At 46.2% G+C, this 144,179-nt stretch overlaps 1 protein-coding gene across 4 annotated transcripts; it reads right to left on the reverse strand.

Moving 5' to 3' along the window:
* Window positions 1–2,512: 2,512 nt before the first annotated feature.
* Window positions 2,513–67,052, reverse strand: Ptch1 (patched 1). 4 transcript variants are annotated; one of them, XM_060380334.1, is made up of 24 exons: window positions 59,016–59,925; window positions 57,271–57,463; window positions 40,727–40,916; window positions 37,926–37,995; window positions 37,722–37,813; window positions 36,201–36,399; window positions 35,786–35,907; window positions 34,918–35,065; window positions 33,937–34,068; window positions 33,457–33,612; window positions 32,599–32,697; window positions 32,018–32,143; window positions 26,253–26,371; window positions 25,415–25,817; window positions 24,717–25,026; window positions 19,608–19,750; window positions 17,445–17,628; window positions 15,560–15,840; window positions 13,420–13,557; window positions 11,925–12,067; window positions 8,327–8,426; window positions 7,531–7,785; window positions 5,684–6,123; window positions 2,513–5,236 (listed from the first exon to the last, which is right to left on the reverse strand). In XM_060380334.1, exons 1-24 carry the CDS (start codon window positions 59,172–59,174, stop codon window positions 5,221–5,223), a joined length of 4,218 nt encoding a protein of 1,405 aa, XP_060236317.1. In that variant the 5' UTR covers window positions 59,175–59,925; the 3' UTR covers window positions 2,513–5,220. The 4 variants fall into 4 exon arrangements, with proteins under 4 accessions (XP_060236317.1, XP_060236316.1, XP_021498216.1 ...); XM_060380333.1 differs by having other exon boundaries at window positions 5,595–6,123; XM_021642541.2 differs by lacking the exon at window positions 59,016–59,925 and adding an exon at window positions 66,685–67,052 and having other exon boundaries at window positions 2,513–6,123.
* Between the last annotated feature and the right edge of the window lie 77,127 nt (window positions 67,053–144,179).

Consider the following 144,179-nt stretch of genomic DNA (forward strand, 5'->3'; position numbering starts at 1 on the left):
GGCCAGACCATCCCTTGAAGAGATTTATGATGACAGTTGTTCTAATTTCCTGGCAGGAAATCTATGCAGAAAAGGGTGTCCAACATATCCTCTATCATGACTTTGTGAATGATTAAACAGACTCATGCTTAAACAGTTCTCATTATGTACAACCGCCATTAAGAGCAATTAAAACCTGGCCAAAGTTCTTTTCAGATGACTGGAAGACCTACCTCCATTTCTTCTTTTGGGAGGTCAGTTACCCAAAATAAAGCAACTGCCTCTGTACAAGCATGGCTGTTGCCTGGAGTTCAAAGGCCTGGAGCTTTCCAGTAGCTGTGGTATAGTTGGTGTGAAAAGAAGAGAGGGTTGGGAGGGAGACAGGGAGAGAAAGCAATATGGAGGGAGGGAAAGAGGAAGACAGAGGGAAGGAGGGAGGGAGGGAGGGAGGAAAAAGAAAGTGAGGGGTTATATTTACCTAGGTCCCGAATAAAGATGGCAGATTTTGGCACACAGTTTAATTAAACTCTTCTCCCAGTCCATGACTAAAAATGAAGTTACTTATTTGCTATGTGTCAATGGTAAGACATACAAAGCTGGCTGACAGGACGGCTCAGCAAGTAAAGGTGCCTGCTGCTAAGCCTGCCTGCCTGAGTTTTATCCTTGGGCCCACAAAGTGGAAGGGGAGAACTGACTCCCACAAGTTGTCCTCTGACCTACACACATACAGTAAATGTAAAAATGAAATTAAAAGCATAAAACTAGCCTTTAATCCCATTGCTTAGGAGGCAGAGGCAGGCGGATCTCTGGTCAGCCTGGTCTACAGTGAGTTCCAGGACAGTCACCACCACACAAACTCCTGTCTCAGAAAAACTAAAAACAAAACGTATCTCAACAAAAGCTTCTCCCAGTTTGGGTTCTAATTAATGCTAGTAATATTTCCCATGCTTAGACTTAGGAGAGTCCACAATGTCCTTGAGTTGAATTTGGAACCAAGTCAGCATTGCCTATGAAGTTTACTACAGAAGGCCTTACGGACACTCCATTAACTCTATCAGGAGAGAAGATAAGCTTGTAAGACAGAGTGCTCAGCTTTTTCCTAGGCAGTGTGTATTGTGGAGATCCTTGAATTAACTGAGTATCTGATCCTGTGCGCGCATGTGCACGCATGTGTGCATGGACTTCTGCAAAGCTCCAAACTCTTTCTCAGGGACCATTCACTTTGTGTTTTATAACAAATGGCCAGGGGTCACTGATTGGCTAGGCTAGCTGCCTATTAAGTCAAAGGGATCCTTTTGTCTCCACCTCTTCAACACTGAGGTTACCAGCACAGCTAGTCCCTACGTTTTTTACCTGTGTCCTGGGATTGAACTCAGGTCCTTATGTTTGCACAAGCCCTTCACTGACTGAGCCATCCTTCTAGCCCAGCTGGTGGTCACTGCAGGGCTGGAGCATTCCTCTCAGGTTTCTACACAATGGTCCCGGCCACCGCAGAGATGCAAACTCAGATCCAGGGTAGCTGAGTCACTGTGGAGTGCTTGGGTTGAACCCATTCTCACTCACCTGGTGGCCCAAGAGGCCACCTTTCTAGAGCTTTAATTACCACCCTTGGAGAACATTCATCATACTTCATTTATATGGCAGAGGATCCCAAGGTTTCAAGGGACTTGCCCATAGCTGCCCAACCGGATGCTGGGAAAGCTGCTAGGCTGGAAGGACAGACAGAGGCCGCATATCCCCTGCCTGTTATACCAGGGCCCCACAGCTTCTGCTGAGGCCCTGCTCATGGCTCTGTGTGGCAGAACTCAGACACAAATGCTAAATTCACAGGTCCTGACTCTTCCCACAGAGGAACATGTGCTTCTGTGGAAAGACCACACAGAGCAATTGGGATCTCCCTGTTGTTTCCAGAATCTGGCCATTTAGCCTGAGTCACACTAGTGCCAAGGCCACATTCGCCTGGAAGGAATTTAGAGATTGTTTCTCCTGGAGTTTCAGGACCACTGGAGCTATTAGAGCAGATGCCTGGGCTTTCCTCCCACGAACTCTGCAGTTTGTGGGCCTGGAGCAGCGCTGGGCGCTGGCTTTTCTAGCAGACTTCCAAGGCATGCTGATTCATGGACCACACTTAAGTAGCATTGGCCAAACGCTCCCTTGTTTTAAGAGGAACTGGCAGGCTTCTTCCTAAAGACCAGAGAGTAAATAGTTCAGGGTCCAAAGGACAGTCAATCACCACCGCACACTAGACAATTCTGCCATCATAGCATGAAAACAGCCATGAACATTATGCATAGAAACAAAACATGGCTGTCTCCTGACAAACCATATAAAACCAGGAAGCAGTGCTGGCTGTAGCTGGCTTACTCCTCCCTCTAGGACTCACATGCTTAGAATGGTTTCAGCCTCCATGGCCTTCCCAAGCACTTGTTTACTGTTGTAAAACCAGGCATGAACTAGGAACAGGGGTTTTATTCCTAGACATGCTTTCCTCATGCATGATGACATGATGATGAAGTGAACACTTACAAGCACATAAACCAACAAGTTATATTATCTTTATTCATGTTAGAATTTCTATCAGTGTTTGAACATTAATATTTAGAGAGTTTTGTACATTTTCATCTGAGAACCGCACTAGGTCACAATGCTCACATCAACACTTCCCAATCACAGGAACAGCTGCTCACTTGTACTCTCTTAACACTGTTAAACATAGTCTCTTCCTTGCTGTCATTTACAACGAAATGTGTCCTCACACTCATGTCTCAGCAAAGTTCCAGACATTATGGATTTTATCACATATAAATTCTTTAAAAATATACTTCTGTCAAAAGACTTGATGACTACTATGTACACTACAAAAATAAATTTTCATATAAATAAATTATATGGCATACTTTCATCTTTGTAATTGAAATGACACAAACTCATTTCCACCCAAATTGGCAGACAAGACCCAGTTTGAATATTTATTTCCTTTAAACTCCTTACACTAAAATCTACCATGAGTCCATAATGGAAATGTTATATACTCTGAACTATTTAACATTAGTAAGCACTCTATACAAATAAAACTTCTGTTCAAAAGTAAAACATAACTGCAATAGTGTTTCCAATAGAAATAAAATCCCTGCATTTTTTTCTTTTGTTGTTGTTATAAACTGGCATGACAAATTCTGGAGGACATTCTTATGATACAAAATTATAAATATCAGCAAAGATCTTCTCTTTTAAAAATTAAAACATCCAAATGAACAAACAATACAGACAAAATAAAACTATGAGACACACACACTCTCTCTCTCTCACACTCTGAGACTGTAGTCTCCTGCCAGCTCTGTGTCCTTCCTGCCTTGGCTGATGTAATTCATCATGCACAGAAGCCAAGGGGCTGTACAAACTTGCTTTTGCCACAAAAGCGAGGCTCAGGGGTCAGGGACACAACCAAGAACCACAGGGAAGTGCCTTCAGAATTCTCCATCTCCCTCCTCAACTCAGCATTCAAGCTGTCTGAGCAGAGCTGGTGTTGGCAGGCAGACAGTGGCTTGACAGGCATTTAGACAGTAGCAGTGGGCAGCCAGGGCCTCCAGCATACTTACACACAACACACAGAGACATAGACACACACACTTGGTAGCCAGGGGTGGCTTCTAGTTAGGACCTTACAGTTTGGCGTATAAGTTTTCGGGTCTGAGGTCACTAGACTGCTGGTATTATGAGGGGCCCATCGCCTTAAATTGTTCCATGAAAGACAGGAGGGATTCAGGGAAGCTGCACGCAGAGCGTGCTTGTCACCTTCCATAGGCTCTAGCTTCCTTCTTCTGAGATAATTTCTCAGGGCTTACTGGGGAAGGACAAGGACATTGCTTCCCTATTTACTAGTCTCTGGCCAGAGGCAAAGGCCAAAACCTCACAGAAGGAGAACAGGATCAAACTTTGCAATCCAACACCAGGTTCAAAGAGCTTTCTCTATACACTTCTATGGGGTGGCCTCTTCCTGCTCGTACATAGACATCTCACTGGATAAATGCTAACAGTGGAGAAGGGAAGGAAGGACGCACAGGACAGGCACATGCGGAAGAGTCCCCGGAAGCTCATCCCCACTTAGCTCACCGCAACACTGTTAGCATGCCCCAGCCAGGCAGTCAATTTTTCAAGAGAGGGACTCACAGTTGTAAAAACTTGAATACAGACCTTGACTGAAATATATATATTTTTTTAATGCCTATATCTGGGATATGGGATAGGAGGCTGTGTGCATGTGTTGACCATCAAGAAAGGTCCAACCACACTTCCCTGAAGTGCAATCTCCCGACCCAGCTGAGACTCACCACCAGGCCATGTGGTATAACTGGTAACTATCGGCCAACACTATGATCTGTGAGAGCATACTCTTGGAAGTAGAGAGAGGGGCCGGGAGGGCTGGCCACTCATGACCTCAGGGCTGCCACAGGCATGAAGCAAGTCTGGCTCCTCTTGGATACTCCCAGAGATGAGATTAAGACAGATTACTGGGCACCCTCCCACAGCATCACAATGGAGAGAGACCTGGCCCTTCCCAGCTCAGGGAGGCAGGAGCTAAGGTCACACAAAGCAAAGAGAAACAAATAAACAAACAAAAAGAACAACAAAATAATCACAGTACAGTACATTGGAAAAGTCCCATGTCCACACACATGCCCACGAGGACCGCACAAAACTAGCCCTAGAGAAGCCACTGGGATCAGCCTGTTTTCTTCATGTCTGCTCTTAAAACAATTACCACGCATAGCGTGTTCGAAAGTTAACGTAACATTTCATCCTACCACAGGGTTGTGATATGCAAATTTAAAATATCTTCAACAGAAAACTTTACAAATAATCCTATTACACAGCAATATTTGCATAGAATTATACAGGTAAATTATACAATATTTAAGCAGCAGCGACGTATGCTGGGAGAGTTTAAAGACTAAGTTAAGCTTGGTGGCAGCACAGAGACCAATGCACACAGAGGGAAGGACCCCCCGGGGTCTCCCGACTCTGGGGCAGGAGTGGAGAGGCCCTGGGCAATAGACTGTACAGCATTTCCATGTATATTACATGTGTACATCTCTTAAATATTTATAGAAATATTTCACAAAATAATACAATCAGTTACAGTAACAATGAACTGCTTTCCCACAATTCCAAGCAGTTGTCTTCAAGCAGTCAGTTCTGGAAAGGGGGGGGCGGGGCTTTCCAATCTTTGGCCTCTTTGCTTCAGATTTTAATTACCCTTTAAAAGAAAACAAACAAACAAAAAAAAGAGGTCATATTATGGTCATGACCACACTGAGCTAAGCACCTCTACAATGGGCTGACTGTGGTACTAAATCCACGTCATGTACCTTCACCTTGCAAGGTCATCTGCATGCTTGTTAGAACTCTGTTCTATGAGCGCTCAGCAAACAGGTACAAGGTAAAGCTGATAAACTGCTCTCAAGAGATTAACAGGGAAAGAGAAAGAAACCCAATTTGGAACTGTGTTATTAGTTTACGGAGGACAGAGTTTGGCCTCAGCAGCCTTGCCTTGGGGATAAGGGTCCCCAGGGTCCAAGTTTGGGAAGCATCACCAGTGCACCCACAGCACATGCCTCAGTCGGAGCTGCTCCCCCACGGCCTCTCCTCACATTCCACGTCCTGCAGCTCTATGACCTCCACCTTCGAGCCCCTCCTCTCACACCTGACATGGAAAGGCACATGGGGGTCCTCGAACACCCCGTGGTCAGTCTCATAACCCGGATAGGGCCCCCCTCTAGGGTTGCGCCCAGGCCCAGGTGGAGGGTGCACAGCGACAGTCACAGAAGCAGAAGCTGTCACAGTGGTGATGGGCTGGCAGTAGCTGGGCACAGAGCTGCCCGTGGCGGTGGATGTCGGGTTCCGAGGGTTGTGGGAACGGGCCCCACGGGGGCCTGAGCGGTCCCTATTGCTAGGGCCGGAATGCCCTTCAGTAGAAATTTCAAAAGCGTCTCTGCGCGGTCTGTAGGGAGGTGGCCGCAAGCCTTCTCTGGGGGGCTCCCTTCGAGGCTGCTGGCCTTGCCGTCCAGAGGACAAGGAGTCAGAGTCCAGGTGGGACTGCCGAGGGTTCAAGGGAGGATGATGTCTGGATTCTGGATGGACCACCTGCAGAGGTGACACTGGTTAGCCCAGGGACATAGGGTACTGACCTTCCACACACACACAAAAACCTATTCCTTCAGCAGTGGCCAGGACGTGAATTTTGCCTGCTCCAGCACAGCAGGCTGGAGGCACACAGCTGCTGCCCACAGCTGCAGGAGCATCCCAGCAGCTCACTCCCACAACCAAACTGCCCCACCCTGCTCAGTCTAGCCAGACCCTAGGTCCTTCTCCTCAAAAACTGCCAAGTGCCTGGCTCTGGATGGCCAAGAGGCAGGGAGTCTTGGTACATACACACCTATATACAAGAGCCTTTAGAGGTGTAAGGCTCCTCCCTCTGGGTCATACTGCCTTTATTTCACCTGCTCCTAGCTCCAAGCCAGCTGTGGCCAGTAGCTAATGTACTGAAGAGAGGAGGAAAAACTTCCACACAGATAGTTCTGTTAGGCAATGTGCTTCTGCCTGAGTACTAAGAATCTGGTTTCTGGGTCTCTGTACAAAGCTTGGAGCAGCACAGTGGCCACATCAATCAAAGAGACCGTGACCAACTTCAAAGTCGGTGAGCTTGTACCTATTTTTAGGCTCCTGCTGAACAGAACCAGATTCACAGTGCAGCTCAGCAGGGCATCGTCACGGGTGTGTGTGAGGGGGTGTGAGGGGACAGGGGACAGGAACACAATTCATTGGACAGCCCTTCTCTCCTTCATGGAAGGCTGCTCTAGCCTGGGACTGAAAAACACATTTCCTGTAAGGATGGTGGGGGCCTTGGGCAGCAACAGGAGCTTTGGAGCCTTCCTTAACTCTCTGAGGCTGAGTATCTTGGTTGGGGGCTGGTGGGGGTAAGGAAGGAGCCCATGCATTCCTCACTATCTTCTGGAATTAAGGTAAGAATTTGGGGTGCTGCTTCTGAGCTTCACAAATCACCAGCCATCTCTAACAGTAAGAGCTTGATGCCATAAACCTATGGGAAAGCCTTACTGAATAATTAAAACAATTTTGTGCCAAGGCCAATTAAAGGTAATACAGATGAGAAGAAAAAAAATGCTTCTCATGGCAGTATGATACACTATTTATTACATTTCTTCATATATCACTCTGAAATGATCAGTAGTGTGAAAAGATAAGATGGAAGGGGTAAAGCTCTGAATCCGTTCTGAATAAGGGTGGGGCTGGGAAAACCATGCCTCCCTGTAACATGCTAGACTGCCCTGTTTCAATCCACAAGATTAAAAGGAAGCATGTCATAGTTTACAAAGAGCGTCATGCTGGCAGTTTCCTCTGATCTGACCTGCTGTATACACTTTTTTCTCACACCCCATCTGCCTATGAGATCTGTAGGAAGGGATCTCCCTGGCACCTTCTAGCCCACCACCATAGGAAAGATGAATCTTCCCAGTCCCTGAAGTGACTCACAGTGGACCGGGCGAAGACGGGGTTTTCTGTGGCTTCCACAATCACTTGGTGGGCAGGACCTCCAGCACCCCGCTGTGCTTCGTAGTGCCTGAGCTCTTCACTAATGCCAGACACCGTGGTCTGAGAGCTGTACTCGGAGTCGGAGGAATCAGACCCATTGTTCATGTGACCGGGAGGCACCGCAAACCTGACGACACTCGGGGGCGGCTCAGGTGAAGGGGTGGGCAGCCGGTTTAGGCCATTGGCTGGAGACACCTATTTAGGGAGATTCCCGATTAAAAGTGGAACATTTGTTTCTTCCCGATTAGAAGTGTTACATGTACTTATCTATTGGCCAGTTTCAAAGTTCAAAGCCAGAGTTATTCATCAGCCTCTGTCACCTGACAGGAACCCCCACACTGCACTGTATCTACTTCCTTTCTTCTTGCTATCTGGAAGACCCTCAAGATTCTGGCACCAGAACATTACCCCCGTGTTCCAACACCAGAAAGGCAGGATAGGTGTCTTTTATCTGTTTTGTCCTGTAAAGCCCAAACACTTATCTGGCGTAGAAAACCAACCTTCACATATCTCCAAGACTAAAGCTGCCATCAGCTGGTCTAAAACATAAAACAGCTCTACGGACCACAGCCTGAACTGTCAGAGGGAAAAGGGAGACAGCCATTGTCCCTGGGTGCTTACTGCAGAGCCCACACCACCAGCAAATACAGCAGCACCTGAGTATCTGAATCAGGAGTGGCACTGGGGAGGGCAGGTGACCTGTGGGGTGAACCTCTCACCCTGGGCAATCACTGACCTCAGGACATGGTCCAAAGAAGGACAAGAGTACGGGCAGCAAAACCAGTCCATTGAGAACCCCCAGGACGGTGAGAATAGCCAGGACGGCAAAGAAGTATCTGGAAGACAAAAGGGATACTGGACCTGTCAATGTGAAAGGAGAGCATTGAGAGCGCCACTCAACAGACCCACTCTGCTGGAGTCATCTACAGAGACCACAGTTCAAACTGAGCACAAGATCAGCTTGGGACTTTGTTCTTTTTTAACCCTATGACTCTGAGGACTACCTTCCATACCCTACAGTGTTAATTCATAAAGAGAAAGAAAATTAGTTAATTTGCTGACATCTCATGCCTGTAATGTTATTTATGAACGTGTTACACCAACACAGAAATATGGAATGTGAACTGAATGGTTGAACAACCTGAAAGCACAGATACAATGCCGAGGGGCCCCTCTCACGAAAACCCAGCAGAAGCAAACAAATGAAGTGAAGGGTGTAGAATTTAAACAATTTGGCCCAGGAGGAAAAGCAGCCCGCTTCTGCAGGCAGCTAATCCACTGTGAAATGCCCTTGCCTCTTACGGCAGAATCTCTAATTAAGTCTCTAAGTACAGCAGGTAAGGCTTTCCCTGGGCTTTCATTAATCACAACTTTCTGCCTAGAATTCTCTGGGTTCCAGTTTTACCAAATAGCTCCAACTGCAACCTTTTTAGAACACAGGAACCAGCTTTCTGCAAAGAAAACGCTGCCCATTCTGTGGGAGCCAGGGCATTGTGCAGGGCGAGGGTGCTCCACAATGCAGGGCTGCTCTGCAGGCCAATCTTTTGTTGAACAATTTAGCATCTTTGAATACTCTTGTTTTGCGTCAGCCAATTCAAACATAAAGGCTGAAGCACCATGGCAGAAGAGGGAGAGCGAACAGCGAGTTCTGCGTTCCCACCATTGAGGGCTAAAGGTCTGGGATCCTTCAAGAATACCAAGGTAAACCTGTCAGCTAGGGCCCGCCTCTGGTCAGCGCTCTGCACAGCTGGAGGGCACACACTCCACGCAAGGATGCTTTTCTGGAACTAATGATTTCTAGGGCTTTGATGGAAGTGGGTAGGGGCTGGGGGTTAGGATGTTCTGGAAAATAAAGAGGGAAGGCTAGATATCTATCTGTTAATGGTCCTCTGGATCATAAACCCGAACAGCCACCCTACAATGCTATGTCTATGTATGTTTTGACATCAGATGAAAGGAGAGAGAATCCCTATAAAAGTACAAATACCTTCTAGCTATTGTAAACACTAAAACCTGCTGAGTTGCATTAGCAAAAACTCAGGCTGTCAGTGTCTTGCTCTAACATAAACTGTGGAACTTTTGGGGGAGGCATATATCAGCAGCAGGCATTAAGACATTTGCATCCCATTTATCTAGCTGCAACCTAAACAGACCAATTAGATTTCTGACAGCTTCATGTATACAGTGTCTGCTCATTTATTTGACTCCAGAGAGGACTTTATCCATCCTATTTTAGAAAATGGGAAGCCCTTCTAAGTGCTTGAAACAGGAACCCTGATATCTCTGGGAGGGGTTGAGCAAGCCCAGGTAAGACAGGATGAGGGGAAAGCTTCTGCAAAGCTGTTCACTGCTGCCTCAGCTGACCTGCAAGGTCCCAGCACACCCTGCAATTCTCTTGACTTTAAACTGCCTGGAGAGACTTGTATCCCCCAATACCTGCAGACCATAAGCACACAGTAGCATGGGTTACATGCTACTTGCCAGCATTAAAAAAAAAGAAAAAAAGGCATCTGTGAGACTGGCTTTACCTTCATGTTGGAAGAGCTAGGAGACTGTGCCAAAGAAGTGTCATTTGGCATTGGGCTTTTATATCAGAAAGGCAAAGCCAGTATTGGCAGAGGAAATAAACAGTTTAAAACAAAACAAACCTAACCCAGGATCTAAGTTAAAGCAACTATCTCAATGGTATTTGCCAAATGAGAATCTACTGATTGGTTCAGTAGGCTTATCAATAGGCTGTGAAGACCAGTGGCCTCAGGTTCACCTGGGAGCCGATGGAAAGGAATGTGTCAAGCTGCACTTTAACAGCTCCAGATGGCGAAGAAGCCTATTATGTAAGAGTGCTGGTCTGCACTGAAATGGAGTCAACCTCTGCTTACTCTTCCGGCAAACAGCCAACCACACACCCCGGAAGCTTGGATGCACAATGAGCTATGTGTGCCTCGAGACTCATCAATAGACTCACCTCCTCTTCTTTTCTTCCTCTGCTCCATGTGCTTGGTATATCACTGAGCTACAGCCCTAGCATAACTAGTTTTTGTATTGATCTTCAGCTAAAGCGGTGAGCTAAATATCCTTTTTATCTGAAAAGACCAACTCCCCCTACTTGGCCAGCTCATGTGTGTGCACATGGAAAATGTGACTACAGCCAGATGTGGTAGCACATACCTATAGTTCTAGCACTTAGGAGGCTGAGGCAGGACAGTCAACAGTTCAAAGCCATTCTCTGCTACATGAACTGGAGGTAAGCCTGGGCTACATGACACCTGTTTCATAAACAAACAAACAAAAACAAGGACACCTAACCTGTTAAAAAGCATTTTCTTGTCTTTGTCACCCTTTCCAGATTTTCCTAAAAAGTGCTCTGAAGAGCAGCTAGGCCAGCCAGGGAAGCACAGAGCAATCCTGCTTCCAAGATTCGCAATAAAGAAAACCAAACCATGCTACCAAGAACAGCCTGGTTAGGTTAGCTCTCCAGACATGCAGCACCCTACCCATCCTCTGGGTTTGGCCTCACTTGAACAACATGCTAGTACCTTACTTATTGCCTGTACTGGCTTTGCCTCTTTACAGTGGCTCATGATTTTGATCCAGAGAAGCCAGAGGGTTATTTCTCTCTTATAAAGGAGGTGTCCTTTACACTTTGCAAAGTTACCATCTTACCTGAACAAAGTAACAAAAACCTGCCTTGTGATGGGAAGAGGAGTACACAAGCCAGGCTTGGCATCTCTAAATTTGAGCCTTCCGTCAGGTGTTCAGCATTTATGAGGCCTCAGAAGTGACCCAAACACAAAATCTGGGTACACTGTACTCATTTCCTGTGTGATGCTTAGAGCTAGGTATACTAGCTTAGTATACTGGAGGTCCACTAAGTTTTCTTTCTACAGTCTGCTTTAAGGCTCATGCATCCATCTCTGCTGCCTTTAAACTCAATTTAGAGCCAAGGACTGGGACTATAGAGCTGAGCCACTCACACCTGTTCTATGTATTGTGGGAGATAGAACCCAAGGCTCCATGCATCCCACTGAGCCATGTCCCCCAGTTCTGAAGGAGAGGGAACCAAAGCTGAATGTCATTAATTATCAAAAGCCACAGTCACCCTTCTGTAGATGTTTGCAACTGGACTTGACACATGGGACACCATGGGATTCTAGCATCAAGCTGTGGAGTTGTCTCTACTTTAACCCTTTTTCCCAGGTGTCTCCCAAGATGCTGCTAGATAAGGATGACTGTGAGGGACAGGTTGAGATGCTGCCACCTACCAGATAAAGAAGGAACAAGCCACAAACACAAGAATGATTTCTATATCACGTCTCCTGTTCACTTCTGCTTACCTGACAATGAAGTCAAATTCGGACCCTGCAAGCATTAGTACCCCCAGAAGAGTGGACACAGCGCCGTCCAGAACAGGAGCAAACATGTGCTCCAGGGCAAGCATAGCCCTGTGGTTCTTGTCACCAATGGCTGTCAGAAAGGCCTGAGCAAAGAAGAATTGAGATTGTCACAGTCTGCATGTGGTACAGTGCTCAGCTCTGTCTATACTTGGGTTTTGTTTTGTTTTTTTTTTTTCATGTATTTCTGACTGTCCTCAAACTCACTACTATACTAGAATGACCTTGAACTTACTCCTCTGTGCTTCTAGAGTGCTGCGGTTTACAGGTTTGCCTGGTTTTGTCTGGTACTTGGTCTTGTTGGACCTGGATTCCCTAAATGGCCTGTTCATAGTATCGAGCCAGAGTTGGCGATGGTGCCTAGCTGAACAAAACCAAGAGCACAGTGGTCTAGGCTTCTAATGGTGACAGGCAGATCCCTGGACCTTCCTATCAGCCAGGCTAGCTTAGTGAGCTCCAGGCCAGTGAGAGGGTCTGTCCTAGAAAACAAGGTGACCTGACTGGTGCCTCAGTAACAGTATGTCCACAGGCAGGGCACCTACACACACATGCACGCACAATTCTCTCTCACTCACAATTCTAAGTCCACAACCTGTGAGACCAATGGCAGCTCCCAGAGGCTACAGAGGGCACACACCACATACTGCACCCAAAGAACAATGCTGGAAAAGCATTGCTAATGTTCATCACTTGGTTCAGGCACAGAGCTGGGTTTCCCAACTTAGGCATTCCAAAACCCAGCATCTATTCAGTCAGTACTATTTACTGTATGCCTGCTAACAGCCCTGGAGACTTAGGCTGTAAGCACATTTGTAGGCAGAAATTAAACCGTACAGTGTATCAAGACTTTTAACTAGTTTTTTCAACAGTGTGTACAGGTGGCTCACCTTTTGGATTCTATACTCTCTTTTGGGTTAATTCCTTCTAACAACAAGGCAGTGTATAAAGAAAGAGGGCCAAGGTCCTAGCGAGCGCAGCCCAGCTTGTTTCTTGCTGCCATGGATGCATGCAGAGGCTGGGAGGTCTACAGAGCTGGGTGGGCTGAGGTGGAAGAGCAGGCTCTTCAGGGCTGTGCACCACGCTTCCAGTCACAGGCCCTAGGGTGTTTCTGAGGCTGCCAGCTACCGCACCCTCAATTAAGCTAGCCCCACCACCAAGCCTCTGAGGGTGGTCTTGTTTTATCCCCACTTTATGACTACACTTAAAACACTGTGGATGTCTGCCTAAGCACACAGACTGTCCTGGGACAACAGTGGCAACCTCAGCACCAGGTGACACCACCATTTGAAGCCCTCAAAGGCCTCTCCAATGCACTCCCCATGTCTCTCATCACACATACTTCAGACCTCCTCAGAAAAGCTGTGCTTGAAGCTGTCCCCGTGACAAGATCCCGTTGCCCTGCCGGTGTCGGTCAACTTCCCCCAAGAGCCTCCCGTACCAAGGCCACGTGAACGGTGAACTCCACTCCAATGCCGACGGACGCAATCAGGATGACCACAGGTACAGCACTCAGCTTGATCCCAATGAGGCCCATCATGCCGAAGAGCTCAACGGTCATCAGAGCCAGGACCATGACCTCAAAGAAGTAACACACCGTCAGTCACAGGGCACAGGGTCTGCCAGGGGTGCCAGAGAGTGCAAATCAACAGCCCCAGGGTGGTATCCTTTGAGGGGGAGCAGTAACACACCTGTCAATTAAATACTAGGAAAGCACTGACTCTCTTTACCTCCGGACAACTTGTCTTGCACCTCAACTTTCTTCTGGAAGGGAGATATTTGGACAACTTCCTGTCAGTCAAGCTAAAAATGGGGTGTTTGTGTGTATGTTTATGGGTTTGTGTACATGCATTTGTGTGCCTGTGCATCTGTGTCCACGTGCATGGTGTGTGCACGTGTGCCAGAAGGAAAGCCTGGGTGTTGTTCCCAGGGCCCTCATGTTACTGAGATACACTGATGAGGGTGGCCGGCCAGGCACGCTCCTGTTTCCGCCTTCCTGGTCCCCACAGCACCACGCCTAGTGCCATGCACACCCAGCTTTGTGCATTAAGTACTTCAGTGGCTGAGCTAGCTTTTGATCCACCAGTTTAGTGCTCTTTCCTATCTCAGAAAGGGAAAAATAAAGGGACCACACATCGGAGACATCCACAAAGGATTAAGCTACCACTGAGCACATTCCATCCTGCCACTATTCCATCATCAGCAACACAGCATTTCCACTGTATTAAGTATTGTACGTTACTAGAGATTATTCAGGATACAGGAGGATGTTACAGGTCACATGCAAATACTGTACTGCTAATATATCTGACTTGAGCCTTGGGGGAGCCTGCACACAGGGGTCCTGCAGCAAACACCTAGGACAACTGTGGTTTACAACCAAGCTTTTTAACCTTGAGCTCCAGAACGTACCCTTTAACCCTTCCTGGGCTCATACTGCAGGACTTCTGTTATTGTTATAGGTTGCAGCATATAGAAAGCTGGTTTGTGTGGGTCAGGCGCGGTGCTCTGGCTGGAGAGCCCATGAACAAAGGAAGAGACTTGGGAGCCTAGGCCATCGGTGGCCATATGTCAGGTGATGGCACCTCTGTGCTTTGAGGAGAGGGGGAGCAACTAGGATTCCCAAAGCAGATCCTTAGGTCTAAACAAAGGCTTTGAGGAGTCTTTCATCTTCCCTGTGAAAACGTGTGGAGAAATGGTAAGAAAAGCTGCAAGGTAGACTTTGGAGGAGAATACTGGTTCAGAACCATGGAGGTTCTCAGGAGCCTCCCCCACTTTCACCACATGGAGAAAAAGAAAATCATCTTCCCTGCTTGGGTTAGGGCAGCAGATGGTGGCAGAGGTCTGGAGAAACGCCGAAAGATGGACACCATCCATGTCTTAAGTGCTGTGAAGACATCTGCAGACTAAACATTTACCTTTAATGTACCTGCTGCCCAGACTCAGCTCAGAAACACAACCTGTTTTTACAGTTCTGGCATTTTAAAGGCTATTGCCACAGTTCACAGAACTTAAAGCAATGCCAGGATTTCAGACTACGCACAACTGACTTCAAATCTGAGGGTAATGTGGAAAAAAGACACCCCAGACTGACTTTGAGTGGCAGTTCATCATTTCTCCTCCAGGAGTTAAGGTGCACGTGGGGCACAGAGGCCTGAGTGCCATCCTCACCCCTGCACTTTTGTCCAACTTCCTCTGTGCACACTCTTACACTACACACAGAAGAACTTGCTACAAATTCTTAGGTCTGGGAGGAGGACACACAATGAGACTTTAGAATTGGAAAATTAGTTATGCTTTGGTTATTTTTACTTGGTAAATTTTCAGTGCTTTTATGCAGTGTGCTTACAAAGGCCCTGTGCATGTTTTAATGCTGTGTGAGAGGGGACCCAGATTCTGGCATGAGAGGCTCTACCTTCTCCATGAACCTCACCACCTCAAGTAGAATAAATATCTTACAGATGATGCAATCCATACCCACCTCCTCCAAAGGCCCAGACATAAACAAAATTTCCCCGGCTGTAGCAAGAGCTGTGCTGAAAGGAATCCGAGTTCCATAAAGACCCTTATAATAAACTCACAATGATCCCAGCCGTCCAGGGGTTCAGCAGGAAGACTGCGCACACCAGAAACGTGCAGGCCAGTACCACGCTGATGGCTAGCAGCAGCCAGTGGCGCAGACTGATGTACTGCTCCCAGAACAGGAAGGGGTAGCCATTGGGGTAGCTGGCCAGTCCCAGACTTGTGTAGTTGTTACAGATGATTCTCACTTTTTCAATGGCTTCCACAAAGTCTGAGGTGTCTCGTAGGCCGTTGAGGTAGAAAGGGAACTGAGCGTATTCGATGGGCTCTGCTGCTGGTACTGGACAGAGGAGAAGCAGGGTAAGAAGGGAGAGAAGGGCCCTTGATGGGAGAGTCTCTGCTCCCAACTCCACAGACAGTGAGTGCGAAGTGAGAAGACCTTCAAGAAAGTTCCCCTATTACCTTTCTTCTAAAAAAAAAGACAAACAATACATGACTCTGGGGGCCTTTTATAGTAGTCACAGTTGGTTTAAAATTTCTCACTAATAATTACCATCCCTCCTCCTACCTTGCTCGTGAAAAGCCTCCTACCGTTTGCTGCTGTATATTCAAAGCTCTGGAGTGCCCCATCTTGCCATGTGCACTGGGGTTACAGATATGACGCCACACCCAGCCTTAATTAAGTGGGTTCTGGAAATCTAAACCGGGTCCTCATGCTTGTGTGGCAAGCTCACTACCCACCGAGCCATCTCCCCAGCCCATAATAAACCTTTGATTTTTATTTAGTGGTAGCAAGGGTTAAGAGTTGGGTGGGTAGTGGAAGGCCTATGATCTCTCTCCTTTTAAAGCCTTTGATTTTATTATCCCAGAAGCAACTACCATTTGTGAGAGGTCTCAATGCCATAAGACTTAAATGCTAAAAATACTTTTTTGTTTCCACATTCAATCTGCTCTCCTTGACCATTATAAAACCAAAATAACCCCAGAGTCATGCCTTGCAGAAAACAAAACAAAAAACAAACAAACAAAAAAACCACTTCACTTTCCTGTCCTTTAGTGAGCTAGCAACTTAAACTCTCTCTGCTTTTCTAATGCAATGCTAAGTCTTCAGCAAGAGGGGAAGAAATCCTCACGCAACAAGCATTTAGTTACTGCCCTTGTGTGTTCCACACCCTTTGGGGTCATTCAGTTGACTTGCTAAACATGATTTGCCCTATTATAATCTCAACTATAAATTTTCATTAAGACAAGCCTTGGCTGCTTGCCACCAGGCTCTGGGGTTTAGGTACAGGGGAGGAGTTCAGACTGCTGCCTGCCCTGTTTGCAAAAGGACCTGTCTTCTTGCTCATGTCTTCTCTTGGCCCAATATCCGAAGCACATGCTGCTACTAACATTGCTAACATAAATGCAAATTAAATCCACACAGAGCTACCTTTCAAACCCTATGCTTAGAGGTGAAGGGAAGATGAGAACACTGATGTATATAGACTTTTCTTCTCCAGTTTAAACAGCTCTGACGGAGCACAGGTGCTCGGTGGCTTAGAGAAATGACCCAGCATGCCAAAAATCCCTCCAACACCAGAGTTGACAAAGTTAAGATAAACATATAATCCCTAGCGATAAAACTCTGCAATAGTAAAATAACACTCAATGTGGAGGCGTCCCCAACTTTCACATGGAACAGCTGGCATCAGGAGAAGTGCCTGGAGTTAAAGCTACAAAAGGAGGTTAGAAACGCTTATTTCTCAACGTGAATGTGCAGGGCTGTATTCCATTACACATCCTCATCTGTCTCCCAGAGTTTTAAACCAAAAGAAATATATTGTTCTATTTACACTTTTGAACCCTGGGTAGTGTCAACGGATGAGGCTGTTGCTGAGCTCCAGGCAGTGACTAAAGGAGCCTTCTAGAGCTCCCCGACTCTCTGGATAGACAGCTACTTACTTCTCAGTCTGGTCTCTGGCATGTAGTCGGCTTTGTCGTGGACCCACTCTGGTCGGTGCGGCCGGATGTTGGCCTGGGAGGCAGCGTAAGCTACGGGGTCGTTGCTGACCCAAGCCGTCAGGTAGATGTAGAAAGCGCTGGGATTAATGATGCCATCTGCATCCACCAGACGCTGTTTAGTCAACTACAAAATGGGAAGAACAGAGGTCATTCAGAGCGGGGCCAAGGGGTAAACACACTCCTGCTGGGAGAGCAAGGCTTTGTACCCATGTTTCCAACAAACAGTAGAATGCCCATGGCTTGACAGTGCCTCAGGTCCTACAAGAATAAACTTTGATGTCTTTCAAAATACACTTACTGGGGGATGCAATCACCAGTGTGTTTACAGCAAACACACGGTTCTGCAGATGGCCCAGGAATTGGCTGAACCAATTAAATCTGAATGCTAAAAAAGACTGTCTGCAGCCAAGGCGGGGAATGAACAATCTGGAAAAACATATTTATAGGAGGGGCAGGGGACCTGGCAAGCATCCCCGTCCACGTCTGTGTGCAGTTAACCTCTGTTGTTAACACTGAAGGAAATACCACCCAGTAAATGGAGGGAGCTATAAAATAAAACAACATCTGTATAAATTTTGCTAACATAGCCTCCAATGACCTGTGTATTCAAAAAAATGCCCATTGCCAGAAAGTGGAAGACAGTGCTGCAAAGCCAAGCCCTACAGAGGAATACCACTTCTGAGCCTCGGTCAGATTCAGTGGTCACATCTGCTCCCTCTACTGTAGGTCTTGCGGGCTTTGCTTGGGTCAAAGACACTACGAGACAGAGTGTGGATTATATGTATGGTAGATACATCAAAAAAAAAATTTCCTGTTTACTTTAGATCCAGGCCTCCTTCCAACGTTTGGTCTTTTTTAACAAAATGAAAAACATCAGTGACAGCAGTTCACAGAGAAAGAGTGGAGAAATAAAGAGCATGGAAGAGAAGGGGAAAAGTAGACAGCAGGGATCTGGATTCAATTAATCCATGGGATCTCTAACAACTGTAGGTCCTCAGACTGTCTCTGGAATTACATTGCACAGCTCCTGGCCTCCACGCAGGCAGCATGCTCTTCTTTCTCAGGAGAGGAAATGGTATCTTGGTGCCTGGCGCCACCAGAGGCTCCCTGATCCCTAACTCCAATTCAGTGTGTCCCTGCTTCCCTCTCGGGCAGGCTGCTCTGCCATGCCCTTGTCAGCCCTGACAGCCCATTGCATGCCACTATATAGACCAAAGTTCACACTCCACATGACTCTAAAAATTAACTTTGTAAGTCTGTCACCTTTAATGCCAGTAAAAAGGAGAAGACAATACACAGAGCTGCCCAGAAGATCATTAACATAATGTTTCTGCCTGAAGACACAAAAAGAAAACTACCAGGAGCAAAGAGACCTAGGCTCACCCAAAATCCAGGGTGCCAACATACCACTGAACATGCCCAAGGGAGCCAAACGGATATGCTAGAGCCCAAGTGCTTCAAACACAGAATGCTATCAAAAAGAACAGCTCTCATTTATACTGAGGAGTGAGCAGCATGTGTGTACACACATGAACCCGTACATGCTTCTCTTTGCTATATTCAGGACACAAGCTGCCTGTACTCAGCATCTACTGTTAGGGCCAAGAGAACCCCACAAAGCATTAAATAAAAAATACATCCTCCTACAGTTCTAGTGACCTCTTTGATCCTCTTAAGCCATCCACCTATCCACCCTCTGTTCAAATGACTAACAAATCCACCACTCCATGTCTGAATACAACCGAGACAACTATACTGATACACATTTCAGTATTAAACTCTGAAAGCCCAGAATGAGTTGGTTCTTCCCACCACTGGGAAAAACCTGAACTTTCAACACTGTATTTTGCTCACTGCTACTATGGTAGAAGCCAACACCTGCCCCCTCAACTTGACGGGCAGGGAAAGGGAAGCTTTCCGGTTGGCTTGAGGACACATCAGGTAGACGACTGGATAAGAAGGTTCAGGGTCAGCCCAAGCCTCTTCCTACCATCTCCTATCCCTTCGGGTTCTCATGGAACACAAGCTGGGATCACACACTGCCATAGGTCTGCTGCCTAGAAAGTGCTTTTTGTTGACAGTGCCCGGGGAACAGTGGCTCACCTGACTAATGTCGATGGGCTTGTCTCGGCTGCCAGTCTGTACCAGGAGTTTGTAGGCAAGGACCCCGTCATCCGATCCATTTTTGTAATTGTTTGGCATGATCCTCCCAGTTTCCCAGTCACTGTCAAATGCATCCTGAAGCCCTGTTAACAGCAAACACGTGCAGCACATTAGAACCTGGACTGAGAGCGCTGGTCTGAGGGCCTATGCTCAGGCTGGTGGGCAGGGCAGGGGACTTGTCCGCAGCTTTCTCTCACTTAATGGAGGGCTGCTGTACTGTTCATGAATGAACTGCGGTGCCAATCAATTCCTGCTCAGGAACAAAAGTCCAAGAGCTGGAGAGATGGCTCAGACCACTTGCAGTTCTTCCAGAGGATCTCAGTTCTGACCCTAGAAGCCACTCTGGAGAGCACACAACCGACTATAACTCCAACTCCAGAGGTGACACCCTCTTCTGGCCTCTATAGGATCATACATGCACACAATTAAGAACAATTTTTTTTTTTTTAAGAAAACATGAAAAGAAGGGGAGGGGTGCATGGTAGCACATGTTTTTAATTGCAGAGGCGTGCAAATCTGTGAGTTCCAGGACAGCCAGAGCTCCACAAAAAAAACCCTGCCAAAGGGAGGGAGGGAGGGAGGGAGGGAGGGAAGGAAGGAAGGAAGGAAGGAAGGAAGGAAGGAAGGAAGGAAGGAAGGAAGGAAAGAAAGGCCTCACTACCCAGCCCGGCCTACATCTTGACTTCACTATGTAGATCAGGCTAGCCTGGAACTAACTGAAATCCACCTGACTCTGCCTCCTAAGTGCTGGGCTGGCTCAACGCTCATCCCCCATGACTATTCCAGCAAGAGGAAGCAAGGGGGAGAAGACAGACACACATCACATCCACATTAACCATTTCATGCTACAGAGGGAGCGATGTCAGGATTTCCTCATCAGGACCAGAGATTCTACCCAGCACAGTAAAATCACATTTGTGCCCCCAACTATCAACAGCAGCTCGGCTGCCCCGGGAGCTGGGGTGAGGGAACACTCTGTCAATCTGATCCATCTGTTGGACTTAGGCAGCTCATACAAGCTGTGGGATCCCAACGCCAGGTCGTGTAAAGATCACAGCCAATACTTATTTACTCTCCTCTGTTCTCTTCCTCTCTGCCACCCTTCCCTCCACATGGAGGGGGGGTAGCGAGGAGAGGGAAATACCTCACAGGGCAAATTTGGATCTGTTGGAGAACAGGAAGCCACAGGCCAATACAAGGAGGCTCTGTGAGAACAGATGACAAACCACAAGCCCTGGGAGGTGGAAAGAAAGAGCCTTATGGGCTTGGGGGATGGGTGAGCCCACCAGCTCACCACACACAGCTGGGCTTGGCTGCTGTAATCAAAACCATCATTATGGACCTGACAGTTTGGCTACAGCTGTAAAGAGGTAAGCATGTTGGAAGAGAAAACAGGGTCCAGTGGCTCAGCACTGCCTGGAGGGCACTCTCCCCAACATCCCCAGCAGCCCTGCTTCTTACCAGTCACCTCCCAAGTAGACCCCCAAGTCCCAGCTGTTCAGGAGACTCCTGTGTTAGACACTGCTACTCAGAGAGCTGCTTTTCACACCATTTCAGGATGGGGGTGGAGAGACTTCAAAAACTAAAACGAACTAAAATACCCGCTCAGTGAGGTGTTTGGGGACCTGGAGTGGTAAGAGATGGGGCAGCCCCTTAAAACAAAAGCCTCCCTCTAACACTCTTATGCTGTGGGCATTGTTTTTAGGAAGTAGGCTGGGCCACCCTTGGGCCCTGTTCTGGACTGGGGGAATCAGTAAGGTGGACCACTACGGTGGCTTCTTCGTCTCCGACTGTTTCACAGCAAGCTGTAAAGAGGCACACACAGGCAGCACTTCGCAGATGTTACTTTATTACCCCAAACCCTTCCCAACCCCAACTCTGGAAAAACAAACAAACAAACAAACAGAGGAGGACAATTGCTCCCCAACCCCCTACAAGAGGCATGGTCTGTTTTCTAAGCCAGGAGAGAGGGAAGCTTTTATTACTCCCGACTTGTATGGTCCTCTTGGCTCAGTGCTCATGTCCTACTCCAGGCAATCCACCGTAAGCCCTCAGTCAGTTCTAATGCTTACCTCCTGAGAGAGCAATTAGCATTATCATTCCCACTTTTTAGATGAGAGAATTGAGGCCTGGAAAGGTAAGAGTCAGAGCTGAGCCTTGAACCCAGGCAGCCCAAGTGTGTTATTTACTGTAGAAACCCACTGTGTGCTGTCCAGAAGTGATTGCAAACGCATGGAAAATAGCAGTACCATAGCCCAAGTACCACGAGCCACACCACTGGCACCTGGTGTCAAAGCAGGTAACAACAACAACAACAACAAAATGCATTTGCAAAGGGCTATTTACAAAGAGACATCTGCACTCCCTACGGAGGCCAGGGAAGATTAGATTTGCACGGTCTGCCTTGCTGCCAATGCTGGCTCCGATGTGCTCTGCAGCTACTGACTTTATGATTAGTAAAGTTCTTTCACGACTAGTTCAATATTTTCTAACCACTGAAAATCTCAACTACCATGGGCTGGACACCGAACACTTGCCCCTTGGCTGACACTTACATTCCAACAGTTTACAGCAAAGCCTTACATTTCAGCTGCAGTTCTACCACTAGAAACATTTTACACAGAAAATTATTTCTGAGTCTAGGCTGAAGGAATTACCCAAATATACAAGCCCCAAGAAATGAAATGATAATGGATTACAAATGAATGCCATCTGTACACAACGCAGCTGGAGGCCGAGTGCTGCCCTGGGTTCTACCCCAGGCCTGACTTTCAAAGTGGCATGAGATAATCCCTGTATTAGCCATTTAATATTTTTTGGGAGTGCAAAAACAAAGCAGCTATTGAAGTGTTGACAAAGACCAGTGAGACAGCATAGTTTAATGGACTTCAATACTACATACAAGTATCTGGAAGAAATGGTCATTTGAGAAGAGCTGCTTCCTCCTGAGCAACCATCCGTCCACTCAGTAGGTCTAAAACACCCTCAGCGGCCAGGAGCCCAGTGTGCACAATGCAGTGTGTGTGGGGGGCTATGGCATTACAGCCCCAGGGCTGCATTGTACTCTGCCATCTTAGCGTGCAGATGCAGATGCTGTTTGCTTAGCAACAGAAACATACCTGAAATATACAGATGTCTTTCTACACATGTGAACGTTTGGGGTCTTACAAGGGGTGAGACTATAGACTAACACTGTCTTAAGAAGGATGGCCTTCAAACTGCCTAGAGCCAGGGTTTGTAGCACTCTTCCCAGCCTTGGCCTACCTCATCCAAGGGAAGACACCGGACAGAATACCCTCCTCCACTAAGCACAGCACTTCTTTGTCATTTGTAGCAAGTTATTTGCATGTCTTTGGTCAATGCTGGGGGTGGAGGGGTGGGGGTGAAAAGCAGAGACTCTCAACTGCTTGTCTCTTTGTTAATTCACTACTTGAAAAACAATGCCTTAAGGACCAAGTGCAAGGAAATAATATGCTGAGTGAATTCACGCTCATCTCCTGGGTTTCCAGGGCTGCAATAAAGTGAAGCTTCCTCCACTGTCCCCCAAAGTTGGACCTGGCGCAGGTGTGTGAGCAAACTCTAGTCACTGCTCAACACCATTCCTGTCAAACCAAGTTGTTCATCAGCTAATGCAGACTCAAACGGAAACTGGCTGCCTGATCTTTACGTAAGAGTACTGACTTAAATATGTGTTTAAGCAAGCCTAATTAAAGGGGAATTAAGACAGCCAATGGGATAATCTAAGCCAACAAATGCTGGAGTTGTAATTATTTATTTGGGCGCTCCAATAAAAGCAAATTTGCTTGAATTGTGTGGATAATGGTCCTGATTGTCTACTGTGCTTTGAGTATGTCAACATGAACAGACGTTCTGGGAACCACTGAATGCATTTATAGTCAGTCAGTTTGCAATTATAAGCAAATTCAGATCATCTTGTATTTTTCTCCAGCTAAATGATATTTTCTGGAGACATGTCTAACAGGGTAAAGATCACCAAACCTGATGAATTTTTGATTCCTAGGACCCATAAGGTGAAAGGAGGAAAGTTGTCTTCTGGCCTCAATATTCATTCACACTATCGTATCTAGAGATACCTCACACACAAAATCAATAGATAAAATGGAGAGGGTGGGAGAGAGAGAAGGAGAAAGAGGGAGGAAGGAAAAGAGTGAGAGGGGGTCAGGATTTGCCCCTTTCTGAAACAGCAGGATGTGGCTAAGCATTTGTAAGTTCATCACCAAATGGAAGAATGGTCACCTGAAGCTCTTTGAGAGACAATGGTGTGTATGGGTAATTTGAAGGGTGAAGCACACACACCATTTTAGTGTTGGATGTTGACACAAGGAAAGGCCTGGGTGGAAGCGAGCAATCTCTAAACCTTCCACTCAAATTTGCTATGAACCCTAAGTATATGCATGAAAATTAAAAAGGTCAAAATGCAATGGGTGACCCCAAATCCACTGCTAACAGTAGGCTGTAATTTAGCAGACAGTTCAGAAATCCCACTAAATACCCAAATTTCCCTTGGCTACTAGCTACCATTCCAAAGGAAAAGAGGAACAGACGCATCCAGGCTCCCTATTTTCAAATTCAAATGTCTTTTCCCAATGTACGCTCATAAATGAGTTAATAGAAGACTTGCTCGGATGGTCTCAAGTTTTTAAAGTCAGAGCTGGGAGGCTGCCAGAGAAGTGGGCTTTATGTAAGGGAGACTGGAGAGGCACAGGCAGTTACAAGCACTTGTTGCTCTTGCAGAGAACCTGGGCTTGGTTTCCAGCACCCACGTGTTGGTTCACAACCACCCACAACTCTAGTTCCAGCGGATATGATGCCCTCTTCTGACCTCAGGCACCAAGCGTGTACGTGAGGTACACACACATACATAGATACATGTACACAAGCAAGCAGGAAAAACACACATGCACATAAAATAGGTGTCTTAAAAATTACGTAACATGTTGTTCCATTTTGATGCAACCCTTTCATATGGTGGACAGAAGGATCACAGTAGGTGAGAGTGAAGAATGACAGGAGTGTCCACAGCCCTACCTTGGAGCCAGTCTCTGAAGTAGTGCAGCCACATTTGGGGAAGTTGCTTGTTCTCCTCCAGCATGACATACTTCACATTGCTGAAACTCTTATGAAGGTCGTAAAGTAGGTGTTGGATATTTGGGTAGTCTGCTTTCTGGGTAACTATATACATATTGTAGAAAGAAAAATATTTGAACTGTGCAGCTATGAAGTCATATTCTCTGGTTTCCCGGGGGACAATGTCCGTGAGGTCCAGTCCGTCTCTCACTCGGGTGGTCCCGTAAAGGCTGACCCCCAGCAAGACCAGGAAAAGGAGGATTACCACAGCCTGTAACAGAGAGAGAGGGGTAGTGGGTGAGACCAGAGGAACATTCTTCCCAGACCAGTACCAACTGCTTTCTTTTCTCCTTTTTACATAACAACCCAGACTTAGCATGGGAAGTTAGGTGGTTAGTCTCCTGGAGAACAGAATGCCATGCTAAATCATCTTTTAAAGTAATCTCACAACAAAGAAAAATGTTTATACAGAGAGGAGCTCCTTTATATTGGTGTTAGTATCTACTATTCGGACCCTCCCCCTGTAGGAACACACTCATGAAAGTAGGTCTGAGCTTTGCAATCTGACTCTTGTGAGCCTGTCCTGTCACACACATGCATGCAATCCAAAGTGTGCCATGGTTTTTCAAGGCAGGAAGTCACACTTAATGGTAGGTTACCTTGGCTTTGGGTCTCAAGAGGAAAGGTGCATAATGCTTCTCAGCAAATGAGGAGAGTGTCCACTTGGTGCAGGGAGGCTCAAGGCAGTGGAGGCTGGAGTCCGAGAACTGGGAAAGCAGGTCCCGGGTGGAGCTGGTGCTCTCAGGACTCTGGCAGCTGAGAGTGTCCTGGGTGACGGTGACGGGCTGGACAGAGATCTCCGAGCGCGGCTCAGCGGTGGTGTAGTACACGTGTGTGTGAGGGTCGTACTCTGTGCGAAGCTGGACAGTGGACTGCATGGTGATGTGTGTTTCGTGGGCGAAGCTATGACTGCTGTAGGGGGGTGGGGGGCTGTAACGGGTGTTACTGTGAGGCTCCGTGTAGGCCTGTGGCTCGACCTGAATCACCCTGCTGACACAGGGGCTGAAAGACAAAAGACAAACACGCTATAGTGTGTGGCCATGATGGGAGAACGCGATTTCCTCTCTGTGGAAGACTGATGCCACCCACTGACATCACTAACAAAACCCATCACCCTGAATGTGTTCTAAACAGGTGGTTTTCAGTATTTCTCTGCTCCAAAGAACTACCAAACAGTCTACTGATGAACACAAACACAGGTTTGTGATGGGGGAAAAAAAGACAACATGCAGGAGAATCCCTAGGGGAGGGTTTGGGGCATATTCAGGTGGGGAAGGGAAGGCTGGGAGCTCATCTCTAAAACCTTCCCTGGCCCACCATCGGAGCCAAACCCCGTTGGCTCCATTCCCTTCTGAAGAAGCCCACAGACTAGATGAGTTATCTAAATAGTCTTTCTAGGTAACCAACCAATAAAGGCCCCAGTGCCTGAAAATGTACCTTGTGAAACAGCAGAAAATGTCCAATCTTCTGTCCTCACGTCTGTATAAATCCATGCTGAGAATTGCAGGGAAAATGAGAAGCACCATGGCAAAATTGAATACCACAACCACAGCAGCCTGAAGCAGAAAAATTGAAGTCATCAACATACTTTAGTTAGCATGTTGCTTTATAAGCAAAGATCATTTTTTTAAAAACTGATTTTGTGTGAGAGTGTCTGCCTGAAAATATGTGCTTCATGAGCACACAATGCTCAGAGAGGCCAGAAGAAGATGTTGGATTCCTGGATCACAAGCAATTGTGAGCAGATATGTGGGTACTGGGAACAGAGCCTGGGTCCTTTGGAAGGGCAGACAGTGCTCTTAACCACTGGGCCATTTCTCCACCACCCCGAACAAAAATACCCTGGACAATATTCTCTTGCCACCCTACTGCTCCCTAATGAAGCACCACTGGCAACATGGGGTGTCTGTCTTCTTTCCCCCCATTAAGAGGCTGTGTGTGACTGAAATGGAAGAACCCCAAAAGGTACACAGGTTGGAGTGAAACCAGTATGGACTTACTAACCTAACCAAATCACCTCTACAAAGCTAGGCAGAGAAAGGACTTGAGATGTTTTACAAAAAGAAACACTTTTCTGCTAGAACATTTCTAAGAGATTCCACAACCCTGACTAATAATACATAATAATGTTAAAATAGATCAAGTCTATCACAGTGTCACCTTTAAAACAGGAAATAAAATTTCACACATGTCCCCCGAGGTTTTTAATAGGCACATTCCAAATAGCCCCAGGAGCAGCTTGTGAGGTATGTTACTGAGTAACAGCCAAGGTCAAGGAGAGTTAAGCAGAAAGAAATTCCAGTGTGTGATTATAGTCTGCAGAATAAATAAGTACAGATTCAAAAGCCACTCCATAACCTAGAATAAACACAGGGCAAATCTCCCACTGACCTAGTAAAAATTGCAAAATTGGGCTGTTATTAGGCAAAGCTGACAGGACATCCAAGGGCGACCCTGTTCTGAGAAGTGGACAAGAAGCAGAGAAGAAAAATGGAAGGGCATGCTAAATAGCCAAGAAATAATCAGAAATTCATTTAACAAGTAACACCTCTTAGTAGAGCTTTCAAAAGACAGCTTCTGAAACCTCAAAATAGAGAGATGGATTGGAGTGAGGAAAGAAGCCTAGCCATCACTGGTACCAAAAGTTAAAAACCAAGACACACTTCACAAAGGGCTTTTTGAAGGGAATGTGGGTTTATGCTCTAGGTGAAACAGCAAGCCAGGAGAGAGGCCCTTCAATAAAGAGTCCCTGTTAAGTCTACAAAGCCATAAAATAGCCAAGTCTTCCATATCAAGCCAACTCCTTTCCTGAGCTAACTATAAAAGGATCTCAACAATTTGCACAGAACAGGTTAGGTACAACTCAAACAAATGTGCAGGGCTCTGAAGATGTATGAAGAAGCACATGTGTGATGAGCTCTTGCCACAACTGACTGGAAATACTAATCTAGGACACATACCTCCTCCTCTTTACAGATTAGCATTGTGCTTGGTGCTGGAGAACCAAAGAGCCCTCAGATACAAACAAATTACACCCCAGGCTGAGATGTACAATTTTAAAAACAGGTTCCCAAGCAGCTCAGAGTGAGACTGTCTGGTCCAAAAATAAAAACGCTTCCTGGGAAGGGTTTAGAGGATGAAAACAGGGCCCAGGAGGAACAGGGAAGAGACAAGATGCATGGCTGAAAGACAAACAGGAGAAGCTCTCCTGACTCAAGCTACTCAGTCCCGTGACCCTGTCAGTAGGCACCAACCTCATTCTCACAGTAACCAGGATGTGAACAGTTTGCCTCAGAACCATTACTTAAAAAGCCTGAGGCTTCCCAGTCAATTAGATTCAAATGGAAGCTTGAAGTGAAGTCCTCATCTTAAAGGGGTTAGCAGCTCTTGTTGGGGCTGGTGACTTACTTGAAATGGCATACTCACGCTAGGTGTGAACTACTGCCCAATTAGATAGGAGGAGTGCTGGGAAGAAAAAGAATAAGACTCAAAGCTGGGTGGGTGGTAGTGGTCAAAGCCTGGAGGGCAGAGGCAGGTGGATCCCGAGTTTGAGTCCAGCCTGGTCTACTAACTGAGTCCAAGAGAGCCAGGGCTACTCAGAGAAACCCTGTCTCAAAATAAAATAAAATAAAATAATAAAATAAATAAAAAAATCAAGCCAAGCCAAACCAAAACAGACTCAAGGAAATTTTCCATGAAAAAAGTCATGCTTGGGGCTGAATCCTCTAAGCTTTTTAATTCCATCCACAGCTCAGGTGTGGGATATAACCTAGGCATCCTTGGAGAGCAGAGACTCCCAAGCTCTAAGCCCCACAAGGACACAGGCACCACAGCAACACTAGCTTTCTACAGGGGCTCATAAAAAAAAGTCTGACCAGGTAGCTGTCCTTGCTCATTCAGACAGAAATGAAGGGTTCCTAGAAACACACAGCAACATCCCCTCTAACCTATTTCCGATGATATGCTACACATTTAGGAGGAATCCTTTTCTGCCAAGAAAATGAGTGTTGATATCTCAACACTGTCAAAATCTTAAAAGCAACTAGCAACGATTTCTCAAGACAGACAGTCTCTGCAAAAGGAGAGGAGACTTTAAGCAACAACAAAAAGAAATTCCAGGTAAGTCAAAGAATCTGGTAGGAATGACTTTGGCTGTGGACTGATCACAGTTAATTGCCTAGAAAAGCTGTCGACATCATCTACTAACACATCTATGGGAGAACCTGAGCCCAAACCCTTTTACTGGGTAAGGGTATATGTAGTTCTGTAGAGTACTTATTTGTGGGGTCCTGTGTTCAAACAGCACTGCCACAAACAGAAAAAAAAAAGTGTGTGTGTGTGTTGTGGGGGAGAGGAGTGTGACTCAGTAGATAAGAGCAGTCACTCTAAAAACCTGAAGACTTGAGTTTACATTCTGTTGTGTAACAGTTTCCTCCAAGACTGAAACATTCTATCCTGAAGGAAGAAGCTCTCCAAACAGGAAGGTAAGCAACCCAAAACAGCTTCAGGAAGGGAGTCCCTGAAATTGACCAGATTAACTAGGTCCCCTCCCTACCAGAGTAAGCAGAGCCGGGCTGCATAGGGTACAAGTCTCTTGAGACCAGCCTCGCTGCCTGGAAGGAGCAGAAACCAGCAGAGCTGTCTCGAAGAGGCTCCTGGAAAGGACACCTGTAACCAGTTGAGCTGCCTGAAGGCTGTGCAGTGTGCTCTAGAGTCCCACCTATGTGAGCTGTGTCATTCATCCTGGGGTGGGGCTTTGGTGATGCCGCTGTCTTCGAATCATTTCTGCTCCTTTCAGTAACCTCTCACCCATACTCCCATAAGTAACCCCAATAACAATCATTGGTTCACCAACTAGGCTTTGCTGGTACCATACTTGTCATGGGTTCAATGTGTGGTTTGAGTGGATGTGTGTGTTCCATCTTCCCAGAAAAAGTTTTATCACACAACCAATTCCCAGCATTCACATAAAGAAGTTGAACACTGTACACTGTTTCACTGTTTCTGCTTCCCAGACTTGTAATACCAACATTGAGCTGGAGACAAGAAGCTCCCGGGAGCTCACTGGCCAGCCAGCCCAGGTGGCTGAAAAGCTTCTGGTTCAGTGAGAGAATCATTCTCAAGTCAGAAAGCAATAGGGAAAACACCTGATGTCCTGCTTTGGCATTTGTACATGTGCATACACACACACAGTGACAGCGACAGAGAGAGACAGAGACAGAATAACATTTAAAAAGCAAACCTTTATCATTGGAATGAGTGAATGAGAAAGGGTCTTGTTCTGAGGGTTTTCACTGAGGAGCTGAGCACAGTGAAGGCCGATCTGGAGACCAAAGATATTTAAGTGTGGGAACCCTATTATTTAAGTCAGGGAAAAAAAAATCTGCCAAGTTTCACAAGGAAAAATCCAAATGCTACACTGTTTCATTACAGCACAGAACCTCTGTGTCTCTCTCTGGATGCACCTCGTGGCTACAGATGTCAGACACACAAAACACAAAGTACTTATTTTGTCCCTGTAAGGTGCTTACCTTGGGAGAACTTAGCGTACTGGATTTTCTAAAAGGCTATCCTCGGGGAAAACTCACGCAGCTTTCAGAGACCACAGCGTGGGATATCATTAAGGGAGGAGGGTTTGCCTTGATGAACCATCAGTACTGAGAGGAGAGGAGAGCAGAGAATGAGGGACAGAAAAGGAATGTGCAGGCTGACAGAGCAGAGCAGGGAGCGCACAGCGAGGGGATAGGCAGTGGAGAGGACAGCATGAGCAGAAGTTCCCAGGAAAGACTCCAGCACATCACCATTCTAGAGTCAGCTGCACACGAACAACTGTAGACACAAGAAGAGTGTGCAGCAGATACACGCCTGTGCAAAACAATCTCTAAGACGTCAGCAGCACCACCAAGGCCATGGGCATCTTTCTCCCTCATTTTTACTATTACAAAGCACTAGCCTACTTTCATTTTCTTGGGTCTCTGTCAAGTTTCAGATTTGACTTCTTAACCCATGGCTATCTCCATTTTCATAGACGTTTATAACAACAAGGCTTTCTGGTACTGGCTTGTTTGTTTGGTTTTCTCAAAGGAGTTGGTGCTTGTGACTGACAGACACTCTTCTCACAGTCCCGTATCTTTCACTAAATGTTAAGGAGGCCTGGTGCCTCACCCACAGTAGGGCCTCAATCGGTAGGGAGATGAAGCTCAAATACCTAAGGGATTGCTTCTACTCAGGTGACAAATGAGTATTTAAGAGCATAAATAGGAATACAATGAATCATTTGTCACCTTCTCTTCCCTAGACATGTAGCACCTGTTGATGAGTGGACAGCATCAAGAAGTACAAACATAACAACAGTTTCCCTCAAGTACATAAAAGTGGTTTCCTTCAGGAGTCTGGCTATCCCATGAGTTGTATACCTTAGTCTAAGAAAAAGGGAGATAAATGCTCGCTTCACTTGAAGCTTTAAAACTTGAAATCAATTCAAGAAACTTCTACCACGTCATGAGCCACCCAAGAGCCTGCTTCCTCTGCTGCACTGACCACTTCAGCCTTCCTATGAACTTCCTAAGTAGGTTTGGCCCATAGCTGCTCCATTCACAGCCAGCAAGACTGAGATTGAGAAGACCTACCTAGCTGGGATGGACTGGGCAGCGTAATAAGGCCAGGAACACACAGCCGCTGCACAGTGAGTGGCAGGCACTCTTAAGCTGAGAAGGAAATAAGGAACCAAAGAGTACAGGAGAGAATGAGGAGGCCAATGAAGGAAAAGGACCCCGAGAGATGGTCCTATAGGATGTAGCCGAGTAGCCCCCACATCCTCATACAGTGTGAATGTGTGTGAGTCGCTGCCTGGCCCAGGGTTCAGACAACCCTATCTGCATACTCCAGTACAGTCTCCCATGGCCTTGAGGTGGGGCTGGAGCTGCTTAGGGAAGGTAGGTATGGGTAGGGAAGGGGAGTATTCTAGAAGTAGGGGCCAGCCAAGCAGGACTTCCAGGAGCGTCCCTGGGCCCACTGACCTAAACTACACAGTACAATTTGACAAGGTAACATCCCCTAGATCTGAAGGCCTAGAGCCTTGACACCTACCTACCAGCACCAAGACCCAAATACTGCTGCCATGCACTTGATTTGTAATTGGAGCAGAGCAGAGATGCTAAACAGCCAAGCCACAGGGATCTGCCCTCTCACTGTAAACTCACCTGGAGGGAGAAGGCGCGCAGCGCAGGAATAGGGATTAACGCAGCCATGAAGAAGGCAGTGACATTGCTGATGGAGGTAAGGGCCACGCTGGCTCCTGTGCGCTTGAGGCACTCCCCGGTCCTGTCCTGAGGATGACACACACAGTGCTGAGGGCTGCAGCCTGTACTGGCCAACCCTTAAAGCACACTGTGGCCAGTTTCCAATACTGGTTATACAAAGTCTAAGGAACAGAGACAGGCCACAAGCACCGGACCCCAACACCAGGTCCTGCTGGTTTTTCAAGTTCATGTGATCCTCATGTTTACCATCACCCAAGTCAGAAAGCTGAAGATGATGACTTAAATACAAATTCAGAGCCAATGAAAAGCACAGAAGCCAATGTGGGCTTTGGGAAAGGGCGGCAACAATCGGGAGCATGAGCTAAGATGCCTACACAGGCACCCTAAATGCCCACGTCTCACAGTAACACGTCATCTGACTTGGGACTGACCACATGGTGGGGAAAAACTACAGGAGAAACACTGATAAAGGGAGTGGGGTTTGGATGTCTCCTAAACTTCCTTCTTTTCCCTGCTGTTACCTCAAATGGAATCCTTTTATTCTGTCCTGTTTCACTGAACGCATGTGCCAGGAGAAAGACGTCGTCCACACCAACACCAAGAGCAAGAAATGGCAAAACCTACAGCAGGCAAACACAGGCAATGACAATGTTAGCCGGGTAAGATCTCAAAGGGGAGTGCCTTGCAGGTGACAAGTGGGGGCTTATGCCAATTCAGTGGAGAATTTACTTATCCAATAGTTTGCATCCCCAAAATCTTTTGGTTATGACTGAGAGACATTCTCACGAGATTCTATTTCTAAGGTTCAGGAACAAGACGTTTTAGAACAGCCAGCTCATACCTAAAGCTCTAGTCCCTTGTAACCCCTGGACCAGTGTCAGTGAGAAACTGTAAGATTGTGCCTTCTTGCAGACTGGTCCCAGCCACCTTTGTTTTCAAAGATTTTAATGCCTGCTGGAGCTTGGGAATCAGGGTCTGAGTAAATGACAAAAACTATTCTAAGTGAATGTCTCTACCTACCAAGAACCTCTGCAGTCTAAAAAAAGAAGTATTAATGTGTGTTTGAATATATGCACATGATGTGTGTGTGGACATGTGTGTCACAGTAGAAAGGTCAGAGGGCAATTCTCTTTTTCCATCTCTACGGAGAGCCTCTAGACATTGAACTCAGGTCACCAGGTTTGCATGGCAAGTGCCTTTAGCCACTGATCCATTTCACTGGCCCTTCACGCTTTTAACCCACAGACCAGATTGGCTCCGAGAGCCAGCCCTCCCCTTCCCCTCACAGAAAAAGCTTTAGAGACTCTTCAGATGAGACAGACACACAGGGAGCCGGTAGGCCGGGAAAGGTGTCGGTCGGGGACAGCAATGAACGGTACCTGAGTTGTCGCAGCATTAAAGGAAATCCCGATCAGGGAGCAGAGGCCCAGTCCTGCAGCCACTGACAATGCAACCAGCAGGACACCAGCCAGCCCCACGGCACCCTGGGACTTGGAGCAGTCCCAGCGCAGCATGGTTAAACAGGCATAGGCAAGCTGTAAGCAAACAATTGGGGAAGGGGGGAAAGGGGGACCAGAGAGAGACGGTGGGGGAAGACACAAAACAAGAGCCAAATGTCAGAATGTGCAATGATTCTAATGTTTCCCCCACCCATCGCCCCACATCCAAAGGCAGAACCCACTTAATTCCAACAACACTAAATTCTTTACTCTAGGAGCACCACACAGCAGCATGAGGGCTGCCTCTGATGGCCTCACAAGGCTGAGCTGTCTCTGTGTTGGGAGTACTTGTATGTTAGGGGCAGTTACAAAGCAGGTGCTGTGACAGAGAAATGAGGGACCCTCGGGAACAGAATTTACCATCAGCAGGTAGCCGCTGGCCACTCGAATGACACTGACATCAGAGAAGGACTTTAGGATGTCATCCAGGGTCGTGGTGGTGAAGGAAAGCACCTTTTGAGTGGAGTTTGGGGCAACACTTTGATGAACCACCTGTGGTCAAAAGACAAGGCTAAATTCCCAGCTGAATGAAAGCAACAACATGCTTCAAAGCCCAGACCCTGCAAATGCCACCCCACACTGTCTGCTGATCCATTAACACCAGGTACTGTGTTAACTCAGGTGCACAGAGGACGAGGGCAGAGCAATCTGCCTCTGACAGAAAGCATTACTGTGATCAAGGGAGGGCGGGCAGGCAGTGGCCACCCAGGGAATTAGCTCTAACGAATCCTAACCTCCACAGCCAGAAGACTGTTCCCTCTTAATGCAGACCCACTCATTCTTATAAACTGCACCTCCCCCCACTTCATTTGCTGGCCACTTTCAAAAGGTCACAGGCAGCACCATAGAGGTCACTGCTTGGGAAACAAAGGCCAGCCTCCTGTCACATGACCTGACTGAGGGGCCTGCAGCTGTGAATAGATTCTGGTTTGCTAATGTTTTCCAGACACCTTCTCCTGCTCACCCAGTTTTTTGTTTTTAAACACTGTTATGCTTGGGCTCTGACATCTAATAGTTCCTAGGCATGCTGCAGAGCACCCCAGCTAACAATGAGCACCTCTTCAGACACTACTCCTAAGACTTTCAATGGCTGGATAAAGAGAATCAAGCGTGCATCTCATGCAGTGCTCAGAATTAAAACCAGCATTAAAAAGGAACCTGAGGGAGGCTGGAAGCAGTGGTGTAATCCTAGCAATCAGGAGGCTGAGGCAGGAGGATAGCAGATTTCAGATTGCCTGGGCAACCAAATCCCCCTAAACCTAATGGGAAACAATGTTTCAATGAGAAAAGAAGAAAAGGACTACGTTACAAAGTGTCCTGACTTCTAGTCCCCAGGCGCACCTCCACATAGGTCCTCTGCCACGCCTCCAGGATGGCTGCCGCCCTGTCCTCGTTCCAGTTGATGTGAGAGACGTAGTCGTAGCCCCTGAAGTGTTCATACATTTGCTTGGGCGTCATTAACTGGAACATGGTCTGCAGGGCGTGAGCACTGCATCAAAGGGAATGGACAGGAGGCAGGTCAGCACTGCTAGCACGCAGTGTGCTGTGCAACGCGAGGTCCCCAGCAAGTATCCCCAGCTCTCCCTCAGACTTCCCTCCTCTGGGCGCATATGTTTCCGTTCAAACCAGACCAGGATGGTTATTGTATTTAATAGATTGATGTACCATATTAAAGGTGTAACCTTACAAACCTTTTACAGATAGACCCCAAAATTAAATTAATAGGCAATTTCCTTTCTCAGTTCTTATTCCATGAAACAGGAAGGGGAGGGGAGTAGACAGCCCGACCAGATACCCTAGGCTCAGCCATACTCTCTCCGTGCAGAAATCCCAGAGACGGTATCCCAAGGGAGAAACCTCAGCCAAGACACCTGACCCGTAGCTGACTGGCGGCCCTGGCTGCACAAAGGCTAGCTCTTGCATTGCCTGGAGCTCCTGGTCTTTGAGGCTGATCAGCTCCCACCTCTCACCTCCACACTCACACAGGATGGTCCTGCCCCATTAGTCTATATACGGGCTGGCCTTCCAAAACCCCGACATCAACGGCTGCAGCTCTGATGAAGACTAACATCCACTCTAAAAAACGTGTCCACAAGAGCTCTTTGCAAGCTGGTCTGGTACTCTAATGTTTCCCAAGGTTCAAGGACACTGGACAGCTAGCTAAGATTAACACGAGTCCAAAGGATGGTGTGGGTACTGTGCTGACTACCTGACGAGTTTTCCAGAGGCATTCTTGACTGTGCCACCCACAATCAACTCCTCCTGCCAATGCATGTACTTCCTGGATAAACCTTGACATCCACCATTCAAAACAAGGGCCACATCAAGAGGCTGTAATGAAAAGAGAGCCACATAATTATGGGAATTAGTAGGCAGGTCACATGCCTCGTTAAAATCCAGTGCGTTAAGGGCTTGTTTGTTTCAGAGAAAACATTAATAACAAGGCTAATGAGGGTTATGCTGAATCTTAGAGCAAAACTTAGGTCTGTGAACAACCTCAATTCCACACACCAAATTAAAGAGGAACAAAAGTCACAGCAAATGAAATCTTTAAGATGAAAATCATAAAGAGAACTGTAAAGGAAAGCAGAAAACGCTTTCCCCTGAGCCTTCTGAAAACTCACTTTGGTTGAATTTTTGTTGGGGGCTGTGGCAGGGCAGTCCGGGTCGGCTGGGTTAAGGCAGGGCCGGTCCATGTACCCATGGCCAACTTCAGCTTTATCCAGCATTTCCTCCCAACTGTCCACTTGGTAGTTTATTTTCTTTAACTCTTCGAGGAATTCCAAGGGGTCAAAGTTTGTCCACCGTAAAGGAGGCTTACCTCTGCGAAAGAAATTAAGAGGTGAGGCCATGAAAAAATGGATTCAGACAGGCAGGAGAGTAGGAGAGTACCATGGCAGCATCTGTGCAGAACAGCCTTTTCAAAGCATAATTCTGGAACTTGGGTATAAAGGAAAAATTATGAACATCCCTTCCCAGTGAAGCCACTTGCAAACTTAAGTCAAGAAAAGGATTCATGACTGAAGATGCAGAGAGCTTGCGAATGACACAAACATCAGAGAATCTTAACCCCCTAATACTGTATATTTAGTGTCTTTTAAAGTGTGCCAGATCAGGCACTTCTGGACACCGAGATTCAGAATTAAAAACTGAAACAGTGAATCACAGTATTCTATTAGCACCTGACTTACCTTAAAAACTGCTTTCTAAAGGGGACCCATCCAAGTATTTGATCACTCACGAGCTGACAGGCTGGCAGTGGGTGGGTAAGCTCCCATGGGGTCTGCCATCACCCCCACCACAGCCACTTCCCCCACTCACTCTGGAAATTGTACTGTTGACAGACCAGAAAGGCTTTTGGCTGCCTGTTCTGTGGTTCAAACCGCACTGTAGCTGCTTAACCAGGCTGAAGTCATTATTCAGACTCTCCCAACCAGAAAACACAAAACCCCTTATTTCCCATCTAAAACTGTACGCTGAAGGTCAGGGGGTGGCCACTGCAAATTGCTTTTGCAGATATGTGCGGGCCAGGACGGAAACAATAATCCAAGCACTAACTCTTGCGTAATTAGCTGAAAAATGTCTACACTGAGTAACCATCATTCTTCAAATGATGTGGTATATGTAATTCCCAACTGCTGGGCTATGAAGGAAGCATCCCTTGTCATGGCCTTTATAGACGGCACATTTACCCCTTAAACATCGTTACTGTGATCTAAACAGGGGCTAATATTTGACTTTGCAGGAAGATCTTGAACCTTAGCTTGAAGTATTGCATTGTGACATGTACCCTGTAATAAATTCTCTTCTTAAATGTCTGAGTGCTGGCCTGCATAACTACAAGCATTTTATAAAGAGTTTTTTAAAAATTGCACAGACTGTGTGGTAATTTGCATTTTATTTGCATATAAATAGGTTGGTAAAAGTGAATGAAATTTAATGATGCCTACAGAACTGTTTTTGAAAAGAGAGAAAAAAAAACATTCTGCTGAAATCCCCTCTTCCCCCCACCATTCACTCAAAAAATGCGCACGGAATTTCAATGTTTTTATTTTTTTGTCCAAAACTGAAACAGAATAAACAATGATAAGCCACACCGGAAACTGTCACAGAGCCCAGCAATGTGACACTGAGGGTACACTTACAGGAGGTATGCTGTCCCCGACTGTAACTTTGCTCCTTCCCAGAAGCAGTCCAAAGGTGTAATGATTAAGCAAGGGTAAAGGTATTCTATTATCTGTCAAAGCAAAAAAAAACAACAGGAGTGCATTAGACTAACACTTGCCAATGAGGTAGTTTCCAGAAATTTTGAACGGTTTCTCCTCTTTGCAAACAAGAAAAGAATATACCTGATCCATGTAACCTGTTTCTGTGATAAGTTCCCCTGATTTGTAGCACAAATGTTCCAACTTCCATTGCCTATTGGGATGAAAAGCAGAGAAAAATAAAGCAAAACAAAACACTTCTTACTGCAATGAAATGAGCTTAAAACAGGAACAACAGGACTTATCAAAAGGCTGTAATTTCGATCACGGTGAAGCATCTGTCAAAACCAGCAGAGCTTTTGCCAAGCAGAAAGCCGGCAAGCTTGCTTTAATGAATAGATAACACTGGATTGTAATTAACATGTGGGTGTTTATGTAAATGAATGCTATCGAAGTACTTGAAAGTCTTGTTTCCGTAAGTGTTCCACCAATAATCTTGTTTACACCATTAATCTGCTTTTCTACATACATTAAACGACCTGCAGCAATCCAGTGGAATTATCACAAATTCAAAATAAGTGGCACTTGAGCCAGTGGAGGGTGTGTTGGGGTACACCCCGGTGGGAAAGCATTACTGGCTTTCAGTTCTCTTTTACTAGCAGATGTTATTTCTGGTCATGTGTGAACCAAACATTCCTATTCTTAATCACAAATCTTATGAACAACCTCTTCTAGGTAGACTGGACTCCCTTGTCTGGAAGACATTAAATACACTGACCATGAATTAATTTGGTTTTAGTATTTCTAGGAGAGTGCTCTGTAAACTTATGGCCTTTTCAATGTGACTAGGGAAAAAGCTAACTCAAAAAATAAAAATGATATTTGGAAAGAGTAAACATAGGAAATTAAAGGGGTGAAAATCAGAAGTGACGTCCCCACACAGCGAAACTGCTCTATTTTATTGGTTTCCTTAGAGAGGCTGGTGAACACCCAAGGGCACCTTTTGGACCCTGTGCCTTCATCTTATTCTTCCTTTTATTCTATTTTTTGTTCAGTACCCTTTTGAAATTCTACCTTCCTGTTAAAAAGCTTTTTTTTTTGCTTAATGCTGGTGAAAACAACCCCTCTCACAGATCCCTGACTCCTATCAGTACCTGGTGTACATAAGGTAGGCACTGCTCATGCCTGGCTTTGTCTGTGTGTACTGTACTGACTATTTCTCTCCACAGTATCAGGGCTAACATTTCCCACTCATTCATCTACCCATCTCTTCCAATCCTTCCTTCTCTCAACTTATCAATCTGTTCATTATGTAGGTGTATGTGTTACACACACACACACACACACACACACACACACACTCTTTGATTCTATCCAATGTTTTCAATGTCACCCGATCAGCTCGTTCTTCTGGGTTTGAGAAGACACCGCTGATCATTCGCTGGCCATGAATCCAGAGGATGGGTTTTGAAGCCCGGGTTGATCATTCAATATCCCTCCGGTCTTGGATGGATGCTCCATTTGTGCACACATTCACTACACCATGGCTCGTTCCTATGCACAACGCAGCTTCATAGCACAGAGTCTTACATCTTGTTCTGAAGCATGTAACTGACAAGTACCTCAGAACAGGTCTTGGCATATGATGTATGGAATAACCTTGGACACAGCAGGTTCTTCACAGCGCCTCTGACTGCCAATTTTGCCATCTAGACCAGACAGTTACTCTCCCTACAGTGCACACTATTGATATGAGGAGAGCAGGCCACTGGACAGGTCCACATTATTTCCAAAGCCTTTTCAACAGACATCTGGTCTTGACCCTGTTCAGCAATGGGCCAGATGTGCATAGGACTCCTATTCTGAAGTAACTGACATATAGATGTATTAAAAAAAAGAAAAAAAGTTAATTAATTTTGTTCCAAAAACTGTCTTCAAAAGGTGTATGTATGAATCTCCCTCACTCAGACAATCCAGAGAACTCCCCAGGAGGCTCCACACCCAGCCCTCCATTTGCTTTGTGGCCTGTGTAGGCAAAGTCAAAGACCTGAGTTCTTCCCTGTGCTTCCTTCTCATCCCTCCCTCTGCCCTTCACATTATTGGCTGTCCAAAGCATAACCATGCCAAAAAAAGGTACAGTAATAGAGATAATTAACCAAGTTAACAAGATATTTAATTTGGGCAAAGTATCTCAGGCAATAAGCAGGTGTGCAGCCTCCCAAGAGAACCACATTCATCCGTGGGCCACACCAAGATCCTTACTCAAATTCCATTACAAGGGCTGGAGAGCTGGCTCAGAGGCAATGAGCACCCGCTGCTCTTATAGGTGACCGGGCTTCAGTTCTCAACGCCCACATGGCAGCTCACTTTATAGCCCCACTTCCACACTGCTCACATGTGGTACACAGACAATGCAGCCAAACTCATACACGTTAACAACCTCTTTTTAAAGTTGAACATATCCTTAAACTCAATGTTTGACCTCTGAATGCTCTAGAATCTGAGACTTTTTGACACCAACATGATGCCTCAAATAGAACATTCCACACCACGACACTCCACAGTGTGCACAAATATAAATATTAACATACTATATAAGGTACACTGAAACATTAGTCAATTCTGCATTCAGTCTTGAATCTTGCCTCCAATATAACTTTTTACATGAAAATAGTGCAAAATTAATTTTTAAATGTTGAGACACTTCCGGGTCCCCAGCACTTTGACTAAGTAACAGTCAATGTGAAGCATTCTGCTATCCAACTGGAAAAACAAATCAAGATGGAGAAGTGCTTAGTGGTAGCACTGCAGAACATCTATGAAACCCTGGGCTCTAAAGTAACAGGAAAACTGTTGGAACTAAGTTAATAACCCAAAGGCAACACTGTTTGTGGAAACAAGGGGCCTGCCTGCTGCACCTGTGCAGGGGACACCGATGGCCTCACCTGTTATACATATAGACGTGCACACGGCTGGCCTGGAGTGCCGAGTCCAGGTGCTGCAGGAGCGCCTCTGTGGTCAGGACGTTAGCACCTTCTTCTTTCGGAGTCTGTATCATGAGTTGAGGATTAAACATGGCCTCCTCTCCGATCTTCTGGCGGGTATAATTTAATTCTCGACTCACTCGTCCACCAACTGAGGAACACAGTATTGGTCAGAACAGAACTCACCTCAGACCTCTGTGGTCTCACCTGCTAAAAGTCGATTCGGGAAAAAGGAACAAACCAGCAAGGAAACGGGAGTTAGCAGCAATGCTGGCTTTGCAAATGGGAAGCCTAACAAAATAACATCTGTAAGCCTAGGCCTGTCTAGCTGTCTAGCCTGTCGCATGCCCACAGCTACTGGGTGCAGTCTGACTAGACTGCCCTGTGTCTAAGGGGGAAGGGGGGTGTGAAAACTCCATACACCTTTTCCCTGCAGACCAAACCAAAATACCCTGTTAGTCTCTCAGCAATTTCAGGATAAATGGCTTCAATTTAAACTTTTTGTTCAAGTAGTTTAGCAAAGGTAACAAGAAGTTTCTCCTCTGTGGTAAAAGCCAAAGGAAGGTGGTCGTGCATGCTTAGAACACAACCAGTGGGCAGACAGGGACTGTGATTCCAGTCAGAAGAGACAGGCGAACCCCACAGCAGGGGAACAATGCAGTCATGACTCTCACCCCTGGAGCCTGGTTCCACGAGGGTCACCTGGTCAGCACCCAGAAAACACAGGTGTCGGGCCGAGTCACCTGGGAGAGTTCGGCCTGTGCCTGCAAGCTTCCAGGTGACATCGAACCTGCCACTGAGGGCAAGGAGGTGCCCTACCCACACCAACTTGTATCTTCTACAGGTTAGCTGAAGGTAGGCACGCTGGCAACTAGGTCCAGTTGACCCTATTTTAAAACTATTTTTACTCTGGCTCTCCTTTCTGTGTACTTATGTATACTAAGTTTTGGGAGCAAACCAAGCTCAGAATGCCACCTCTGTGCTGAGGGGCGTCTTGGGAGGGGCAGATGAGAGTGGACCTGTCTTCCATGTGCACATACACCAAGGCTAAGGAGGCTGGTCTGAATAGTTCCCAAAGTCACTGATAAGCTCAGTGTTTCTGAAAAGCAGGCCTCCAGCTATAGCTCGGAAAGAACTCAGTGACTGTCACTTTCCCACGAGAGGGAATCCTTTTTCTTCAAGTTTAGTATTCAAGGACATAAACATTTGGTTTGGGAAAGTAATAAGTACTGAGAACAGTGGGGTATTTGGTTCTCTTGGCATATTTTATAAACAAGGGGCAGACTAGAAAGCAAACAATGCCCTCATTAAGAAAACTAGTGCAGAAGCTCAAGCTGGCAGGACCCTATGTGTAGGTCCATGAAGCCGCCAAGGCCACCATGGAGCTCTGAGGTAAGGCTAAAGCATTGTATGGCTGTGGGAGGAGGGCAGCAAAAGGTTAAAAAAAAAAAAAAAGTATTCGAAGTGTGCAGACAGCTTGATGAATGCCAAGGGCCAAGGGCTTCACCAACGTCAAGTTACGGAAAAGCAGGACCATGGGTGTGGCTCAGCACCGGGAGGGCATTCACAAGCCTCAGCATCAGGGAAACTCTGGCAAACTATCTGAAACAGAGGAATACCCCTCTCGTCTACACAGCCAGCCTCTTGGTCACTGTGGCCAGAGGCAGAACACACTATCAGCCAGAGAGCCCACCGAACTTGACACCTGCTAGTGTTGAAGCACTGGAAGCTAAGGAGCCAGTGTTTAGTGCAGGCCACTTGTGAAAAGAACAAGGCTGCCACAGGAGGCACCTCAACCCACACCTGCTCAGTGTTTCGTATGTCACGCCTCATGCCCCAGCCTGTAATGCCCCTCCAGCTTCCTCTGCCTTCCTGCCGCCGGGTCCTGCACAGTACGCAGTGCTTCCGTCTGCTTTTAAAGTTAGAACTCCGGTGACTTCAAACCAAGTGAAATATTATTATTATTATTTTGAAAGATAAAATCAAGCAACAAAGCAGAGTCCCTCCTCCCCCAACACACAACTATGTTCAAGATGGGTTGACCAGTGTCTACCTGTGACCCCCGGGGACTCGGCAGAGAAGTCACTATTTACAGCGCTCACAAATATAAGTGCTCACAAAACCAAGAAACGCACTGCACAGTGTATGTCACACCACTAAGGACATCACTGTACTCTTCCAGACTAAACTCTCACCATGGGGCATTTCAGAAAGGAGACACTTAAAAAAATGTAATTCATGGGCCCTATAACCACCCTGTGGTGTATGTTAAAATACATTTTAAGCAACTCAACATCCATGCTAACTTTAAGAGCACATGAGTTTGTTCTTCTCTATGCTCTAGTGGTAAATATTTGCAAGTTATCTTTCTAAAAGATTTATTATTACTACTGATGTATAACATATTGGTATATGTGTGTGTGTGTGCTATGCACATGAGTACGGGTACCCAGAGTGCATGCAGGACATCAGATTACCCTGGTACTGGAGTTACAGATGCTTGTGGGCTACCCTATGTGGGTTCAAAAGCAGTTTGCTCTCTTAACTGCTGAGCCCTCTCAGTTATGTGACAATCAGTACCAGCCAATGCAGGGCCACAACCACCAGTGATAAAGTGGAACAAGCAGGCAGAGTTGCAACTCTTCCAAGAGTGTGCGCCGACTCGCACCTGCGACCACCGATAACCTCCCTCTGTCTCTAACGCAGCTGCACCCCAGGCCTAACATTTCACCGTGTAACTGAGTGCTTCTGCCAAACGACCAGCTAACTTTGGTACATTCAGCCGCTGTTCATTTCATGTCACCCACAGTTGTTTAAACAACTCAACTCACTCAGGCAGCATCTCTGAATGGGTGTGGTGTATGGCATGTGGCATGTATGTTAAGGACATATGTTAAGGACATATGGTGGACAGGACCAGGAACTCCTTTGTACTGCTTGGTTCCAAGAGGTAGCTATAGGGCCAGTGACATGCACAGGCAATGCTAAGAAAACCAAATGTTGTAAAGGAAAATAAGGTAATGAGGGGCACAGAAAATTGACAGTCAGTGACTTTGAAGAGCTGGAGGATATCATTCTGAAGCAGGAGGCAGCAACTGCAGAGCCATTATATTTCTGCAGGGAGAGAAAAGAGGCCAGTGCGCCTGGAACATGGTCATTTGGTTGTTTCAGGAGATTTTACTCCTGAAACACATCCAGCATCACCAACCACACAGTGTTCATCCTGTCTTACAGCAGCTCTCACCCAAGGCATTCTGAACAAGCTAAGGAACGGTGGCTCTTGGGACAGTTGCTCTGATGTCAGACCCACCTGACTCTTGCTGGCTACCTTGACAAACAGCTATGGTGCATCACAGCGGGACAGCCTGAAGCTGTTCATTCACGATCTGTCTGTCTTCCTTATGCTCTGATGTCCCACAGAACCCACTGTCAGCCCTGCAGACAGGGGTGGACTCCTACCCTCTGACTTAAAAAGATGTGAGGGGCATAAAAGCTCAGGGAGTGGTACAGCAAGTATCAAAGTTTTGTAATCTAAAAATAATTTGCTTCGGATTTAGGATGTAGTTTAGTGACAGAAGATTCACCTAACATGTAAGAGGACTTAAGTTCAATTCCAAGAATGAGTGAACGAAGAAATGAATGAATGAGTGATGAATTTAACTTTAAATGGCATCACCTTTTCTTTTTGGCTACGTGAGAATGCCTGATTTTAACAGTTATTTAAGTCCTAGTCTCTTTCTCACTGTCAAGGTCAAAGCCCCCCACCTACCCACGTTTTTACAAATAATCTAACAAATGCAACATTCACAAAATAATGCAGAGGCAAACAACTATGGGACAAAATGAGCCATAAAACCCAGTATTCTTAGTTAGCTATAGGTTTAGTGAACCATATTGACAGCCATGACTGCTGAGTAATACATGGTCTGTGAATAATATTTCCTGATTTCATTTTGAGACATTTACCTGTTTTTAGTTTTTTGTAATGCAGACTTCCTTGAGAAAAAAAGAAAGAAAGAAAGACAGAAGAAAGAGAGGTACAGAGAAAAGGGAGGGAGGGATAAAAAAAACACTTCCTTGACATGTGGATTAAAAACCAATTTAAGGGCTGGAGAGAGGCTCAGTCGCTAAGAACACTTCTAGAGGTCTAGTTCTCAACAGCATTTCAGGGGAGTCCAGCTCCAGGGGATCTAATGCCTCCTGCCTCCTTGTGCGCTGTATTTGCATACCCACGTGCGGACCACACCCACAAACATATTTGAAAGAAAGAGAGTTAAGCTCACCTGCTGGGGGTGTGTGTCTCAGTTGGCAGAGTGCCTTCCCAGCAGGTAATAAATCCCAGGTTCAAACACTGGCCAAGTAGTGCATCCCTATAATCCCTGTCCTTGAGAGGTAGAGGCAGGTGGATCAAAAGCTCAAGGTCATCCTTAGCTACACAGTGACTTTAAGGAAGGACCAGCCTGGATTCCGTAAGATTCTGTCCAGTTAACAAATAAACAGGCCCAATACAAAGATAACCTTGCTTCATCTTTTAATCCTTCTCCCTAAATGTGTTATCTCTAACAATGAACTAACCATTGGCTTCTCTGAACAAGACTCAGGTTCCCAAGACCCGTAACAATCTTCTGCATCTGTATGACACAGCATCTGCAGAGTTCTGTAAATCACTACTTAGAGAAACTTTGTGCTGCTGCTCCATTAGCTCAGGGCCAGGCACTGAGCAGCGAAGCAGCGCCACCACTGGAGGAGGAAGATTTGGGAACACCATAATGGGGATACAGAGGCAATACTAAGCTAATCAAACTATCCTGCCAGCTTCCTCCAACCTAGAGTGTAATACCTCAGGGATGGTTGAAAGCATCAAATTCCATATCCCAGACTATACTAAACTCATGGTTTGAGCTCTGAAAATGCAGATCAATAGCTTCCATCTTACTTTAAATACAGTAATGCTACATTAAATATTTAATTTTCACTAAGGAGGCTGTACTCTTTAACAGGACCCCATGGTCCTTCTGGTCCCCGGAGGGTCCTGAGCCTTTCTTTTAAATCCTGCATCTCTTTCTCCACAAACAACACTGACACCCATACTTTGACAGAGGTGGCACAAGCACTGCTTCTGCAAAGCACTTCTCAATCAGGCTCTGTGTGTCCTCTTCTCCTCAAACCACCCAGCATGGTTTTCCACAGGGAAGCATGGGGCAGAGCATTCAACCAAGCCGTACTCTCCGGACGGGCACTGCTTCAACCTACTGTAGACCGGAGATCTTCCCCCATGATGTCCCCTGCTGCACCGTTACTGTATTTTGCACAGCCTAAGTAAAGGATGTCTCCAGCATTCATAATAAAAGTTTTCAGCAAAAGCTTCTTGTGAGCTACATAAAGGTGATCTGAAGGAGTTGTGCTTTCCTTCATGAATTCTGAGTCTTTTTAAGGGAGCCACGTTTCCTGCCCCCCCCCCCTTATCCCATGAGTAAATGACAGAGGCAAACAGGGAGCATGGCACACACTCAGAGTCTGTCGAACAAAATGAATGAATGAATGGCCCCAGTACAGAGCCCTGGGAACAGGCAGTCATCTGTACAAGATATTAATTCCCCCCCAAAGCCCCAAAAAGTCAGCCAGTCAAAACAAATGACCCTTTCAGCCTGAAAAGTACCCACTTGGAGTCCAATTAGGAAAATAGAGTCTGTGCATATGAAGGCACATTCACATTTGACTAATCCTCTGAATTATCTAGCAGTTTCAAAAAAAGATTCCACCACCACCCCTTTGGTTGCTTAAGGTCCTTTCAATGATGTGACTGGCTACCGAGAGGACCAGAAGATGCTCACCACTAAAATAAAGACCCACAAAACTATTGGCACCGATTCATTTCTAAATTTAGAGAGCAGAAATAAATCGGTAATAATGTTGGTAGTAAATGGACTGAAAACTCAGGGTGATGTTTACTCACTCTCCCCATCTACCTCTCTTATGGGGGGGTGCTACTTAAAGTCTGGGGACCTTTATTTCCCTCTCATTATGAAAGTATAAAGTGCCTACCACTTTGGAAGATGCTGGAATCAGACAGCTCAAAGTGTACTGGTACCTCCTAAAAGAACAACCACTCCAAAACCATGTTGAAAGCAAGGCACATCCGCTCCCTCCCTCCCTCACCCAAAAGACCACACCTTGGAGAGCTGATGACAGGTAGTGAGCATGCTGGCACACCCACCAGAGGACTGGGCAGGCATCCATGCCCTACCCCTCCCCAACCCCCATAGACCAGCAGCTTGCAATGCCATCTGTTACCAGCCTCGCCAGGGCTGCTTCCTCTTAATGGCTTTCCCTGAGACCAACCCACTGGCCCTGTCAGATGCAATCAGGTCAGCCTAGCACTCTGCCACCAGGCCTGTGGCCTGCAGCAGCTCCTGGGAAAACCCTTCATCTGTTGGCGGCCCCTCCTTCATCAGTCATCAGCTGCAGGAGAAAGGGAAGGATGTATATGCTCTCACCCAAACCAAACCACAGTGTTTTTCTGACTTCCTAAAGGGCCCAGCCAGGTCCATCCTCTGTCCCTCACTGTGTGCTTGCCAGGCTGTGAAGTGCCCCAAGCTCAGAAGAAAAGCCCATCACCTGATCGTTCTGCAGCAAAAATGAGCACTAAAGGAGATTCAACTCTTTCAAGCAGTAAAACCAGGAACCAACACAAGTAATTACGTTTAGTTAAGGCCTGAGGTCTTAATTTAAAAAAATAAAAAGGGCTGCGCCTGGCATGGTGGTACATGCCTTTAATCCTGGCACTTGAGACACAGAGGCAGGCAGAGCTCTGTGAGTATAAGGCTAGCCTGGTCTACAAAGCAAGTTCCAGGCCAGTCAGGGCACACAGTAAGACGCTATCTCAAAACACCAAAGTATGTAATTAATAAAAAAAAGGGGCTGGAGTGTCACTCAGTTGGTAGTGTCTACCTACTACACCCAAAGCTGAGCCTGGTGGCTCTTGTGAGCAGGAAGCTCAAAGCCTCAGCTACATGAGACTCTGTCTCTATAAAATAAAAACAGAGAGCAATAGAAACCATGTATTTGCTGGTCATGGCTGTGGCATGACACTAACCCCAGGTTCCTTCTTTGTGAAGCTGACATGTCTATCTGTCAGTCCTCTGAAAGCCCTCATCTAGCCTCTTCTCCCTGAGCAGGCATGCAGCGGAGCTAGTGCAGTCCTCACCTTAGAGGGCAGGCTCCCTGGCCTCCGGGAATCACCACACTGGCTTCCCTGTCATCTGTGCAGGGAGATCCGCAGCACTGGGGGCCACTTTCATGATTTTGTTGCCATCAGGATTAGCTGGATTAGGGGCCAGTACATAAGGACCCCCTGGTGCCAGGAGGAAGTTCCATCACCGGGTCAGCATGGTGTGTGAACTATGTTCTGTCAACACTACCACTTCTTTCAGCCACCAACCAGAAAGCGGGGGAGGGAAGAGCAGAGAAAAATGCTTAGAGCGGAAAATGTTCAAGTGCCTCACTGCATCCCCCAACAGGCATTTCAAAGTGTGAGCCTTTCAGGGCTGTCCTTTCAAACAAGGGCCCTACTTGATTTTTTTTCCCCTATTTTATCTGTAAAGAACTTAGTGGGTTCGACAATGATTACAGACAGATAAGGAAGTGCTACTACCCAGAGGGGTAAAATAAACACCACACCACACACACAAGCACACACACACACACCTTTTCCCTATGTCCAAGATAGCCTCTCACAGCGAGGAACTCTCCCCATACTTACTGTGAAGGAAAACAATGTGGGTCGGAGGGGAGAGCAGAGAAAAAGAACAATGACAAAACCACAACTTCCAGCTCCTTTCACAGCTCAGTGCCTGGAATTCTCCTTCCAGGAGACCTTCAGTCCACTTCCCCACCTACCCGGCCATTCCCACTCATGAAGGCGTGCTTAAAGTACCACTGCAGAGAAAGTGATGGGACTTCTAAGTGTGCACAAGCGTGTGTGTGTGTGTGCAACGTTACAGAACTGGCTTGCACAGAACTGGGCTGTTCCATCAAAGCAGTATCTGTTATATTTCTGTCTTTCTCTTCTGCTCGGCGTATTCACCAAGGAGAGAAAAGAAGGTAAGCTTTGGCGGCCCTGACCTGCAGCTGGGACACAATACTTTCGCACAGCCCTGCCGACCCCTGACATAAATTTTACTCCGCAGCTGGCACTTACACACTCAACATTTCCATATGTATAGCTGCGCCGTGCTAATTATGCTAATCACCTGTCTAACTCGCTGCTGCGAAAAATGGTTGCATTTAGCAGTCCAGTGCTTACCAATGCAGCTTACTGTGTGGCTGAAATGTACATTCAGACAGCCCTGAATGGCAAGATTTTTCCACGTTGCTGGCTACATTCAGGCCTCAGAAAAATTTATTCAAGTCAACTGGTTTCGGTCCGCAACAAAAAAGTTACGAGAAAAAAGTGAGCGTGTTCTTGCCCTAACATTCTGGATCTGCTTGCAAGCAAAATGATAAATCAATTGGTGTGGGAAACAAAAAGAGAGAGAGGTTTCTTTGGGGAGCCCATGTGAAACTGTAGCCTATTTAAAAAGAAGAAGAAGAAGAAAGAAGGTAAAAAAGGGGGTCACCCTATCCCCCAAATCTCTAGAGAGAGCAGCTAACAGATATTTACTCCTAATCCAGGGTCTCTCAACTGCAAGAGCTGCTTGCAGTTGAGCACGGCATTAGATGTACATTTCCTGGACCATATATGGATTAAAATGATGGCATCACACTGGACATCTTTTTAACTAATTATTGCTGTTTGAACCAACTGGGAGGGCACAGGTAAAAAGAAATCACCTCTTAGGCAGCTAGGAAAAATCTTGTTATTTTCTTCCTTAGAAAGTCTGAGGCATGCGTGATGTTTAACTCTAGTTTGTGTAGGTTTCTTGTTTCCCACTAAAGGAGCAAAGGAAACTGAGGAACATGGGAGGGAAAGGTGGGGGCAGGGAAGATGGGCAGATGGGGAGAGAAAGGCAGGGAGTCAAGAAGCCTCCATTTTCTGTAATCTCAAATTTCCTGTTTTTACTATTACCATTTCTTAAAGGAGTGCTTCCTGAGCATGCTACAAATGGATTTAAATCAGGAGAATATTAGAGCAGTTATTTTAACAATCACCAAAATCCGATTTCCTCCTAACTCACAAAATATGTTCTTTTTTTTTTTTTTTTCCTTAGCCGTGAGTCTGGCCCTTCTGGACAAGCTCTGTGGTCTCCTTAGACCTTCCACTGTTCAAATGCAGCCCTGTAAAAACACACCTGAGTGGACAGCTGCAGGGTCCTGCCTTCCCTCTAGAAAGCACCAGTAGGCTGGAAAGCCATGCGTCACACCAGGCATCTTGAGCCACCTCTGGGGGCTGTATCCCAGCAGCCCTGTGGTAAATCTTGAGCTTAGACCAAGGTGAACCAAACCCAGCAGGCTTTCTCTGACACCATAGGAGGTCCTGAGGAGAGCTGGCCTTTCTCGGCCTAGCTTCCTCTCACCTTCCAATTTAACTAGGAGCAGATGGCAAAAACACTGTTCACAGTAACGTAAGGATGCTTCTTAAAGGACACAGCTTTCTTCCTTCTCATTCCCAACCCCCGTGCTATTCAACTTGGTAGGGGAGGGCAGAGGAGAGACTAGAAGTCAGAGCTTTGGGCATGCTACTAAGTGCTGCACTACTGAGCCACATCTTCAATCTGTGCAAAGGCAAGTTGCTTCTCTACCTCATCTGAGCACAGGTTGCTGTTAGTTGCCTTTGAAGGTGTTCATTTATCTGGGTTTTGGATTTCCAAATCTTGCCTGTGCAGCCCCTAACTCAAGCAGAACCACTGCACTCAGTGGGCAGCCAAGGGCCTGCTCTGCTGGGTCTCCTTTCCTTAAATAGGAGGTGGACCACCCTGCCTCGTGGCACAGAGCAGTGTTTACATTGCAATCCTTGACTATGTAACACATCTGGCATTTTTGGGCAGGATCCCTGAGCGAGTAGCCAGAGGCCCTTCAGCACACTGACTGAAAGCCCATTTCCAGTTCCTTTTGCTTTCTTCTGTCCATGTCTCCTCAAGAGCTGCAAACCATCTCAGCTGCTACACTGACACCCACAGCTGCTTCTTTTCATTTATCCCAACAGGAGGGATATAAAGCATGTACTGCCATGAGCACAGGGACCTCCTGCTTCCCGACCTCACCTCCATATGGGACTGTTCAGGCAAATTCACACCTGGGCCTGGATCACAAGTCCTGCCTTCTCACATTAAGCCTCTCCAACAACGCTGTCTTTCATTAGCAGGTACCTGACCGTCCACCAAAGAAACGGTTTCTCTAACACAAGGCAACTGTTTTGCCAACTATGCTCTAAACTCCAATTAAATCCCAACACCTCCCCTCCCAGGGGAAAGGGATGGTATGCAACTTTCTGGACAAGGAACTCCTGCACACCTCCCAACATGCAGGCAGTTTCTCAATAGCAGCATTTTACTGTCTAGGAAGAATAATTTTTTTTTCTGCGAAATCTACTTACATGCTGATACTCAGGAAAAAAATACAATGTAATACAAAGGGTATATCAGTCTAATATAAAATGATCAACAATCTGATTTGAAAGGTAGAAACCCTGTACAGCGCCTCTAGGGCAATCTTGATTTTATCTGTGCTTCAAAAGAGTTTCCTCCTGCTGTCCATGCTGAACTGCCTTCCCAAGAAGAACCTTTTGAACTCTGGGATGTCAACAAAGATCTCTCAGGAGGATGAAACATCTAAGGCTATGGAGTCAGCCAAAATTTGGATAAGAAAAATCAGTCCTCTTCTGTCTCTAGCAAGGCTCTGTGTTCCCACTTGCTGAATGGGTGTTCCACTTAGGGAAAGGCTGAAGTAGGGTGCCCAGGTGGGAATGTCACAATTTGTGTCTCAGCAGCTCAGAGATGCTACATGGCCCAATCCTACCTTACCATCATGAGCCACAAGAAGGACAGGGGGCTAGGACTTATTTCATATACTCTTTGGCCACTTTATACGCGTAGAAATAATATCTCCATGGGTCCTAAAGATACCTTATATACCTGCAAAAATGCCGGACTCCTTAACTTGAAAAGAAAGTCCTTTGCTGGTCCAAACCCAGCAGAGCACTCCGTGGACCCACCACAACCCAGGGCATACAAGAACACACCTACTAGTTCCTTCTTAACTAACCAGACAAGTGATCTTATCCAACTTGACCCACTTGGGAGGAAATGAACACTTGAGCAGTTTAGGAGCAAGGAGTGGCTGACAAGAGACAGGAGGAAAAGGAAGGATACAACCTATCAGGAGCCTGTAGCAGTCACTGGAAACAACAGCTAATACAATATGAAAATCTAGGGATACAGTGATTTTTACAGATAATACCCTCACCTTCCTCGCCCCTAAAACTGTCAAAACAATGTTGCCAAGAGTTAAAAGACTTGTGCAAAATGGCTTCCACAAAATCTGGTTTCCTTCAAATTAACTGTAAAATATTATTGTATTTAAGAGCCTAGACACATCACCTCCTTAGCACAGCACACTCTTCAGCATTTCCCTCAAGCACTCAACTGTGCAGGAGGCAGCCACAAGAAGCCCCTCTCTGCATACAGAAGCCTCTCTCTGCAGAACTTGGTAACCCTCTCCACCCTCCAGCGAGACATTAAGAAGGGCAAATAAGTACCTCCTCACCCCAAGCAGATGGGGTTCCAGGGGTCATAGGCAGGTCAGCATTGAAGGAGAAATCCTAACGAAATATAAACAGGGTACTGTGGAAAGCAGACCAATCTCCCCAGTGCTCTGGCCAGCATTAATCTCGGCATCAGCTGCAGTGCACAACCTAAACACACTGACCAGGCAGCTCATCCATCTGGAAGCTGTCATCTCCTGGAAGCTGGATGCCTCTGAAACAATCCATGGTCCAAGCTGGTTTAGGAACTTCTTGATGGGTCAAGAATGGTGGGCAGCATTGAGATGAGTTTGGAGCCCACCAACTGCACCACATGGGGATGCCTGAGCCACTTGTACCCAACAACTTACTTTTGCTCCTCTCCTTGTGTTGTGGGCATTTGCTTTTTAAATAACCACCTCTTGTTCATCAAACTGTGCAGACGCACACTCACAGTGGTGGCTTTGCAGACCCAATTACACCTTCAAAGCACTGTTCTATACAGTCACTTATCCCAACTTAGTGGTTCTCAGCTGGACATCTAGCAATGGACACTAGAGCAGGGCTGCTGGCACCTAGGGGTGGAGTCCAAGGGTTCCCTACAGAGTACATAGCCGCTCACAGTGGCAGAGTGCCAAGGCCGAGCAACAGAAGGATGGTTGCTCTAACTGTGTAGACCACACAGAAAGCACACAGTACAGACCCGAGAGTGTGACTGCCCAGCACATAAGTATTTTTTTAAAAATGCAAAAACCATCCATTTCTCTTTAATACTCTTGTCCTCTTCCCTTATACTGCCTTAAAGCCCTTAACAAGCAAACACCAGGGGCAATATGGAGTCATTTCAAGGTTGTTGCCCTTTTCAGAAGAGAAGGCCAGCGGCTGGCTAAGCTTTTATCTCAGGAAGATAAATGAAGGTTCTGTCATAGGAGTACTTTGACAACAAACTTGTGACAGGGAACTGGAGTGAAGGAGAGGGGAAGAGAAAGGAGGGAAGGAGTATGCAAAGGGAAATAGTTATTAAGGAGGGTAGAAGGACAGATCTGCTAAGGCAAAAGAAAGAGATGCCATTGAGAAATGGGCAGGATTTAAAAAACAAAACCCGTTCCTTCAGCACCCTGAGAGGCAAAAATGCAAGCACTTCTGTTATCAGGAAGGGTACCAGAACCACAGACCCAAGACAGGATCTTACAGGAAAAGCCCCGGGGCCTCTGCCACTCTACCTACACAGCCCTGCAGACCTTTCAAGCTACCAGATGCCCATCCTCACTTCAGTAACCCTGTCACTGGAAGGCAAGCACTGAAGGCCACCCACAAATTATTTTTTGAGCCTTCACCCTATCCTCTTCCTTCTGCCCCTCTACCTTCCTAAGCCTAGGGCCATCTCGGAAGTCTTCCCGGATTTTCCTACTGACTTGTCTATAGACGCTAATCAACCTTTCTCAGGGGTTTTGGCCAGGCACAGAGAACCTGCAGTGACCAATAGTTCTACGTGGAAATAACCATTTGTGTTTTTGTGTTTCTGTGACAGTAGGTGCCCACTTTTGGGCCATTCACAAGTAAGCTTCTATTGACATCTATGACATTAAAAAAAAAATACACCCTAAGACTCAGAGTGGCACCTCACCTATAATGGGCAGTTTCTTCAAGTATACCAACATCTTGACAGAATAAAGTAATCACATATGAATGGATAATGTGTATTTGTGAGAAAGGAAGGCAGGGAGAAGACAATAGCTTCTTCCTGTCGTGTGAATGGGTTCATAAGCTACGCTGCTATGAAAAGTCAAAACAAAGATATGGATGTCAAGGAGGTTCCATAATTTTCTGGCTGTATTAAAACTCTTTGGCAGATAAAATACACATAGTAAGCTTGAGCACAAAGGTAACTCATCACAGATCTTTTTTTTTTTTTTAATGACAAGAGAAATATCCTTTCCAAACTGTCCTCCAGCTTCCCAGCCTCCCTTTTTCCTTAAAATCTTAGTCTTTTCTCTCTTCTGTTGCTTAACTGGAGACATGTGAGACCTCTCCGTGTCTGGTGTGTACAGCCAGCTCTTGGCTCCTGTAATCACACCCAGAACCTGAAGAAAGCATCATGTAACAGATGACTTTGCTGACAGTGATGAAGAATTTAACTAAGAGACTAGAGCAAAGATGACCCTAAGCTTGGGTCTGCTGCTCATTTTAATCCGCTGACTTCTACTGTCACCCACAACCATCAGGAATTCACTGGAAAAAGCAAATGTTCACAGTACTCTCAGGGCTGCTGACACGAACACTAAATCTGATATGCCATACCAAATGTTACGTTAACACTGAGTTCCTGTTGTCAAGTTTACCTACGTTTACCGAACTTCTTGTAGAGGCAAGAATAATAAATAAGTGAATGAATGAGACCAAGAGACAGCATCAGACTAAGTGACCACCTAAATCAACAGTAGGCAGAGAGAACATGAATGGACATGTAGACCACCATTTATGGCCATCGTTTGAAAGATCCTCATTTGAAAAAGAGACAACTGTTACATGGAACATTATATACATATATGATCATGTTATAAAAAATAAAATAACAGATGTTGTTTGAGTTCTAGGGCTTGTGACAATACTACCTGGAGTACGGCGGTTGCTCAAAAAGTTGGGACAGAGTATTAGGCCTGAGAACCAATGAGCCATACTAAAATGTCAATGCCTGGAGTTTGGAAGTAGCTCCGTGGAGGAGTGTTAGAAGAGAATGATGGTGAATAGGGTTCATCTTCTATAGCAGTAAAAAAGAAAAATCCTCAAGACGCCAAAAGCAGGCCAAGGGCCTGCCTCAGGTGTGCCCTCCCTGGCACCTTCCCACTCAGCCAGCCCCTTCCTACAGCTCACAGAATTCTTGAAACAATGTTTCTATCTCTATAAGCTTGTTAAAATCTATGGAAACATCTGCTTCAATTACTAAACACCAGCTTGTTGCATAGCCACTCGGTGGAAAAAGGCCAACTGTGGAGCCTAGCTCTGTTTCTAGTCTACAGCCCTAAGGTCAGTTCCTGTAGCAGGGAACTTGGGTCCTGGTGGTTACTTCCCCGTTCCAGGATCTTGCAGTGTGGCCTGGTCCTTCTACACCATCTTGCCTCCTGTCTCTCCAGTACCTTTCCTACCTCAAGATATCCACTAAAGCCTTCTTTCTCCAAATTTAACTTTCATGAACCAGTTCAAGCGTGAACACATACACACTCAGTGAAAATGCACTGAATTTTTGCAGTCTGAAGCACAAGGCACCCTGCAGTATCTCCACCACAGTGCCAAGGAGAGTCAGGAACATTACATATACTAAGGAAACTTGTTGCTAGGGACATAGTGAGTACTCAATAAAACTATTCTCTGAACTACCAATGACAAAGTGAAGTGGGTAAATTACCTAATGGAATCAATCCAAGAGACACTTTTGTACTCATTAACCAAGCTACTTAAGGCAGGAATGTGTTCTGGTCTTAACGATTAGGATTATTATTTTAATTGTCACTTTTCAACTAAATACTCCACCATTAGTCTGCAAAACACTGAAAAACTAGGTTAACAGAATATTCTGGAAGGTTAGTTTCCAAGAGCATCCTGACACTGGTTACCTAAGAAATTACTCATTAACTCCAGTTTCCAAATTCTGTCTTGGGTGGCTTACAGTAGGCATGCTCCAGATATTTGGAGTTGAAACATCTGCCCAACTACCCTGATGATGTCCAAAGCAGTGCTTGCCAGAGGCTAAAATGTTTTCAAACAAGGGTTTGGTACTTTTCAAAGAGTTAACTGAGAAACGACAGACAAAGAAAAGAAAAAAGGAAAAAGAAAGCCTATAATCACAAAGACTATAAAAGCTTCCACGGTGGTGGAAATGGGGTGTGCTGGGGGGGGAACAGCAAACCTATTTTCAATTTACAAGGCCTTTTATAGATCAGGTTCCACAACCCCCAAATTGAGGAACAAAAATAAAAGACTTGAGACACACAACACACACACTGGGATGGGGGGGCACCGATGGCCCCTCCCATCAAACCTGCTACATTCTTTAAAAAAACAAAAAACAAAACAACTTTCTTTCTTGCAAGGCTGCCAAACACTGCCTCCCCAACAATAATTCCATTTAAAAAACCCCACCCACGAGAAAACATTAATCTACTTTGCAAAAATGTGTTCCAGTTTGCGCTTTACTATTTTTTTCAACTCTCCCCCCGCCCCCCCTTTTTTTTGTACCTTGAGACAAATGTTTTTTCCCCCCCAGAGTTGAAAGCTGTCCAAAAACAGGACCACACACGCGGCCGCCTCCGCAGGCCCGCGCGGCGCCCGCCCCCCGCGCGCCCAGGGGGCGCGCACACTCCCTGCAGCCAGAGGGGTGGCCTTGCCCTCCACCCCTTCTCCTTTCTCCGCAAACGCGGTGGGTGGGTGGGGGGAGGGAAGGAAGCAGAGGCTGGGAGCCCGGATCTGAGAGGCTTTCCCAGGCCGCGGCTCCACGGCCGGAGCCAGGCAGGCGACCGTGCCGGGCCTCGAGGACCAACCCCCTACCCCGGCCCTGCGGAGTGGTCCGTCCCGCGCAGGGGCCCCGCGCCCCTGCCACTCTCTCCCACCACACCTAGCAAAGCACAGCGCCCCGAGTAGATTACAGCGCGGCCTTTGTCGGGCGGGCCTGGCTACAGGCCAGGCATGCAAACAATAAACAGTCGCCCCTGGTGCGGGCAGAGGCTTCGTTGGCTACAGGGAGGTTCTAGGTGCAGACTGGCAAATATCTTCATCAAACGGAGGGAAGGGAAGATGAAGGACGCGCCAGCGGCGCCGGGTCGCTTACCTTCCACCCACAGCTCCTCCACGTTGGTCTCGAGATTAGCTGCCTTTAATCCCACAGCGAAGGCCCCAAATATGAGGAGACCCACAACCAAAAACTTGCCGCAGTTCTTTTGAATGTAACAACCCAGTTTAAATAACAGTCTCTGAAACTTCGCTCTCAGCCACAGCGGCGCTTTCCGGCCAGTAGCCTTCCCCTGGGGACAAAACAGAAGGAAGGCGTGAACGCGACGCCGCGGAATCGCTGTCCGCGCTCACCGGCCTGGGATATCCCCCACCCCACCCCGGGCAGCAGCGGAGGACGTGTACAACCAAGGCGCAGAAACTCGCCCTCGGGGCTGGAACCTCGACAGTCCAGAGGGAGCTCTGGGGGTTGGGGGATGTGGCTGTAAATCAGTTAGGCTGCAGCGTGGGAACTGTACTCAAGGGACCAGGGGGCGCCCCCCACGCGTGGCCTGAGCACCACCCGAATGAGACTTGGGGTGCAGGAGAGAGAGTCTAAAGGAGGAGACACCCCGAACAACCAGGCATTAGTACCGCGGACCTGGAGAGGCAGGGCCTTAGTGACCCTAGAGAAGCCAACACTACAGAACCACCAGGACAGGGAGCCCCTTCCCCTAAGTCCTGCTCCAACCTTTGGCCTCCTCTGGTGCCCCGGAGGGCTGGTGAGGAGCGCAAGCGCACTTGGGGACAATATATTGTGACCGTGGCCCCCGGCCTGGCGTGGCTGTACGCGGGGTCCACGTGGTGAGCCCAACAGCCACAGCTCGCTCCACACACTTTTCCCCAGCGCCAGGAGCCGCCGCAGGAGCTCACTTAGGAAGTGCGGCAGCCATCTGCAAACTTACACTATTTGTGCTCGGAAGAGGGCGGCCACAAGGATCTTTCCCTCCTCTCCCACTCCCTCCGGGTGAATTCTTTAAAAAAGGCGAGTGCACGGGGAAGAGGCCCAAGCCGGCGGGGGTCCTGGCTGGGCACGGGCGGCTCCCGGGGCGGCGGAGCCCCGGTGCTGGCCAGGGCCCCAGCGGGCCTCGGGCTAGGTGCTGGCCTTCCCCGGATTCCACACATTGCAGCCAGCCTCGTAAACACAATGAACCCGGTCGTTCCGCACAGCCGGACCGAAGATTTAAGGTGGCAACTTGTTTACAACCGGCCCTCTCTCCGGCTAGCTGGGAGAAGAGGCGGCCCACAACCTGCAAGCGAGAGGACGTCCTCTCCCGAGAATAATTTTTAAGGGAGCAGAAATTTTAAGCTCAAAAGAAGCAGAACCGGCTGCCAAAAAAGGAAACCACCTTTACTTTGGCTCCCTCCCCTCTGCCTCTCTCCGCCTCTACTCCGCCTCCCCCTCAAAGAGGTTAAGAAATGTGGCAAAGCGGAGGCTGAAGCTGCTGCCGAGGGCAGGGGCGCGGGAGAAGGGCGCCGGGGCCGGGGGCAGCGGCGCACCGCGGCCGCCCTGGAGGTGGTCCACTCAGGACGGTTTCCAAAGCTCCGGAAAAGGCTCACCAGGGAGGGCGTGTGCGCGCGCACACCACACACGCGCGCGCGCACACGCACACACACTTACACATACACACGCATGCACGCACCCCTCCACCCCCTGCGGACCTCGGAAGTCCGGAGGGAGGGTTTGAAAATCTCAACCTTCACTCGTCTGCTGCTTTCTCAGCAGAGTGTGTGTGCCCGTGTGGCAGGGACCCCAAAGAGGAGGAAGAAGGGAGAGCAGAGCGGGAGGAGGGGACAGGCGTGCACCTTGGAAATCTGCTCCAGAGCGAAGGCGGCGTCGCAGTAGCTGGGCCGGTGCAGATAGTCCCGGTCCGGCGCGGCGCGGCGCGGCCCCCCGGTCCGTCTGCGCCTCCCGCCGCCGGCCTGCCCGCTCAGGGCCCCGGCGGCGTTAGCAGCCGAGGCCATGTTGCCGCCGCCGCCGCGGGCTCCGGGCGCGCCTGGGCGCTCGGCTGGCGAGGACGCTGCTGGCCGCCGGGCTCTCCGGCTCCGGGTGACAGAGCCGCCGCTGCCGCTCACACGGCGGGCGCTGCGGGCGCTGCGGCCGCGGCCGCCGCCGGGGACTCAGACCCTGCGCCTTCCATTGCCACATTGCGCGTGAGTCCCGAGGTCTCTGCGGCCGCCGCTGCCCACATCCAGCTCGCGGGAGGGCGAGAGCCGGCGGTTCCAGGGCGCGCCTCGCGGTCCCCAAGTCCCCCCCAGACGTCCCCGCCCCGCGCCGCGACCCCTTCACGGCAGAAGGCGCGCGCAGACCCCCGCCGCCCGCGCCGGCTCCCTCGGCGCCTGCTGCCGGCGACGCGACGGTGCCCGGCGGGTCTCAGCGGTGCCGGGCCGGGGCTGCCGCCGCTCCCGGGGCTGCGGCTGGGGCTGGCGGTGGAGGCTTCCGAAGCGGCTGCTCGCTCTCGGGCTGCTGGGTTCGCGGTGGCTGCTCGGTCCCGGACTCTGCTTTCTTGTTCTCCTCACCGACCCGCTGGACCATTCTGCCCCCGCGCCGCGCGCCTCTCTCGCTCCCGGGACCTGGGGACTCCGCTCTGTGTGTGTGCAGCGGGCAGCGGCCGCAGCAGCTCCTTGACTCAATAGATGAGATGGAAGAAGAAAAAAAAGAACTCTCTCCATTTGGAGAAAGAGGAGGAGGAGGAGGAGGGGAGGGGGTGGAGGGGGAGAGAGCGAGCGAAAGAGAAAAAGGCTGGAACTCCCGCCCCCGGGGCTGTCAGATGGCTTGGGTTTCTGCGACGCGATTGGCTCTTGGAGGGCAGAAATTACTCAGCAAACATGACTATTATTAGCTGCTTAGCAACAGCTCACCAAAGTAGAGAGACCACCCAGGTAGGCAACCCCGTGTGTGCGTCCCCGGCTGGGGGGGGGGAGGGCGCTCGCTCAGCGCCAACCTTCTCGCAGGCAATACTTCCATTAAGGAATGCTTCCCCCCTCCTTTCTTATTTCTTTTCTTTTCAACAGTGTCTTCTTTTTGTGAGACGCCTTTTGCGAGCGCGCGCGCATTCACACACACACACGCACATACACACACGCTCACACACACAGGAGCATTTTGCCTCGCGGTAGACACGGGGGATATGTAATATTTTTTTAAGCGCTTAAACAATTTCTGAAATTCCTCAAAGAAAACCCTTTTAGAGGCACTTTGGCCTCAAGCTGCAGCAAATACTGGGAGGTCCGGCTTGAATTCCCAGGCCTGCACCAGTAATGACAGGGTGGTGGATAGTGCGCCAATGTGTGCCAATTTTTTTTTCCTCCTCTTTTCTTTTATAACCAAAGGCAAGACTTAGACTCTCACAGGGAACAACGCCTCGTATTAAGATAAACAAAATGGAAAGTTAAAGAGGAGAGCAAGGGTGTTGGGAAAAGCCACCCTTTTTAAAAATCCCTCTCACTCCCCTAGCACACCCCACCCCACGCAAACACACACAACAGCACAGTCCAATTTGAGTAAGTTTGTAAAGAGAAGCCAGACACACCGTCTCGTAGAAGTAGAGGCTTTTTTTTTTGAATCTTTAATATATAAAAAGAAACATCTTTTCAGCAGGCCAGAGAAATGGACTGAAAGATTTCCTGATTATTTGGGGTTCATCTGGACTCCCCATTAATTAATCACATTCTTAAATAAAGTCGGTCTTAAGCTTTTTTTTTAAAAAAAATAATAAAACTCGGTATGCATCCTGGACGCAGAAGGGAATAAAGGCTTTGATGTCGAATTCATTTTAAACAGTTTGTGCTTAGATCCGGATAGTGAGTCCAGTGTCACTAAGACTTCTCGGGGATTCGCTTTACATTGAACATAAAAGGAAAACAAACAAAAAACAAAAACGACGACGTGGGGAGAGGGAAGTGAATCTTGGAGCCAGCGACAAATTAAACTATGCAACTACGCTCTTTAAAAGTAAGAAGAAAAAAAAAAAAGAAAAGCACATTCCATTCTCCAATAAGTTTTCAAGTTCCTCCTCTCTGCAGTAGACACCAGACCAAGAAATACGGGATTTTGCTAAGTCCTATTTTTCTTTTCCGATTTGAACTGCAGAGGGAACCGGAGTAGTGAGTAGCCAAATGAAGCCGTGAAATGGGGCAGTGTGGCTTTAAGATGCACACGGTGTGTGTTCATTGAAAAAAAAAAAAAAAAAGAAAGAAAAGGAAAGAAAGAAACCCAGATGGAGGGAAAGGGGGAGGAGCAGGGAAGAAGGCGGAGCCTGCTTCGCCACGTGACCGACACCAAGAGGCCCATCCGCGCGCCCGCGATAGTGCGCGCCCGCGCGCTCCGGCCTTGGGCCCGCGGGCGGGTGCGGGCGCGGGCGCGGGCGCAGCAGGTAACAGGGGGCGGCGCGCTGGGACTGCCATCTCCGAGCCCTCACAGCAGTACGCACCGCCACCCCAGGCCCCGGACGGTTTGCGCGCCCTACCGGAGCGGACAGACATGCCGGACACGCCGTAGTACATTCCTAAAGGCGGCCCGGCCCCCTTGTGCTGTCCAATGCGCGCGCGGCCTCCCCGCTGGCGGCCAATGGCAGCGCTCCGGCCCTTCCATTCAGCGGCGCCGGCTGCGGCTGGCTAGGGGCGCGCGGCCACCGGCTGTGCTTGCGGCTCGGGGGTGGGGGTAGGGGAGGAGGCGGTCTTCCCCTCCCACCAGGCTCCAGTCCTCCGTCGCTGGCCAGCCTGCCTACCCCCTAGCCTTGTCTCCTTCCGGGCTTCCCCAGGACGCCTTGCCATCCTGAATTCCAAACCCGCAGAATTCGTGCGTTTCCTTAAGTGGGGTGGTGAATCTGAGAGAACAGACACCAAGTAGATGCATTTGGGGGTGCTCGCAGGATAAGGAAGAGAACCTGGGTGCCGCGCCAGCGCGGAAATTCAAACTCTTAACACCAGGGTACACGTGATTTTCAAAGGACTAACTTTCGGAAGAGCTGCTAAAAATCCTGAAAAGAAGGCTTGCTGAGTGAGGGGAAGGTACTACCTTAACCGCGAGTCAAGTGCTGAAAGCAGGCCTGTTAAAACAAGGGTCAATCCCTACTCTGATAAATAGTTTGGTTATCAGCATAAGGGTGGACTGCTATTTCAGCTTTCGCATTTCGTGCTCTTAGAGTTAAGATTGTTTTTCGAAACTTGAGGGTGTCATCCCGAGTTCAAAGGTCAGTCTTTTTTTTTCTTTCTTTCTTAATTTGAAGCTTGCTGTATGTATGACAGGCAAGGTAACCACATAGCCCTATAAAAGTTCTTTCCAAATTCCTTACAATGTTTTACTCCTAAGTATTTGCTGTTTTCCCCTCCCAGGTTTTTACTTCTTTGGTTGCAGTATAACTGTTTGGATTCTGGGATTCTAGAATGAAACCACAGCCTAGCTATGCAACGCCTCTTCTACTCAGGCGCTTTTCCTTCGGTTTGACTTAATTCTTAAACGTTTTGAACTTGGAACCCCGAGGTTTGCAGCGCTATGCAACCCCTCGCCCGCTGTTTGATAGGTTAACTTTTCAGCATCTTAGACGATGGTCCTGACCTGTAAATTCTACCCATAGGTTTCAGGACGCAATCCACAGGCTCTCTCTAACAAGCACTATCTTAATCTCCCGGCCCCCACCCGCCGCTTCCCCTGTGGTCTGCTTTTTTCATAGAGATGAATTACTTTGGGGATCTAATTGGCCTTGTTTCTGTAACGTTTTAAGAAAGGGAAGAGGAGCCAGTCTAAAAAGGCTGCTCGACTTGGGTGGTCAGGGCCGAGGCTGCCCCCAATTTGCCTCATTGCTGATGCATGCGAGTGTGACATTCCCGGCGATAATGTTGTTCCTAATCAATCTACCCTTATTTACATTTGTAAGCATTGTCGGCTTTAATATGCATGCCCTGTGCAGGGGACCGCGGAGCCACACCGGGTTTGTTAACCTCCAGCTAACCGCAAGGATTCCACAGACCTGAGGGGCAGAGTGGAGGAGCCAGGCCTGCTAAGGTGCCTGCAGGCAGTACAGGGTCTTTGCCTGGTCGCTCCCCAAATAACCCAGTGCTTAGGGCCTTCACCAGCAGGAGCTGCCAGCCTCTGTAAGGCCACTGCTGAGTGACCATCCTCTCTTCCAGCTCAAATTCAACTGAAAACATAAACTGTCATTTTTTTTTTCTCTCCCCATCACGAACCAGGTCTGAGTCTGTAGTTTCCAAAACAGATTCCTTCAATGCTCTGGATTCCCTCACTGTCTTCTCCCCATTCTGTTCCAGGGCTTCAGATATCCACAGCCATGCCACACACATTTCAAAAATGACATCAAATTGTCCAAGTGCTAAGATGACACTTGAGATAAAACATCTGTCCTTTGTGTGGGAATGTTCCAATGTTGCAAAGTCAGGGGTGCCGGACTTGTTGAGGCTTAACTTTTCACTGGCTTCTCAGATGAAACTAAGAGAATCTTTAAGATCCATAATCATGTGGTCATTTTTGCAGTATACAAGTCAATAAAGGGGTAACGATGTTCCAGCCATTTGACCTTAGGCTTAGTCATAATTTTCCCCATCAAGTTTAACAGTCTTCCAGAAATCGAAAGACTTGCAAATATGATCCTAAGTCCTACAATATTCTTGTTGCAAGGGTGGGATGCAGAAAGGAAGGGGTGGGATGTTTTATTTATAGATGTCACAAGGGTAGGAAGGAGAGAGGGAGGGTTGTGGTGTTCTGTGCATGGATGGGTAGCCCAGGACACAGGGCATGCATGGGAGGCCAGAGCCTGGGCAGTCCTAAGCGTCTTGGATAAAAGTTAGGTCTTAAACCAATTTGACAATCTTGCCCCATTTTCTTGGCCCGTATTCTAAGATTGTCTCACTGGCAGACTGTGTGTGTATACAGACTGCACAAGGAGATAGCAGAAAGTGAGCCTAAACAGGGTTTCAGGGAGGAAAGAAGGAAAGATCCAGAAACCAACCATTGGGTTTTGACTCCCCTCACTTCTCTCCATCCCCAGTTTCCTGCCCTTACTAGCCCCCCCACCCCCCATGCCAAAGGAAGGGGAACTGCCCTAGCCAACTTGTCAAAATAATGCTGCTAATTACCTCTGATCTCCTTTAATGGGAAGCTGCTCCCAACTCCACAAAGGAGTAAATGAGAGGTCCACAGCGCAGACCCAGGAGCTTACAGTGAGCTGGGGATGGGGAGGGTAGCCAAGAGGAGGTACCCTCAGAAGGTCCCAGAAATGTCTGAGTCAGTCTCTGACTCAAGTTTAAATACTTGAAGAATTAGCTTTCTGCAGTACCAAAAGCTACTGATATTCTTTTGCTAAGAATGTCACCAACTGCAGAGTGTTCAATGAGCTTGACAGGAAACTCAGCATGGACCCCTATATTGACTCCTCCCTTAATCTTCTCTCAACATCTCCTTTGCTACACTCTTCCACTGTGATGGATAGAGATGTGTTCTTGAAGCACTCAGGCATTTTTTTTTCCCTCCATCCCTCTCCCATCTTCTCTCTGTCACCCTATCTACAATTTCTATCCCTTGCTCTGACTCTGGCAGAAAGCACACAGTGCATTTCAATACTCCCTGCCTTTGGGTCCTGTGTGAAAAAGAAGCTGAGCAACATGATCCCTTTGACCCACTGCTGGAGCAAATTTATTAGAGATATAGGCATGAGAAATAAGAGGGAAGTAAAACAATTCCAGTTTATTCTGTGTCTTTCTTTCATACTCCTAATCCGGTTTACACATCACGCCTACATGTCTCAATAGGGCATTATACACTGTGGCACAGGCTGTAGAAAATAAAAGGTTGCGGGGGGACAGAACAGGGAAGGTGGGCATTTTAATCCATATTTATCTTACAAATTTCTTATCTGTAGACAATTGAAAGCAATCTGTTAAACAGCCTCTTTTCATAAAACAGTTCCAAGTAGTGCTAACTCCTGTTCCAACAGTTTGTCAGATTATGACAAAAATCTATAACCAGAAATTAGATACACTTTTCACAATGAACTTAAAGTTAATACTCCAAACTGAAAATTGGTGTGTATTAAGATCATAGAGTCTATTGGTGTCACTTTGGTTCAACATTTTAATTTAAAAAGATCATAGATTCAAAGGCGTTTATTGCCTGATGGAAGGACGCTGGGTGACAGCTGGAACACACACATTCACAGTTGAAAGGCCCTTGTTTTACAACACAGTGCACAAAGCACCTGAGGCAACAATGTATCCTGAAGAGCCACCCAGAAATAATAAGTTACAGTAACAAAGGATGACAGCAAAAAGCATTGTCTTGCTTTGTGGAGGCAACTAATTGCATGTTCAAGTACGGGAACCAAGAAGAAGAAAAACCCGAACACACACAGAATGATGAAAAATGACCACTGTGGTCCAAGACCCCAGTGGTCCAATTATTAACTATTTAAAGGCACTCAGTAAGAGTCTTCATTATTTCTGCCTAGTGCCAAAGGAGGAAGGAAGGATAAAAAGGAAAGATGACCATCTCACCCCCGGTGCAAGACAACACGGTCTCTGGTGTCCTTCATGGACAAGATTCCTTATGGTGGTTCTTGTGGGACAGACGCTGGCATCAGAAATACACTAGGCATCTTAAACGGGCTTACATACATGAAGACATACCACGTGTCACCGAAAGCAGTCTTTGGGAACAGGAGGGTCCCTGTGTTGGGACCAACCCATTCCAAGAGGGTCTGGGTCAGTAAGACCCACTTCGAGGCTCCCCTGAGGCCGCACACAGCGTTCTGGGCACTGCGCCACCCGCCCACCTCTTTAATGGGTGGCAGGCACCAGAGTGCCCGATTCCGTAGGCGCAGGAGTCAGCACACACCCCTCTCCTCTACCCATGCCCGGCGGTGAACTCAAAGCGCCCTTGGCCTCTTTTCTTTCCACCAGCCGCAGCTGGCAGGAGTCCGCCTCTTTGACAAGGCGCATCTCTCGACTCTAGGTGTTGCGTTCGGCCAGGTGTCTGCGCGCACCGCCGCCAGCCCTAAATGTGGGTGCGTGGGTCCCCTCCAGCTGGCGTCCCCTGCGCGCAGAAAAGCGTCTGCGGTGCGCGTGCCCCCTTTAGCAGCCCCCTGCCCTCCCCTGGCGCTGTCACTCTCGCCACCAGCCCTTCCATCAGCCGCACTGCCTGCACCGGCCAGACAGCAGCCATCACCCGGCTCGAAGAGCGGAAGCCAAGGTGGCGACCCTTTCAAGCGTGCAAATGGAATCCCAGACGACCCCCTCCGTGGGAACTCCCCCCGGAGCCGTTCCCCCGCGCGCAACAGTCCGCTCTCCTCCCTGCCGATTAGGCCTAGGGGTCCCGGTTTGCAGGCTGAAGGCGAGCGTGGGGACGCCTTTCCCGATCCTGCACCCTAGGAGCTGCAGCCATCCCGCCGCCCTCCCTCCTCTCCGGCCCGGGAGTGGGGTCGGGGCTAGGCGCGAGGCGTTCCCGGGGGCGCGGCGCACTCACCATAGCCGGCCTCAGCCCCTGGCCGGAGCGCAGCTGCCGATGGCGCGGACGCTGGCCGTAAGGTTCACATCAATTCCTTTTATTAATTTCCCGGGGCCCCCCTTGGCTTGGTGCTGCGTGGCTCTGTCTTCTCCCTGTCTTTCTTCGTCTCCCCCGGGCCCTGTCGCCGCGGGTCTCTTTGTCTGCCCTGTCGCCGTCTCTTTCCCCCCCGTCTTCGTCTTCGTCTTCTCCTCCTCCTCCGTCTTTACAAAAGGAACGGAAAGTGTAAAAACCCCGGCGCGCGGGGCCGCCGCAGGCTTTCGGCGGAGTGCGGCGCGGACTCACAATTACAAGCCTGTTTCTATTAAGCAGGTCCATGGCCCTCGGCGTGGGTGGTCTCCGCGCCATAGGCAGGACCTGTCAGGGTCACGTGACGGATCCGAAAACTTTACCCCTTTACAATAAACCCAAGGAAGGCAAAGTAAACTGGAGGAACGTGCTATCAGCAGCCCTCCTGGGTAAACAGGCTGCCCTCCCCGCCGTCCTGGGAGGCGCCCGGCCCGGCGAGCCCTGGCGAGCCCTGGCCGCCCCCTGAACGCCCCCCGCGGCCTCAGTGCGGGGGGTCTCCAGGGCCCTCTTCCTCGCCAGCCGGACTCCCCCACCCCCATCCAGGGTGGCTGCCTTCCTTTTGGCGGTGGTTCCGGAACCCTGGATTGGGGAGGATACGCTGAGCGAGCAAGGAAGTGCGTTTTAGCATCCCCCGCTGCCTGAAAGGGGGTGAGGGCGCCCCCAGGACTTCCAAAAGACATCACCCTACCCCTGCCCGGCTCGCATTCCCGTGAAGCGCTGAGTAGCTGTCAGCGTTGCATTTGACCATCCCCAGACCCACATCAGGGTCGTGGGCATATCACAGAGGTTTCCTGGGAAGGGAGACCTGTGTGGGTGCTGGGTTTCGTGGCGGGTGGGGGGGTGTTGTGTTGTTTTGTTTTGTTTTGTTGTTGGCTGATCCGGGAAGCCATTACTTCTGAAATCACCAAGGTGGGACTCCTTGGAATCCAAGCTAGGAAAATGGCTGAGGTATCCTAATTGATATTTGCTTCCTTTTCCCTCCAATTACTGTGGTTTTGGGGGGATACCACCCAAATGATCCCACCCACGCTGCCTTTTCCTACCAGGCAACCTCGGGTGATTGGTTTGGGGTGGAGGTGCTGGTGGGTTGTACTGGGCCTCTCCCTTTGAATTCAAGTTAAAGCAGCGTGTTTCTGTTCAATTGCTGGGTACACCGTGGTTCACATTAGCTGGGAGATGACATTTATAAAGTTGAATTATAGATGCGAAGGCAAGGGGGTCAAGATGACAAGCTCTCAAGAACTCACTGGCTGATCTTCAAGCAGAGCCACTTGACCAACCTTGTGCATGTTAGGCAAACCTCCAGCCCTGGGCCACACCCCATCCCCAAAACTGGCCTGTGGGCTCTTCATTCTAGCTAACTGTGATTAGGTGTGTGGGGACATGCCCAAGCCCATAAGTTATTAAATAATAACAATCCCAGGAGTTACCATTTATCCCTCCCCCATGTTCTTTAATAGGGTCATTTGAGTTCCCAGAATGTTTGCACTTGAAGAGCTTTAAGTAATTAAGCATGGGAATGCTGGACAAACCTGTGAATTAGGCTACTCTAGCAATCGATTTCGTGCCAGCTGACTTTAGTCAAAATGAACTAAAATGAGCGTTCACCAAACGCTGGATTCTGAGTCATAACTGAAGAAAAGAAAGAATGAAAGCAAGGAAGGAAGGGAGGTAGAAAGGAAACCAGAAAAAGAAGAAAGAGAAAAGAAACGGAGGGAGGGGGAAGAAGGAAGGGGAAAATTGAGGGAGGAAGAGAAAGCAAATTAAACAAGGGGGGGAGGAAGGAGTAAAACAAGAAAAGGGGGAGTAGAAAAGGTGAGAGGGAAAAAAGAAAGGAGAGAAAGGAGCCTCTCCCCCACAAGACAACAAAGAATATGCCAGTATCCCTTGACATTCCCTCTCAGGACCTTCCTCTTCGTCTACAAGTGTGAGTGGGCTGCAGAAGAAACAGCTATACCATCAAATAGAGTCCTCTAGAATATGAAAGAGAAGGAGATAAGAGCATGAGAGAGGCATGCAAAGGACTTTTAGATGCCCCTCGTGAAAGCTGTTAGATCTGCTACTTTGGTGGAAAAATTCCAGGAGAGCTTATAAAGTTGGTGTTTCCTAGTTAAGAGCTTGGCTACTTCTTTTAAATTTGGTCAGGGCTGATAAGAATGAATTACTGGTTTGGGAGGGCCTGAGTTAGCAGTTTCTGTGCTTCTGGAGGCTTCTTTGGCAGTCAATTTGCAAATACAGAATTCAGCACAGAGTCTTGGGACAGGTCTGGACAATGAGGGACACTACTGACCTTCCAGAAAAGCATCTCCACTGGGAGTATGGAAGGCAAGACACACACAGACAAAGTGACGCAGCCACACAGCGTTTGTGGCCTTAGTGAAAACACAAGTCTATCATCCATATAACTGAAATATGGCCTTATATTTTAGTTCCCTACCTTGAAATTGGGAGAAGCTCTTTTCAGTGCAAATACTTGAACTTGAGCAAGGATAGCATAGTGAGACAGGAAGAAGCAGGCCTTTGATACTGAACGGGAAAAAACAAACAAACATAAACACGGGGAAGGGGTAGATCCACCTGCAAACAGCCTCTCCTGGAGCAGCCTACCTCTTCTTTTCTTTGGAATCAGTCTTTGCAAAATTTGCTAAAATTTTCTTTTCTCTACCCACTTCATGTTCCAAATACTTCACCCTCTTGCTGAAGAATATTCCAAGGGAGGGAGATACTTTTTGGCATGTTTGAGAGCAGAGCAAAGGGGCCTTTCTCCTCAGACAGCTATTTCAGTATTCGAGCACTGCTTGCTTATGGGCCATCCCTTCCAGAAAGCCAGCTTTAGAGCCATTTGGCACGGAGATGTTAAGGACTGACAAGGCTACCAGAAAACAGCCCAACTCTGGCTTGTCTGGACTGATAAACAATTGGTATGGAAGCGTTAATGGCTGATGAGCTACTAGGCAGTAGAGGTTATCTTGGTTTTTAGAACATACCCAGAGGAATAATTCCGAAAATGGAGATTTCAGGGCAGGGCCTGATGGAGACCGAAAGCATCAGAGAAGAAGGACTTTTGAAGCAGGTCTGGAAACAGACCACACAGTGGATGATCAAATCTGTGGCTCCCCAAATTGTCCCACCTTTGCCTGTCTTTCTGAATATTTTGGCAGAGGTGTTGCTGCTCTATACACATGCATGCACACATACACATGCTCATGTGACCTAAGCACTTCCGTTCCTCTGTCCTCCACAGTGAGCACCAATACCTGGAAAGCTTTCAGATGAATAACAGCTTCCTAAAGAGACATTAGCCCACAGCTGCAAGGCTCTTCCCATCAGGGCAGATACTACTCTTGCCCAGAGCTGGTGACTGTACCGTGGCCATCCTTTGATTCTGGTATCATACAGGTCCTCACAAGTTTTCCTGAAAGCATTCTTGTTCAATGCATGGATTCCAGCTTTACAACGGCTGTCCCCAACCCCAACACCAGCCTCTTCCCTGTGAAAAAGATAGTCACAGCAGCTAAGCCAACTGGTAGAATGAAGGCTTTGAGGACCAAGAGATAGATTAAAAAAAAAAAAAGAAGTTTGGAGGTGAGTATGTTTGTTGCACCATTGGGTTAGAGGAAATGAACAATTAAATTACCAGAAGACATATTGAAAGAATCAAGGGAATTATTTAAACAGCAGGAACAAAAAGAAGAAAAACAAGATTTCCAACTGACAAAGCAATGGTGTAGTGTGAATAGAAAAATCAACACAAACAGCTTAGAAGGGAGGGAAGGAATGTGGCGTAGTGAAGTGTGGGTGCTTGCTTGCCTAGAATGCACAAAGCCTGGGTCTGATCAGTACAGCATCAACTGAGCCTAGTAACACAAGCTTGTAATTTCAGCCAGTAGCCCAGAAGCAGGGGGATCAGTAGTAGTTCAAGGTCATCCTCTAATACATAAGAGAGTACAACAAAAGCCCAAGATATATGAGAGCCTGTCTCAGGAAGAAAACGAAGGCTTGAGCATGGTGACTTGTCCCCTGAATTCTAGTGGGCTGTGTGTGTGTGTGTGTGTGTGTGTGTTCTTCTTACAAGGACATCACATTGACTTGACCTTTCCAAAGCATCCGTCTTTAAAAGCACATTGTAAATAACAGTTAAGACTTCACATTTGACTTTGAGAGAAAGAACTCAGCCTGTAGCAGAACCTGAAGGACAAGTTCATTTGGAGAAGGAGTTGAAGCAGACTACCGTTAGGCCCTTCTTGATATCCAGTGCTGAAGACCTGGCCCACCATCTCTCAGAACACCATCCACACTTCCCCGAAGCTAACATGTTTCATAGGAATGCTGGTTGTCTAAGAAACTGGCTTCAGGCATCCAGCACAAGAGGAACATTGCCAGTCTCATAACGAATCTATCTTCTTTTCTGATTTCAGTAAGTTCTTTAACCAAGTACCTAGTGGCTTCCAGAGCTGGTTGCTCATCAAACTCACCTGAGGAGTTAAAAAAAAAAAAGATAAAGACAAAAATCATTCACCATCATCTTCCCCATCTTAGGGCTGTAGAATCAGAATCTCAGATCTGGAATATGCATTTATTTAAAAAAGCATTTCCTCTAAAGCAATTATATAGAGAAATATTCATGGTAGGATCTAGGTGTAGGCATACATGGTTACTCCTGGTAAAACTATTATACTTCAATGTAAGCCTAAGGTTTCTCATAATAAAACATCAGTATGAAGGGGAAAAGCTCCTCCAAGTGATTTGGCCATGCGATGGGATTTGAAGACAAAGGGCATTTGGTTATTTATTAATATATGTTTGTCATGATGTCTCCTCCTGTAGGTCTACCACACTGTATTAATGTTACTCATTCATCAAGTAAAAGATTTATTTGAGCCTGTGAGGTGGCTCAGCAGGTAAAGGTGCTTGCTCCAAGCCTGATGACCAGAGTTTGAGCCTAGAATTCCATATGGTAGAAGGAGATAAGTGACTCTGGCCTATTGCTCTTTTATATCCACATGTGTACCCTCCCCACACACTAAATAGGTAAGTTGTTGTTTAAAAGAAAGAAAAGATTGGTGAGCCTCTGCTATGTGCACGGAGCTCTCTAGGGGTGGAAATTTGGGGCAATGGAAAAGTCACCTTTCTTAAAAACCAGTAAGAAATATGTTTAGTTTTTTTTTTCTCTCCTTTAGATGAAACAGATCATCAAAATTGAGATCCTGGCCTCCATAGAGGAGCAAGACTGTAAAAAGAACTGTAACAGCAACAGCACAAACAGGAGAGAATCTGAATATTCATCTAGGTGGAAAAATAAAGTATGGGACACACAATGGAATTCTGCAGAGAACTAGAAAGAAGCAGTGACAGACTTTAGGAGCATGACCACAGTGAAGTCTGGCTCAGGAGCAAGTCTCCTGTGTTAGTCAGGGCTCCCTGAAGGAACAAAGATGATAGAGTGACTAGATCAAGAACACACAAACACACACACACACACACACATATTGTGTATAAAATCATATATGGGATTTATTAGATGGGCTTACAGAGTGTAGTCTGGGTAGTCCAACAATGGCCATCTCACAACAGAAAAGATGAGAATCAGGCCACACGACTGGATGTCTCAGCAGTCCCAATCTGGCACTGAAGTTCTGGAGGATTCCTTGAGACCATCTGGTCTTCAGTCTACTTTGGAATCCTGAAGATGCTGGATTTAAAACTGGCCGCAGTGATGGTATAGATGAATTTGCCAACAAGAGCGAGAGTAAATGGGCAAAAAGCAAAGAGTCCTTCTTCTAAGTCCTATTATCTGGGCTGCCACCAGAAGGTGGGGCCAAGATTTAGGGTGGGTCTTCCTGCTTCAGATAATCTAATTAAGAAAAGCCTTTATAGGAATGCCCAGCAGCTTGAGTTTTAGTTGATTCCAGATGTAGTCAACCAAGATTGGCCATCATATCTCCCATGAAGGCATGTGTAAATCCCATCACATAGAGCTATGGAGAAAGGTAGAGGAATCAAAACTCATTTGGGAAAGCTGTTGACCCTGGATGTGAGTTGAGGAATGTCAAAAGTAATTCAGTTCATTTATTTATCAATTATCTATTTGGTGTTTTGAGACAGAGTCCAAGCTGGCTTGGGAGTTGCTACTACAGCCCAGGCTGGCTTCAGTCTTGTTCCAACCTTCCTGTTTCAGTGTCCTGAGCACTGAAATTACAGACACATCTCACTACTTCTGACTTCAAAAGTAGTTTGTTTTTTTTTTCTTTAAATGTAAACTGGGCTGCATGCCTGGAATCCTAGAAAAACAGGAGAGTGAGAGTTCAAGGCCTGCCTGAACTCAGACTGAGCCTTAGTCCAGCCTAAGCAACACAGCAAGACCATATCAATCAACCAACCAATTAAACAAAAACTCTACAAGTAAAAAATAAATAAGGAAATGTTTTCTTTTGTTTTTTTAAAGTCATCCTCCCCATTTTCTCTTCTTCCTGTCTTCTCTCCTCTTCTCCCTCCTTCTCCCTCCATCAAAGAAAGATCTAGTCAGATGTAACCTGTCTTATGCTAACCCTGTAGCATAAGAGGAATGCAGGCTATAGGAATACAGAAGCAGGGGCCAATGTACTCAAGCCTCATCTCCTTACTGTCATGGAGTGAGAGGCATACTAGGGAGAAGGAATGGAGGACTGTTAACCAAATTAAAGGGGAAGAGAAAGGGACAGTGAAAGAATCAAGGGTCTCCTGTCCTAGGGACACAGACCCTGTTTGTGGACCCCAGCTGGCTCAAGCTCTAAGGTGCCATCATGTTTTCCCTATATTAGCATTTGGTAAAGGCCAGAAAGCTAATATCAACTTTGATGCTTAAAATGACTATACATTTTTTTTTTAAATTTTATGTGCAGTAGTATGAGGATTTCAAATTTCTTAAGAATTGGAGTTACAAACAGTTGTGAGCTGTCATGTGGGTGCTGGGAACTGAACCTGGGTCCTTTGGAAGAGCAAATAGTGCTCTTAACCACAGAGCCATCTCTCCTGCCCCATGACTATACATTTTAAACATGACTTTGGTAATAACTTTTTTGATATTTTGAAATAATGCTCTCTTTAGTTTCCTTAGGATACTATGATTAAAACTCTGCATTATAAACAATAAAAATTTCAAACCATGCTAGAGAGATAACTCAGTGGCTAAGAGCACATACTACTCTTCCAGAGAATCCAAGTTGGACTTTTAGACCCCACATCAGGCAGCTCACAACTGCCTATAACTCCAGCCCCACGGGATCTGACACCTCCAGCCTGGACTCATGTGCACAAACCAACCTAAAGGAAGATTGTATGCATACATATACATACACATAGTTTAAAATAATACAAATAAATCTAAATATTAAAAATTCTAAGCCAACTTTCAACAACACAAAATTATGACCACTGAAATAATATTTGAAGAATTGGATATTATAATTTTTCTTGCTCTGACAGATATCATATGGAAATAGCATAGTGCTGGCATGTAGGTCCATTGGTTTTGTGCTTCCTTGCTGTGTCAGCTGCTTTTTGCCTTGATAGAATACCCTGGCAAGAAGCAACTTGGGAAAGAAAGGGTATACCTCCACTTCCATCTCCAGGACATAGTCCATCACCAAGAAGTCCAGGCAGGAGCCTGAGCAAGAACCATGCACAGAAGCCATGGAGAAATGCTGCTTACTGGCCTCTCACTAATGTTTTGCTTCATTTCTTATCCTACCTGGGCCCACCTGCTCAGTGATGCCACCATCCCACCCACAGTGGGCTGGGCTCTCCTCCATCATTAGCAATCAAGAAAATGCTGCAGACAAGCCCAGAGGACAATTCTGATGAAGGCCATTCTTCAGTTGAACTTCCCTCTTCCAAAGTATCTCTATGTTGTGTCAAATTGGCAATAAACACTAATCTGGATGTCTGCACAAAGTTCTAGATTTGATCCTCAGCACCATGTAGACAGCATGTGAAGAAGCATACTCTTAATCACTTTTAATCTGTATTTCTATGTGTTCTTTCTTCAGGGCAAAAATGGCAAAGTGCCACATAGTACATGTCTTGAAATTAAAAAAAAAAAAAAATGTGTTTGTTCTCTGTATTCTGTCTGCCCTGAGCTTCAAAATCCATATCCAGCTATCAGTCACATTCGTGTATGCAGGTGAGGTGGAGATCTTCCAAGCCCATTAGTGCCTAGCTCATAAGCTCAGAAGCATCCATCATTAGACTCTTGAACCTCTTCCTTTGTTGATATGACCTGCACCAGGTAACATTTTGAACACTTTGGCAGAATATTGACAGCAGTGGCCAAGGTAAAAGACTTCTACTTATTAGGTCCTAAATATGTTGATAGGGGATCGAGGATGAATACATCAGTCCCAGTGGATTTTGATTACATCTCAAAAACTAAAATTGTTTTTGTATCCACACATAGTTCTCAGCCTGAGAAAATGGTTACTTTAATTGTCATTTTGACACAACCTAGAACTACCTGGGAGGAAAGCTTCCATAAAGAAGAGTCTAGATTGTATTAGCCTGTGATGTGTGTATGGGATTTTCTCAGTTTAAGTTCATTGATGTGAAGAGCCCCAGCCCACCATGGGTAGCACCGTTCCCTAGGCAGGGTTCTGACCTGTTTAAGAGTGGAGAAAATGAGCTGAGCAAAAGCAAGTAAGTAAGTATACATTCCTTGCTCTCTACTTTCCACTGTGGATGTAATGTGACTAGCTGTTTGAAGTTCCCCCAATTATGGATTATAATCTGGAAGGAGAGAACTAACTCTCCCTAGTTGTCCTTTAACCTCCACCACCACCCCAAAAAACAACAATAACACAACAAACAAACAAAAAACAACCAAACAAAAACCAAAGAGAAGTTTGTGGCAGATTTGTGTGTAGATAGAGAATATAACTGGGAGGGTCCTCAGGTGAGGATGGGCACTTTGGTTGGTCTAAATTCCACTCAGAGGTTCCATAAAACAAAACCCTTTATCACTAGTCTGGTACAAGGAGGTTATTTAAAAATCTCAGGGTTTAACACAATGCTCTCACTGGCCCAAGGAACTATGCAGGAGAGACTGCCAAACGTTTATGCTGGATTTCATTGTCACAACTCAGCTATTGCAGGAAATTCCTTCCTGAGGCCAGATAGCACAAACTTTCTGCCCCAAAGCACTGGGGCAACCCTCTTCTAATTATATTCAATCTCGGGTGGCTCAGGCCTGCCTTAGTCAGACTCTGTGGAGATTCATTAAACATCCTTTCTCACTGAGCCCTGGCCACATGCACTGTTCATTTGGAAGTTCAGTCAAAAGCCCTCAGAGCTTTGCTACTCCACACAAAGTTGTCCTGTATTTGGCCAACTGACTGTTGAATAATTGGCACAGCTTTCAATGCCAACCCGAAAGAAACAGCAAAGGCAAGGAGTGCAGTGCCCAGGAGCCAGGAAGGACACACTGGTCTTCCATGAGTGCCACAGTGCCTAGGATGGGTGGTCTGTGTATTTATTGAGGGTCAGAGAGAGCTCTTTCAGTACAGGGTCAAGATCCAGAAGGGATACTTAGGAAACAGATGAAGTTTGTTCTCACTACTAGTACATGACCTGGGAGAAGTTAACACCCTTGCATTTTTGTTGCAAAATCCTAAAAATAATAGCTTTCTCACAGGTTTGTTATAACCTGGCAAAGGGAATAATAAACAGAAAAGTGCCACACACAGCCTGAACTCAGTAAATGGAGGGTATTTTTAATATCTCATGTTGAGGGTAGTAGGTTTAAGTGTGGGTGGCAGGGCTCTTTCCTTGAGCCTCCTCAAAGCATACAGTCCTAGCTCCCAGCTGCCAGTATCTATGTTTCTTTAGCCCAGGCTCCTTCTTTTCTGGCCTTCATGCAACAAGCTAGAGCAGTAGTTCTCAATCTCTGGGTCGTGACCCCGTTAGGGGTCATATATCAAATACATCATGATGCATATCAGTAACAAAAGTGGTGAAGTAGCAACAACATGTTATGACTGGGTGTCACTGCAACACGAGGAACTGTATTAAAAGGACCACAACATCAGGAAGGTTGATAATCACTGGGTTGGAGGATCTAGGACCAGAATGATGATGAAAGTAGCCTTCAGGAAGGATTGACTAGTGAAGAACCCTCCAACTCTTCTGCTTCTCCCTTACAGTCACTATGGCTTCCTCTCTGTGCTTGGTCCCTGAGTCTAGAACTGTTCAATTATGCCGAAGATGACTTCCATATCAAATGCTTTGCCATCCCAACACCTTGCATTCAAATCTTCTTCAGGGCAGCCCAGGGCAGCCGGGAGCACGAGCCCTATTTTCACCTTGATCTTAGGCTTGTGCCCTTTAGAAGTGTAAAGACATTGACTTCTACCATCACCTTTGGATGATTCGCTATGGCGCTGCTAGAAAATGACAGTGGAGCTTTTGCAAAACCTGTTTGTTTCTGTTTGGTAGAAAAGCATCCTGTTCTGAATGCTTCCTGGACTTGCATAATGAACCCCTCAGTGCTAGCTTCCTTCCTCTTCCCCTTCTTTCTCCTCGTTCTTGCTCTCGTCTTCCTTGTCCTCCTCCCCTTCCTCTTTTTCATGTGTTGTGTGTGTGTGTGTGTGTGTGTGTGTGTGTATGTGTGTGTGTCCAGGTCAGAAGACAACTCTGGAATCAGTTCTCTCCTTTGACCATTGGGTCCTGAAGATTGAACTTGGGTCTTCAGGCCATATCAATTGGGACAGTATTTTCTTATGAGCTTATTAGGAAAATTTGATGTGTCCACTATGGCAAAACACATTTCTTTTTCTACGTCCTTCAGCCTTCCCTGTTTAGTGTGGACAATATCCACCAAAATCCCACCTCAGAATGTGCATGTCCCAGTGTCTAAAAACAACCTCACAGTCTGACGCATACATATCTATAAGCAAAATGTGCACATGGTTGTTGTTTGCCATTGACACAAAGTGGAAGAAGTTCTACCTTTCCCTCTAAGTCGTCCCAATTTTTGACTGTGGAAACCACCCTGGGGACTACTTTCTCAGTCCTTTCCTAGGCACAGCCTTTTCAAGTGGGAAATGAACCGTGCAGCACAGGGAGACATGTGACAAGCCTTTGTTGAGATGGCCAGGAATGGCATGTTGAGACTGCACTGATATTCCTCTTGTGATTTCACCGAGGGATCCATATGCTGGAAAGAAGCTTCTGGGAGTTTTTGGCTTGGGGTCCAAGTTCAAGACTATCATTTGAATGTCTATGTCTTCTTCAAAATTCCCATGGAAGAAATAGTCAATGAAACAGTATTAAGAAGCAGAGCCCTCTGGAGGCAACTAGGCTGTGATTGGCTGTGCCCCCATGGGCGGGGCTAAGGCTTTATAGAAGTGTTCAGAGCTAGTTAGGTCTTTTTCCTTTTCTGTTAAGTGAGGTAGAATTGGGGCCCACCCCCTCCCCCAAGCAGGGCCAGCCCTGCTCAGGCACTGAACCTTCTGAAACCCTGATCTTAGAGGTCACAGTTCTTTTCATAAATGACCCAACATATGGTAGTTGGGGTGGCAGCCATGCCTAAGGTGAGCAAAAGAGGCACTCCTTCTCAGGGCTGTGCAAACCTTCAAAACTTTCCAAGGGGATGATAGACTCCAACAGCATTGGAGGAAAGCGATGACCAGTGCTCCTATGGCTGCTGGGTATTTTAGACAGAGGAAGAAGCTGTCATGGCTATCTCCAGCTATATGTGTCAGGAATCAGATTAAAAGCCACTGGGTTTTCCCAGCTCATTTAATAAAAGCTGTAGCTCTGGCTGGCCACACCTCTTGCCCCAACCCTGCCCAAGATTATTGCTTTCTGATCACACATCCTGTCATTCACCTCACTCTTTTTCCTGCAGTTACCGTGCCGCACTTTCTTTTCCTCAAGCTCTCTAAGCTCTGTCTACACAAGGCATTTGCTTGGCTGTCTCCATGCTGGAACATCTCTCCTCTCTGACTTGTAGACACAAACCCACTCCTGCTTCCTCCAGACCTCTGCTCAAATGTCACCTTGAAAGAGGACTTCCTTAACTACCCTACAAACTAGTACATGTGTGTACCACCATCATCTGTGTGTCCTCACACATGCATACATACCATGTGTGTACCACCACCACCTGTGTCCCCTTTTTTTGCACCCCTTCCTCTCAAGGACTACCTGACTTGCCAGCCACAGAGAGAGAGACAGAACAAGTAACTAACTGTACTGCAGATCTTTCTGGGAAATGATAAATCAGCCAGATACTTTCTCCCACCAGGCACAATTTGGAAGTGTCACTGAGCATGCCATTTGCTCTGCCACCCGTAGGAAAAGCCTTTTGGAAATCGCATAGCAGGAAGCTGCATGTCTCTGGAAGTTCTGGTCTATGTATTAGGTTAGTTTCCATTCCAAGATGCTAATTTCCTATCTACCTGGGTTCCTTCTCTCTGGCTTTCAGGAAGTGTGAGGCTAAAATTGAGGCTGAACAGTACCAGCTCTGTAGAACATCTTTCTGGTTGTGATTTTTCCAGGCCCTTTGCACTTCTCCATCCATTCCGGTTTGCTTGAGACACTGTGGTATGCTGTTTATGCCATGCTGTGCCATGGCTGTGCTGTAGGGACTCATTGAAGACAAGGATAAGTAGGCTTCCTAACTAACTCCATTGCCAGCAAGGGCTGGTAGCCTTCCTGACCCACAGGGCCAGTGGGAAATTTAATAATGCCCACAGCAGACAGGGAAAAGGTGAATGGAAGCAAGAGCATTGCTCATATCCCAGAGTCACATAATATTGCTCACATAATCCTTATGTGGACAATTATACAAATGATGAAATATAGCCGTAGGCTTGTAGAATTTTCAAACTGGAAAGAATTGTGGGTAAATTCAAATTCTTCTTTTATAGAAACTAGAAAAGCTGAACAACAAGCAACTTGCTCAAGGCAGAAACAAGGGTTGAGTGTCTCTCCTCTAGCCCAGAGCTTTTTCCACAATCCAACCCACAAAGCTGAGTGCCTCATGCTTTGCCTATGAAAAGTTTTTCATGGCAGATCCTTGGAAAATGTGCAAAGATGTTATGCCTGCGCATGTGTGATTCTTTTCACCCCCATAGATGGTCCAAGTTCAATAAACATGGGAACTAAGTTCCTGAAGATCATTTTCCTCAAAGACTTCCCTGATTTTAATGCTCTGGCTTCCTCGCACTTTAGAGGTTGCTGGCTGGAAGATGGGTGTCCACACACTTCTGTCAGGGCCTGAGAAGTTGGGGGCTTGTGGCTCAAGGTTGGGGGTGAATAGCAGGTGCCAGGTGAGATTGCTAAGCAGGGTGCTTCAGGCAAATTGTCTGGCCTAACAAGAGGCAGATAGGGGCTGCAGATGTTTCCTAACATGTCTGGTTTCAGTCAACATTGGATCCTCAGTCCTGCTTCTTAAAAATTTCTAAAGTTCGAGGTGGTGGTAGTGAGATTAACAGGGCCCATGAAGACCCTGTGTGCATAGGATGCTAGTAACTTTTCTTATTGTCATAAGACAATAAAAGAAGGAACGTAAGGAAGGAAGGGTTTCATTTCAAGGGGATCACAGTAAAAAGGCATGGCTATGGGTGTGAGAGTCAAGTGACATTGAAAACACAGAACAGAAACTAGGCAGGGAACAGAATTGGGCTAAGAAACCTCATGGCTCTCTTCAAGCATTTAAACACATCAGCCTCTGGGAGACATTCTAATTTAATCCACAGTATCAGACCAGTAGCCGCTTGATCTCTTCATAACCAACGGAAAAGTGTCTGGTGTCTTCAGCAATAAGGCTTTACCATCCCAGTTTGATGGGTAACTATGAGCCATCTTAATAGCCTGCATTATTTTGGAGGTATTTGGGATCCCCTGACTACTTGAAGATGGGTGTTCCAAAGCTGGCTCTGGGCTTTTTGTTGGACGACATACCAACTTTGGAAAGGAGAATTGTCCCTCAGTGATGGTAACTACAATTACACTCTTATTTCGGGAAATGTTTTAAGATAGTCGGCTTCCACATGGCTTTTTCAAACACCCATTGTGTTAGTTATTCCTCCCTACACCCGCCTCTGTCCTCTTCTCCCATTTCCTTCTCACTTCAACTTTCCCACCCCATCATTTCCCCCCTTTCTTTTCCATATCTCCTGTGTGCTGCTGTCCTCTGTGTCAAGGTCCCCTTTCACCATGGGTGGTCCTTTTCCAATTTCTTGCTCTCTCCTGGTGCTCCCAGTTAAATACACAAATGTAAGGGTTTGAAGCTGGGACCCACACATGAGACAGAATACACAGTATTTGTCTTTCTGGGTCTGGGTGACCTTGTAACCCAATGTAACTTTTCTAGTTCCATCCACTTACCTACACATTTCATAATTTTATTTTATTTTTTTTACAGCTCAATAAAATTGTATGGAGTACCACATTTTCATTACCCATTCATCAGTTGACAGACAGGTAGGTTGAATAGTAGGGGGAAAGTAGTTACAGTTAGAAATGATAATAGATTATATTCATGTATAAAATTATCAAACAAAACAGAATTTAAAAAAAATGAAAAAAAAAACAAAAGAAATAAACCACAAATAAATTATCAAGTGTGTGCACACACACACACACACACACACACACACACACACACACGTGCACGCGCCCATTCTGGCTAGTAGTTTTAGGAAGAGGATCTATCTCACCTTAGGACACAAGTCATCCTAATGAATGGGTATATTTGTCAAGTTCTGGATGAGTGGTTTTCAAAGGAGACTTGAGCTCAGAGCCCCAGGAAGCTGAGCCTCAGCCCCTGGTGCCACCTTTGTTGTGTTCACAATCAGCCAAACACAGAGGCCTACAGGAGAGGGGCTCCTTTGAGATATGTGGGACTGGAGAGCTGTGGGAAATGCAAGAAAACAGTGAGTCTGTGTATTTTCCTCCCCTTTCTTTGCAGGTACACACAGTCAGGACTTTCAGTGGGGATCTGTTCTTCTACACATGAGCACTCATGGATTTTATGCCCACATCAGGATGGGCCCTAGTTTTCCATCTTGTAAAGTAATGAATGGCCTTTGGCACAGGACAGCTCACCAGCAACAATCCCAGTAATGGCCGTGTGGCTACTGTTGTGAAAGCTGAGTGGTGAAATTTTGCAATGATGCGTTTTCCATAAGACATGCAGCTCCAGCAAATGTGAATCTGTGTTTCACCCTCATTTTGTTTCAGAGTTGATCTAAACCCTAGCACAGATGTGAGATGTTACAAACATCCTCTGTTTCCTACCAAGGGTGCCTTGTCAGGATCAAGAGGGTGGGAGCGGGTGTGGGGAATGGAGTCTGAAGGACTTGAGCAATAAATTGGAAATTGCCATGAACTTTCTGTTTGTCTCTGGAAGATCTGTCCTGCTCTGAGTTTGTCAGTTGTTTCCCCAAGCCTGCCCAGATCTCAGGTTTGTTGTCACAAGTGTAGCTGCTGCTGGGGAGATAGCTCAGCTGCCAGCTTGCTAAGAACCTGGGTTAAGAGCCCCAGCTGAGAGTTGTGGCCCACGCCCATAATCCAGTCTTAGTACTGAGACAAGAGGGGCTTAGGGCTGATTTTTCAGAATTGGTGAGGTTGAGGCTCAGTGAGAAACTTGGCCTCAAAAATTAAGATAGGGGCTAGGTGTGGTGGTGCATGCCTTTGATTCCAGTGCTCAGGAGGCAGAGGCTGACAGATCTCAGTAAGTTTGAGGCCATCCTGATCTACACAGTGAGTTCTAGGATAGCCAGGGCCTTGTAGAGAGACAGTGACTTAAAAAAAATTATTAATTCAAAAGAAAGAAGGAAAGAGATGGAGGATCTAGAGAGATGGCTCGGCAATTAAAAGCACTGGTTGCTCTTTCAGAGGACCCTGGTTTGGTTCCCAGCACACACATGATGGCTTAAAACTATCTGGAACTTTAATGCAAGGGTATCTGAAGCCCTCTTTTGACCTCTGTGGGCACTGCATGCATGTGATAAACAGACAAGCAGATAACACACACACACACACACACACACACACACACACACACAAATAAACTTTAGAAAAATAAGTGATGTAGAGATTGTACTTTTTAGTTTTATGTCAACTTGACACAAGCTAGAGTCATCAGAGAGGAAGGAGTCTTAATTAAGAAAATGTCTAGGGGACTAGGGAAAGGGAATGAGGGAAAGAGTGAGGGAGGGTGGGACTGGGGGAGTTGAGGGAAGGGCTTCAATCGATATATATAATGAATAAATTGTGAAGAAAAAATAAAAGAAAAAGAAAATGTTTCCATAAGATCAGTCTGTAGGCAAGCCTGTAGGGCATTTTCTTAGTTAGTGATCAATGGTGCCATCCCTGGACTGGTGGTCCTGGGTTTTATAAGGAAGGCTGAGCAAGCCATGATGAGCCAGCCAGTAAGCAGCACTCCTCCATAGCCTCTGCATCAGCCTCCAGGTTCCTGCCCTGTTTGAGTTCCTGGCCTGACTTCCTTCAATGATTAACAGGGCTGTGGACATATAAGGCCACATAAATACTTTTCTCCCCACGTTGCTTTGGTCATAGTGTTTTGTTTATAGAAACCATAACTAGGACAGAGGTTACAGCATATGAGAGGAGTCGTGTTGGCTTTATGCAAACACTAGGCCATTTTGTAGAAAGGATTCATATCCCTACATTTTGATGTGGAGGATCCTAGAACCCCATGGATACTGAGGGGCAAATGGATTGTTTTCCCTCCAGTTTGAAAAGAAGCAGTGGCTTAGGGAGAAGAGGACAGTGACCCTGTGGTGTTAGGGGTCAGAGACAGATGTCTTCAGCATATACTGTTAACTCGTCTGCAGGCTGTGACATGCACTGCCATCAGACCCTGGACTTCCTTGGCTGCAGTACACTTAGTGTTGAGATTTACTGTTTCTTTTCATACCCACAGAATTGGAGGCACTGGCACATTCTAGAATGTGGACTGTAGTCGTCTTTGCCTCTTTAAAATCAGTGGCTGACAATGCAGCTCACAGCTGAGAGAAGCCTGGCCCATTGTGCTCTAGGAAGAAGCCCGGGATGTTGGGAATTATTACACTTGGCCACCCAGTGGCACAAAAGTCTCCCAGCATTTCATGTATCCTGTCCTCTTTGGTTCTTCAGAGGCTTGGCACATATTCTCACAGTGGGTTTCTACCTGTGCAAGCGATGCTTGCTAGTGTGTTTATGTAGTGGTGTGCATAATGCAATATCAGGTTTTTGCATGGTATATTTGGAGGTATATAAGGTGTGAGGACTGTGTGATGTACTATGGGATGGTGTGCATATGTATGTAGTGTTTAGGGTGTTTTCATGTGGTATGTATAATGTATGTTGTTATATGTGGCACTGTATGTCTTTTGATGCATCTTTGTATGTGTGTGAGACGTGGTGTGCTGTGTGTGGTACTGTGTAAGATATGTAGAGTCTCCAGCCTGCTCCTTGTGAAAGCAGGAGGTCTAAGGGAAGGCATCCAGTCTCTCCAGAGATGCGGTGGTGAGGGAGGATTGCTCTCCAATTCACCCTGTTCCATGGTCCTATAAGTCATTCCAAGTGGGGAACAGACAAAGAACCTAGGAAGCCCATGCCCCTCTTCTATGTAGGCTTGCAGGATGGTGGACACATGATGAAGATTCAGCAGGGGACTGCCCTTGTGGGAGACTTTGGGCATTTTTCTGGTACTGCTCAGCACAGTTTGAGTACACTCTCTGGATGAATTTTGTGGAATCACTGTTTGACCTGCGTTTTTCTACTACCTTAAAAGATCTCTTTTCTGAAGTGAGAAAGATCAGTTTGGTTGATGTAACCAACCCAATGTTCTTTTTTTTTTTTTTCCTTCCTCTGCCCCAAGAGCTCAAGTGCTGGGATTAAAGGCATGCACCTTTATGCCTGGCCTTTTTTTTTTCCTTAATTTTATTTAGAGTTATAGTTTTCTCTTCCACAGGCACATAGAGTCTTCTACTAGAAAAATGTCTTTTTCTCTAGTGTCCAGAGAGATGCCTTGTCATCAAAGGCTGGACCTCAAGATGCAGAGACCTGATTTAAAGATGAACACCATCTCAGACCCTTGGTGGGAGCGATGCTAACAGAAAACCAATGTCTTTCTCACTGTGTACAGACCTATAAACGCGCACATATAAGTACATACCACATCAAACACACACACACAAGTATACGTAAAAAATAAATAATAACAGATGGCTTTGTTGTTCTTGGGTTTTTGTACATTATATATCATTTCTCTTGCATAATGACGTTTAAGACATTCTGTCTTTGTTGGCCAGTAGTTGTCTGACACCGTCCCCAACCAGGCCTCAGGGAAACAAACGTCTGACTGAGGTCATTATCAGCAGGTTTTCGGGATAAAAAATGCACAACATTGTGTTTATCACGTCGTGAAGAAATCCAAACTTTTAGTTCTGCTTCTCTTGGAGGTGGATAAGAGACTAAGAACAGACTCAAGAAATCAGATGATGATAAAAAGAATGCACAGGGCTTTGGGAAGGCCCATTTACTCTCTAAACATTGCTTTGGAGGGGACAGCTCTATATTCAGGGAAGGCACTGTGAAGCCTCCTGGAGAGAGGCATAGCTGCCTCTCTGTTCTTCATTTGGGATACCTTAAAGCCCTGAGCACCACACAGTATGCCAGGCAGAGGCTGTCACTGCTGGGAACTGACTGACTGCTAACATTTGTGGCTCCTGCTGCCTGGCCAGGGGTCCCCAAGGGTGGCACTTTTCTCCAGAGCCCTGCATTTTTTGAGGATGGAGTGAATGTTTATGTTTTCATGAGGCCATGTAAAAAGAATGTGGATATTAGAAAAGAGCCCTATTTGTTCAAATGACAATCACTAGATGCTTTGCAGGCAGCCATGTTTCCCTTCCACGGCCTCAGGAAAGAGAGAGAGAAAGTCAGTGTCTGGCTCTAAGGACCTGTGATCAGATCCCTTCCAGATGAGCATTTTCTGCCACTTTGCTTATAGTTTTCACTACTGGCTTAGCTTCTTTGGCTTCCAAATGTTTCAAAGCAGTTAGTTTCATGGCATCTGATGAGCCCAGTGTCTTGCGCAAACGAGTTATGTGGGGCAAAGTGTGAATAAAATAATAAAGGGTGCAAAATATGCATAACTCCTGTGAATCAATATTCATGCCTGGTTACACCATGGGCCGTTTCAGATGCTGTCACACCAGGCCCGGCTGGCCCCTGCAGACGCCCCCTGCAGTAATTTCCTCAGGAAGTGAGCTCACCTCCCTTCATGGAAGAGAGTTCCAAAATGCTGGTGTTTCCTTCAGGCTAACTCTGAAGGGTGGGGATCCATTCCAGCCTTTCAATTGCTCCTCAGAGCTACAATAAGAGACCTGGGGAGTAAACCTGCCTCTTTGTGCCTTTAAATTTGCAGATGGAGTGTGGTACCTGCTGTTTCCAGGGACTGAAGAATGAAGAGAGGATGAAGGAAGGGAGGGAAAGTGGCCTGGGGGCTTGGTCCCCTTCCGTGTCTCTGTCTCTGTGACTGAAGGAGACATTTAGCAGATGGAAACACCTGCATGTCTTGGCCTTGACAATGTGAAAGTGTCAGGTTCTATTACCCCCTATTGCCACACTGATGGCCTAGTGCAAAGGCTTCTTTGTCAGGCTGACAGCCTTGTTAGAGTTCTGCTTCTGGACTTCACCTTGACCTTGGGCTATTGGTTTTGCCTCTCTGAATCTCTGCAATCGAAGCCTGCAAACCAAGGATGACAGTCAGGCCTTCTCCTCCTGTGTGCTCAGAAAAGCACCTGGCTCATGGACAAACACACAGGAAATGACCACAGACTGCAAGTTCTGAATGCCTTTGTACGTGCGTGTGTCTGTCTCTCTGTGTGTATGTGTGTTTACAAATCAGATACAGTCCCTTACTAGGCACAGAGGACTGGTCCAAGGATCCCAGTGCATGAGAAAATCTGATGTTCTTCGCATGCCATCCTCACACAGTCTTTGGTGAGGCTGAAATTACCTCTAATGACTCTAATGCTTGTTCTTAATCCATTGTCAATGCCATATAGATGGCGGCTTAATGCATTGCCAAGGGAATAATGGGAGAGAAAAGTCTGTACACATTTAGGACAGGCATATTTCTTCTGAATATTTTTTATTGGTGTTTGACAGACTGCATCTATGGATGGAGAACCCAGTAAGATGGGTACAGTGGTGCATGCCTGCAATCCCAGCATTCAGGAGGTAGAGACAAGCAGATCTCTATGAGTTCAAGACCAACAGGCCCTCCATAACAAACTCTAGGCCAACCAGGGCTGCAGAGAGCAAAGCAAACAACAAGCAAACAAACAAGCAACAGAGCTCCCCCCCAACCAACCCCAAACTGGTAGCTATGAAAAACTGTTGCTTTTCTCCACATTTCTTCAAAGGTAAGCTGGATAAGTTCTTCCTTAGCATGCCACAACCTCTGGCCTGGGATGGACATCCAAAGATGTATCCATGGCAGGATTGAGCTCACTTCCCTCCACTGGCCAATTTTCTCTAGCCAGTTTCTCTCTCCTACCTTTAGGCCTTCCCCTCCCCTCACAGTGGATATGTGTGTGAAATCTATTTTCTTTAACGTTGAGGATTTCTTGATGTTATTGACATTTTGGCCTGGGTGATCCTTTGTTGTGTGTGAGGGGGCTGTCCTGTACATTATAGGCTATTTGGCAGCATGCCTAGCCTTTGCCCACTGGATGTGACTAGCAGGTTTAGTTCTCAACGTGACAAGCAGAATTGTACTTAGACACAGTAAGTATGCAGAGAAATAGGGGAAATAATTCCTGGTTGGAACCCTCTGTCCTAATGGGATACATACTGCTTTTACAAGTTTATTTACTTATTTTTAATTAAAATTTTTTTCTTTTTTGCTGGGCACGATGATATGTACCTTTAATCCCAGCACTCAAGAGGCAGAGGTGAGTTCAAAGTAAGCCTGCTCTACATAGTGAGTTCCAGGACAGCCAGGGCTATACAGTGAGACCCCATCTTTAAAAATAGAAAATTAAAGAAAAAGAAATGTTTTACTCGCATGTCTGCATGTGTGTGTCCATGCCGAACATGTGAGGGTGCCTGTGGAGGCCAGAAGAGGATAACAGCTGGGGCCAGAGTTACAGACAGTTGTGAGCCACCTGATGTGGATGCGGAACAACCAAACTCAGGTCATCTCAGGTCTTTAACTTTGAAGCTGTCTCTCTATCCACCCCCACTGCTCTTTATAAATATATTTTAAAGGATTACATTCATGTATTTGAAGGGGTGCATGATACGGCATGCATGTGGAGGTCAGAGGACGACTTGCGGGAGTGGGCTCTCTTCTCCATGTCAGTCCTGAGAATCAACTTGGTTGTCAGGCTTGGCAGCAAGTGCCTTATCTGCTGAGCCATCTCGACAGCCCCACTTTGCTTCAATATCAGTTAAACACCAAGACTGAGGAGCATGTAGGGATGTGTGTGTGGAGAGGGTACCACAAAAACGACTGATCTACAGGGTCAGGGACAACCTTCAGGAGCCAGGCCTCACCTTCCACCTTGGTGAAGTCAGGTCTCTCTTGTGTCCTGCTGAGCCATGCACGACAGAGGAGCTGGTCCAAAAGCTTTCTGCATTTCTCTCCTCTCTTGTCTGGAAATGAGTCAGGATGGTTGAAATACAGTGAAACACAGTCAGCTGTGAGCCACCTGAAGGCAGGAGCGGGAAACTGAATGACCAGAAGATTAGAAACTGCACCTGAGCCTGCAGTGGACAGTCCGATCTGCCCTGTCTTGTCATGGGGATGTTAGAGTAAGGTGATATGGAGGCCCAGAGAATATACAACCGTGGTGGAAGAGTGAAGTTCTGACTTGAAACTTTTCGGCCTTATTTCAGTTGTTCTTACTGTCTTTCTTGTTTTTATTACTTCTCAGTGTGGCTGATGAATTAAGACAGTAGAGATGACATAGGTTCAGCCAGAAGAGGCTAGGTGAGGGCTTGTAATAGCGGCATGGGTGGTACAGTCTCTGGACTCAGCCTTGATAGAGATCACATCTACACCCTCTTTTTCTTCTTGGGGACTGGAAGCAGTTCAGTTAGGGGATCAAGATCAAAGTGCTGGACAGAATGTTCTGCCTGGGAGAAACATCCATGGTGGACAGAGAGTTATCCCATTGGAGCTATTGATCAGAAGAGAAAGCAGGTAGCAGTGCTGGCAGGGTTGGAGTATGAGATGTTCTCCTAAGGCTCCAGAGTTGGAGGTTTGGATCTATTGGTCAGAAAAGAAAGTGGGTAGCAGTGTTGGGAGGTTGGAGTCTGAAATGTTCTCCTAAGGCCCCAGAGTTGGAGGTGTGGTCACCAGCTGGTGGCTCCTGAGGTGATGTGGCAGGTTAAGGAGATGGAGCCTTGCTGGAATAAGCGGGTTCTGGAGGTGGGCTTTTAAGACTGTGCTGGTATCTTAGCAACTCTCCACTACCCTTCCTGGATGCCATGAGGTGAGTGAGCAGCCTCTTCTGTCCACCTTCCCAGTTACATGACATATGTCTCTTCTTAGACCACAGGCAGAAACCTCTGAACTCATGACTTCAAGTCAATCTGCTAAGCTTTGTGAGATGTTTCGTCATAGCAGCAGACAGCTGACTAAAACAGAAGCACTGTAAACACAAATGGCCATTCTGGAGGAAGAATGAAGAGCTACTAGACATCCAAAGCCACAAAGTACAAGAAAATAGAAGCCAGGACTTGGGAGCTGATACAATCAAGTACAACACCCTTCCCTTGTACTCTCCTTTCGTTGTTTAAAGGTAGCTACATCAGCCACAGTCTGAAATGTTAAATGAAAAATTACAGAAATGAATAATTAGTGGTTTAAATTAAATGTCATTCTAACTAGCATGATAACATATGCTGTCTCCTCTGATAATTTACTTATGAACCATCGCAGCATCAGCCAGCATTACTGTGTGTATATAGGTGTCCTTGCTGTCTGTGGGCTTCAGGAATCTACTGGGGGTATGGGAAAGTGTTCCCTGAGGATGAGGTGAATTCTGCAGCATTGAGAAGTTCTCCTGAAACGGGTTAGCAAGAATGGTTAATATAGATTAGTCTGGGCCATTTATAATTACACTGCCCAGTACTGATGACAGCTGGCTACACAACACTTGAAATGTAATTATTCAACACTGTGGTGTGTGTTAAGTGTGAAAAACACACTGGGGTTGGAAGACTTATAAGAAAATAAGATTATAAACATTTCATTTCTAAGTTTTTAGATTCCTTATCTGTTGCACTAATACTTTAGATATATTAGCTTAAGTAAAATCTATTACTAAAATTAATTTTACCTGCCCCATTTTACTTTTTAATGTGTCCACTGGGGGGAAAATCCAGTTTTATTGAGATTTAGCTAACAAATAAATATTAAATAGAGTTAAGAGTAGGCAGCTAGAAATTTAACATCACAGGAGACTCACTGTGTTGTCTTCTTTCATCTCCATTTCCTTTTTCACTTTATTTTCCTTCGTTTATTGTGTTGGGTTGTAAACAAGAGTCCAGCTGCTGAGCTGCATGTTTTCTCTGAGAAGCATTGATGCAGACCATACATTCTCCAAGGAGTACTATGTTGCTCTCTTGGGGCAGAAACATGATTCTTGAGGGTGGAACAACTGTAATTTACGCATATTTATGTTTACATGAGCAGATTTATGATGTATCTATGGTCTTAAAGTCCATAGAACAGAAGTTAGAAAAAAATGTCTAAGAGAGCCCCTTATAAGGATAACAATGAAAGTCCAGAGACACTGCCTAGAAGTGCATCATGTGATCTGAGAACTCCCGCTTGGGGCTGCCTGCCTCCACACCTGTGTTTAGCAGAGTATTAATACAAATATTTTAATCATCTCATGCAAATGGGGAAAAATTGAGTTATGATGAGTTTATAATAAATGGTCAGACTGCCTCCGAGGTGCCCTGTAAAGGTTCCAGATCAGTGTGGAGGAGAACACGAGTGCCAAGGGCTTGCTGCAGCCTGTGTCCCCACTGACCTGAGGAATGTCATGCTGAGCTGACAGCGGTCACAGCACCTAGGTGTGTCTGGTCTGGTCACTGCAAATGCTCTTAGTTCTGCTGCTCTGTGCAGTATTTGTGCGAAGCTTCTAAGGCATGGCTTTTCTATCTTGTTGGAGTTCAGTGACATCAAAGACCTTCCTCCTTCCCACAGCCATTGGCAGATCTGTGATCAGATGAGAGGAGATGGTGTCTCTGCAGCTGGTAAAAGGAGCCCAGAGGTCATGGTGTTCTGGGGTGCTACATACCACCACAGAATGAAGCTTATCCATCTGACCTCAGAGCTCTGCAGCTGCAGATGAGCATGCTGGTAAGCCCTCATGCTCCGCAGTCCACAGGCTAAGAAAAGGGCCCTGGGGATTGTGGGCCACCGGGGGCTCCATGGGTTAATTCAATGGCTGCTTGTCCATGGGAAATGGAGAGGGAAAGGGAAATGGGTACAACCTCACTAAGATGTGGTTTGATGCTCGTTTTTATTGATTTTTTTTAATGTTTGGGTTTGTGTGTGTGTGTGTGTGTGTGTGTGTGTGTGTGTAACACAATGAACAGAATTAAGATAACTTTGGTAGGCTCTTAAACAGTGTTCTTGTACATTGTGAGCTGTTGGCACTGAGGTTCACGAGATCGTAAGCCATTTATTTCCCACAGGGGAAACGTTTGCTTACTTGTAGCTAGTGACTCCGAGTTGCTGGATGCTCTGTGGTCATGCCCTGCCAACCTGGCCCTATTCAGACACATTTTTAGTGAGTCCTAATCAAAGTTTTCTTTGCTGTTTTAGTGGGAGAAGTAACTGGCAGAGAAGCAGGTGAAAAACTAGTGTGTTTGGTTAACAAAAGAAAAAGCTAAAATCTGTTAGTCTAGATATAACGTTGTTTGATGTTCTATAGGGTCACAAAGCCATAACTTCTAATCATCTTTTTTCCTGGTCTAGGAACTTACTTTTCTAGTGGCCCAAATCAAATTTCAGCTTCTACAATTTATATACTCTACAACTTCTACTTTATACAATCTAGGTGCTGATTGAAACACACACACACACACACACACACACACACACACACAGACATCGAGGGAGTCGGATAACCTGTGCTCTTAAAGTATGTCCTCACACAGCATTTAAAGGGAATGAGCGGCATTTCCAAGTCCACCTCATGTATAATTGTGTAAGTCAGATTTCTGTCACTATGGCAAAATGCTTGAGACAATCAACTTAAAAGACAGAAAGGTTTATTCTGGGTGGTGGTTTTACAGGTCTCACAGTCCATGGTCCCTTGGCTCTGTGGTTGGTCCTGTAATGATTGTTAGTTACTATATAAAGAAATATGAGGCTGGGGTCAACCAATCTTCTCTGCAAGAGGTTTATTGAGTGGGTATGGAGGGAGTGGGAAACAGGACATGGTGGGGAGAGAGAAAGAAAGGGGAAGGGGGCGCCCCGAGAGAGAGGGGGGAGAGAGAGAGAGAGGAGAGTAAGAGAGAGACCACGTGTCGGGGTTGACCTTTTAAGGGGCAAGGTAACCACGCCTTCCTGGTGTGGCCACCTGGCCTTCGACACATGATGACATCATAAATTTTTGGGTAACCCAGGAGCAGGTTGTGTTCCAAAATACTAACAATGATCATGTGCACCTGGAGACAGGCAGGCAGGAATCGGTGTTTCAATATCCCCTTCAAGGACGTGCCCTCAACGACTTAAGTTTTTCCACTGTGTCCATCACCTTCCAAGAGCATCCAGCTGACCTTTAACATAGCCCCACAGGATGTAAGTCCTTGTAGCAAAAATAAGGTGGTAGAGATTGATGTAAAGTCTTCAGTTATAAATCCTGGCTGCACTTAAGGAGGAATTAAAAAAAAAACATGATTGCCACGTAAGCTAAATTTTCTCATTACACCTGAGGACCTTCGTTCTTCTACTGGTTGTTTTCTGCCATTCCAAGCAGGCTGCTAACAGAAGATTCAAAATCAGCCCACACTTGACAACCTAGGACAGCTCTCAACTGTGACACTCTCTTGTCATGAACCACATTTGAACCTTTGGGTGCATGAACCCTGCTGCCGGCTGGCAAACCATAACTTCCTGGTTTTTAGACTCAATAGAGGCGCCTTGGACTTCAAATGGCTATTACAAAACAACATTTTGATGAGTTAAGTGTAAATGATTCAGAAGCATGTGGACTTAATTAGCCTCGAACACAGCCATTTCAAAATGTGAAGAGTGAAAAAAAAAATGCTTGTGTCAAATCGCATCTTGGAGGTTTCCTGCAAAATTCAAAAGGGTGGGGGCAAAGTGGGGACTGTCTACCGGGCATTCAGCTGCTCACTTTGTGTGAACTATCTTATCAGGGACCGGGGGAACTGTGGGAAACTTCTTGCACAGCCATTGACTGTGTTTCAGTGTTGTGGTTGCCAACCCCTTTGTGGCCCACATTTAATTAAACCAGGCCTACGCATGGCTGGAGAGAACGCAACTTCCATGTTTTTGAAGACGGGCCAGGGTGCAGTGCACATGGGAGCGTGTGTGTGGTCTTCTTTTACAGTTAAAATAACCCCAGATTCTTCTTCTCATGCCCTATGAGTTTTTCCATGTTCCTTCTCATTCTGGCTGCAGAGACAGTGGGGGGCTGAGTGCAGCTTGCTCCTGTTGCCTCTTCTGGGTGGAAGAGAGCAGCCACCGGCACAGGCAAGGAGTACACATGCCTTTCCGCTTACAGGTTGAGCTGCCCTTTCTCTCCAATGAGAAAGGTGCTAAGAGCTCAAAGGTCAGAATCAGCCTTCCAGTTAAGCGAAAGGAGGGCCTATTATAGAATAGGGAAGTTTTGAAGGCCCCAATGGAAACATGGAGCAATTATTTTCATAGCTTTCAAGAAGTCATGGGTCAGGTCTAAGCCTGACCCATGAATTGAGGTTGCCCAGACTTGCTGCAAAAAGGACCAACAGACACTTGGACACAGTTGCTGAGTGAGGACCTCCTCACCTATCTTCTCAACCTCTTTACAAACAGGTGGAATTGTTCCCATTTCACAGTGGAAGAAACTGCCCTGCTGGAGGCTGAGATAGGCTCTGGTTCTTGGGGTGAGGAAGGGGACAGTTGAGCATGAATCCTGATCTCTAAGTTCCATGTTTTGGGAATTTCCAGTATTCCTTTCTACTAACATAGAACTAAAGCAAGTAAAGGAGAATTGGGCCAGGATCACATTTGCCTGCTGGTCCAGCATGACTGTCATCAGGCGGGACAGGGACTGCTCTGTATCTCCAGGCTTTGGTTTGATTATTCTGATTCATGCCTCTTGTCTGGGTTCATTATTAATAGCAACTCATTTCTCTCTCTAAAGTGTCCTGGCTTCCATGATAAATTGCCTGGGCACTCAACTTTGAGTCCAGCCTAAAAGGGTCAGATCTTAATGGTTTTATTTGGCTAAGTCATTGAATCTTCCCATTCCAGGGGTTTCCTATGTCTTTCCAGGCAGAGTTTTCATGAGTTGATAATGAATAGTTCTATGTGTGCTTTCTGTTTGTTTTGTTTCCAGATCTTGGTATAAAAACTTAATGTAGACTCAGGCATTGGCACCAATGTCTCACTAATGTATAATTCTTTGCCACCTAGCTCTGTCCAGAAATCCCACAAATTGTGGAAAGAATAGAACAGCCTATTGTAACCCAGATCCTAGGAAGGCAAACTACCTATCTTTGCATGCCTTTTCACTTCCCCCTCCTCTTCCTTTTTCACCAGGAGTTGTTTCTTCCCTATCATCATGATGACAATGCTCCTGGCTTGTCCCTTGAGTTCCCATAGCCCCTTGCATTAGGCCTCATTATACTCCATCACTATACTCTGACCATACTCCGTCTGGATTTATGTTCTCTTAATTTTATTGTCCTCATAGGAGCTCTAGAAAAGCAACCAAATGCCATAGTTCCCACCAACCTTCTGAATCCTTGTTTCAAGGAGATGAGGACATCTGACATCCTTGTCACTGAGCTCACAGTGGGGTTAATCCCTCCCTGTGAGTGAGGGAATGAGAGAAGTAGTCAAGAGTGAGAAGGGACTGAGTGGGCACCTCATTGGTGGAGAGAAGTTACCTGGATGTGCCTCCCGTAGAGAGCTTGCTTGCTGTAGACCACCTCCTTTTGTGAAAGGGCTCATTTACATTCATTAAAGAAAGAAGAGTTCTGTGGAGTTGTGAAGGTAAGAGAGACTTGGAACAAATGTGTAGCCTGCCACTTCCCCTGCAGTCTTCCCACTGCCCATTCTTCTACCACACTGGCTTCTTCTTGATACCACGGCTCTTCAGCCATCTCTTTGGCTCCCTCAGCTTTATCACCCCTCCTACATCTGGTTGTAAGCAACAGAAACTCATTCTGGTTAACTTACCCAGAAAAAAATGTTCGTGGAAAATGTGGATTGCAGGAACTATCTCAGAAGCAGACTTTGAGAAAAGATTTGAGCATTATAAGCTGTTGTTTTGAGAGAAGCTTCCATGAAGGATGGGTAAAGCAATGGTGGGTGGAGAGAGTCAGGGAGGTCAAGGCAGTAGCCCAGGACAGAACTGTCCCCCTGGGGACTCTGCCTCTAAGCTAACCTTAGGGTTTCTTTTGCTGTGAAGAGGCACTATGACCATAGAAACTCTTATAAGGAAACATTAAATTGGGCTGGCTTACATTTCGGAGGTTTAGTTCATTATTGTCAGGGTGTCATGGTAGCATACAGGCAGACATGGTGCTGAAGAGGTAGCTGAGAGTTCTATGTGCAGATCGGCAGACAGCAGGAAGTGACACTGGGCCTGGCTTGAGAATTTGAAACCTCAAGACCCACCGTCAGTGACACACTTCCTCCAACAAGTCCATACCTCTTCCAACAATGCCATTGCCCCTTACAGGGCCATTCTCTATGAGCCTATGGGGGCCATTTTTATTTAAACCACCACATAACCTAAGAGTAGGAGGAAGGCTGATATTTATTTTCAATTCTTGTCTTTATCACTGTTTTATTGCTGTGATGAGACACTATGACCAAGCCAATTCATATAAAAGAAAGCAGTTAACTGAGGGTTGGCTTACAGTCTCAGAATCTTAGTTCATTATCATCATGGGTAGGGAACATGCCAGCAGGGATGGCAGGCATGGTGCTGGAGAAGTAGTTGAGATCTACATCCTGATTCATAGGCAGAAGGAGAAAGAGAGACACTGGGCCTGCATGGGCTTTTGAAACCTGAAAGCCCACCCTCAGTGATACACTTCCTCCTCCAACAAGGCCACGCCTCCTAATTCTTCTAATCATTTCAAATAGTGCTACTTCCTGGTGACTAGGCATTCAAATATGTGAGTCTATAGGCTCTTTATTTTTCAGATCATTACAATTCCCATTTATCTTTAGTTAAAACTAACCTGGGAGTGTCAACTCTTCTGAATTCTGGTCTGTCTCAGGCAGGTGTACCACAAATGCTGTCTGAGAATACCCTTAGGCCCACACATGGGTAGTTGAAGAAAAAAGACCAAAACATGTAAAAATGGCTACCACCTGATGGTCCCTTCCCTCAAAGTACATATACATTATCTCTCCATGGAGAGATGATGCATCCTCTCTCCTCTTTGACCTGGGATAAAGTAGAATACAGTAGAAGTAATGTTTGACCAATAGTAACTGGGTCTCTGTGGTAGCCTCCCTCACCTAAGGGCAATGGAGTGCTTGTGTCCATTTGGTGGGATGAATCTCAGGTCATGTTCCACAGTATCCTTCTCAGGCCCTAGAGGGACCAGGTTCAGTGACCACGGCTATTACTTGCTGGCTCCTTAGTTGCTCACCCTTCTGTCTTTATCTTACTGTTTCTCCCACGCTTGGCTTTCCTTCTCAACAAATTTCTTACACTTCAGTTCTAGTCTAAGGGTTGATCTCTGGATGAATCTGTTAATCCTGAGATTTGCTGAGAGAAAAACCAATTCCTCCATTTTGGGCCAAATTTAAGGCAAACTTTATTAAATACTGATCAAGAAATGGACTTTGGACAGGACCATTCCCTGAAACTTCCCAGCTGAACTGGTCCCAAGACAGGGATTTATAAGGAATAGGCCACCGTACTTACCCATGAGACTTTGTTTTTTCCAATAACTACAACTCCCAGCATTCCAGGAAGTTATGTGGTCCTTGGGGAGGTGGGGCTTATTTTAGGTATTACAAACTTATACTTTTAAGAGAAAGGAATGCTTCCCCTTCTATGACTGGAAAGAACAGACTCCAAGTATTGGCCTTGTACTAGTTCCTGAACCTCATGAAGGCTTTCTTACAACATCTGGACCCTGATACTGTAAACTGTATAATCCTCAGGGCAGCTCCCACCATGCAGTTCTCTCCAGATGATCATTAAATGGGTTCTTTTGGCCTTATCAAAGGGCTTGGCTACAGCTTTTCCACCTTCATTGTTTCCCTGCCTGAAAATTCATGTGATTATTGCACATAATACAAAAGAAATGTTCTCTTTAAGAAAAGAAGGGTTTGTCCTCAGAAAGAGGATTTCCTAGTAGTTCTACAGGCATCTTACCTTGGTCATTTAAGAGAAAGAAGGTCACCAGATACAGGGCATGTGTGATGGTTTAGCTGACTAAGGGGCCTGCTACCAAGTTTGGAGTTGAGTTCCATCCTTTGACCCCATACGGTGGGAAAAAGAAGGCACTTGTGTAATTTGTCCTCTGACTTCCATATTGGTGTGCTCTCTCTCTCTTTCTCTCTCTCTCTCTCTCTCTCTCTCTCTCTCACACACACACACACACACACACACACACACAGTGTTTAAAAAATCACCAGATATGATGGTGATTTCATTTGTCAGTTTGGCTAGGTTAAGGATGCTTACATGATGAGGCATTTCTGTGTGTGTTGTGAGGGTATTTAGGAAAGAGTCAAATTAGTAGAATGGATGGGGAGATCTATGCTCATTATTGTGGGCACACAGCATCCAATTCAAAAAGGCCTGGATAAAACAAAAGGGTGAGAGAGGGACGGGAGACACCTCACTTGTTGCTTGCCACACAAGCTCCCAAGCATTCATGTAAAAGCTGATTATATCAAAAAGCATCTGTTGGAGTGATGTTTTATGCACTGTGTGAAGGTTGTCTTTGTATGTTCAAATGCTGATTTCTGTACCAGCAGAGAGCTGAGGACAGACAGACTTTGGTATTGTTAAGCTTCACCTGTCTCAATGTTTACAAAACATTCTCCATCACCTTCTGATTGGTTGAATAAAGAGAAGAGCATATAGCAAATGCAGGAGAGAATAGGCAGGACTTCAGGAGAGACAGGAACTCTGGGAAAGAAAGTGGGGAGAAAGGTTCCTCCTACAAGACATGGAGGAAGTTGGATATATGAAACTGAGGAGAGGTAATGAGCAGCGTGGCTGAATATATGTTAAACATAGGTTATGAGAGCTAGTTGGGAATAAATAAGGCCTAAAGTTATTATAAATAAGTATAAGTCTCCATGTCATTGTGCAGAGCTGCAGTGGACTTTTAGCATCTGGAACACTGAAGATAGGGAGAGTAAGTTGGGGGACTGTAGAGACAGAGGGATCCCCCCAGCTACCTAGAGAACAAGTCTACCCAAATTGGTGAGCTCCAGGTTCAGCAGAGAGCCTGTCTCGAAAGTAAGGTGGTACATGACTCAGGAATACAATGTCAACCTCGGCTCCATGTACACACACACACACGTGTACCCACATGCCCATGTGCACATACATGAAGGCTTACATGCACACATGGTAAACAGGGAAGATCAGGTTTTCTGTTTTGTGTCTGTCTTCTCCAGCCTTCCAGTAGTATAGCTCCTGGTTTAGGGCCTTCAAACTCTTGAGCTTATGCCAGCAGCCCCTGCTCTCTAGCTTTATAAAGACTGAATCACACTATGGGCTTTCATGAGACTCCAGCTTGCAGACAGTACATGGTGGAGCTTTGTGACCATAAATGAGTGACTCAGTTTCTACAAAACACCTCCCTTATAAACCTGTCTTTATTAATATCCTGTTGTCTCTGCTATGCTGAGAACCCTGACTAAGACACAGGTAACTTGGAATCTCGGCCTTTCCCAGGCTGCTTACTGCTCAAGGTGACACTAGACAGGACCTATTATGAGATTTCTCAAGTTCCAGAAACTGGGCTTCTCCAGTGAACCTTAGCTCTAGGGCATTTGGGGCTGGGCTGCTGGTTGCTTGGTTGCTGATCTTGGTTGCTTAGTTGCTTTGCAGAGCTCAATCTCATCTCATTATCCTGCACGAATTTTTGATATATAAGAAGTAACTAGTATTCATATTCTGGACTTTTAGAACTGCTGTCCTCTTTGGAAGACATTTGAGAGAAGAGAAAGATAAAAAGAAAAGAATTTAATTTTCTTAGTGGTCCAGGGATATACCTCACACATCAGTCTTACTGGAGGACTGTATTTCCATTCTTAAAATGTGCTAAGACAGAGTTAGCCTATTTGATGCCATTTCTTTAGAGAAGTGTCAAAAATCCCTGCTCTCACTCTGAAAGCAGAGCACCTAGGATATTTAAGTGTGTGTTGAAAATGGAATTCAGGAATCAGTGGTTGGGAGACTGGGAGGAAGAGATGATGGGAAGTTGCCATGGAGGGGTCACGTGTTTCCCCAGCACTCTGGAACTTACTACTTTAAAACAAATGCACCAGGCGGCCAGGGTTACATTTCTACTCTTGCTTGTCCAGGTGCAGGAAGTGGTAGGTTCCATCTCCATCGCCATATGAACGGAACCTGGTAGTACAGGCCTGTAATTCCATCTCTTAGAAGATAGAGGCAGGAGGATCAGAAGTTCAGAGTCATTCATTCTTGGCTATCTAGAGGGTTCCAGGACAGCCTGGGCCTATGTGACACCCTGTCTCAAGCAAAACAAAAACAAAAAATTATGTAGATAATATGTTTAACTGACACCATGGAATCCTTATATTGGATCAGGAAGCTAATGAGATTTAATTTTTATATTATCCTGGCTGAGGTAGTGTCTTTCTATATTTAACCCCACCTCCCTTTCATTTAAACATAATGCACCATTGAGACAGGGTAAAGATGTTAGAGAGAGTGTGGCAGGGGACAAATTCAATCACCTTTATTTCTTTAGCAGGCAGGCTAATTTACATTCCAACTCTTCAGCAGGCACTTTGTGGTAGCATTTGTGTTTTGAGATGCGCCCCTGAAGGACTTGCGCAGTCTGCCTGTCTTTTCCAATCTGAGCACCCAAGGCAGGCTTGGGAAGGAGGTTTCTAATGGTGATTAGATTTATGGCCTTTGCCTCCATGCTAGGAGAGATTAGTAAAACCAAGGCTGTTTAGTTTGGCCACGTCTAGAGAGAACAGGGGATGTGATAGGTACATTACAGAAAATGATAAATGAAGAAAAGGCAGGCGGGGGAGGGAGTGTGTGTGGGGGGCTCTATGTCCTGTGACAAAGATATTCGGCAAAGTCTGGTTGCCATCCACTAACTCGGAGGTTGGAGGCCTCAGGGGAAAAAGGCTGTGCTGACGGGGAATGTCTGGGTGGATGTATTTATACGAAATAGCACCTATGGTTACATTAGCAGGATCGGCTTACCGGGACCATCCATCCTACTTTAGGCCACGGTGACAAGTCTGGCTATGCTTCCTGTTTCTTGGGATAGGGTTGGGGGAGAAGGGGCCCCCAGACGTCTTGGCACCAGTCCCCTCCCTCTGTAGGGTGTCTGGGTTTCCAGCAGCCTTCCCCCCCCTCCCCGCCCCAAGAGAGGAGCATCTAGCATCCGATGGGATGGATGCGGATTCTGGGGGCTGGTGGGGAGGATGTGGCCAGCAGGCCGGCACAATGCCTGTCCTCAGGAATGTAGTAAAGGGGGTTCCCAGAGTGTCCACCTCCTGTAGGAGGGAGCTGGAAACTGGGCCCTTTGTATCTCTGTAATACTGCAGCATGCAAGTCAGTGAAATTAGCAAATGGCAGGCTTGTTTGTTTGTTTGTTTGTTTTGTTTTTGATGGCTAACTCTAATAGCAGAGTCTTGGGGTCATTTCTTGTCTCTTCCCTGGGTTTTCTCCAAATCCTCTTTTTGTTCCTCAGTTTCCCCTCTGGAGACTGGTATCTTAAGCTCTAACCTCACTGTGGTATGTGGGAATGGTGTTGGGGGTCAGGCTGCTAATATCTGAAGTGCTTTGAAGTCCTTAGCAGGTCAGCTGAGATCCCTCAGGCAATTGTGCTGGAAACCATTCTAAGCTGACCATCCTGGTGGTACAAGAATTCCTCAGCTTCCACCCTTTACCTCCTTTTGTAAAACAGACTGTCTACAACTTCCTCTGAGAGGCCCTCTTCTGGATTAATTAATTCATTAATCTAAGAAGCTGATACATAAGGATTGCAGGTCAATGTAACAACCTACAGTTCCTTTTCACCTTTCTCTAGATTTCTCCCTTCCTTGTCCTATTCCCCCCCGACACCTCTCCTGTCTTTAATTTCTGTTTATTGTTTTATTAAGCTTTATTTGAAGTCATTACCATTATTAATTTGGCTGGCAGATCTCTCTTGCTCTTTCACACAGCATCTAAATGGCACCCTGCTCTCCTATGCTCAGAACCCTGAATGGCTGAAAATATTAAAAAAGACTAGCAAAAAGAACAAAATGAAAAACAAACAACAACAAAAAACCCTCATTTGTTTTTGCTTTGTTGGTAGTTGGACAAAGCCCCTGGATGCCCTGCCTTATTTCATTGAAAGACAAAAGAGTGATTTCTTGAATTCCAAAGGTTGGTTATTACAATTGGGATTGGAATTGGGGAGGGGGGAAGGAAGGGGAGAGAAAAAGGGAAGGAAGGGTTGGAAGGAAGGTAGAAAGGAAGGAAGAGGAAAGGGAAGGGAGGGAGAGGATAAAGGGAAGGAAAGGAAAGGGAAGGGGAAGAATCTGTTGCCCTTTTGATGGAGACTTTGAAAGGAACTCATGTTTCTGGGGAGTTAGGAGGATCAGTGGAGGAAACAAAAGAGCAAGTGGACAACAGGCCACACTAAATGGCTCCAGGAATATTATTAGTGCAGGAACAAGTGTGACACGTGTTTGAACTAACTGCTGCTGAGCTCTTGCGAGTGGTGGAATTGATAATGCTGGTCAGTCGACAGCCACCATAGCCACACACTGTGCACAGAGCATGGAGCTCCTGGTGCCGGGATGGACTGTAACCTCTCCTCTCTCCCATTGTGTCTTAATACTATTCAAGGTGGTACCTTAGTGCTTGGACCATAGGGAAAACAAGAGGTGCCTCCATTTAAAGACCTTGCAGAGACAAATGGAATGAAGGTCAATGAGAGGGCAGTTGGTCAGTTCATCTAAAAAGTACCTCAAGTTTGTTCATTGGCTAATTGATTTTAAATCCTCTGGTAAGTTCCAGAGGTCCATACTGGAAATGTGCTATAAAGAGCCATCATCAGGGCTCATTCTACAGTATTGTTAAAGATCATGCTTCAGTCCCAAGTCAAATCAAGATCTTGGAAGTTCCTGAGGACACTGTTCTGTACCCCACAAGAGCAGAAAAGAGTTTTAAGAGGCCAAGATTCCTTTTGAGGGTCTTGGTCTTCTTGTTCAGCTCTGGGATCCAAACAGGAAGCAGGAAGGCGTCTAGCTGGGTGGGGTGATTGAAGGTTGGGCAGGGGACTGTCGAATGAGCAGCTGCCTCCATTCTATTCACAGGAGTGCAGGGTGCCCAGGCCACCCTGGTTTTATTTACCTCAAAGCCACAGTGAGGTCTGGTAGCCACTCCCAGGAGGGGTCTCCAGCCATCTGAGGTGGGTGAGAACAGGCCCCTCTCCTAGGGAGGCCCTTTCAGAGATGGGGCTAGACAGCCTCAGTTCTCCAGGGGTGGTCAGCCTGTAATTTCAAGATTTACTGGTCTCAGGGAGATAGCCAGCCACAAATGGGCAACAAGGGTAATTACAAGAGGCCACTGGGCTAATCCTTGGTTACAAATGTTAGCTAGAAGGTAAATAAGCTTCATGCAAGCATTTCCTGAGCTACAGGGACCCCTGGTCCTCTTTGCTTCTTTTTCTTCTTAAAGGAGACAGGGAGTGTGTGTGAGAGAGAGAACAAAAGAAAGGAGAGGGGGGAGAAAGGGAGAGAGGCTGATTTTTATTTAATTTCATGTGGCCACTTGGAATTAAAGTCTTTGAAGTCCAAATTATTTTAATGCTTCTTTGTTTCATATTTGGAATTGTTTATGAGAAACAGCAACACATCCCCACTTGTCTGTGGCCAAAGATGGTCTGTTCTGAAAGAGTTGGGGGTCGGGGGTATCTTCAGATTGAGCAACAGAAACTTCTGGGGCTCCTGCCTTCCTCAGAGGAAAATCAGAGCTCTCCTCCAAAGCAAACCCCAGGACTATGTGATAAACAACAGGGCATGCAGGGCCTTTCAGGATGTCCTTGGCCTTTGTGGGACCACTTGCCTTCCTGGGCCGGCTCTCTGGAGCCAGTCAGAGGTCCTTTGGGAAAGCCCAGAAGGACGTGGCAAATAGAACTGACCCCAGAGGAAGAGGGCAACACCATGCTGTTTTTCCCCAATGTTCATCTGGGTCATAAAGGTTAGAACCTTCTGATGGACTCCTGAGGGTGACATGACGTCATATTTCCCTGGACCAATTCACACCATAAGGGGTCAGTGGGAAGTGACCCTCATATATCAGCCCCTTACTGATGTCCTCCAGAAGGCTTATCACTTTACAAGGCCTTATAGCTTCAAGGCTAGCCCCCAAAGAGCCACTGTGTGACCCTTCGCACAGAGCAAGGTGCCTGTTCACTTCATTATTGGTGAGAGCCTCTGCAAGGAGCTAAGGTGCCACCTTCATTTCCCTAGACATGGGAACCTCTGTCTCCTGCCTCAGGAATCTTTGCAGGCTATTGGTTGAAATGCTAGGATTCTTCTCCTCCCAAGAGAGCTTCTGTCTATCACAGTAACCAGCTTCACAGCTGTTGAGATACAACACCCCTCCCACACATCTACCCTAAACTGGAGCAGAGCAAACACACTGAAGGGAGGGGATATATTCCTGGGTGGTTTTAGCTCCCCATAACTGAGAGGACCCACTGGAGGATGGAAAATAGAGAAACACTGCCAAGGACTTCATGAATGCTTTTCTTTTCTTTTGTCCAAGGGAGTGGACTCTAAAGTTGAGGGGACCCTTCTGTGCTGGACAGTTTTATGCCAACTTGGCACACGCTGAAGTCATCTGAGAGAAGGGAATGTCACTTGGGAAAATACCTCCTTAAGATGGGGCTGTAGGGAAGCCTAAATGGCATATTCTTTATTAGTGATTGAGGGGAAGGAGCCCAGCCTATTGTGAGTGGTGTCATCTTTGGGCTGGTGGTCCTGGGTTCTATAAGAAAGCAGTCAGAGCAAAGCATGAAGAACAAGCCAGTAAGTAGCATTCCTCCATGGCCTCTGCATCAGCTCCTATCTCCAGGTTCCTGCCTTGTTTGAGTTCCTGTCCTGACTTCCTTTGATGGTGAACAGTGATATGGAAATGTAAGCCAAATAAATCCTTTCTTCCTCAAGTTGCTTTGATCATCATGTTTCATCACAGCAATAGTGACCCTAATTAAGAAAGAAGTTGGTACCAGGAGTAAGGTATTGCTGTGAGGGACCTGACCAAGTGAGTTTGGGAGGATTGTGGAAGGACTTTGGAACTTTAGGCTAAAAAAAAAAAAAAAAAAAAAAAAAAAAAAAAAGCTGTTGAATATTGAGAGATCAGTGGGAGATCTGTGGGAGCTGGAAAAATCAGAATGCTGAGGTCAATGCAGGCAATGGAGGCCTGACTTGTGAGGTTTCAGAGGGAAGTTTAAGACTCTACCAGGCCATTTAGTATTTTGAATTAAGATTCTGTGGTTCTGGTTAGCTGGGCTGGAGAATCAGCTGTGATTAGCAAGATACCAGAACACTAAAGTGAAATTTTTGCTTTGCTCAGATACTCAGTGCTGGCCAGCTAGAGCTGAGACATTAGTTGTGATTAGGAAGAGATAAGCATCATGAAGGTAAAATCTTCTAGGTAAGTGTTTCCTCAGATTCAGCACACAGATGTGACCAGGACTGTACCTCAAACTGGCAGCCAAACTTGCTAACCTCAAACTGCAGCCATACTTGCTAAGGAGTAAGAGTCACCCACATGGTGCTGAAAGTGTGGAGGGCTCATGGAGAACAACTGAGGCTTGGCACTGTGTGGCAGGGCTGGGGTCCTTAGAGAGAGCCCTTGAGAGGCTATTGGTGAAAGCGCAGCCCAGTTGCAGCAGAGATGCCAATACCATTTACTGACCTCCAACAACAGGAGGAGTGGAGCCAGCCTGAGTGTGGAAATCACGCTGTGTGCTGCAGAGGACAAAGCTAGAAGAGTGACCCAGACCCTTTGGAGGACCCAGGAGATTGAGTGAATCCCAGATGTTGGACATTGAGTTATTTACACTGGAGTTTGGTTTTGCCTTGTTTAGATGGTGACTCTGCCCTGCTTCTTCCCTCTTGAAGTAAGAAAGTATTTAATTTATTATGAATTTGATAGGAGCCCACAGTTGAGAGACTTTGGGTTTTTTAAAGAGACTTGATATCTGTGTTTGAATTTGTAAAAAAAAAAAAACAAAAACTGTGGGACTCCTAAGTCTGTAAAATGTTTTCTATTGTGATATGGATATTCATATGTGATCTTGAGGATGAGTAAGAAAGGGAGGCTTGCAGCTTAAGAGTGCTGTGTCTGTGTTTCAAGCTGACAAGGGCTGGGTGTCCTGGTGAGTTTCATGTCAACCTGATGAACGCTAGAGTCATCTGAGAGGAGGGAACCTCACTTACCTGGGACACTGAGGGATTATAGGAGATGGAGGGAAGACAAACTTACAGCATGGTGGCCTGCTGGCTTCTAGCCTTGAACAAAGGCTAGAAGTGGCTTGACAAGCAGGAAATTCTGTTGTCACTACTGCTAAACACTGCAAACTTCCTGTTTTCTGCATAGATCTGCCCAGCTGGGGAAGGCTTCATAAACACACAGGATCAACAGGCAAATTTCCCTTGGAGCCTTGACAAACCCTGAACCCCAAACCTACTTGCTAGCAACTGAAGTTGGATCACTTGGTTCTTCATTTCCTTCCTTTTCCCCTTTTTGCTTCTATTTATTGACTACTATTTGCCAAGATCCTTGACTTTTATATATAGTATCTAATTAATTCTGAAATAATCCTTATGAAATTAGGACCAACTGTGGTGGGAGTTAAATACATTCTGGATATATTCCCTGTGGACATTTTCACCTATGTCCCAGTTTCCCTGTTGGTAAAACAAATCCAATAATAATACCTGCCCATGAGGTTACTATGGTATCGAGTAATATAAGCTAAGACTTGTTCTTGGTTCACAGAAAGGTTTCTGTATTGACTACAGTGAGAAGCTCAGAGAGGCCCTGTTGACGTCCAGAGGCTGCACCGCTCCTGAGAGAACTGTGCTGGTGACTCAAAACCCCTCCCAGGGTTTGGAACCACTTCATTTGCAAGTGTTTCTCTCACCACACAGTGCCCTGGCTTAGCCAGGAGAGGGTCATATTGGACTCTGAATGATTCAGCAGCCTGGGTGGTCAGGGCTGGAGCCATCGCTACTTACAGCATCTGCCAGTAAGGCAGCCAGTAGCCTTCCTAGGATCTTCTGTGGATCTGCTTTCTTGCTGTATCCCTGCTTGGTTCCTGCCTGTAGCCTCTCACCCACTTTGATGGTCGCCATTTGGCCAAGCAGCTGCAGTTATCTCCCAGATGTCCATGGCAGGGCAGGGCTTCTGAGATACTGTGTCTGGGGTTATATGGAGAATGATGGGCCGGGTTCAAAGTACAACACTAGATCCAAGGGAGGGAAGGATACAATCAGCTCTCTCAGTGTCAATTGCTTGGGGCCACAGGTTGTACCCAAGAAAGGTCTTGGGTCAGTGACAGCTAGAGTTTTATTTGAGGTACTGAAACAGGACATGACCAATCCAGAAAGGATATCAGGAGGAGATGTAGGGCTATTCTGGAGAATGGATATTACTTAACTCCCATCATATTTAAGAGTGGATTCAGACATTTCCTCCCGAGAAGCTCCCCAGAAGCCTCAACTGATGGCACATGTATTTCTGTTGTATAGGCTGTTCATGGACTCATCTTGACCCCCTCACCTTCACACTTTTTATCTCACCTACCAACAGATCCTGTCAACTCCACCATGCTGTCTCTAGAGTCTAGGCTCTTCTCAAGCTCTCCGTGGCTAGGTGGAACTGTCACCTTCAGTGATTACTACAGAAGCTCCCATCTACCCTGTCATCCTGGCTTGTCCCCTTTGTCTCTTTTCTGTAGTACATCCAGTGTGATCCTCTCATAAGTCTAAGTCAAGTGACCCAAAGTCTCTGCTGCAGACTCTCCAATCTCACGTAGATGGCCCTGTCTTCCTCTCCAGCTGTAGTAGCCCTGGCTGTTCTTAGACAGTCTCCTGGCCCAATTCACCACAGCCCATTGCCCTGGTTGATCCCATATGCTGCACACTCCACTTCTTTTAATGTTACTTGTTTGTTAAGGAGCAACTGAAAGTCAGGATCCCAGATGCCATGGTAGAAATCTACCAGCCTGTTCTAAAATCCATATGGGAACCCAGGGACTCAGAATAGGCGAAACAATCTTTACAAAGGATAATGTTGGAGAAAGCAAACTTAGAGATTAAAGCTTAGGACCTCACCAACCAGAGAGCGTTGCTAGTATGAGGATAGACAGACTGGAGAGGTAATGTTAATCTCAACTTGAAGGGATTAGAATCACCAAGACACATTCTTCAGGATGTGTCCTGAGCATTTCCAGAAAGGTTTAACTGAAGAAGGAGGATCTATGCCTTGGACCAGGGGCCCAATCTCTCCCTCTTACTGTGGATGCACTTTGACTCCATGCTTCTGCCAATGACCTCTTCGCCATGATGGGCTTTGCCCTCACACATCCCTTATATCCACGCCCCACCCTGAAGGACAAGTGTCTGTACTTTTCGCATCATAGAAGTGAGAAAAATAGATGCTAAGAAAGGCGGCATGGCTCCTGGGTAGCCATTTCTGGATCTGGGCTCAGTTTCTCCAAAGTCCACCCTCTTAATTATCACTTTGACAAGAGACCTTGAGATGGAATGTGCTCTTTTCTCTTAGATGATTGATGGTCAGGTTTTCTGACAGAATTCTCATGGGGACTGAGGTATGTCCCTGAATTCAGGAAGCCACCAAATGCTCTTCCGGTATAGCTGTGTGTCCAGAACTTGAATTCTTATGTAGGCCTTGCCTTTGTGTCTTTTGTGAAGAGATACTGCAAAGCTGGCCCTGACTACATGAGGTTTTGTTGTTTTTTTTTTTTATGTGGATATATGCCAACTAATCTTTTGCCTTTTTTTTTTTTCTAGTTGGGTCTCTGCCAAACTAATCCAAGACATACATAAAACTTAAGTCTTTAGTTTCCCCACATTTCTGTTGCCCTTTCCCATGAGCAGACTTTCATTCCACTTACTGTTATCTTTGATTGAATTGTGGAAGTGGAAGGCTTTACAGAGAAGGCCACAGTCCATTTGACTTGGTAATTCTGTGGTGAGAAGGTCAAGTCAGCTTGGATGTGAACCAACTGGTGTCCAGAACCAAGTTTATTTTAGTGTCTACTTAAAACCAGAGTGAGAAAAGCCATGTTCATAATAAAAAATGATACCCTGAGTGCTGCCCAGCCTGCTCTGAAGTACATGACAGGAATCCAGCTCCTCCTACAGGATGTCCTTGGGACCTTGGTGGCTCTTGAGGAACCATGACTCTACTCAGCTCCACATATATTCTGTTTACTTTGGCAAGTCAACGTTAAGTCAGACATTCTACCTCAAAAAACAGAGTTTGGGACTGGGGAGATGGTTTAGACCAGGAAGAGCTTGTCATATAAAATTAGAACCTGAGTTAGGTTTCCAGAACCCATGTAACAGCTGGGGATGCTGCAAGCCTAACCCAATTCTGAAGACAGGAGGATCCCTGGAGCTGCTGGAGTCCAGTGTAGCTGAACTGGCAAGTTTCAAGGTCAATGAGAAACCCTGTGTCAAAAACCAAAATGAATGGTGAAGAAGGAAAACACCAACATTAACCTCTGGCTGCTACATGCCTACACACAGGTGCACTTTCAGGTATGCATGCACACACATTCACACACATAAAAACAGGATTCCTACTGATGAAGAAACATTTGGTTTTGTGGGTATGTTTAACAAAAAAATGCCTCCTGTCATGTGGCATATTTTTATTGAGAATTGTGGCAAGCTAGTCATGGTATCACAGCCCTTATAATCCCAACATGTGAAAAGCTGAGACAGAGGGATCATGAGTTGGAGGGCAGTCCCTGTCTCAGAGAAACAGGGATGGAGGAGAGGAGGGAGGGAAGAAAGGAGGGAAGAAGAGGGGGGAGAGGGAAAGAAAGAAGGGACAGGAAGGAGGATGGGGATGAAGGAAAGAAGGAAGGAAGGAAAGAAAGAAGAAAAGAAAGAAGAGGGGTTCCATCTGGTGCATAGGACAATAGTTTTGTGTTTTCTTTAGCCCTCCCTGTACTTCTGTTCTTTGTTTTCACACAAGAGAGAGGGATTATTTTCTGCCTTGATGATACTGTCTTTAACTGTGTGACTGACTTTGACAGGAGGAATGTTCTGAGTATACAGAAAGCAAAGCTTTGAAACATGGCTCTCTGAGCCTTCCTTCCTGAGTTACCATGAGAACACAGCTAGTGAGTCTGTTTATCCCAGGAAGAGAGAGAATGTTTAGCAGATCTGAACAAAATTTATGGCTATGAGTCAAGATCAAATAGAAAGTAACATTTTCTGAGGTAGAACTGGTTTGGGGTGTGTTGCAGCAGTACTGTGGTGAGGATATGAGCATAGTCTGTTAAATAGGGTTCTATTCCTATTTTCTGCTCTGACAGCCCAAGAAAACAATGGCGCTTCAGAGGCTCTGGTAATGTTTCATCTTGCTTGTTAACCCGATTGGGTCTGGGATGAGCTAGAAAACGCACATCTGGGTGGGTCTATGGTGACGAATTGAGCAGGGAACACTCTCCCTCTGGGTGGGCAACACCTAGATATAAACAGGTCTGAGGAAAGAGCATGGCTATTTCCTGCTCATCCTAGCTCCTTCCTGGCAAGTGCTGTTGCCAAGCATCCTTTGCTGATGCAGGATCCTGGCTTCTTAGCCTTCCTCGGGGTCTTCTAGGCCTTCAATGCCAGATTAGGACTTCTGGAATGTTCACTGTAATAGATGAACAGCTTCTGGTTTCAGCCTCACAGGCGTGCAAACAGCCATTATTAGACTACCCAGACTGCATTGTGTAAGCCAGTTGTATCAGTCAGGGTTTGCTAATGATATGGTCTGGGTCGTCTATGCTGTCCCATACTGGAGAGGCTGAGAGTCTGGGAGCCCCTCTGTCCATGGGGCTGGAGGTCGTGGTAGTCACAACCTGCCACAGAAAACCTGGAGGATTCCTGGAGGACTGCTGATCTTCAGTCTGTGTTCGAAACCCAAATAAGCTGGTTTGAATCACAGAGAAGGGATGTAGCAGTGACAGCGGCAGAGTAGGTAGACTTGCCAGTGAGCGAAGGCCAGCAGGCAGGGTGATGCTTCTTTTTTACATAGCCTCTTGTCTGGGCTGCCACCAGGCAGTGCTGCCCACACTCAGGGCCCATCTTCCTGATTGAAATAATCAGACAAGAACATTCTTCCCAGGAGTGCCATGGGCTTGGCTTTTAGTTGATTCTGGATCCAGGCAAGTTGACAGCCAAGATTTGCCATCACACCAACTGAATGACCCCCTCTTTGCTATCTACTCACTTTACTTGTGCTGTTGATGCTAAGAGTCTGGAACTGACCCAAGTTCATTCACAAGACAACCTTATGGCGTTTATTTCAGTGATGTCAAATGGCAACTTGGAAACTAAATTCAGTCACAAATGTGTTTTATTTGGCTAATGAGGAGCTTTTAGAGAAATCTGAGCCAACACTGAAAAATGTGGAGATTGTCACAAAAATATCCTAATTTATGGTATGTCCAAAAAACAAAACAAAAAATCCAGAAGGCCTAGTCAGTGCCATCTCCCTTTGGATAGGAAGGCTCTTGCCAGCCTATCTTGGTCCCCATCAGACTGGCTCCATACATAGGCACTAACTGCCTCATCCCAGGCCAATTTGAATTTGACACTCTTGAAAGTAAGCACGAGAATCTGAAATTTTAAAAGTTTCTTCACAGCACAAAAAATTGTTTAGCCAATTAAGGCCTAGAAGCCTGGGGGGGGGGGAAAGCCTGATAGCATCTATTCAAGAATTGAAAGGAAAAAAGAAATCCTTGTTCTAGTATGGGTTTCCTAGGAGAAGAGGCCAAACCAAAGACTCCAGCACATGGTTTATGAAGTCTGTGATCTCAGGAGAAGTGGGAGGGAGGCCCTTCTGAGCCTTATTCTGAGGAGACTCTGGATCTGAGAACACATCATAATACTGAGCCCCTTCTTTGATCCTAGGCCAGTTAGCCACTGGGGAGGAGCATCGCCAGGAAACACCAGAGCAAGAATTCTCATTCAGAACTGGCAGAAGCAGGCTTTGAGCCGTCAGCAGTGTTTGTGTCAGGGTTAGGTCATGGTGGACAAATGGATTTCACAGAGAGGCAAAGTGGGGTGTCTGCAGCAGCTATGCCTGCCTCTACCTACCAGAGCAGCTAATTACTATTATCAGGGTACATATACATCAGGAAGATGCAGGAAAAGCTGTTACTTATTCCACAACTCAGAGACAGCAACACTTTACTTATCTACCATACGATTCCCTCTTCTCTAATCATGACTAAAATATGTTGGGCCCTTACCCTTCAAATTTCAGAAAATCCAGTGCACTCTCCAATATTTCTTATTGTTCTTAACTGGAGTAAGGGAAAAAGCGCGAAAAGCATTCTTTGCTGAACTCTGAAGTCAACTATCAATGACCCAGGGCCTATGCATAGGCCATATTTTTAGCAAGGCTCTCAGCATGGCTACTTAGCCCTAGGAGATCAGGCTGTCTGGAGATGCTCTGCTTTCAGAGTTTTCCAAGACTCTGAAACTCTAGTCTGTTGGCATAATGTTTTTACGGAATGTATATAATTTATCCTTGTTCATTCAAATGCTGATTTCTCTACCCCACTATCTGGTTTTAATCTGGACATTACATCATGATGTTTATTCTAAGCATCACCTGTCTCAAGTTTGTGTAAACACAGCACCATTTGTTCTCTGTAATTGTCAATTAAATTACCAGCCAATGCTGCGCAATGGAGAGAATAGGGTGGGACATCCTGGTCCAGAAGGGAGGAGAAGGAAGCCAGAGGGAGGAGTAAGAAAGTAGGGACAAAATCGGCAGGCGGGGACTTCAAACAACAAGGGAGAAGAACCGGACCTAAGATATGACTAAAAACAAGTATAATGGGTAAAATCTGAATGGGAGGAAACTATGCAGGCTTGGAGGTTTAGGATGGAGTAACTATTGCCCAGCATTGTGCGCTAGGTTAATTAAATAAATCCCAGTCTCTGTGTGGTGATTTGGGTATATAGCTGGTTTAGGAATAATCATTGCTTAACTAAAAAATAAATCAATAGTAAATATTAATCATCCACAATACTAGTCTGACTCAATCTCCATGGCACTTTAGACACTTCCATCTAACCTCTTTCCACCTTTCCTCCTCTCCAGACTAGTCCTCACCATTTCTGCCAACACTCTCTGCTCCCTCTATTTATGGCTTCTTTTTTTTTTTTCCAGGCACTTCCCTGCATAAAACCATTCCACGGTTAGTGCAGTCTTAGGATATACTTTTAAAACTTGGACTAGCATTCTCCTGGGGTCTTTTTTCCATCTGTGTACAATTGGTGTCATCTCTGACCACCTTGGCCCCTGCCCAGTTGGGGCTTTCTGGGTGCAAGGGTTGGGATTTCCAAAAGAAGAAAGGAAACAAAGTGAGATGGGCCCCAGAGATATATCTGGGTACTTGACAATTCCTCCTGGCTACAGGTTTATAGGGCTCCCCTCTCAGGTGTAGAATTGACATATTTGGAAGTTTAAATTAGGGCAAGGTTGGAATGCCAGGTTATGAGTTAAACTTGGCCGTGAGTTAAACTTTGGAGTCCTTATGCATCTTGGCCTCTTGTGCTATGCCAGGGCTCCCTTTTCTTCATCTTGTCTTAAGAGTCAGTCCCCATGATGTCCCCATGGTGAGCTTTCTGCTGTGGGCTCTAGTCTTTGTTACCACATCCCCTTGACATCTACCTCTGCATGAAAAGCTGCTTCCTACAAACATTGTGAGCTTTTCTTGTCATGGAGACACCTACCAAGCTCATGGCCAGCCAGAGTGACACAGGCGGATGTCTCCAGTTACCTTCTACCGAAGACAGTTGAGTTGGTGCTCAGCTGTGGCCCTTGGCTGGGATGCCTTAGAGGGTGTTCTGTATCCCACTGTCTCAGAGCTCTTTTGTACTGTAGCTGCTTTGGGAGTGGTGCTCAGAGCCTTACACTCACACACTTGTCTCTATATACTGTACCTCTTTCCATTCCCTCCCAGATAAGTTATCAGCAATAGTATGCTTATCTCAGATCTGTGTCCCTGACTGAACAGGCCATCCTTCTTGCTCCCAGCTGCTCTGGGCCAAACCTCTGGATGGGTGTGAGCTCCCAGGCACAGCTGGAGAGGGACACATAGCCCTGTAAGGTCCAGTAGTGTTGCAATGCATTGCTGGGAACACCACCACTCTAGTTTGAGTCTACACTCCACAGACTTCCATGTCTGCAGACGTCTTCTTAGGCCAAGGGATCTTGACATAAACATCTTAAAGAACAGTTTTATCTATCTGCAATTTCCAGAACTTGAATTAGTTGCCCTAACAGGACAAGGTCTCACAAAGATTCTTACTCTATGTCCTCCCTGGAAGAGCAGTGGGCACCAGCCCTTTCCTGTGCTGAAGACTGCAGCCACTTCCCCCTAGGAATACATGTGCCAGGGACTCCATGTTCCTAAGAATACATGAGCCCAGGACTCCACACTCCTGGCTTGGTTTGCTCCCTGATCTGATAGGGGGTGTGGACATTTACTTTCATGACCTTGTGGTAGAGTAAATTGTTGGGAGCCTGAAACTGAGGTGACAGTATGGGCTGTATAGCAATCATGCAGCAGGAAAATAATGTGTTGGAGACACATTGTCTGAATTTGACAGAGGTGGCTGACCATACACAGGAAGGAACAGAAATGCCTTTCCAACTTGAATCTGATGGTCCATACTTAATTCTGGGCCCCAATACCTCCTGACCAGGACAAAGCTAACAAGACCCTGGGTCTCTTCTAAAACCACCAAGGTCTGGGACTGATATTTCACTAGTGTGCTCCGAAGAAGTTGGCTTGTGTTGCTCAGGAGTGCTAGTGCACAAATGCATTGCTGACTCCCCAGGGTTGACTGCAGTGGAAATACCTGTGCAGTGGAAGTCAGACCCCTGCCCCCCAGAGACCCTGCTGCAAGCACATCCCAATCACCACACACAGTGCTGAGGCAGTAAGAGGGCTCGGCAGGTAAGGTGCTTGTCACCAAGCCTGACAACCTGAGTTTGATCCTTAAGACCCATAATGATAGAAGGAAAAATCTGACTACTGTCCTCTGCTTGCTAACTATCTGCCGTGACATACACATCTACACATACATACCCATACACCAGCTACATAAACTCAGCAACAATAAATGGATCGTGCTGTTCTGATGGGAACCACAAGATCAGCTGTTCCCTTCACAGGGGTCAGTGACCCTGGTGGAGAATTTGGGGCCCTCTTCTGGGCAGAGGTCTAGAGGTTGCCGTAGGCTGGAGGTCTTGGGTCCAAACTAGTGGGATTTATATGGAATCTAAATTCAACTTTAAAGATGGAATCTCCCTTCTTCTAGGATATTCTCACCATGGTCTGGAAGGTGAGGACATCTTGTGCTTCCTGTGTTCAGTAGGAAGATATATTTACCTTTCAAGACAGTCCCAGGGAGACACGAGAGTCTGTGAATGCATCATCTGCTACAGTCTGCAGTAGACATGGGCTCCGTGCATGCACCTACTTCTCGGAGTGCTTTTCTCAACGACCACTGATGATGAACGGATGCCGGTGGAAATCCACTTGAAGAATCACTGAGGCGGAGTGTGGTGGCAAACGCCTTTAGTCCCAGCATGTGGGAGGCAGAAGCAGGCAGATCTCTGTGAATTCGAGGCCAGCCTGGCGTACATAATAAACTTCAGGAGGAAAATAAAATCATGTGTCTTTGGTTCAGAGCCTCAGAACTAGAGATTCTTGGTTAATCTTTTTCAGTTGGAAATGACTCTTGCAGCTAAGGCTGCTTTTCTCACTACACAAAAACTGGGTCCTGCTGCCCACTGAAAGCAAAAGAGGGAGCTACCTTAATCACAGTCTCACCCATGACAATTTACTCGGCTGAAATCTTGTGACTCACAGCTTCATATTATCTCTTTAACCCGAAAAGCAGCTCTTTTGCTTGCTTGGTGGTTTTTTGTTGTTGTTGTTGTTTGGTTTTTTTTAATTTTTGTTTTTTAAATCCAGACCCAGTATTTAGCAGGGTAATGGGATTTATGATTGTGTTTACATCCGTCTCCGTGGCGATCCACCATAAAAGATCAGTTGCCAGGCAACTTGGCATTGTGGCGTGGCAGTAGAGGGTGGAATTTTTTGTCTCTCTGAAGCAAGGGCTTAAGGAATAATGAAAACTCTTGCTCATATGTCTCATGAATGCTCCTATTTTCAAGGTCAACCAAACCATTTCTTTGCTTTCAGGAAAGACAAATGCACTTTTCTTCAAGCGATACACCGTAAAATGTTTCCACAAGATTATCCCATCTGAGAGCGGTAGCCGGCTGGCTCTGGCCAATTTCGTCTTCTCCTGGCCTTTGGGAGAATTAGATTGTGAGACCCTGAGCCTGTTGGGTGGAGTGGCTCTTTCATTTGCTGACGTTCTCTGTACTCATTAGTAGATGGCTTTTTCTTTTTCTTAATGAGCTGCTATACACTATGAATCACTTCTCATCTTAGTAACCAGTTTGGTTTCGGTTTGTAGTTGGCTTGCCAGGATCCCTTTGATGATGGGGGTTGCTGTGAGCAAGGAGGCCTTGGAAGGCATAAGACAGCACCCCAATTTTTCTCTGAGCTTCCTTATTGATTATAGGCACTTCTACAAATGATCAAAGGGCCTGTTTTAAAACATGTGAATGCCCTTACCTGACCTCTTTCTCAACATGGACGCATGAAGGGCTGAGAAGCTAAGTTATACAGCTCTGAAGGGGCACGGCCAGAGCGAAGGTGTCCAGGCCACACGGGATGGTGCTGATGAAAAGGGGCTAAGTGAACTTCACTTACTACCTGCTTTCTGTGTATCATCTTCCTTAATTCTTGCAATACTACTTAACCCACGTCATCAACAGGGGACGCATCTATCTTGGTGTACACAAGAGGAAAGGTAACAAAGAGATGTGCACACAGAGCATGAGTACACATACAAACACACACACTTTAAATAGCCAATAAACAAAATAAATTCTTTTGATCCAAATTTAGTTGCATCCATAGATGCTAACAGCCCAATTATACCTGATTTTTTAACTCAATAAGATTATGTGGAAGGTACATGGTTTCCAGTATGACTGGATCCCTGAGACATCTTTTAAAAACAAAAGCAAAAACAGTGAAAAAGTCAAGCCATTAGTGGATAGCTCCTTTATGTGAGGCCAGAGATTAAAAAAAAAAAATCCTGTGAAGTTCCTGTGGGTGCCAGTGTGATCGATCACTCTTGCTCATCAGTGTACAGAGCAGGTCCAGAAGGGCTTATTGATTGCCTGGAGCATCTCAGAAAGTGGAATTGGAGTTGAGAGGTAAGACTGAAGCCTTACCCAATTATTGTTGTTGTTGTTATTATTATTAATTTATTTATTTATTTAGATGAGGACTAAGGACCTCAGACATGCTAGGCACTGATTCACATCTTTCTCTCTCTTTCTCTTTCCCTGCCCAGGTCCGTGTAGGCCAGGATTTACTCAACTTCCTATGTAACCTTCTTAACCTAATGACGTTAAGCTTCCAATCCTACTGCACCATTGACCTGGTTTTATGTAGTGCAGGCTTTGAACCCAGGGCTTTGTGCATGGTAGGCAAACACACTGTAGCTTAGCTACAGCGGAGCTACACATTCTCATCCCTGGCAAAGTTTTTCCATTCTCTCTTTGGTCTCTCACTTAAAATAACAACAACAACAGCAACAAAACCCAGCGTTCATTATGCAGCCTCAGTTTCCAGGTGCCAAGACTATAACAATATGCTCTCCTACTCCTGACTTCCATCTATAATTTCCTTTTTTTTTTTTTTTTTTTAACATCTTGGGATTGAGGCCAGGGTCTCATGCATGCTACACAAGCACTCTGCTACTGAGCTCTATACTAAACCCAGGCTGACACATCATTATTTTTGAGATTATAATATAGTTACATCATTTTCTCCTTCCCTTTCCTTCCTCCAAACCCTCAAATATGCCCTTCCTTGCTATCTTTTAAATTCATGATCTTTTTTCAATTAAGTGTTGATATATGCATACATACATATGCATACATATTCCTAAATAAAGTATTAAGTCTGTATAATGTTACTTTCATGTATGCTTTCATACATCAATTCCCTGGGGAAGGCTATTTTTCCCATTCTCAGTATTCCTTAGCTGCCTGTAGGGTTGAGGTCCCATGGATTTTTTCCCCATCCACTTTGGCATGTCTCTTGTTGTCCTTGTGCAGCTCATGTTGGTGAAATTTTATGAGTGTAGCTTCCAACATTACTACAAGATGAAATCTGACAGCAACACCCCATGGATGCACCATTTTGGGGGGCAGCCAACATGAACAGCTGATGCTTGCTGGGCCTCTTTCCAAACATCTCACTCTGACCTAGTGGTGAGGGAGGATGCAGTGGAGAGAGCCACATGTGGCCCAAGCTCCTGGCACCGAGTTTTCCAGGTGCTTCTGTGGGCTACAGTGATCGCAGAGCAACAGCAGACTTAGAAAGCTACTCTCAACCCTGTGCAGCAGGCAGACCTCTCTAACAAGGAATTCTTTCTCAGTTCGTTAGATATGGGATTAAAGACAGTGTTTCTTCTTTACCTTAATCTCCTCTAATACCAGATAATCTCCTCGCTGAAGATGGCAGTGTCTTCTGTAGAGCTGACTCACATCCTGAGGCTTGGGCAGCCAAGTGTCTGCTAAACACAGTGTCCTTGGCTTCCAAGTTTAGTATTTGGATGGGGCCTGAGATTACTGCAGTGACCTAACTGACTTGAGGAAAAGTTTCATCTTGCTCTCCCATGAAGCACAGCCTGTCCTCTTGGTAAGAGGACCAAACCACACAGCCAGGACTTTCTTGCTGGGCACAGAAGTTGCACAGTGCGGTGAAGGGCTTGGCCTGGTGTGTGTTTGAGGAGGATTTGTTTGTTCAGAGAAATGGTTTGTGCTGAAATAATTTCATTTTGATATAATTAGTGAAGAGCCAGTCAGACCTTGGAAAGTCTTCATTTCTTGGTGGCCTTCCTTTCTGAGGCAGCTTGGTATAGGGGTGAGCATGTACCTTCTGGGGAAGGATGATGTGAATTCAACTGCCTGTTCTGTCTCTTGCTAGCAATGTGACTCGGGCAAACCTATCACTGACCCAAGAACCCTGTCTTCACTGGGAAAGCCAGTCTGCAATGGTATCATCTAGGGTCAGGAAGCACAAAATTAATACGTATGCAATTCACTTGGTACTTATAGGTCCTTAATAAAAGAAAGCCGCTATTTATAATTACCATAATGTCAATTCATCAGTATTCACAGTTTGTGAGTGACATAAGTCCACTCACAAGATGACATTATCATATAAGGAAACTGACAGTTTTTGTTTTTAAATTTTTTTTGTTTATGTGCATATGTGCATTTCTGTATATGTCTATACCACACGTGTGGAACCCCACAGAAGCCAGAATAGGGTACTGGATCACCAGACTGGAGTTACAGGTGGTTACGGGAATCAAACTCAGATCCCCTGGAAAAGCCTCAAGTGCTTTTATCTGCTGAGTCATCTCTTGGGCCTTATTCACACACTTTCATCTTGGCCGTTAACTTGTCTTTAAACCTTCTCAACATCGAAGCATTCCCTTTGACTCTTGTTCTCTGCTGATTTGATGGAAGGCCCGTAGGTGAATTACACATATTCCAGACGTAAGTGTAGCGTCGGGGCTCTGGTTGCACTTTGCTGTGAGTGGCCTCCTCCATCTTGGAAAGGAGGCCTTGTTTTGGAAATAAGCTCCTCCGCAGGGAGGGAAGCACTCAGGTTTCCCTCTTCACACTGCAGGTGTGTGGTGGTGCTCTCAGAGATGCATTTCAGGAAAAGAAAGAGCAACTCCTCAGGCTAGCAGGTGGTCCCTGCTTTTGGAGTCTCTGGATCACATCCTGACATTAACCTTTAACAAAACAAAAACAAAACCTTTTAATTGACACATAAAAGTGGTGTGTATTCATGCATACATCCTGGTATTTTGAAATGTGTACACACCGAATCCTAGTTAAATTGAACTAATTTACATATGTGCCACTCTGCATGTTTATCTTGTTGGCTTTTCTCTGTAGTGGGAACACTTAAAATCTCCCTCTTGGTAACTTGCATGTATGCACTCACCTCTGATTCTGGGAGTTCTACATCCACAGGCTTAGCCTACTGCAGGCTGAAGAGATTCTTAAAATTTAATTTTTTAAAAGATGAACATATAAAACAACAGGTTTCCTGTGGCATTTTAATACATACTTAGTTCTGTCTGATTTCTACCCCTCCCTCACCTCCGCTGCTCTGGTACTGGCCTTTCCACTTTCCTGTCACGTTTTGTTCTGTGCAGACAGGGAGAGAGAGAGAGAGAGAGAGAGAGAGAGAGAGAGAGAGAGAGGAAGAAGAAGAGGAGGGGAGGGGAGGGGAGGGAAAAGGGGAGGGGAGGGGGAGGGAAAGAGAGGGGAGGGGAGGAAATGCAGAGAGAAAGAAGTGAACCAAAACGTCTGGATTATATAGGAAGCCCTGCCCTGGGCTGGAGAGTTCAGGGCAGAGGGCAGGGTGTGCCAGCCACACCTTGTACAGGTACGGGTTGAGGGACGCTGGGAGAACCTGGAAGCCAGGTCTGCTTTGGTCAAAAAGGCACCTCAGCTGCTTGTCCTGGGTCTGAAGCCCAACAGTTAGGATTTTTAAATGAGAGAATGGGTGCTGCCTAGTGCTCCTGACCTGGGTTAACTCACTTAGCGTCATACTTTCCAGCTCCACCCACTTCCCTGCAACTTTACCTCAGTTTTCTCACAGCCAAATAAATTCTATGGTGTAATGGGCAATGTTTCCATCCATTCATTTCAGTTTTGTTTGTTTGTCTGGTTAGTTTTGTTTTGTTTTGAGACATAGCCCTGGCTGTGTAGACGAGACTGACCTGGAATTCACAGAGACCCACCTGCCTCTGTACCCTGAGTGCTGGGGTCCAGATCTATCCATTGATGCTATCTAGGTTGGTTCTTTCCTTGCTATTGTGAGTACAGCAGCACTGAACAAGGCTGAGCATGTATTTCTGTAGTAAGACATAGGCACCCATGGGTAAGTGCCCAGAGTGGCACAGATGGGTCCTAGAGTAGCTCTATTTTCATTTTCTGAGGATCCTCTAGAGCAGTGATTCTTGACCTTCAAGATGCTGCGACCCTTTAATATAGTTCCTCATGCTGTGGTGATCCCAAATCATAAAATTATTTTTGTTGCTACTTCACACCTGTAATTTTGCCACTGTTGTGAATCATAATATAAATATCTGTGTTTTCTGATGGTCTTAGGCAACCCCTGTGAAAGGAATATTCAACCTCCAAAGGAGTCATGACCCAAGGTTGAGAACCACTGCTCGAGACTGATTCTTTTTTTTACAAATTTGCATCAGTTTATACTCCCACAAAACAGCAAATAAGGGTGTTCTTTCCCAGAACACCCAAGTCACCATTTGTTACCATATTTTCCTGATGAGCCACTCTGCCTTGAGTGAGCTACAATCTCAAGGTGGCTTTTTCAGTTTGCATCCATCAGCCGGCTAAAGATGTCGGGCTTTTTAGAAACTGATTTACTGGCTGTCTGCATTTTGTGTCTGAGCTGCCTGTGTGTTCACTCCACTCACCTGTTTACTGGCAACTTTTAGCTTTGTAATTCTTTTATGTTAAGTGAAGAATGTATTATGTGTGTGTGACGTATGCGGGCCTGTGGAGGCGTGTGTGTGTGTGTGTGTGTGTGTGTGTGTGTCAACTTCTAGGGTCTCTGTTCTCTTTCCATCTTTAGGTGTCATCAAGGGGTTAAACTTAGTGGTCAGCACTGTGAGTGCAAGTGGTTTTACCTGCTGAGACATCTGGTTGACCAGAGCCACTTTTCCTGTCTGGCTCTAAACACAGCCATTTTCCTAGAGCTCAGGCTGCTTAACTTCTTGTAAGCAGTCAAGAGACGATTTTAAACATACAGATGGGAAGATGTTTGAAGACTGATGCATATACACCACTGTATGTGAAATATTTTAGTACTCTTGGAGGAGAAAAGCAGAGGTAATATGCTCATATAGGTGTTCTCCACACACACCCCCCATCCTTGTGAGGGTGGCAGCAAGACCAGAAAATGAAAGTGACTGACCACCTCAGCCAGAGCAATAGCAGAGGAAGCAAAGGCCAGGAGGGCAGGCGTCTAGAGTCAGCACACCTGCTGGGCTCCTTCCAAGTGCTGCTGGCCTTTGGGAGGGGCCGTGAGTACTCTATGTAGGGCAGGGTGTGCAGGCTCCCCAGAAAGTGAGTTTGCTGCTTGGGTTCCTCTTCAGGTTATAGCAAACCTACCTCATTTGTGAGCCATACCCTGGGGTAGAGCAGTAAGGGTCTCTTACTGAAGTCAGAGTGAGATCCTGAGGCTTGGAAGTCCCTGGCAGAGAATGCCCCAGGCTGAGTGTGGTGAGCCCTGCCTCTTCATCACTAGAGCAACAGCCAGACAGCATGCTGATTCCATGCCACCCCAAGGCAGGCGTGTGTGTGTGTGTGTGTGTGTGTGTGTGTGTGTGTGTGTGAGAGAGAGAGAGAGAGAGAGAGAGAGAGAGAGAGAGAGAGAGATTCTTGTGTTTTACTTATTTATTTTGGGACAATGTCTTGTGTAACCCAGGCTGGCCAAGAATACCCAAACCTAGTCTTGAACTAAACAACCTGCTTCTACCTTCCTAGTGTTGGGGTGACAGGTGTCTGACTGTTTTAGTTTCTTCTCTGTGGCTACAATATAACTTTCCAATTCAGAACAGCCTACCGGAAGAAAGGGTTTATTTGGCTTACACTTCTAGGTCACAGCCCGCCACTGGGGGAAGTCAGGGCAGGATCTATAGAGGAATACTGCCTTTTGATTCACAGGCTTATGCTCAGTTAATTTTCTTACATAGCCCAGGACCGCCTACACAGGGAATGGTGCTGGCACAGTAGGCTGGGCCCTCCTGGATCAGTTAAACAGTCAAGACAGTTACACTTACAGGCCAATCTGATTAGGGCAATCCCTTAAATGAGACTCTCCTCAGGTGACCCTAGGCTTTGTGAAGTTGACAGTTAAAGATAATGAGGACAGCCACCATACCTGGCTTATAATATATTAAAAAAAAATTATAGATGGGGAGAATGTGGTTTAGAGAGCTTAGGTCTCCAGCCAAATTTCTGACTTCCCTTTGGCAGTATCTAGTTCTCATGTCCTCAGTGGCTCATGAACTCACGCAGTAGCTCTACCTAGGAATGGAGGCTCTTGGAAAGAGAGTGTTGAACTTGAGAACCAGCTGTGATTCCAGTGGGCCTATCCCAGCAGAAGGAATTTATTTGAATAGTTCTTAGAGCAAGGCAACCCCAACATGCTCAGAACTTCAGCTGGAGTTATGCTGGTTTTGTGAACGAAACCCAAATCTTGGTTGGTATGCCTTTTTTTTTTTTGAACCGAGTAATCTTTTCATCTCTTCTCCAGTTATAGCACACACAATTATAAGTGTTACGAAGCACTGTAGAGGTGGCAGTGCTGAAACAGTTCAAGCCTCCCCATCCTCAAGAGATGTAGGATCTGGTGGTTAAATAGAAGCACAGGTGATAGGTACCGTGGAAAGAGACAGGCTGAGGAGAAACATGGAAGAACAAAAGTTGTAATTTTGAACATGGTATTGGGAAAGGGTATCCCCAAGGGGATGCTGTGCAGGAATACTGTGAGGGCAGTGACAGAGGAGCCAGGCAGGACCCTGGGAGAGGGCATTTCTGGATCTGGGGACAGTAGATGCAAGTACCCTGGAGAGTTTAAGGAGCAGCAAAGAGGTTGCATTTTGGAGATCAGGGTTGAGGTCCCAAGAGTCACGGTGGGACAGTGATGCTCATTGTCCTGGTGGCTGACTGTGTGTGTCCTGCCTTTTTCTCTGAGCCAGATGAGAAGCCACAAGGGTTTGGGAAATGAACGTGGTATTTTGGCTCATGGTTCAGCATAGACACTGAGTGGATGTTAAGAACAGGCAGCCAGGAAGCAGGACAGAATCGGGACTGGAAGCCATTGCAATGACCCAGGAGAAAGAAGACAGTGGCCCAGACTGGGAGCAGGGATTGGGTTCTGATGGATTGTGCCTAGGGTGGGAGAGAGAATGAGCAGTGGAGGATGGCCCCCTTTTTTTTGTTTTTATTTGTTACCATGGTAAAATGCCATGATAGAAAGCAATTTGGGGGAGAAAGGGGTTTATTTCAGCTTGCAGTCCATCCTTGTGGGAAGTCACAGCACATCCACAGTCAAGAAGAGCTAATGTATGCATCCTCACTTGGCTGCTAGCACCACACTGAATTGCTCTGTCCTTAGCTTGGATCTCCTGTGCAGGAAATGGTGCCCTTGATGGTTGGCTGAATCTCCCACACCAATTAAGCACTGAGACCTCATCCCCAGATATACTCAACCTGATGCAGGCAATCCCTCATTAAGACTTTCTTTCCAGGTGAGTGTATATTGGATCAGGTTGACAGTTGGAACCTTTACTTTACCCAAGTAGTGAGGATGATGTAAGGAGTGTTAATTAAAGTGGGAAAGACTGGGGTAACAGGATTTGAGGGGATGTGCTCAGGACCCACTTTCTAGACATGTCAAGTATGAGGCAGGTCTTAGTCAGTGTTCTCTTGATGTGAAGAGACACCATGACCACAGTGACTCTTGTAAAAGAAAGCACTTAATTGGGGCTGGCTTACAGTTTTAAAGATTTAGTTTATCACCATCATGACAGGGAACATGGTGATACACAGACAGACATGGTGCTGGAGGGTTCTACATCTGCACCCTGGCAGCAGAAAGAGAGAGACACTGGGCCTGGCTTGAGCTTTTTAAACCTCAAAGCCCCCCACCAGGGACACACTTCCTCCAACAAGGCCAGACCTATTCCGACAAGTCTAAACCTTCCCATTCCTCCTGAGTAGCACCACTCCCTAATGACCAAGCATTTAAATGTATGAGCCTCTAGGGGCTATTCCTATTCAAACCACCACAAGGAGCCTTTTAAACATTCAAGTGTGAATCTAAAAAAGATGGGTACATGTGATGGGGCTTAAGGGAAAAGTCTGGGCCAAAGTTGTTACAGTTTGCATTCTGTAAGAGTTAGGATCTTCAATGTTCCCCAAAGCCTATTTATATCCCCAATATGGAACTATTGGGTGGTACTAGAACATTTAGAAAAGGGGGTTTCCAAAGAAGTCTGTTAGGTCATTGGGGCTGTGCCCTTGGAGAAAATATTAGGAACTCAGCTCCTGATCAAGATGCATCCTTTGTCATATGCTACTACCAGGATGCACTGTGCTCCCATAGGCTCAAACTCACAGCCCAGTGTCATGGGATGAAACCTCTAAACTGGAACTGGGTACCTCAGGTATCTTGTCATAGTGACAGAAAGCTAATTAGCACAACCTCTTGTTATGTGGATGACATGGAGAGAAGGCAGAAGTGAGCCCTGGGCATCCAGAAGTCAGAGGTTGTAGAAAGACACCTGGGGGATGTTTTCAACTCTCCTGGAAATGGGCTTGTTAAGAGAGAGCTACAGCTTATTGACTACAGAGAAATTATCAGTTCATAGACAGGGCCCCTCTAGCTGGGCCCAGTACAGAGGACTCTGGCTTGTTTCTCTGGGGCTGTGTGTAAACAGAGTAGGTGTGAGCAAACGTTGCCTCATTGCTGTTATTTTACAGTTTTATTCCAGAGCTTTTTGAGATTTGAGGGGAAAGTGAAAGGGGAAAAAAAAGTATAATCAACTTCCAGAAGTTTGAGACTGATAAGTTTTAGATTTAAGTTTGATAATATTTTAGTAACTCTTTAAGACCATATAGCTCTTCGATGTTCAACTAAATATTACACTTTAAAATATCCAAAGAGCAGAATGAAATCTAAAATGCCTCAGTTCTCTTTCATTTACTGTAGCTAAATACAATTATTTGATTATCGAATGACAATTGCCCTGGTCTACAGGCACCCAGAGAGCCTACAAGAGGGGTAAAAGGAGATTCTTAAGTGTCCAGCGTGGATGAGTGTGCACCTGTCTGGGACTTTGGGACTATTTGGCTCCATCTAACCTCTTTTGTTCTTTCCTGTTTTTCTTATGAGCTGTGATACCACAGAACCCTCGTGTTGAACTAAGCACTCAGGGTGTATTTGCTATAAAAACACTGGTCAAAAGCCAGCTGACCAAATGAGCAAATGAATAAGTGAATGAAGCCCTGTTCTTCTTCTTAGAGCCTCTGTGGGATGGACAAGTGTCTATGCAGATAATTTAATACATCCAGTTGAGTTATGACAGATAACACTTCTGCAGGCAGTAGCACCCTTGTCTCTCCAGAGCTCACCTCTGAGTCTGAGTCTGGATAGTTAAAGTGCTTGGGCAATAAAGTTATGTTTTGTCTTAGAGGTGTCAGGGAGCCTTCTATATATGAGTGGTGTTCTGTGCACTCTGGAAAATGATGTCTGATAGTCTTTTTTTTTTAAATTTGAGTCAGTGCTTTTTTTGTTTTTTGTTGTTTTTGTTTTTGTTTGTTTGGTTTGGTTTTTTGAGACAGGTTTTTTTTTAATAATTTATTTAATTTTATGTGCATTAGTATGAAGGTGTCAGATCCCTTGGAACTGGAATCACAGACAGTTGTGAGCTGCCATGTGGTTGCTGGGAATTGAACTGGGGTCCTTTGGAAGTGCAGACAGTGCTCTTAACCACTGAGCCATCTCCCCAGCCCCCGAGACAGGGTTTCTTTGTGTAGTCTTGGCTGTCTTGGACTCGGTTTATAGACCAGGATGGTACCAAACTCACAGAGATCTGTCTGCCTCTTCTTCCCCAAGTGCAGGGATTACTGGCCTGTGCCTGTGCTGCACCTGGCTGAACCAGTGTTTTTTGTTTTTTTTTTTTGTTTTGTTTTGTTTTGTTTTTTGTATTTATTATGTATACAATGTTCTGACTACGTGTATACCTGCATTCTAGAAGAGGGCCCCAGATCTCACTGTAGATGTGGTTGCTGGAATTGAACTCAGAACCTCTGGAAGAGCAGCCAGTGCTCTTAACCTCTGAGCCATCTCTCCAGCCCCTGAGCCAGTGTTTTTAATAAGAACATAATAAGCAAAAATAAAATTAATAAATATCAAATAAAGGATAGACAGAAGCAGCAGAGAGATGGCGAGGTGGCCTCCTAGTAGAGGCCCATGACATCTAAGAGAGCTAACTGGAGTAGCCTCATTGAGGGAGCACAGAAAGGGAACACAAGCATCCAGCAGAAGTTGGTTGCGCAATGTCAAATTGGCTCAGTGAGTAAAGATATTTGGCAGCAAGTCCAACAACCTGAGTTTGATGCGAAGGACCCATATGGCAGAAACAAAGAACTGACTCACATAGGTTCTCCCCTGAGCAGCACAACAGGCCCCCATAAGCAAACGATTTCTTTTTAAGAAACCACTTCCTTTGGAGGAAAGAAGAAAGATGGGATAAGTGATTGAAAGAAAGAAGGAAGGAAGGAGAGAAAGAGGAGAGGAAGAAGAGGAAGAGAGGAAGAAGAAATGAGCTTCCCATTCCTATTCCTACTGTAGGCATTTTTTTGCTCCAGGGGACAAAGAAAATCATCCCTGATAGAAATGATTTACCTGTTAGCTGTCCTCAAGAACACGTTGGCTTTACTCTTGGGGTGTTTACTGTTGTTCTTTTCCACCCCTGCCATAAGACTGTGTCCAGTTCATCGCCAGACAAGGGTCTTGGTGGAACTCAAACACATCTCTCTGTGTGTGTGGGGGGGGGCAGTCCTGCTCTCATTGCTAGCTTTTCACTGAGCTCAGACATGTTGTAAATGGGTGCATGTGATGCCTGAGGTTATAATTTATTTTATTTTACTTTTAAAACATGGTCTTAGATATCGCAATCTGGTCTCAAACTCACTATACAGCCAAGGATCTCTCTCTCTCTATTGCTCTCTCTCTCTCTCTCTCTCTCTCTCTCTCTCTCACACACACACACACACACACACGAAGATTATTTATTTATTTGTTTAGTGGCATTTGGAATCAGCTGGACTCTACTGCTAAGCTACATATCTATTATCAGCCCATTATTTTAGTTTATTATTTTTTTATAAGATAGGTTTCTTTGTAGCTTTTTTATGTACATGTATGTTTGCTTGGCCACTTATCTCCTTTCTTCAAAATGTCTGTGCCTCCTACCTCTACCTCCCAAATGCTGGGCTTGATGCCAGGTTCTACACTGATTCTCTGAAGCACTGCCTATGGGGATGGGCTAGGAATCATTCCCCACTCCCCCAGCTCCCCTTTGTCTTCTCTTCTCCCACTTGTCCAAAAACGTTAGCACTTTCACACCTTTGTACTTCACCATAGAGCCAGACCTGTAATCTCAGCATGGTTAGAAGAGGCAGGAGGATCAGGTTCAAGGTCATCCTTGGCTACATAAGTTGTCTGAGGTCAGCCTAGGCTATGTGAGACTGTCAAGACAGAAAATGGGGCCTTGCTCTGGTGGGCTAATGCGTTTGAGACAGTGAGACTATGTTGGTGAATCTCTTGTAAGTGGACACAACAGGTTGAGTTTTTCTGAAGCTGAAGCTGAGATAATTTGTGATAGAGACCATTTATGAGGGATCAACAGACGAACAGGAAAGTAGAAGAAACAGTACAGGAGTAGGGGGAAGAAGCCCTCCCGAAGTGTGGCTGGCCCAGGAGGCTCTGGTGGCTGGAGGAGAGTGTCTGCAGGCCTCACTCCCACTGTAGAAGGGGGTCTCTGCCTCCCTGTGTTACATGTGTAGTTCTGTTCCAAAAAGGAAAGTGTTGATCTGTGGGGTTCAGTTATTCTGTAGAGGGAAACCACAGGAGAGATGGGAATTCTGGTCAGCAGCCTCCGAATTTCCAACCCTGAATCATGTCAAAGAATGTGTGCCTCTTAGTGGAAGAGCTGAGGAGTTCAGTCAGTACTTACAAGCCTGAAGACCTGAGTTTGGGGTTCCAGAACCCATGGAAAAAGCAGGAGCTTGAGGACTAGCTAGCCTAGCTTTCAAGATAAAGTTCCAGGCCAGAGTGAAATGAAGCATCAAACAAATACACTGATATCCTGAGGCTCTTTTTGAAATGAGAGAACAGGGTTTCTTGGAATTTCTCTTTCAAAATATAAAATAGGAACAGAATTTATTTTGAGTTATTATTTTGAGTCTTATTCTAGTAACAATTTTCATCTACAGATGCAATACCTGATTGAAAAAAGTGCCCTTTTAATTATTTGTGAAAGTTTATGATGTATATATGCTTTTTGATTGATAATATTCCAGTGGTTATTGTGCTTGGCCTAGAAAAAGCTGCTTAAAACTTGCAAAATTTACCCTGATAACAATATATAAATTTTTACTTTTTTTTGTGGAAGAAGAAAATGAGAACAATGACCATTTGTTTCAACCAAAACCCAAAAACCCTTTCAACAAAAAAAACATCTGACTGCTGCTAAAATGTACAGAGTAAATCAGTTGGAAGCCAGCTCTCCAAAGAAGAGATGGACCAGGAGTGAGTAAAAAAAAAAAAAACAAACAAAAAACAAAAAACAAAAAACCCAAAACATCTTGTGTATTCAAAGAGTGTCAATGCTGGGGTGATTGCTAATCTCCAGTGAAGCCCCATGCTGCACCGCAGAAGCCAGCTCCTGCTGTGCAGCTGAAATCCCGGGATTCTGGACATAGAAGTTGAAGTCAGCCGCTGCTACATAGGGAGTCTGAAGTCAGCATAGCCACAAGAGAACTTTGTTCCTGTCTCACAGAAGGAGGGAGGGGAGAGAGGTGGGGGACGGCTCAGTCAGTAGAACACTTCAGACATGAAGAGTTTGGGGCCTAGAAGCATCAAGATGCTGGAGCTGCAGTGTTCATGCCGGGGAGGCAGAGGGAGGAGCAGCCCTGAGACTTGTTGGCTACACAGTTCAGCCTCAAAGGGAGTGGATGATGCTTCTCTTTCCCTTTTTAATTTTTTTGTAAAGACTTATTGATTCTTAGTTTATGTATGCAAATGTTCTACCTGCATTCCACACATGTGCAGTGCTTGCAGAGGTCAGAAGAGAGAGCCCAGTTTTCTGGAACTGGATTACATATAGTTGGTGAGCTGTCATATGAGAGAACTCAGGTCCTCTGCAAAAGCAGCAAGAATTCTTAACTGCTCGTCTCTCCAGCCACAGGGATAGTGTTTTTGAGGATGATACCTGGGGTTGTCCTACGGCCTCCACACAGACACACATATATACACATGTATTCCAACACACATGAACATAGGTTAAAAATACTTTTATAGTAGAATATATAGCAATGAATATAATGGCTTTATTTTGAAATGTGAATATTTTTGGTACTAATGATGGCCGCAGCAACCATTTAAACTTACAATAAAAGTCATTCTTTAAAAAAAAAAAAAAGTCATCTATTTTAAGATGACAAGGACAGACATGAATTTTCAAATCACTTTTAGGAGTCACATAAGCTGAAAATGTTGGAAACCATTGCTCTTGGGGCTGAGGGAAGGTGATGGGGTGTGCTGCATGAGTGGGGCTTTCAGAGGAGGTGATGGGTGAGCTACACCTTGACAGATGGAGAAAAACAAATGGCTGCCAGAAGGAAAGGGTCTTGGCAGCTTCCAATCCAGGAAAGCTGATATTTTACGGCAAGGCCAGCTGCTGGCATAGTCGCTAGCCCACCCATCACCATAACTTTGAACCTTGTGAATGCAGCAACTGCTCCTGAAGACCCAAGTGGAAAAGCAGCCAGACAGTGGACTACATCTCAGCTTTACGATGACCCTCTTTTCTGACTACTGGTAAATTCTCTTGGTCTTCCTCTCAGCTTTCTTTTCCTGTGGGCCTAGATAGAGTGGCTGTAGCATGAGCCAGCTATGTCTGCATTAGCTGGGCTTCCCCACTCCCTTCCTTCCCTTTGCAGCATTACAGCCACAGTATGCAAGGAAGACAGGATGGACCATTTGCTCCTAGAGTTCTGGGGTTCAGGCTGGCATTTTCTATCTCTGTAACCAGTCTAAGTCAACACTACAAGACTGAAGTTGAAAAGGAGACAAGAGTAAAGCTGGAGAGACAGCTCATTGGGTGAAAGTGTTTGCTGTACAAGCCCAAAACTTACACAAAATGGTAGGTGCAGTGGTGGGTGCCTGGAATCCCAGTAGTCCCACAGCAAGGAGGAAAAGAGAGACACTAGGTTGGCAGCTCATGGGCTGGCTAGCCTGGAATATGTACCACAGTGCCAGAAACAAAAGCGAATTTGACTCAAAACAAGATGGAAGACAGAAAACCTCCATCTGACCTCTACATACGTGCCGCAGCGTGAATGTGGCAGGGTGTGTGCACACAGGAGCTTGCTCTCTCTTTTTCTCCCTATCCCTCGCTCTCAACACATTTTTTAAAATTTTAAAGAAATTGGACAAGAATAAGTTCACAAGATCAGAATCAACCTAGCATGGTGCTTAAACCCCTGACCCTAGTGCCCAGCAAGCTGAAGCCAGAGGATGGACAGTCTGAGCCTAACCTGAGCTACGTAGAGAGTTCAAGGCCAGACTGGGTATGTGTGGAGACCTTGGGCTGGGATATAGTTCATTTGGTAGAGTGCTCACCTACCATGCACAAAGCCTGGCTTCCACTTCTAACCCTGTGGAGAACTCTGTATGGTGGTTCGTGTCTCTCAGCACTTGGGAGGGTAGAGGCAGGAGGATCAGGAGTTCAAGCCAAGAATGCCTACGCAGTGAGTTTGAAACCAGCCTGCAATACATAAAGTCCTTTTTCAAAAAGAAAGAAATAATAAATAAATAACCTGGCGGACGGGCAGTGTTTGTCTTCTGCTGCCGTGGGGAGAAGGAAACCTTGGTAAAGACAGGAGTGAGTACCAACCCTTGGATAGAAGGCTTTCCAGTGAACTTGAAGTCAGACCTTCTCCCCCTCTGCGCCGAGTTCAGAAGTTTGTGGATGCCTTTGGAAGAAGAGAAACTTGTACTGTAGAACTCAAAATTGTGTTTGTGCGGCACAGGAAGCCACAAGGCAGGTCTGATGCTCTGAGGAGTTGTACTTGTTGAAAATTCCACAACTGGAGCCTGTGTGGGGTAGGCAGGGTCCACCGGCAGAACTTCAGAGGGGCCTCCCCGGGTTCTGTGGAGACTCTGCTTGTGTGTGTATTTATCTTGAAATGTGTATACAGATGTGTGGGGTTTCTGGAAGGGCTCTGGGCAGAATGTTTAGAGGCACAGTGGTTTAGCTTGGGTAGAAACAGTGACTTTTTCCAGCTTGCGCAGATGGACCGCGCATGTGGGCTGTTAGCTCCCACATCGCTGCCGTGCTCTGTAAACACTGCTGTGGTCCTGGCCTGCAGGATGCTGTGTTGACGGTCATGCCTTACTGCCTAATTGGCTCTCGCTGGAGGCCAGAGCTGTTCCCGTTCTCTGGAAATCTGGAGGTGGGGGTGGGGTGCTCAGAGACAGCAATGGGAGCCAAGCGATCTGCTTCTGTCCTTTAAGGTACATTTATCCGTTTCCCAACGCAGTGGACATAGCTAAAAGCTCCTCTCTTTGACAGACTCCCTTTCAGTGTCAGTGGGTTTGGGCATGAAAAGACAAGTTCAATTACTGCCAAGTCCTGTAACAGAGGGGCTATGAGCCCCCTCATGCTATGGCTCCCCTTCCTCATAATTGTTGTTTTTTTAATTAAAATTTTAAAGTATGTTAACTAATTTGTGTGTGCACATGTGTTTGCACAGGAGCCATAGCTCTTGTGCAGGCAGGCAGTTGGTTCTTTCTCCACCTACTATGTGGGTTCCGGGATCAGACTCAGAGGTGAGCTTTGACAGCAGGTGAGCACTTTCAGTGCACTATGATGGCCATCCTCATCTCTTCCAGAGTTCTTTTCTGTTTTCCTTCGCTTTCTGATCTTTTCATTTTAACTGCCCAGATAGGCCAGTGCGCAGTGGCTCCTGGCGGCAAACTTGTGCTAGGCCAAGTCAGTGTGGACTGCTGCCGAGTGCCGGGTTCCACCACCACCAAATCACAGTCATTCCCAGCCCGCTACAGCCCTGCTGAGACTCAGCTCTATAAATTGCACCATGACAAGCCGCCTGGGAACTCCCTCTGCTGCTGGCTGCTGCACGACCGTGCATTCCCCTTTTCCTGTAAAAAATCCATTCCCAGCTCCAGTTCAAGATATCAACACCTACTGCACACAGACATATTTTCACCTCTGAAATCCCTTTCCTGGTGCTTTTCCCCTCCTCCGCTTGGGCTTGGAGGCCTCACGCGCTCCCTTGCTGTAGCAGGAAGAGTTGAGTCTGAAGGCTCATGACACACTTCAAATTTGGAGGCCGTGCACTTTAAGAAAGAACTCCAGTGGTAGGAAGGGGCCCTCCCAGAAACCTCCAGGAGGATGGTGCAGAGATGCCCTAGGCAGGAGACCAAAGTTAAGACAGACTTCCTTTGTGCAGGTTGGGTGAATTTCTTCTCTGCCTCTCTTCCTTCGTTTCTGAGTCAGGGTCATAGAGGGTGTGCAAGAATCCAGTGCCTGGCAGTTTAAAGAATGGCCATTTCTCTCTGTGATCTGAAAGGATACTTTTCTGTCTTCCCATGGACACAGGTCCCTTGAATAAAGGCATCTGTCTCCAGGAGTCTTAGGTTAAAATCACATAAATGAACGTGGGGGAGGAGCTGGAGTGAGCAGTTGTTGACTTTGCACTTCCCCATTCATGCTAATAGCACCCCATTTCCTTTCCAGGAAATTACCTCATTGCTGCTCCATGCATTCCAGGGAATTAGCTCACCCTTGTGCTAGACTGTCAATCAAGGTGCCCCACTCTCGCTGGCCAAGCCATTGGCATATTACCAAAAGGAGGCTAACTGGATTCTCCCTTCTAGGCATTGAATGTGGAAGAGGATCCAGAGTTAGGACATGCCACAACTTCTTGACCCAGGCCAGGACCATTCTATAGAGAGCCTCTGGTCCCATTCATTCCAGAAAGAGGGGCAGGCAGCGGGACTGAAGTAAATGCTTTCTCCCAACCTGGTGCCAAAGAGCAAAACATAAAGTCCCTACCTGAACTGCTGAACCATGAGGTCAAACCACAGTTGTCCATCATCAAACTGGGGATGAGCAGTTCACCCAGAAAGCTTGACTCACTGAGAAGGGAGCTCAGAATTGCCCAAAGCTCTCTCCAAACACTGCATGGAATGCTAGGATCTAGGGCAGGAGATTATCATTTGTATTTTTTTTTTTTTTGCTTTTGTGTTAAATGAGGAAAGGCATGCATATTTTCTTCTCTCCCCTCCTCCTGTTCCTTCTCTCCTTCCCCATTCCCTTCTTTTCTTCTTATTGAGACATGGTCCCACCGAAGTTCATATATTGAGGCTTGGTCTCCAGTGAAGCAGTGTTCAGAGGCAGGGATCTTGGTAGGTGACAGGATCATGAGGGCTCTGACCTCATGAATGGATTGATTACAGAAGAATTTATAACATAAGTGGAACATCTTTTATTTATTCTTTGACAATGGCATACATGTAAACAATGTATCTTGATCATATGCACTCCAACGATCTCTTTCTGCTTCCCCCAAGCACTGCCAACGTGTCCCCTTTCTCTTCATCTCCCACCTCCACTTTTCTTTCTTTTAATAACCCACTGAGTTCAGTTGGTGCTACCTGTTAGAATGCTTTTGTGATCTTCTCAGCCTGAGCGTGTGCAAGTAAACACAGCTGCAGTGAGTTCCGGAGAGCAGTGGCCATGCCATGTCCTGAAGACAGCATTTCACAGCTTTCTTCCCTATTTTTCTGCTGTTATATTTTTTCCAACCCCTCTTCTGATGTTACCTGAGCCTTGGTGTGTGTGTGTGTGTGTGTGTGTGAGAGAGAGAGAGAGAGAGAGAGAGAGAGAGAGAGAGAGAGTATGTGTGTGGTTGCTTTTTCTCAGCACCTTGACCAGTTATGAGCTCCTGAATTAACTGATGAGCACAACAGAGAGAAGCTTCTTTGGCAGAGGCTGAGAGGGGCGATAGTCTCTGAATAAACAGAACTATTTAGAAAGGAGCTTGACCACGTGACCACTCAGCACAATAGCAATTGTAGGTATCCTACTCTTAGGACCTAAGACCTCATGAGTCAGCAGCTTTGACCGGTACCAGGTGTGAATTCCTTCCTCTGAACAGGCCTCAAATCGAATCCAAAAGTGTTTACCTCCTCCCATCAGCTTTGTGTCACTATTGCATCACTGGGCATTGATGGCTTTTCTCCTCCACTGGCCTGAACTTTCAACACTGTGAAAGATAGCCAGCAGGGAGGAAGTTTCGAGGTAAATTCTAGCTTGATTTCTCTATACCTTGCAACCAAAGTGTGTTGTATCTTCAGCAACAGGGTCTGACCATCTAGTAATGGAGGTCAACCATGAGCAATGGCCCCTCTGTTTGCGCGGGGCATCTGGGGCTTCCATGACCAATACCATGTAAGAATGTATCCTGTGCTTGACACTGAGATTTCACTTAAGAAGGATTTATAACTTAGTAGGTGGTTGGGAGGTAGTAGGAACTTCAAAGGAAATAGCTGGAACCACACCCTTCAAGAGTACGGGCTGTTCCCAGCTTTTCCTTCCCTCCCCCCAAGCTCCTGTGAGGAGACCAGCTTTCCTGTGCTATGCCTTCCCTATGTGGTGACCTGCCTTGCCATGGGCCCAGAGCACTGGAGCCATGTGCTTATGGGCTGATGCTTCTGAAACTGTGATCTAAAACAAACCTCTCCTCCTTGTCTTCCATATTTGATCACAGCAAAAAGAATTTGGTTATACCCTTCACTAGCAGCAAAAGGCAGGCTCTGGGAAATGTGAAGGGTTAGTTAGCCCAACACACCCAGTACCTTCGTCTTCTATAGTGAGCATTCCTGTGCATTTTCTCCGGAAATGTCTGTAACAATGACCTTGGAGAAGTTTACAATCCACTCAATAGAAAGTCAAAATGAGGCAGGGGTGAGTGGCCTGTGCTCTTCCTCAGGACCGTGCTACGTTAGGTAGCAAACCGTTTTCACTTAAAAAGAAGGAGCTTCTTCCAGGCAGAGGAGTAACGACTTCCGTGGATCTGACTGATGTGTGGGTCCCCGAATGTAGGTGGTTGTATGTGAAGATGCCCTTGCACTGGGACTGCACTAGACCCGGGTTTAGCCCATGCAGTGATAGGCACCCCCTTTAAAAGTGCAGAAATTGGGGGAGCTGGAGGGATGCTGCAACAGGGTTACTCTTTCAGAGGACTAGCGTTGTTTCCTCAGCACATACGTGGTGGCTCACAGTTGCCTGTAACTTCAGTTCCAGAAGATCCCCTGTCTTTTTCTGGCCTGCCTTTTGGCTAGCTTTCCACAGTGCTGGAAGGTGCTGTTCAAGCTACTGGGAGAAAAGAGCAATCAAAGGTATTACGTAGTAGCAAACCCTACATGCTACATACAATACTGACCTGACAGGCGAGACATGTCCACCCATGGAACAGTGCCACAACAGTCATGAGACTGAGCAAATAATATTTAAGTTAGATTTGACTGTGTGGGTACACAGACATACATGTAGACAAACATTTATCTACAGAAAATGAATAAGTCTTAAAAAGTGTCAAGGAAGGACTCCTTACAACACTTGGGTTAACTGAGGAGACAAACTCTTGGGCCCTCCTTCCTTTCAGGTCACTGTCTGTCTTGTTTGCCTCTTCATTTTCGGGGCAGACTCATGCTCAGGGCCTGTTAGCTCACAAACAATACATGATTTCCACTGGGTGGTTCTGTCATCTGGTGGGAGACCTTGGAATGTTATTCTTTGTCTTCTGATTTAGAACAGAAGTGAGCTAAAGAAAAAAGATGGAGAGAGGGGGAAAAAATCTCCTCAACTCACAATTATAATCTGAATCAGTAATGAAGCTGAGTTTTGTGTGTGGGAAAAACACTTTGTCCATGCATCTCCTGGTTTCAATTTCCAAGGACCAAGTCAAGAGCTAGAGAGAAGGAGGAGGAAATAATAAAATCTTAGAGGAACTGGGATGCTTAAAGGGAGGTTGAACTCAGTATGAAAATGTGGGGCCAGGCTGGCAGTCCCACGGCCCACGTGTGTTGTATGTCGTGTGCCCACGTATGCTCAGAAGGCAGAAAAAGATGTGGGTTGTCTTTCTTGCCACTTTATGTGCCCGAGACTGGGTCTCTTACTGAACCTGGAGACAGGCTAGGATCCCAGAGACCCAGTGGTCTTCCTGTCTCCATCCTGCCCACCAGTGATGTGGTTACAGGTGTGCACAGCCGTGTCCACCTTTTACATGGATGCTGGGATTTGAACTCAGGCCTCAGGCTTTCTCATCCATTGAACCATCTCCCCAGCCCCTGATAGGCATTTTATGTGTCTAGATTTTGGTCTATTCAGTATTTTGAAGAGAATGTAAATCGGTAGCAAACATTCAAATATATCGAGATTTTATATTAAAAAAGCCAGGCTTCCAACTTTATTTGAGAAAGTCAGAATTTAGGGCAACATTAAGTCCATATTCCAGCATGGCACTAATTAGAAAGTGTTGGCTTCTTCAAACAGGAAAAGTTGTCCCTTCCAGCAAACAGTATCTCACAATAGTCTCACCAGGCACTGCTGTGTTGTATATTATGGGTTGTGCCTATAGAGGCACATTCATGTGTGAGCTTATTAAAGAAAGGGAGTGGCTTGGTCACTGGCTTGGTCTCAGCGAATGCTGAGAGATCTCAGTGTTCGCTGATTGCTTGACACAAACCTCTACAAAGGGGAGGATGACCAGAAAGGGGATGCTGGCTGAAGGTGAGAACTTACAGTCAGTGGGAGGGAATGGGATTTGGCCTTCGGATCCATGCAGATGTCCTCTGTATTAAACAGCAGGAACAACAAAGAGGGCTGGGGCGATGACGTAGTAAGGTGCCTGCTGTATAAGCATGAAGATCTGAGTTCAGGTCCTCAGAACCCAGCTGTGGGGAGGTGGAGTCAAGGGGGTGCCCGAAGCTAATGGACCAGCCACCTTGGACGACTTGGAGTTTCAGGTTCAATTAAAGACTTTGTCAAAACAACAAACAAACAAACAAACAGAAACGGAGGTGGAGTTGGGTGTGGCAGAATCCACCTTTAATCTCAGTTTGGGGAAGTAGAGGCAGGTGTATCTGTGAGTTCCAGGTCAAACAGAGCTACCTGGTGAGAGCTGCTGTGTGTGTTGTGGGGAATCAGTAGCCTTTGGTTAATGGTTGCCACTTGTGTGCACAGAGGAGGGTCCAGCCAGCCCTGCATGCTAGTCTCAGTGAATTTCTCTGATATGAAAGCCCTGTCCGGGGATCTGTTGTGAAGTTTTGACCAGGTCCATGGGGAAGAGACATTCTGCTGGCTTCATTCTGCTCACAGAGTAATTTACCTCACTTCTAAGAGAGAGGCTTCAGCAGTATGTCACTTCATCAGAAAGACAGCATCTTACCATTCCCACATCCAGTTCTTTCTTGCGTTTTCTCTAGGCTTTAAATACTCCAAAGTTTTCTCTCAAAACTGCTTTCATTTTCACTTTTTTCCTCCCACAGGAAGAACAGAACTAAAATGTCAGATGTCTGTCCATGGATGGAAAGGCAGTAAAACCATGAGTGTTATTAACAGGCTGTCTTGAGTTTTAATCCTTATTAGTGTGGTTTTTACCAAGCCATTGAGTCCCTCTGGGCCTCAGTCTCCCCCTGATAAACTAGAGGTGATATCACAGTGTTTGTTTTAAATATGATTTATTTTTATTTTACATGTGAATGTGTGTCTACCATCAAATGCGTGAAGAGCCCATGGAGGCCAGAAGAGAGTGTAAGCTTTCCTGGAACAGATGGTTGTTAGTTGCTGTGTAGGTGCTGAACCCAGGTTCTCTGTAAGAGAAGCCAATGCTCTTAACCACGGAGCTATTTCCCTATCCCACCACAACTATTTTATGGATGAATAAAGTTCACATATAAAATACATACGACCTGTGTCAATAGCAAAACTTAGAAAGTCATGTTCATGTCATTTGCCACCATTACCAATGTCATCTTGATACACTGGTGCAAATTGCCATGATGGACCCACTCCTATGTGCGCGTGTATGTGTTGTGTACTGATCTGTGTGCCATGATCACTGGCTGGCTAGAACATCTGGCCGAGGAGCCCTGGGGATCTTGCTGTGTCTGGCTCCTGCAATGGGATCACACAAACTTTTCTGTGACTTCTGGGATCCAAACTAGGTGAATTCGGGTCCTCAGGCTTAGATGGCAATCACTTTAGTGGCAGCCATTTGCCAAGTCTCCACATCCTGAAGACATCTGACCTGGCCTGGTTTTGATCTTGCTGTCAGTCGTCTTTCCTGTCCTAAAACATTACTCTCCTCCAGATGCTGGACCCCTTTGGCTTCAATACTTTCTCTTTTCTATGATCCACCTAAGGCCTTCCTGCTTCTCACCAAGACCAAATATGCCAAATATGTTCTGGGTAAAACTGCTTCTTCCCTGTCGGGGAGGCAGAGGCAGCTGGATCTCTGTGAGTTGGAGGCCAGCCTGCTCTACAAAGTGAGTTCAGGAGAGTCAAGGCTACACAGAGAAACCCTGTCTGGGGGAGGGGGAGTGTTTCTGCTCATATCCTTGCCAGGCACTCATACACTGAACCTTGTAGGTGTGGGGAGATCAAGAAGGACAGCTTTGGGTATATTCTCCCTGCCGGAGGCAGGGTCGCCATCGGCTGCCACGCACAGGCAGCACTGTCTTGTTCAGAAGACCTTGAGGACTGGTTCATCTCAGTTATTTTTCTAATTCCTTTCTCTTGGTTTTCCAGGCCGAGCTGGAGAAAGTCCCCTGGATGCTGAGAGGTGCTTATCCCCAGTGCAACACTGTCTGCAGGCTTAGCTTTTCTCCAGCTCCTTTCCCTCCAGAGCCCATTCCTGTACCACCACACAGAGCCTGACACACACACACACACACACACACACACACACACACAGCCATTCCATGCACCATTATAGCAGAAGAGTTCCAAGCAGCTCAACCACTGTCTTCTGATTTTAGCAGAGAGGGTTTAACTGAAGGAGTGAAAGCATATCTACCCAGCAGTATAGGCTCAAGGTCACTCAGCAAGAAGGAAATGGGGTAAAAATTACTGAATTGAAAGTTAAATCCAGGGCAGACTCATTCTGCTCCCTCCCCCAACTCCAGGTGATTGTCTGTTTAAAAACTATCTGGATATTTGGCCCTCGGTTTCCCGGTAATTTTCTTGAAGCCCATTAGGCAAAACGGTTGAACAGGAAAAGAAGTGCATGGAGACGTGGTTTGAGGCTGATGAAGGGGCAGAGCCTGCAGCTCTGTTTTCAACAATGGCTTCTCAGAACTACATGGGGAGCCAAACTACTCTACCAGGACTCAAGCCAGATCATCCCAGGAGGAAAAAAAAAAAAAAAAAACAACAAAAAACATTGTGTGTGTGTGTGTGTGTGTGTGTGTGTGTGTGTTGGGGGGGCATTTTCCAAATGTTTCCTGAAAGATTTAAAAATCCAAGAAGCACAGATCCTAAGGAGGAAAAGCACATCAGAACTCCCTCAGAATTCTTCGGGGGCTGGAGAGTAACGCAGCAGCTAAAAGCACACACTGCCCGTGTAGAGGAGCAGGTTTGCCTCCAACACCCTGTTAGGCAGCTAGCAGGCACGCCAGGGGCCCCAAAGCCTCTGCTTTTCCTGGGCTCCTCCATGCATTCGCACATACACTCCCACCCCAATTAAAAAGAAAATAAGTCTTAAAAAACAACAACAACAAAAAACCCAAACAACTCCCTTCAATCTGGTTCAGTATGGCTGCAGGTGGACCCTAGAGGTCTGTATTCTTGCAACATTCCACAGGAACTTCATTCAGCTAAGTGGAGTTCCTGTAGGCAGAGGTGGGTCTTCAGTTTTGCTGTGTGGGGTGTGAATGCAGTGGAATTGAGGAGTCTCCCTTAAAGGGGATGATATCAAGGGTCCAGGGAGAGTCACAGGAATACAAAATAACAGCCTGACCTCTGTGGTCTGCTGTGGCAGTCTTTTTTTAAATTATTATTATTTTGTTTTATGTCTGTGGATATTTCACCTACATGCCTGTCTGTGTACCGCATATGTTCAGTGTCTCTCAAAGGCCAGGAGAGGATGTTGTATCCCCTGAGCCTGAAGTCTAGGTGTTTGTGAATTGATTGTCAGTGCTGGGAATTGAACCCAGGTCCTCTGCAAAGGGAACCAATGCTGTTAACCTCTGAGCTATCTCTCTGGTAAAGCACATCAAATTCTTGAAGATAAAGTTCCATTTGGGGTCAGAGCGCAGTTCTAACTCATGAAAATGGGGCTGAGCATGCAAGAGGCTCCAGGTTCAATGCCCAGCACTGCAAAGACAACCGAACAAACAAACAGCAATAAAACTATAACAAATAAACAAACTGGCAGAAACTTGAATGAGTCTAACCCCTGATGTAATGCTGTGGAGCAGTGGTGAGCCTTCAGTCAGGTCCCTGAGGGGAGCCCTGGAGAGTCATCAGTGTTTTTCCTGTAGGGGTAGATCAACCACGTGGAAGTCCAGCCCTTGTTCCCACTTCCCTATGCAGTGTTCACTGTTTTTCTTCCTGCAACCGGTGAAACTCTGTGCAGCCCTCATCAAACCTGTGTTCTTGCTTCCCTAGTCTCCAACGCCATGAGCCAAACAAACCTCTTTTCTTTGTAGATGACCAGGTTTAGGTATTCTGTTACAGCCACAGGCAATGTGTTGGACTCTACCTGGCCCCCTCAAGTTGCTGCTGAAACTTGCTGGCCTGGGCTGCCCTGGCCGCCAGTCAGCATTGTGAGGAAGCTCTGCTTAGCTGAGACTACCTTGTAGAGGCTCTTCCAGCATTTTCTAGCCTTCCTTACATTTCTCTGCAGCCATATGGCAAGTTCCTAAGAATGTCTAGACTGCAGATTCTGAATTTAAACAAATGACATTTTCTGTGATTCAAAACCTAGCAGTCCATGTTGTTGCTGTGTGTGTGTGTGTGTGTGTGTGTGTGTGTGTGTTGGGGTGGGGATGGAGCATGAAGAACCAGGAGAAAAGTCTGACAACTTTGATGCTTCCAATCATTTCTGCTTACCAGGTTCTAGAGGCAGAGACTGTGTTAACTGATAACTGGGAATATGGCACAGTGGTGAAGTGCTTGCCTAGTGTGAGTGCCTACGTCTGGTTTGGTAAGAATAGGCAATAGCCAGGTTTGGTGGTATATGCCTTTTATGCACTTGGAAGGCAGAGGCAGGCTGGTCTGTGTGAGTCTGAGACCAGCTTGTCTACATAGCAAGTTCCAGGACAGCCAGGGCTACATAGTAAGACCCTATATCCAAGAAAATGAATGGCTGATACCTCAACATCCTGGTCCTTAGACATCCAGATGGCTGATAACCTCAACATCTCTGCCCTTATGTCTAGACAAAATCCAATTGTTACTTTTTTTTTTTTTTTTTTTTGGCAGAACACCAGGGTTGTGTATGGCTAGGCAAGTTCTCTACGGCTGAGTCCTAGCCCCAGTCCATAGTTTTTATCAAAGCCTGTGGCACATACAACTTTTAGAAAGTCCAGCTCCTGTGGGTTAATTGTCTGGTTCTCTTTCCTGGTTGCCTTTTGAATCCTTTCTCCTGCCCAAAGATTACTTCATGTTTATTATCAGCCTCTCCCATGAGCTTTAGACATAACTCTGATACCCTTCATTTCTAAAACATCTTCTTGATCTTTAGGTCATCTGGCATTTCATTGTGGGTGGAATATCTTCCCAGGCTTCCTTGGAGCTGTTGATTTCTGAAGCTTCCACTTGAGGCCCATCAATGATTTTTGTTCTTCCCATGGTCCTTGAAAGATGTGTCTCCCACACTGAAGTTGGAAGAGACAAGTGACCAGTGGCAGTGTCCACCCACTGGGGCAAAGGAAGCTGCCCAGAAGGCCTTGGTTCCACTCCAGACCTCTGTCTCTGAGGCATCTTTGCACTCTCTTTGTTCCATGACACGTGCCTCATGCTGTGCCGTCCTGTAGGCCCTTACCGCAGAAGCTGTGGAGCACTCTAGGGGTTGGCTGGTCAGAGCTGAGGTGTGCTGTAATATTGAGTAGAAAAAAAAAATGCTTCTGAAGGCAAGATTAGAAAGGAAAGGTTTTACTAATAATTGTTAAATTTATAATATATTGATAAATTGATAATATATTGAACTTACAGTCAATTCTGCCTGGTCACAGGTTCCACATTGGTAGTTCAGTCATTCTCTGTGACAGTACTAACAGTATGTGAGTCTTAAGCATGGGAAGGGGACTAAGATAGCAGGAGGTTTTCAGGATACAGCATATTTTGTATGAGGGACTTATAAATTCTGGAGTATTAGGAGGGAATCCTGGTCCAGTTCCTCCAGGACACTGTGTGGGTCATGGGGAATTTATTAGTTTTCCCCACAGCTCACATTCTATTTTGATTTGATGAGGCTGTTCCCTGTGGTTGTGGGGAATAAGGGCCTGTGGCTCCTGTCAGCCCCACATATCTATGGGAGCTGTTGCATGTGTGTGTGTGTTTACCTTTCTAAGTCTAGATAACTTCTCCCTGCTATGACTGTCTCTGCTAGGTGCAGGGTGGTCATTATGTCTGTCTGGTCTCTACTTTCAAGAGGTGATGGATGAATCCCCCCCTTCCAACTTCTGAGGGTTTTCCTTTTCCTTTGCTGCCATTTTTGTGAGATTTTGAGAAGGAATGGAGATAGATGTTTATGATTAATCTACCATCAGTGAGTTCTAATGGCCCCTGAATCAAATTAAATTGTCATCTTTAAGGTCCATGATAATTTCCTTTTCATGCCTAGGTTCTGCCATAAGCACACAGCACAAATGGACTAGGCATGGGGCTTAAACAGCAGCAACTATTTTTCATGGTTCTAAGAAGGCTGGCATGTTCAAGGCCAAGTAGTTGATTCTGCTCCTGAGTGAGGTCTCTTAACTCAGCTTGCTGATGCCTGTCTGCTGGGTTCTCATGTGGTAGAGAGCAGAGGGAGGGGGAGGAGACAGAGAAACACAACTTTTCTGATATCACTCTTTCTTTTTAAAAATTTAATATTATTTTATTTCAGAATCAGGCCTGTAGTAGTCCAGATGACCTCAAACTTACTAAGCAGTTGAGGACAATCTTGAACTCCCGATCTTGTTGCCACATCTCAAGTGCTGGGATATCAGGTGAGTGTCACCATGCCTGGTTCTGGAGTCTCTTCCTGACAGCTGCTGCCTTTAGGACTTCATGCTCTTACCTCCCCAGGTTCTGTCTCCAAACACCATCACCCTGGCCTCAGGACTCCAAGTCATTAATGTGGTAGGACATGAGCTAATCTGTGGGGGTCTTGTTCTGTCTCCTCCTTCTTGCTGGGTCACTGCCACCCTGCGTGTTGTCACTGGGATAGTCATTCCAACGTTTCTTTCATGTTTCTCATGATAAAAATTGCCCAGGTGCCTAGTGTGAAAGGGCTTTCACACAGACACAGGTAAGACGGTTTTAAGCTTATATGGGAAAGCAGAAGAATCCTAAAAAATGCTGAAAAAGAACAAAGTCATCAGGCTCAGTACTGTAATGTAAATGTGGCATTAGTTGGAGGTCA

Source organism: Meriones unguiculatus, chromosome 3 (genome assembly GCF_030254825.1).
Source record: "Meriones unguiculatus strain TT.TT164.6M chromosome 3, Bangor_MerUng_6.1, whole genome shotgun sequence".
Lineage (NCBI taxonomy): Eukaryota > Metazoa > Chordata > Mammalia > Rodentia > Muridae > Meriones > Meriones unguiculatus.

What these genes read in the sequence shown, in the direction of transcription:
- Ptch1 (XM_060380333.1), bottom strand. Translation starts at nt 59,174, where the DNA reads ATGGCCTCGGCTGCTAACGCCGCCGGGGCCCTGAGCGGGCAGGCCGGC. An exon ending in CACGTCTATATGTATAACAG is followed by an intron (nt 37,996 to 40,726) that starts GTGAGGCCATCG and finishes TCATCCCAATAG; the next exon opens with GCAATGGAAGTTGGAACATT. An exon ending in AGCCCATCGACATTAGTCAG is followed by an intron (nt 17,629 to 19,607) that starts GTGAGCCACTGT and finishes CCCATTTTGTAG; the next exon opens with TTGACTAAACAGCGTCTGGT.